The sequence below is a fragment of the Chaetodon trifascialis genome, chromosome 22 (assembly GCF_039877785.1).
Source record: "Chaetodon trifascialis isolate fChaTrf1 chromosome 22, fChaTrf1.hap1, whole genome shotgun sequence".
Taxonomy (NCBI): Eukaryota; Metazoa; Chordata; class Actinopteri; order Chaetodontiformes; family Chaetodontidae; genus Chaetodon; species Chaetodon trifascialis.
In genome coordinates this window covers 7840305-7962433 of record NC_092077.1, presented here as the reverse complement: position 1 = coordinate 7962433, position 122129 = coordinate 7840305, and the positions used below count along the sequence as shown (strand labels likewise).

The following is a 122129-nucleotide window of genomic DNA, read 5'->3' as shown; positions in this document are numbered from 1 at the left end:
GGTGTCCATCAGTTATGTGTGTAAATGCAGCAGGAAAACAGGCTCAAATATGTGAATGTTCTAAAATAACAGAGGAGGAGCTGCAGTGTTTGATGTGCTGACAGCAGAGCCTCTTCGTCGGTGGCTTGCTGTCACATGTCGTGCAGCTGTAGTTATTAAATGAGCAGATTGTAGTTTTTCTAACTTTTACTTGGATTGTTGCTTATTGAGCCCCAAATACGTAAAGTTTGCTTTCACGTGTTTCCCCTCAGGTGGTGTGAACTACATCATCGAGTGTCCTGTGGCCGCTGACCTCCCTGAGGTCATCTGGATTGTGGACAGTGACGATGAAGATGTCCCGATCTACATCTCTTCGGACGAGGAAGAGGAGGATGTGGTTGAGGTTCCTATGGAGGATGAGGGCGAGGGCATTCCCCCAATTGACGATGAGGATGAGCTGATGGAGGTTGACGAGCAGGAGGAAGAGGACACTGAGGATGAAGAGGATGAAGACACTGAGGATGAGGAGGATGAAGACACTGAGGATGAAGAGACTGATGACTCTGCGGACTGGCTGGACTCCTTCAGTGAAGATTCTGGATATTGCTCCATCTCTCAGGATGAAGACGATGACATCAGGCCTCCATCCCCTCTGGATCAGGAGTTCCCCCCAGATGACTTTTGGCAGGGATGGTGAGAAGCTCTTCGTCCTGTTCCTCCTCATCCTCATGCTGCGGGCGGCTGACAGACAACTGCTGAAGAGCCCTCAGTTTCCCAAAGGTGTGAAGAGCGCGCTCCCTCAACCTCAGGCCTCAGCTCCTCCGAGGTAAGTACGAAGAGGCTGAAGAGGAACTGAGAGGAACATCACAAGGAGTCAGCTCCCTTAACTTCAGACCTCAGCTCCTCCAAAAAGAGGAGCAGGGAAGACAGCAGCACAGAGAAGGTAAGTATGAAGAGGCTGAAGAAGGACCTTGAGGAGTGTCACAAGGAGTCAGCTCCCTTAACTTCAGAACTTAGCTCCTCTTCAAAGAGGAGCTGGGAAGACAGCAGCACAGTGAAGGTAAGTATGAAGAGGCTGAAGAGGAACTCTAAGGAACATCACAAGGAGTCAACTCCCTTAACTTCAGACCTCAGCTCCTCCAAAAAGAGGAGCTGGGAAGACAGCAGCACAGAGAAGGTAAGTATGAAGAGGCTGAAGAAGGACTTTGAGGAGCATCACAAGGAGTCGGCTAACTTCAGACCTAATTTCCTCCTCAAAGAGGAGCAGGAAAGTACTAAGAGGCTGAAGAGGAACTCTAAGGAACATCACAAGGAGACAACTCCCTTAACTTCAGACCTCATCTCCTCAAAGAGGAGGAGGAAAGACAGCAGCACAGAGAAGGTAAGTATGAAGAGGCTGAAGAAGGACTTTGAGGAGTGTCACAAGGAGTCGGCTAACTTCAGACCTTAGCTCCTCCTCAGAGAGGAGCAGGAAAGTATGATGAGGCTGAAGAGGAACTCTAAGGAACATCACAAGGAGTCAGCCCCCTTAACTTCAGACCTCAGCTCCTCCAAAAAGAGGAGCAGGAAAGACAGCAGCACAGAGAAGGTAAGTATGAAGAGGCTGAAGAGGAACTCTAAGGAACATCGCAAGGAGTCGGCTAACTTCAGACCTTAGCTCAGTCTCTCCTTCACACACACACACACACACACACACACACACACACACACACACACACACACACACACACACACACACACACACACACACGCTCGTTCTTGTTCTTTGATGAGATACCTGTAACAGATCAGTGAACTGTTCATGATGACGTGTCAGACAGTTTTTCTCTAAAGGTGCAGATGAACCAGAGGACTGTAAGTCAACACTTAATGACAACTTGAACAAAAGTCTCTGCATGTCTGAGCGTCACTCAGCTGTCGTTCAAAGATTGTTTTATTGACTCTGTTGCATCTGTCTTTGTTCACACTGCATCAACTTCCCCACAAGAGGAGACGACCTGGAGGACCGAGATTTCCATGACGACAGAGAGGATCTGGACCAGATGAGAAGGATGGAGGACAGCAGGACCAGCTGGAGAGCGGTGGTCACCTTTCATTCAGTGCGCTCAGTAAGAAATCCCCTCACTCAGGTTTCAAGAGCAGCAGCAGTGACATAAAGTTAACTTCATGTCTGCATTTTATTTATTCTAGGAACCTTCCTGAATGATATTCCTTTGTTTTTATGGCTGCCAACGATGCAAATGTTGTCTGTTTGTGTCCTGACGTGTTTTCCTGTTTCAGAGGGTGGGACGAGCCCGCCGCCTACCCTCCACCCGGACCCCCAGACGCCACCCTCTTCAGCCACCAGCCATGACGATGAGGAGCGCCCAGCCCGACCAGCACAGAGGACGTTGTTACCGTCTGCGTCTTCTGTGCTGGTGAGTTTTGGACGCTCCTCACACGCGACTCACACACACAGGAAGTTGTCACCGCCTCTTCGCGTCGATGCTCAAACATCAAGATGTTCAAGATTCAGTGTTTGATGTCTTAACTAAATGAAATAATGTGAAATTTATGATTTAGTGACTTTTGACTCTCATTTGTCTCAAAGACATTTCTGTTAAGTGAAACTTTGAACTGTGTGATTTTTAATGTTTTGGTAAATGGACAATAAATATCATGTCAATGATACATTTTTAAGTCATTATTCCTGTTAATAGGCATTATTTTATACATGTTTCTGCCTTCACTCCCATTGTTTGACTGGTTTGGTGTTTTTAGGTGAAAAACAGAAAAATATCTCAAAAAGGACACATTGCTTCAGTCCACGTAAATGAGTAAAATAGATTTTAAAAGAATTTATCAATCATTGTTTACAATGATTAATAATGGACAATAAATCTAATACTAATATTGAAGCATATATCATGTTGGACACAATGTATGTTGGCTGTTGTTAATCTTGACAAGGTGTGCATGAAACTGTGATGACGCGTCTTCTTTGAAGGCTTGCCATTGGCTGATTCAGTGCTTGAGGAAGGGCAGCGTGGGCAGACATGTTTGTAGTCCTCATCTGTCAGCACTGCAGGCAGCACTTAAGGATCGTTCTTCAGGTGCCTCTTTTTACTAAGTTCACTAACTTTTTTGTCAAACAGGGGATTGCATTCAAAAGCTTGAAATGTACAGTGAAGAGGAAAGTTCGACACTTCCTTTACCTTGAATCAGGGAGATTTTTGGCTCCATGCTGCAGCTCCTCTGCACGGCCACATGAGGTCACTGTGAGTCACTGCGTGGAGACCAATCAGCTGGGAGACACGTCTATTTTTGTCCCTGTTCCATACTACTTGTGTACAGTATGTACTATACTACCTGTCACAGTGTTCTGTTTTTGGCAGTTTACAAAAAAAAAAAAAAAGTGACACATGGAAAACCTGCTGAGAATTTGTGTGCAGTCCATCTGGATCAGTTTCTACTCAGGTATGTCCAATAAAAACAGCGTGTGCCCGGCCAGAGCAGTAGGACCTTTGAGTTTAAGATATTAAAACTGTCCAGAATCTGAATTATGTCATCAGGAGTGGGTCTGACACTGTCAGCCTAAACATCCCACAGAGTGAAGAGGTGGCATGGCCTTTAGCTCGCTGCGACAACCACCTACTTTGGCTATAAATAACATGACATTCATTTCTCAATGTAAGGAACTACAGTTGTGACAAAAACCTGTCGCTGCCCTGAACTCTTTAACACTGAGCAGACCAGAAACGGGTGAACCACAAACGCAACACGGCCCATTTTTCAAGGCTGCACTGTATTATTTATTTACAAGAAAATACATCTTCATTTCTCAACATAAAGTGACCTTAGCACATGATTTCTGAACAGATGACCTTTATGCTGATGTACTTCTCTTGGTTCTAAGGTTAAAGAATACAGATTCCTACACATGCACGATGAGATCCCAATAAAGGAAGTCTGGGCTACTGCTCCAGGGATTGAAAATATAAAATAGTTACATGTACGGGTGTTTTGATTGCAAACTCTTTAAAGTAGTAACTACAAAGTGTAGTAATCACTGGCTTTGTGGGACAATCGCTGATTCTGAGGTCCAGGACAGTCAAATGAACGCCTCAAAAACATCCTCAATCAGTCAGAAACCAATCGTACTACACATTTCCTGTATCATTCTGTCATTGAGGACATGGTCATAAATCTTCATTCGACTGTCCTTCACCACTCAAATAACATGACAATTCAAGCTGAAACGCCTCCTTTCCCATTGTCCCAGTTCACACACGTGTACAGCAAATCCAAATTTTAAACACCTCGACGCAGCTCTAATAAAACTATGTTACATGCACTATGAACACAATTATAAAACGATCAGTTATCAAACAAAAGGGGAAACTCTTCCGACCTGACCACATGTATTCATTGTCAACCTTCAGAGATGCTTTATCATACATAATGGATACATTCGATCTCTTACTTACAAAAGGGGTGATAGAAGGTGATTCTCTGTATCAAAGTTTTGTTAGTAAGGATGTCATTACAGTATACAGCAGGGTCATCCAACGAGCGAGGCTGCTCAACAGGTTTCCTGTCGGGATAAGAAATGATGAGGTTACGCCTGGCCACTTGGGGGCAGCAAAAACAACCTAAACGTAACGCTAACGTCCATTCATGTTGAAGCAGCAAAGTGGGCGAACAGTGGCCTTTTTCCGTTCATTTAGAGCCGTGTAAGTCTTCTTCTCAGCTGTTCTGCTTGAGAGTGAACCAACATAGGAGAGCTGCAGACCAGAAAAGCAAAACATTGATTTTGAACGTCGCTGCAAAGCTCAATTGAGCTGAGGGGAACTGCGGGTTGAGTGAGTTGTCACTATGATCAATATCAGTGACCCCTCTTCACATTTGTACATCATCCATAATTAATATAGGAATATTGGTTACAGCCACTTTAAAGATATCGATAAGGAAGAAAAATGTGGTCGCCCCTGTGTAATCTGAAGGGGCCAGCATGCTGCCACAGGACCCTTTGTCATGTTCCCATTATGTACCATATAAACGTAGGAACATGGGCACCTGCTTCAGCCCAACACAAACATTAGCAGCGGTAGAGTTTGGCCTCCGTTTCATAGTGGAATCGGACAACTCGTAAAAGGACGCCTCATCATTTATTATCCCCCCCTCCTCAAGATGAAATAACAGTACTTCTGACTCTTTAACTATTCAAGCTCCAGTCATGCCTGTGAATTCCAGGCACCGTCTGCTCTTGAGCTGACCTCATGTTCCAGTGTCACTCAGCAGGCTCTGTGTCATTCAGCGGCTCTTCTGGCCTCCTGTCGACAGAGTCGGACTGACGGCACCGCTTATTTCAGGTCAGACGCTCCAGTGCAGACTGCTGTCGAAGAGGCTTGCCATGCCGTTCTCAAGCCTTACAGTAACGCCTTTGATTTGACGCACGTACCGAATGAAAGCAAGTATTTTTGTGCAGTCCAGGTGAGTATATGACCAGGCCGCACAGAGCATTGCAGTTATTATTCCTTTAGATATTAAAGGAATGCAGCCACATTTCAATTTTGAATTACTTTTCATCCCCAGTCACATTTTTCTTTTTTTTGTGGGGGGGGTTTGTCCTTCTGTGACCGAGCAGCCTTCACCCTGAGCAGAGCAGGGCTGCATCCAAATGGCCTTAAGTTCTTTGCTTCAACTGTACACTAAAAGCCAAAAGGGGAGGTTTTAAAGACCCTGGATGCGGGCCCAGCTCGGTCTGACAAAAGGCCTGAGGGAGCCGAGACGAGGACACTCTACAATTTACATGACAAATGAGAAGACGCAGGTGTCGCCGTGCACCTCCTGTGACATCACTTCTTTCTTTGCAGATAATAATAAGACGACGTGTTAGTGTGAAATATAGCCGAGCGCCGCTTGTTTGCATCTGCTGCTGATGTGACTGATTGTCCGTTCTCTGCAACAACAGACATGGCGACGGGATCACCGAGCAGAGGCGTAGCAACGAAATAGTGGTATTCTAACCAGTGAGATGACCTGATGTCGCGCTGCTCCACGCACACAAGCTTCAAGGTGACATGCATGCAGCGTGAGAAGAACATTTAGGAGACCAGGGTTGGTCGTGGCATCTGGACCACTCATACAAATACAGACAGATTTCACCATATGCCAGATTCTACTGGTTCTGTAATCAGTCAGGGGGTGTGGGTGAACGTTACAGAGGAAACATTGAATTAAAGGTCAACAAAGGAATCTTTTGTCACACAGCACTGTTAATTCATATTGCTCAGTGGGCTTTAGGCCCAGTTGAATGCATGAATTTGCAAAAATATATCTATATGTGCCTATGGTGAAATCTGAAAGACTATAAATGAATGGCACCAACATCCGCACCTTCTCCACCCATGTGCCCTCTTTCTGCAGGGCGCAGTAAGCACACACACACACACACCACAAAAGCAACACATTGTAAAAGCAGCCGCAACCAAAGCTGAGCACCACCACAGGAGAACACGGCGCTTCCGACTTTTCTCAGGAGAACGAAAAGATGTGAACGTAACAAAACGCCGATTTCACAGTATCACAACTTCAGATAACGGGTAACAAACACGGAGGCTAAACGAGGAAAAACATTTTGTTTTGTTCCTGCGTGTAGCCAAAATGTATATCAGCCACAAATCAACCAAGAAGCTGAAGAGAGCCGACATCTGTGATCTATGAACAAGCCTGACCTCCAAATTTGTAATATTAGCCCTATTATATGATCCATAAATGAAGTATAACCCAATAAGGCCTCATATATTCTAATAATAATGAATTAAAATATATAAGCGCATGTATTCATGACATTAAAAGATAACCAGCTTCCACTTGAGGAAGGTGACAAATAGAGATTATTCCTGACATCAACATCATTCATATGAAGCCTCTATTGATTACATTAGCGTCGTGGATTAGCTCGCTGTCATGTAGTCCCAGCAGGCATCTGACACACAGCAGACACACAGGCCTCAACAGCTGGCTCCAGTGTGTATGTACATCTTACAGTTACTGGCTGCTCATAGACAGACCAGAATATCAGGTCGGCTTCCTCTTGGCCCTCTTCCTTTGCAGCTAGCCTGTTGCGCTCATTGTATTTGTTCAATGCGCCGGACAGCTATAGTTTTGGAGTCAGACCTGCATCACTAATCGCTCTAATAATAGACTGGCTTCTTTGACAGCGACGTGTCTGCAGCCGAGCCGCTATCAGCAGGCCCGCATCAACCTAACGAGGGCCACGATGAGGTACGAGGAAGGGGATTGTACCGCGGCGAGATGAAAGTCAAAATCAAACAAAGGCATATTGTGACATTTTGAAAAATAGTCTCTTGTCACCTCTCGAAGCCAAGAGGTCCCATGAAGTTCAGTAAAAACTAAAATCTACTGTGAAATCACCCAGTGTGCGGGGTGTAGAATACTGCTTTGGACATTATTTAGTGGTTCTATATTAAAAGTTTTCCAGCTTAAAATGCAGCTATTTCACTGTGGGTGACCACGACAAACAGCAGCAGCCCACTAAAAGCAGGGTAAAGTGCTACAAAACAAACGAATGACGTCCCGTGAATTTGGATTTCGCCACTTCGCACGGCGGCAAACTGACCGTGACAACGATGTGCGCTAAAAGCAAACATTTTTCAAATCTATGCAGTCGATGAGCGTAAAAGGGGGGGGGGGTAATACTTGGATCCTCTTCGCTCGCCCCGTCCGCCTGACTGGTTGGAGCAGGGATTAAAAGAGGAGGGGGAAAAGAGAGATGAAAGACTTGCTGGCATTAAGAGCTCTCCTGCTTTAAATCTAAACAAGCAAAAAAAGAATCTAAGCCTGAAAAAACTAACAACCCCCTTCGGACTTCTTTTCCTTTCATAGCCTCCTCGTCTCCCACACTCTCCGCTTTTTCCCCCTCGTCTCGTCTCCCCTCGGGGCCCCTTCCCCCGCCTCCCCGCCCCCTTTCTCTCTCTCACTCCTCGGCTGTTTTGAGGACAGAGTCGTCTCCCAGGATCTTGCAGAGCTCGTTGAGGCGATGCTGCATCTCGGGTATGCCGGCCAGCTGGGCTTCCAGCCGCTGCTTCTCCTCGGTGAGGGAGAGGCGCGTCGCCGTGTCCAGCTGCTCGAAGCGCCAGCCGCCCTCCCCGTCGAACTGCAGCAGGTGGGTGTGGTACTTCCTGGAGGCGGAGAGGAGGAAGAGTGGCGCATACAGTGAATTTCCAACTTTAGGTCAAGGATTTCAAGGCGATTTCCTGAAGGATGTGTCTTACCACAGGGAGGGTCTGTGCGTGATGGACAGCAGAGAGATGCCGGCATCCTTCGCAGCCTGGAAAATCTTTCCCTCCACGTCGATGCTCACAGCGCTGGTACACTCATCCAAGAGAGCATACTTAGGCCTGAGACACACACAGGGGGCATTGTGGGTAAGGAATGATAAAACACCAACCCTGCTCAACTACTACCTCCCGAGCACGTTGGCTTGTTAATGCACATACTGTACCTCAAGCGGCCCCTCCTAAATGACTGGGAGAGCACTTAACTTTTACTTTTGATACTAAATACAAAACATAGACGAGAGGACTGCGGACCAATCACAACAGGCCATTGTACGTCGGCTGCAAATGCATTTCCTTGAGACTAGGAGAACCTGGAGAATAATGTAGCTCCAGACGGGAGGTAGAGCTCTATCGCCTTGAAATGAAAGGCGCCGCTCCCTCTCTCTTGTTAAAAGTCAATCTAGCTCACCCATTGGTCAATCTCTCTCTCTCCCTGCACTCATTTTAAACAAATAATGATCCAGCCAGCTCATCCAAACGAGGCAGACTGGCCTCAGTGTAACGGCTGGCATCAACGATGCTGCTTCTCCTTACTTGTGGTAGAACATGCGAGCCATGCCCATCCTCTGCTTCTCGCCTCCTGACAGCACGTCCTTCCAGTCCAGCTCGGCGTCCCAGCCTGGACGCAGAAGAAGACGTCACATACGCTTGAAAACACTTGCTACCGAGATGTTGGTAAGATGAGGTGTTCTATGTCACATTATCATTACAGAAAATCCTTTGCCGGCATGCTGCACGCATGTCCACATCCATGACTGATGACCCGTGACCACGTATGCGCGAGCTCATTTGCATATACGATTGAGACCTTTCCCAACATTTTCACAGTGCAGCCATTCATAAATTAAAACCTCTTGCAGCTCTAAGCTGTGTACAGTAGTTGGATCACAACAATAGGGCCTGTTTATTTGGCAGTGGGGGGGTGGTGGTGACTGCCAATTAGCCGCAGACTCAAGTTTAGGCAATACAAGTAATACCCGAGCGCATAAGACCTGCAGACAAATGTAATCTGCTTGATTTGAAAACAGCAGCAGAAATGGCAGCGCAGTTACAATTTGCAGTGCACATTCTGCAAACGTTTGAATGGTTTGAGAGTCAACATCTGGAACATTTAATGCTAAAAGATGACTTCAAGCTGCTTTTGCGGCCTAACAAATCCATTCCCACTGTTAATGGTGTTCGTCCAGTTTGACTCTCATTTGCTGTCGTAGCTAGCGGTGACTTTGTTAAGTGTTTGGTCGTTATTTTGTACAGCGGGTCGTTACTTTGGCTGATGATTATTTTGTATGTTTTGTCTACATGACGGTTATTTTGTCTGGTTTGTTCGGTGCGTACTTGTCTATTTTTGAAGTGGGCTGTCAGAAAGTGCTGCCTGAGCTAATTTGCGTGTTTTCTAAAGTCTTCAATCTATTTCCCCGTCAAACACTGTCCTACCTCCTTCTCTAGTGACAATGTGGTTGAGGTTGACTATTTCCAAGATGGCGTCAAGGTCCTTGTCACTGACTCCTCTGGCAGCCATGTCCTCCACTGAGTCCGGGTAGATCACCTGGTCCCGCAATGAACCCATGGACATGTACGGCCTGCAGAAACACACACACACCTCATCTACTGAGTGCTTCTTTGTTCATCCCTCATTTGTGCTAAAGGAAAAGACCGTGCTAATAAAGGGTGTGTGTGCACAAAGAGGTACATCTTTTACACACTTAGAGAACAAATGCTGAGAGGACACCCATTGTGCTTCTCTTGTTTCTATTGTACACAGTGTGTTGGGTTCTGTTACAGCTGCCAGGTGGCTGTCTCATCCTATGTATGAAATATTCACCGCTCTGCAGGGGGGAGTCAGCTGAGGCTGCAGCTGGAAGCAGCTCTGGGTAAGATTACATTTGATGGTTTGTCTTCACTGGTCTCAGTTCAGTTGAAGGACTACGGTTCTGCTGCTACCTTTATGAGGAATCAATTGATCATCTTAGCCTACAACTTTATCACATCACACTTTAGCCCCTTAACTAGTATTAATAAGTGGATTCTTTTACGAGGCTAATCCCACTGTGACCTGACAATGTGCCACGTGACCGATATCTATGTAACGTAATCATTACCTTGCTATCTTGCTAACGCTAGCTACCTAAAGTTCAAACAGGCTTCAGATCGCTAAAGCAACTGAACCAAACATGCTAACCAATTTAACGTTATTCAACCTTAATCTTAAATCCACAGCAGGATCATGTAAATGACATTATTTAGAGTTTCAGTCATTTAAGTTGTGATGTCATCCAAGCGCCATGTGCTACCATGTGACCCGTGGGTGCGTGCACTATGTCATCGAGAGCAGCCTGTTCAAAATACTGAGCGGTGTGGGGACACATGGTGCGCTCAGTCACGCTGATGATACACAGTTTACCAGCAAACGGCTGCAGCACCAGCGGAGCTTTAATAAAGAAATCATTGTAATTGAAAGTGTTTCAAGCCTTGCCTGGGTGGTAAATATTTCACTGCGGCCAGAGCTCTGGTTTCTCTGTCAGTCTCACACACAGGTCCTATTACAATGGATTAGATTACTGGTAGGGTTCACTGGCACAATGATCAGACTCCAAAGTTGTTTCAGTACAACTCACTGCTGTCGGATGTCCGAATAAGTCATGTGTGAAAGTGCGTGTTTGTGTGTGTACCTCTGAGGGATGTAGAACATATGTTGAGGAGAGGGTTTATGCAGCCGGCCGCCGTAGACGGGCCACAAGCCGCTGAGGATCCTGAATAGAGAGCTTTTTCCACAGCCATTGGGCCCAGTGATCAATAGGTGCATGCTCTCTTCTACCTGAAATGGAAAGAGAATGTAATAATCCACCTTAATCTGAGTCAGTCCTCAGTATAATTACTGAACGTCATTAAGGTATGAAGCCCTGGAGAGGTGGGAGGCGTCAGTGGGTGTGCAGCTTTTGACAGGCAGCTTTGAGCATGGAGCATCACACACAAGAGGTCAGTCAACAGAGGAAGAGCCGAAAAACTCCTCCACAGAGATCCAAACTTTTTAACAGAACACACTGCGTTTTAGGTGGTAAGTATTCTTGTGAATAATCTGGACCGACATTTGTCAGGAGAACGGTCCAGTAAATGATTCAATGCCATAATTCTTTGAATCCAAAATGTTACATATTACCTTAATATACCTATAATTCATTATCAGAGTTACATCAAGCCAGGTGTCAACGTGCCAAAACAAAGTTAGTGAGTATACTAGTACCGCCTGTCTGTGCTTGATAAGTAAGAGGCACTCATTGAGAAGCAGAGTGTACTGACCTCAAACCAGCCTCCACAACTAGACCTCGATGCAGTCTCGACTAAGGTCTGTTAGCGCAAGAGCTCGAGAGCAACACTATTGAATAACCCAGCTAAAATGATGACATCATTTTACTCTTTTGTCATGACTGATCTACAATACTAAGGACCTCAGTATCGTCTCCAGCTCATTACAGCGGCCACACGTTGACACCCAAAGGATGCATCTGTTCCCTAATGAGGAGGAGGCAAAGGATTCTTCATAAATACTACATAATTAACACCACATAGAGCAGAAAACCCCAGGGGAGTCAACATTCGAAAGGGAGCACCTCGAAGCTTCTATTGAGGTTTTTTAATGAAGCTCTGCCTGTCTGTCGACTCTCATATTACTACATACTCATATTTTATGACTGAAAAATGTTTAAAAAGAGGAACGTTATGAATGAAGCTGCAAACTGTTTGGTACGGCCCTAAATTAATGAGACATAATAAGTGGAGTTTGGCGCTGGAATAGAGATTAAATGACCATTTTGGTGCTTTTTCACATACTAGGCCACTCAAAGAAGGGTGACACAATGGAAGCAAACAGAGCAGAGCTGCCTCACCTTGAAGTTCAGGGAAGACACAACAACGTCCCCGTTCGGCGTAATAATTGGGACACTCTCACACACGATGCCGTTGTCCACATCTATCACATCACCTGAAGAGGAAATAAAGACAGACAGGCAGGCAGAAGAAAAACTGTCAGTGTATGGGAGCAAAAATTGAGGATTAGACTCAAGTATGGATATGGATGGGATAATACCTACATAGCAGGAATTATGGGGTTAAAGATGAAAAAAAACCCTCTTTACGACTTTACTTAGTCAGCAGTGCTTTCATTCATTCAGTCTGGGGTTAAATGGATGTTTACAAAAGGATAATTCTGACCTTTGACCTTGAGGCTGCTGATCGCTCGTAATGTCATGCTGGCGATCTAGGAATTAATTCTGCTTATATAAGTTGCTCCACATCTGGGTTGTGGATAAATGCATGAAATTTGGGCAGAAAGTATGTCTTAAAAGTGCAACAAAAGGCCGAAATAGAGAGGCAACTGCGTCTGGCCCATCAGGCTGGGTACCACCTGTTTTGCATGTTAATACAGATGGAGGTGTGGGTGTGTGTGCACAGAAGAGCAAGCCCACCCTTTATCTCCAGTGGTCCATCTATATGCATCTCAGGCTTGCTCTTCTGCTCTGCTCCTGTTGTGGTTGATAGAGAAGAGCGTTTGTAAATCCCCTTCTGGACGTCCTCAAACACAACGAACATGTTGTGGACCCGTGCAGTGTAGCCTGCCAGCTCTGTGACCTGTCCCAACAAACACACAGGGGTCAAAGGTCAGTGTCAGTAAAGTCAGAGAAATGTTAGTGTGACAGGAGAGAAGTTCAGATCCTGACACAGGTCACGATCAGGGCCGTGCGCTGATAAAACTCTGACTGCGTGTGTGTGTGTGTGTGTGTGTGTGTGTGTGTGGACATGTATTCCTCACATTGTGGGGACAAAATCTGTTTACACAGTCAAACTGTGGGGACTCACCATCTTTATGGGGACAGAAAAGTCCCTTTAACGTAAATCATTCAATTTTAGGTTGAGGACTGGGGTTAAGGTTAGGTTTTAGGTTAAGGTTAGGTGTAAATTAGGGTAAGGCAAGTCGTGGTTATAGTTATGGTTTGGGTAAGTGTCCAGGAAATTAATGTAATGTCCCCAAAAATGATAGAAACACAATGTGTGTATGTTTAAGTTGTGATTGTCAATCAGTGGTAGCTCTGCAGTTACCATGCGGTATGTGGAGAAATTGTAGAGGAATTCATTTGAAAAATAGTAATTACAAAGTGACTAAAAAATACATTCACATATTGAGTCACCTGTGACACCTGAACAGTACGTTAGCAAGCAAGTAGAGAGGTTTAAACAGTTAGCTTTGAGTGATGACGAAATGCTGGAAACAGATAGCAAAAATTATTGGATAAATGGTTGAAATAATTGTCTAGAAGTAATTTAAGAATGAAAATAGTTAGCTAAGAGTGATGTAAAATGATTGGAATAGCTAAATAGTGGAAATAGTTAGCTAACCGTAATGAAAAACGGTTGAAATAGTTAGCTAAATGTAATGAAAAGTAGTTGAAATAGTTAGCTGAAAGTAATGAAAATGGTTGAAATAGCTTGCTTAACATAATGGATAAATGGCTGAAAAGCTCATGCTAGCTAAGCGTGAACATTTAATTAGTTAGTTAAAATTAACAGACACGTAAAAGACAGGTAAATGGTTGAAACTGATAGTTAAAATAACAGACACAAAAATATAGATTGCAGAAACTGGAAATTGTTAAAAAAATACTGGATAAGTAGTTAAAATAACTAAAATAATGGATAAACATAATTTTAAAAAGTTGCCATTACAGTGTGTAAATGTGAGTGCAACGACGTGTATCAGTGTTTCTGTGTTTCTCTATATGGAACTAACACCAAAGTCACAAAGTAGTTTGAACAAAAGCAATTCTAATGATTTTAACAGCACAAACTGATGTAAACACAGGATAAAGACAAAAAGCATGCGAGTATATCAGAAAAAAGAGCTAAGCAAATATCTTTTGAAGCAGACGGAGGGTACTCTGCATTAACATGTAATGCACCCTTAAGGACAAATGAGGATAAAACCGAGAGAAAAATCACCCTGTTGCTTTGGCTTTAGCGATGCACCCTGCAGCGAGGCAACACCGGCTGCTGACACAGCTTGATTATATTAAACAACAAACACCAATTCTAGGAAGTCATGGACATCATGTGGGGCTTGAGAGACAGCGAGCTCAAAGAAGAAAGAAACCAAAACACAGATGAAATACGTCTAAAGAGGCAAGGACAGGTCTAAAGAGTGGAGGACTGATTGTGCTTCTCATGTGTTTAAAGAGCTTTGCAATAGTTTTAAATGTGACAAAAGCCTCTTTGAATTCAAAAAGGTTGAATTTGTAATAAATCAGACACACATGTAGAGATCTGTATTTTTTTCTCAGCATGGATCTGTGCTGAACGGAGGAGCCCAATGGACTGCATCTCCCAGCCAGCACTGATGAGGAGACAGGAAGTAGTGATGTAACTTTGATTTGCGAGAGCTGTGCAGCAGTCGGTGGTCAGAGCTAGCTTGACTTTTAGCTCATCCTTCTCCTCAAAGTGTTTCTTAACGCGTTCAGTCACAGCAGGTCTTGAAGGCATAGCGTACTCCAGCTCGAGGCACTGAACCAGCTCTTTGAGTCCCTCGCCCTCCACCACACTGATCTGTAGCATTACAGTCCCAATCATTCAGCACACCAACTGGGGCATGGCCTCGGACCAGCGTTCATCACACAGCCGCCCCCCCACCGCCTAGCAGGGCCATGATCTTTGGCTCTGAGCCTTCCTCTGGGACACGGAAGCTGGGTGCTTGTTCCAAATGTGGTACGGTGTGGGGCGAGTACCACGACTAAACTGAGGAGTCACATCGCACAATTCACTATTGACTTTGTTGCCTTTCTGGAGGAAATGTTCCCACAACAAGCTGCTTACTACGCTTCATTTTCCTATCTCATATGGTTTTCACGCTGCACTTAGCCCCAGGCTAAGAGAGCTATTAGCCCCAGGCTAAGCAAATCCATTGGTGGAGTGTGTCCGTGTGTATGCAAATGAACCTATAGACCGACATGTGTAACCAGCCAAAAATATTCTCAGTGGTTAACCGTCAACATCGCCATCCCTACTCTGTTATACTTCACTTCATTGTCCAAATACAGAGTAAAGCAATGTGAACAGGTGTGTCGTGGTGTGGTTCAAGTGCCTTTTCTGTATATTAGAAGTAGAGCCATGATATTTCAGGCCGATCCATATGATCATGGTCCTCCTCCATTTGTCTGAGAGAGAGAGGTTAAGTGAGAAAGAGGTGCAGAAGTGCAGGCTCAAAGATCAACAGATGGAGGATTATTCACAGCTAGGCTAAACCCTGAGGGAAGGAGCTCTGGACACACACACACACACACACACACACGCACACACACACACACACACACACACACACACACACACACACACACACACACACACACACACACACACACACATTCACACACACACACACACACCGGGATGCACTGCCGGCTGACCTACAGTGGCGTGAGAGTGGCAGTAGATTCAATCTTGAGGAATTAATGCCTATAAAAGGTTTCTCTGATCAGTTTTTCTTTCCATGATTCGATCTAACGCAGTCTAAGACATATCAGAGCGCCAGCTTCAGTCAGATGCGCTGTCAAATCATAAAATCTGCAACCAGCTCGAACGCAACGGCTAAGCATCGTGCCATTTTGCAAAAATGTTTCCCGCTGCTTCCATCCAAACTGACACAAACAGCCTTTGCTACGTAAGCGAGGAGGCAAAGAACAACAATGATGGAAAGACTGTGCAAGATTTCTCCATGAATATTTGATTTTCACACCCGCGTTGCAGTTGCTTGGGCTGAAAACACTAGAATTCTGATTGACAGCTTAAACAATGATAAAGGAAACAACAAAAACAACCACAGGAAGCAAACAGGCAGAGCTGGGTTGAACAGGAGTCTAAAAGATGAGTAACAAACTAACACAAGCTGTGACATGTCATCGGGCCATCTGACCACTCACACTGTACAATGTCATATCAAACAGACACAGTGTTCGGAGGTGTGAGTGGGAGATGCTGCCTGTGGAATGTTCCTGGTAAATTGCACACACGCTCGCACACCTCTTGGCCTTGCATGCAGGGGCTTGCTGCAGCACATCTAAGAACACTGTACACAACACGGGCCACAACTCACAGCCTCCAGGGAAGTGTTCTGAGCCAGAGACGCGCAATAAAACAGAAAAAAATGATTCATGTCGAGCTGGCTCGTGTTTTCTAACACTGCATGGCGGTTTGAGCCTGAGTATTTGTAAAATGTGTTTGCACTCTGGTGTCGGTAAAGTGGAATAATGGGAAGTTTTGGAGAAGCAGTGACTCAGACAACCTTCAAAAGAGCTGCAATTCCTCCACTTCACCACCAGCGTGCTGTGCAAGTTCAGCTGACCCTGGCTCAAGTGCTACTAAGGGAAACACTGAATAGCCTGAAAGACGACGTCCCAAAACATGAGTGCGCGTATGATCCGAAGTAGACGAGAATAAACCAGCTGTGCTGCAATACAGCTTCGCCACAAATGTGCTGCAGGCAAATCCTCTTATGGACTTCAAAATGCAGCTCGAGAGGGAGAATGCATGAATGGGTCTTTCTATTTTTTTCCTTTTTTTGTTTGATTAAAATGCAACGAGAGATCAGGGATTTGGCCCTTAATGAACAAGGCCTTTCATTCAGCGATTTCTTTCTTCAGTACTCAAATAAACTCCTGTGCATGCATGGTGAGCTTCACACTGGGGAGAGTGGAGAGTGAGATGGATGTACTGTACAGCGTGAATCTGTCCGTCATTCAGTCGGTCTGGGCATTTACCCGCCCGTCTGGTGGACCACTTGTCCATTCAAACCAAGGCCAGAAATGACCCCATACATCTGTCTGTCAAACTGGAGAAAGTAATTTTTGTATTATTTTATGTGATTATGACAGTGCAAAGGCACAGGCACTCAATGAAATCAAAGGGATAAGCTACTTATATGCTTCAATGAGAACATCTCATCCCATATGAACTTCATTTGAGCTGAAACTGACTCTCAAACCCACCACTCCCAGCAAGTAAGGTTGTACGAAACATGTCACACTCCCAGATTTTGTCTGATCAAGAGTCCACAGCTGAATGGTGTTCAGTTCAAAATGACCTAAAGCGGCAATTGCTCATTGAAGAAGCAGGGAGCAGTGAATACTTGACATTTCTGCTTGAAAAATGACTTCAAATTGTTTCCCACTGTAAAAGAAACAGTTTTTTGCAACAGCTACATTCAAAGATGGGGTAATGGTCAACAATGATTCAAATCTGTTCATGGTTTTGGTGAATATCACGGGCGATGCAGTGTTCGTTTTGCAGCCTACATCTGTAAATCAAGTGCATTTGCGCTGACTAAACTTTATTTTTTCATGACGTTTGCATTCGTCAGCATTTCCTGTAAGAATGCAAGTCTTTCACACGCTGCCTTCACTTCAGCATGTCCTCACCTCCTTGTAGGAGGACATGATCCTCTCGATGGCGTCGGCTCCTGAGGCCAACAGGTTCCGGGCGGTGGTGAAGGCCTCCGTCCTCTCGCTCACCATCACCTGCGTCTGCCCGTCTGCTGTTTCTAGAGGGCGGAAAGTGAGACAAGACAGGGGAGAGAGAGAGCGAGGCAGCTGATTTAAGACACTCTGATAGTACCGACATGTTTATGTAAGCAACAAAACTGTTATATGACTGACAGTCAGCTTCTCTGTCCTGTGCGCCTACTCACAACCCACCGTCACACATGCACCTGCGAGCATTAGAATACAACGGAAATGAGTATTTAAATAACAGCAGTGGTGCTAGAGCATTAGCACGGGAGTAGTGCAAGCGGCAACAAAGGGACTCAGTAACAGGTTTATTTTGAATGCAACTGAAATGTCACCAGGGACGTGTGGGAGGAAGCTACTGCTCTCACACGTGCTCATCAGCCTCTGCTTGAGGAGGAAGCAGTCAGCTGCAGGTACGGGGATGCTTATGATCCTTGTGTGCACAACACACCAGATCAGACGCAGCCACACAAACTGAAGTTCATTGGGATGACAATGAGAAAGAGCGCCCATACCCTACGACGTTTAATTGGGAGTTTTTGAGCAGAAGAGGTTCGAGGCGTCCTTACCGTTGTCGGCGAAGCCCGTGGCCGTGATGATGGGCACAGCCACCATGACCAGCCCGCTGCTGCTCCACACATACTTCATGAGAAACTGCTCGATCATGATGTACCAGAGGCGCTTGGACAGGATCAGATTCATCTGGTCCGCCAGAGCCCGGTAGCACTTCTGCAGCTGACGCATCTCCACCTGCAGTGGACAGTATATCACAATGCATAACACCATCATCACTTCCTGTGTCTCTGCGGTGGAGCATTGACTGGAGTCACTGTCATCAGCAGCTGGCCTGTTCGTGTGCGGTGTCCAATCTGATTACACTGATATATGCATGTATAACACATTATGAACTTTATTACTGGATGTGGTTAGCCAGGCTAATCTAACATATGGATAACTGGATTTTACCTGTGGAATGGTTGAAATGGAGGGAAGAGAAAATGAAATTAAGTGTTGACATGTACATATTTTACACGTGAAACACATCTATTCATCATCTATTAATGGAGAATAGTGATGAACTTTTGTGGTTTTATTGTCAACTGATCACTATTTAGTAACCACCTCATTATTCCCTGTAATATTGCTGCATGGCTGCCACAATTATGCCCCCTCTGCTCTGCATATGCCCTCATCCAGGCCTGCATACCTTGTGCCCCCTGTAGAAAGCGATTTCCTCTGCGTTTGCAATGATCCTGGAGTGCATATAGCGGAGGTAGCCTTTCCTATGAGCCTCCTCGGCTACCAGCTTGCCAAATTTGGGCGAGCAGGCCCGCAGGACCTTCGCCGTGGCAAAGACCACCAGCCCGGCCAGCAGGGTCGGCCCGGAGGCGTTGGCCCCCCTGGACCTCGCGGTCTGTATCAGTGTGTAGGAGGTCAGCATCACGTCCAGTATGGGCTTGGTGAGGTTTGAATAGAGGTGGGCCACCGACTGGGAAAACATCATAACATCCTCAGTGAGAGACTGGTCCGGGTTGGCGAGCCTCCCGTCCATGTTGCTGACTTTGTAGTAGGTCTGATCGGTGAAGTAGGTCCGGTACGCATGGTTCACCAGCCGGGTGCGGAAGGCCAGAGCCAGTTTGCACTCCAGGTACCGGATGGCGCTGTTGACGAACGTGGCCGGAATGGCAATGAGGAGCCATTTGATCAGCTGGATAATGAAGCGCTTGGGTTTCTTCTCCACGATCGTTTTGACGATCTTGCCGTCCAAGCTGGCCACGTAAATAGACAGAAACGTCCTGGATATGAGCGCCACCGAGTGCAAGGAGAGCAAACCGAGCTCTTTGGACACGAGCTTGGGGAAGAGGATTTTACCAAGTTCGAGGATCTGCTTGAAAAATTCTGCATTTACTCCCGGTGATGCCTTCTTGTGATCAGCTTCGATCTGTGTTTTGACCAAACAAGTGGAGCCGTTTTCCGACTTTGAAACCCGACGATTATTCCGATCTTTCTTTTTGCTGAGCTGCCTGTAGATGATGGGGTACAGTGTTTTGACACCGTAAGCAGCCGCCGCAAGAAACACGGCTCGCTTCGCCGCAGTCGTGCGGTCCCATCTCACTTTGGACGCCGCATCGAGGATGTTGGACATCTTTCAAACGTTAGTCGTCTCTGCTGACAATCCTTGCAACACCCATCCCCCAGACACGACTCACCACGTCGGTATAAAAAAAGAGAGAAGGGCTTCTGACGGTTGGATTGATGTGAAGCGAGCCCGATACATGTACAGCTACATCCTTATCTTTTTTGTACCAATGTCAAGTAAGACAAACCACATTCATTCAATTTCCGGCTACAGTTGTCAAAATAAAAACTCAAGGTTCAACTTCCTCCACATCACAGGGATAAATATAAACCGCGCCGGCAAATTTGTGCTTTTATTTTTTAAGATTAATACGCCTAACTTCCTAGCTTATTGTGTATGTTTCTGCTTTCCGCTAACTTGACGCTACTTATTTCCGTCTAACGCTTTTGTAGCGGCTTTTTTCATTGGTCGCGCCCCCGCCAGAAGACGATTGGTTGCGTGATGGACGTAAGAATTTAGTCCCACTGTATGGTATCCATGCTATATCGGTGTCGGCGAAAATATATTACTCAGTAACTCTGTAACCAGGAAATTAAATTGTTCGAGGCAACATTAACCACTGACAGCTTTTACAGAAGTGGTTAAAATACATTTCTAAGCGTATATGGGCATTTCTGAGTTGCGCGTGTAAAGGATGGGTGTTGCACGCGCATTTCTACATAGTTTAAGCAACAGCTTCAGTTAGTTGACCACAGTTAGCTACCGAGCCAACGCATCAGGCTACCGGTGTACTCTGAGCTTTCACACATTAGCTATAGCTTTCTTGTTTTAACACAGCACTGGAGTTTCCATTCGGTCACCGGTCTTTACAGCCGTTAAAAATGAATTGGGTCGGGGGTTCAAGGTGAGAGAGGGTGGGGGGGTACTATTTTAGTTCATACCTGACGTGCTAATATTAACATTAGCATTTAAACGTTAGCTGAGCTAGTTGACGTCACCGTTACAACGACTCTCGTTGCAGGAACCGATTCTTGATGAAGAATGATGCAAAAAGACAGAAGGTGAGACATGGACATATCATTTCCATGACTTTACAAGACAAGTAGTTGCTATAGGCTTCCTCGCATACGTCTAGCTAATTGTTTTGACGTCGCTATTGTTTCCCAGGAGTTCTTTGAGAAGAGGAAAATGCAGCAGAGATTGAAAAACCTGGGAATTCCTTCGCCAGCATCCCCTCGAGGCACGAGTTCAGGTAGTTTGGACCTGATGACTTTGTTCATCGTCAACCAGATTGCTGCTAAGAAAGAGAGTAAAGGTGAGAAATAAGTTAACGGATCACACGGACACAATTGCTCTACGGCATATATACTCTGTGTGATCACAGACCTGTCTATCCATCAGCACCTATGTGAATCCATCCCTCCATATGGCATATGATGTAAGTCAAAAACATTCGTGTCTTTCAGGTCCTCCTAAAGTTGCTGTTCTTGGCAGCGGTAAAGGAGGATCCAAGCACAAGAGAAATGAGCCCCTGGTACTCCCAATGAGCCCCTGCTCTCCATCACAGCTGAGCCTTGCTGAGAGCCAATCAGAGTTCAGGTAGAGCTGTTTGTCAAGGCACCCGCAGTCACAAACAGAATATTGATCACACTAGCTGTTGAGATGAGTGATAGACACACTGACTCCTTACCATGGTTTTTGAGTCCACTGTCTGGATGAGTTTGAGGTACAATCGGTGCTTTTCAGCTATATAAAGTCAGTGTATATTCAGTAATACCTTTTTCACAGAGCACCATCTTTCAGCATGCATTGTGTTTATTTTGTGTAAATGTCTAGTGTTCAAGGAACAAGCAAGAAAAAGCATGTTATTCCACAAGGGTTCAAGTGTCAGCAGGTTAGTCACTTTCGAGCTGTTTGTATTACACTTTAAAAAAAAACAACAACAGATTTTATCTTTGGGAAAATTGCTGAACATGAATGAATGTTCGCACCCGCGGACTAAAATGTCACTTTTCTGTCCCCTAGCTGTCACCAGTGCTGGAGTCAGCTTTCTCAGACAACAGTGCGTCTGACTACCTGCCATCTCCCTTCTCCTTCACCTCATCAGCTTCCTCAGGCCAAGGTGGTGTAGTAATTTATAGAACAAACTCTCATCAGTGAACTTACACAATGGTTACTGTGCATTTTCTTCCTCTGCATGAGTATATTTTGTACGCAATTAGTCGATTTAGGTCAAATCAAAGTGGTTTCTTCAGGAATGTTCCCCCTGCAGCTGAATCTCCAGCAGAGAAGCCAGATGCAGGCGCAGCTCTCTCCTCACTCCTTCCCTCCACCCTGGGACACCTCAGGGCTGGAGCAGACCAAGGTAGTGAAAAGACATATATCATTTTATAATGTTAAGGAATATCTCACGTTAATAAAAGTGCTGTATACCACGATCATAGCTGTGGTGCTTACACAGGCGTGGGAGCTTTTGGCTTTTGCCTGACAGCTTCCTCCTGTGTGTACAATGTGTAAATCTACACAGACTAAGAGAGCTAACGACGAGCATTAAAACAACTCTAATATCCAGTCTGATTTAATTTTGCTAGTTTCAGCCTTTCTCCCAGCCCAGAGGTATGACAGACTCTATCCCATGGTCCTGTGGATTAAACCCACCCCTCTACCAACTGGAGATACCCACTGCAGCTCCAGTCCCGTTTGGAAGTCCAGAGCCAGAGTGAGGACAACAGGAGAATTTGATGGCTTTTTTTTTCTATTCTCAAATTGTCATGTCTATCCACTCAAAGTCAATGCATGTTATCACAGTAACACAGAGCCCAGGGACCACACAAGACATGAGGTCATCTCTCTCAACCAACCAGAGGACAGGGAGCCCACGTTGGACTTCACTCTCAACCAGTCAGAGACAGAGCAGCAGGTTGAGGAAGATGTCTTTCGGGGCTTCAGTACTGAAGAGCTCCAAAGAGAAGGTGAATACTGCTGGAAGCTTTTGCACAACCACAGTGACTTTTTTTCATCAGGCTAACATTAAATTTGATTTCCAGCTTCTTATTTTGGGAGAGGACAATCAAAGATATATCTCAAAGACGAAACACCAGCCAAACCTTCAACACCACAGTATGTGTTATACATAATATGCACTTCACTGTCGTTGAGAAGCTTTGGTTTTACGTTGGGTTTTCTTTGTTTACTGTTAGAACTGTCCCTGACTCACAGCGCGTGGGTGTGGAGGTAAGTTAACACATATGTGAGTGTGTTAAATTAGCCTTTTATTACCACCAAGTGGTCGAGTTTGTAATTGCTTGGAATTAACATTCAAATCTGAGCTGATTAAGAAAATGTACCCTGGTTCTCCAGTCACTGTGAGCTGTTGCACAGTGTGTTATATCTCCTGATAGATGATAAATGGTGTATATGATGGTTTGGTGCACTTTTGATGTGAGCAGTTGCAGTTTTACATGTTAATTCTGTTTCATTCACAGTGTTCCAGCTTCACTGACATGAACTTTTGTAAGTGTCTTTAAGCATCTATGCGTTGTGTATATGCTGGAGAAATGACAATAAATTGAATAAATGTTTTTTTTCAATCCCACAGCATGTTTTGAACTCAGCAGCAGCTCCATGAATGGCTGCAACTGTTCGTTAGGTTACCTCAGTTCAGACTCGGATGATGTAAGTAAAGTTACAGCCACAAGGTTTGTCCATCTCGCTGCTGGGCTGTGACTGCAGAATCACATGACCGTGCCAGAGAGATGTTAAAGCCACAGCAGAGTTTAGTCTTCATTTTGTAACACACACACTGCATGCATTTTAATTAAACTCAGAGTGTATATCACACATGGGCATTATTGATCATTACAGAACACACACTAGTACAATAATAGCAGACAAACAATCCTGCAGTCAGCACTAGTTATCAGTGAAAATTAACTTTTCATTGCCCTAAATTTTGAGTACATCTCTTGGTTCATTTCACTGCACACCAGCAAACACTGTTCTCTTTAGCAATATCTAATACAAAACACTGTTGTGTCTCACTTCAACTATTTTAGGAGAAAGAAGGCTGCCAGGCTGCTTCTCCATGTATAGACCAAGCCTGTTGTGCAGCTAGCCTCAACCCAAATGTGGGCTACCAGGGGAATCCAAAACAAAGGCACGCTCAGCACAGGCTTCTCACCCCGTACCTAAAACCTGAAATTAACTTCAGAGATGATCAGAAAGCTGGGAGTAACAGCCAACGGATGGGAAGCCACACAGCTCAGGTCGATTCTCCTCAGGCTCTGGCTCAAACTCAGAGCTCATGCAGATGCAGGAAAGCATCCAAAGAGAGTCGCAATGCGGAAACTCAAACTTCCGGAAGCCCCACGGCTGAGACGTGTGATGCCTCGACTCAGTGCAGCTTTGTTGTAGACAGTGCATTGAAAGCTGCTGGGTTTAGCTTGTGCCTGCCACCTGTTGATGTGTCAGTACAGCATGCAGCCACAGGGGGGCAGACTGATACTGCTGCAGAGGCAAACACACAGACACCTTCACCAGGCAGCAGGCGTACACCCTGGAGCCAGAAGAAACCCAGGGCTGCCTCCTTATCAGGCAGCAGGGCTATAAACAAATTCACTGCTAATAACAGTGATGACAGAGTGATCCTGCAGAGACCCATAAACCCCTTTCTAGATGCTCTGACTGATGGCAGAGGTATAACATGAAACACTGAGTGTACCAAATCACGTCAACTGAAGATTCATATTTGCATCTTTAAAACCTGCAGATTCTGCTGACATTGACAGAAATGAACACGGGGCCATTTGTTGACTAACCATGCTTTCTGCCCTTGTTCCCGGTGAGAGAGGGTAGAGATGAAAGAGGGCAACAAGAAAACGGCCGCCTGATGAAAAACCTCTCCAGTGAAGTCAAGGAGGAGGTCACATCTTCCACCAGAGTTAACCGATGCACAGAAGAGGCTGAAGCACTTCTGGAGATAGCCGACATTTTGCTCTTGCTCAAGCAGAGAGAGGCGGAGTGATGGTAAGGGATGAAGGCGTGTGGACAAAAGCAGCATTATTACACTGTTTGAAGCATATAAACTACATAAAATGTGCAGTGTTGGTTCAAAGTGTTACGAGACACAGTGAAATAAAGCCCCACAGCGTTACTATGATTCATAAGTTTATTTCTTTCATCATATACATATTCAAGTGTTAAGATTTCATGAAGATACTCATTTTTTATAGAATATAAACTCTAGCAAAACATTTACAGCTTGAACATTAATCAAATATACTATATGCAGCACTGTTGTTTTTTTTTTTTCTTAATTTGTATTTTCTGAATTCCTCGTAAACTGTAGAAACACATAGTTGGTTCACACTGAAAAAAGAATGCAACCGTTTCACCATAAGTACACATTAAATGTCCCCGCTGTGGGAGACAGTGTCAACACGAGTGGACGTCAACGGCCGGACACCACGTGATCTCTGACAAGGTGCAGCCTGAAACAATCACGGTAAATATTTGGTCAACACAAGTTTCATTACGCGGTCTGTTGTGGAGCTTCGTCCGTGTGTGTCTTACCTGCAGTAATACTCTCAGTACAAAACTAGCTTGTGTGGTTTTACGATGGCTCATCCTGAACCAAATGGTCCTTTAAAGCTACTTTTAGGAAATCCAAATTTCTGTTTTAAAGGTTTGTTTACAGGCCCGTTGTAGGGTTTGGAAGAGTAAAACGGTACTTAAGCTGATTAACCATTTCCATGGGCATACCTATGTAGATTCCAAAAATATCACAATACTTGATGCAAATACTTTATTCAACCTTGATGGGTCACGGCATTTGATGAACAGCTTCTGATTTGAAAAGTTTATTAAAAAAAGACATAATAATATCTAATTAATTCATCATGGGTTCAGATCCATGTGCCAAAGAGCTTAGACTGTCCTTCACTTGACGTGGTCTGCTGTGAAAAACCTGTTCATTGGACACAAAGTTACTTCATCGTCTACTCTCAAACAAGTTTTGCTACACAGAAACCTATGTGTATTTAACTAACAAGGTGTAACCTCACACAGTTTTACAGCTTTACAAAACAACATTGGCAAATTACGCTAAAGCCTACTCCTCGACTTTTGACACGAGAACCACATAAATGATATGCTCCGCTATTTGTACATAAGGCTATGGAGGAAGACAGAAATCAAAATGCATGAGAGTAAAAAATAATAATATTCCATCACAGGTGAAATACAAATATGTACATGTCAAATAAAAAAGCTATGTCGACCTAATCATCATAACATAATATAATACATGGACTGAAAAATGGCCGTTAGGCACCTTCACAATACACAGGCACTAATATTATGTTCAAGAGAGAATGAAATACAAGTGAAGTCTCAATCATAACAGATTGTACTGACAGAAACCCTTTAGAGATTTGTTGCAAAGCTGATTGAGAAATAACATCATTTAAATAAACAGGTTAATAAAAAGAAACCATAGCAACAGAAGTAATATTCAGTGCTACTAGATTGGTGAGTGTTTTTCATTAGGCACCAACTGACGATACAAATCTTCTAATCTTGAACAATATACTGTACATCTCTGGTGTTTGCTTCTCATAAAAAAAATGTCAGAACAACCACAACCTAAGACTGTCATCGGATGAGGAACTGACATTGAGTGTGTTACGCTACAAGCTTAAACGACATTGAACTGAGACGTGTTTCATAGAGAAAGGCATAATGGTACTATAGATCAACAATAAGTTACAACTGCTGTCATGTCAACAAAGGAACCTGAGACCACATTTACTGTACCTTTTGAAATGGGAGTTCTCAACGGAAACATCTCCAGACGTAACGCTGGGTGACTGTAATGTTTTACTTTGTACATCACGAATAAAGTTTAGTCAGCGAATGTACAAAATATCAGGGACGTCTTACTGATTCTGAGCTGCAGCCCCTTCTGCAAAGCACATCATCATCAGTGGACTTCATGAGAGAGGAAGCGTCCCGTATATTTTGTCCATGTGCTGTGTTTTCAACAGTCATTTTCCTGTCCAAGTGTCCTTTAAGTGTGGACGAGGCAATGTTTCATAATCGAGATATTTGTGGGTTTAACTCCAGATTTAGTTTACCCTCATTTAATTAAACATACTCCCTCTGCTAGCTGCTGAAGCTGTTGATTGATTTTGGACTCCTGAATTGACTGAATTGAAAGTGAACTCTTTTTCGCACCTTTTAATGATTCTGACCTCATAGTGAGGGTAACCGGAGGCTCCCCAGCTCACACGCAGAGAAAGAAAATTATTACCGACCCGACCACTCTGCATGTTTCAGGAAATGCAGAACGGAAAGTTACAGATGCTCAAACCCTCCCTAGTCCACGTCAGAGGCGTCGTTGTCCGATAGATGGTAGTTTGAACCTTTGACCCGGATGTATTCGACTTGCCGCCCCTCGTCCGAATCGGAGGCGCCGCAGGAACAAAGCTGGTTTTCGAACAGCGCTTCGATCTCCTCCAGACGTCGGGCTTTGGTCTCCGGCAGGCAGCCGTAGATGAAGAAGAAGCCCAGCAAAGCCAGGCTGGAGTAGAGGAAGAACACTCCTGGAAAGACGGAACAAAAGAGGACGCGGTCATTGAGGGCAGCAAACCCGAGCTGTGCCGCTTTTTATAAATAAGTTGGCTTGTTCTCAATTAACGACAAAGAGAAACACTGACGGCAGATCTGGAGGGCAGAACCTCTACACTCATGTCTGCGTGCTAACAAATTAAAATGTTTCACCGAATTGAAATATTGCCTTCAGGCTTCTGGTCACCCCACGATAACTTCAAAGCAGCAGTCACATGACCTTGTCAAAAATGACATTACAGCAGGGTTAACAGAAGAAGGCGACACTGACGCACCTGGAAACAAGCAGTCACACAAAACACGGTGACAGAGGTTTAATGAGATTCCCTGGCCGCTCTGATCTCTATTTTCTCCTTGTCAAAGCAGAATGGCATTTCGGAGCTCCAGCCGAGTGTGCATTATGCTAAATACCGTTTATATGACAACATCATTATGTTTCCCATTCTTGGTCAATGATTCTTATAAACCGGATGAATGGATGAACGACCCAAATCGATCATTAACCCGCTGCATCTCGGGATGCCTCCATAATCACCCTTTGATTGATCGATCGCCAGTTCCCACAAAAGGTCAGTTCCTTCCTGTCTGAGAAGAAACCTGCTGTTGAGCCACATTGACTGAGGATGTATGGAAGAGGACTGGCTATACCTCAGGGTGTCTGTCAGCTGTCACCTCCGTGTTGGAGGAAAGGATGTTACACAACAACTGCTGAAGGCGTTGCATAAGGATTGCTAATAACAGCTTTACAGATAGCTGGTTTACACAATATTCTGCAGCCGACACACTAACCATAGTAGGTGAAGTACTGAGCCAGGTGGAGAAAGGTGAGAGACACCAGGATGTTGAAGGTCCAGTTGACTCCGGCAGCACAGGCGTTACCTGTGCTCCGTGCCCACAGAGGGTAAATCTCTGAGTTGATGGTCCATGGCATGGGACCCATCCCTGAGGGAGAAGGTGAAGGATTACGTCGTGAGGACATGGAGGCATGTTTAAACAGACTGGACAGGTGCGTACGCTACCGTCACACATTGAGTTCATGTTGATTTAGATCAAAATATCATAAAAGAAAAGTCTACAGCCATGCTTAGAGCACCATGAGGCTAAATGCCAACGCCAGCATCAATTTCATCAGCATTCAGAGGCTGTTTTGGAGCTTTCAACTGCATCACACACACTTGTCTTCTGCAGATGGTGCTAATAAAAATGAAAGCATCTACAATTCCATGACAACTGGGCAAACTCCATCAGCTAAGGAAGATGTGAGATAACTGAAAGCTCCAGAGCAGCTTCTTAATGGAGTCTCGCCTTGTGGTGAGACTGATGTCTCCACGGTCAAGAAAGAACCTCCCACCTCGACTTGCATATTGCAGCTTTTAAGGAAATTACACGAACACAACATCTGATGTTAAGCAATGAACATGCGATGAAAAACGACCCGGGTTTGATCTCTCACCTGGAGCGAAAGCAGCCAGGTAGAGCACCAGACCCAGTAAAACCAGCCAGGAGAAGGAGGTGGGGCAGTAGTTGTAGGCCCAGTAGGTCTGATCTCTGGTCAGGCTGGAGTTGGAGCATCTGGAAGGGAGACACACATTCTTTGGCTTTTGTTAATCACTCTTGACACTGACCACGACTCCAAATATATAATCTAAGTCCTATGTCCTATGTATGCATCCTAAACACACGCTCACGCAGCATCCTGTGACTCACCTGCCCCATGCTGCTTGCTCAGTGGATGCTTTATTAACTGGCACGCAGGAGGAGGCCAGCAGCGCCGAGCCATTCTCACGGTAACAGAAACCGCATCCAGGATCCAGCATGCACGGCTCACACAGCCTGCGAGTGAGCGACAGACGCGACACAGATTATAGCTGGAATTTCACAGAACGCAGTCGCTCTTGAAGTCACATTCCTTTAGTCTGCATTGTTTTTTTACTGTAGAATACTGAGACATTATTTCTAAGTGCTGTTTTGAGTTGCACGCTTATTCTACGTCACAAGATGGGACGATGACAGAAAACAGCAGTCCACTCCCTCTGATTAAGAGCACGCTAACGATATGAGTTCAGTGCGATCGCGTCATTTTCCGGGCAAGACGCCACCAGTCAAACCCACTGGAGACGCCTCAAGGATCCATCCTCAAGTAGGACGTCCCATCCACAGTGAGCGTGAGAGGCCTGCGGCAGCTCTATGATGCTGTCGTGGTCGGCGAGGAGATGTGTGGGCTCATACGGAGTAAAGTGAAGTCAATAAAGTGTGGTGAAAGCACTCATCTCTTCCAGTTTCGCCTGCATTTGTATGTGTGTGTGCGCGTAGTGGCGTGCGTTACAGTGTGTGGGTACTGCGCAGCGAGTCCATTAGGCGCCGCTTGTTGTTATGATGAAAGAGCGTCTTTACACGTGAGTTTCACCCTGTGTCTGTGTAAGCGAGAGTAAGCCGGGGCACGGAGGCATCTGATGTCTGGCTTCAATGAGAACACATTCTCAAGCTTGTGCCTTGAATAAAATGACATTTTCTAAGACACAGATGTGTTTTAATTACACAGACTGGTCTTCCTGATGGGTAAAGTGTACAGATCTGACCCGCAACCAGACGCCGTACAGACAAGATTAAAGGAAGAGCCTGAATAAATGAGTCGAGAAGCATAATGAATGCAGGTGCTTCCGCACAGGTGCACTGTGTGGTACAATTAAGCAATTAACATCCAACCCGACTCTGTGGGATGCCTGAAAATGCTGAGCTGGGCCCAGTTGATTGTGATTTTCCATCAAGATGGCAAGACGATGGCGGGAGCGTCAGTCACGAAGACTGCTCAACTGGTTCATGTTTCAGCAGGGACAGTGACGAATGCAAACAAACTGTGTTTACCAACAGTCACTACGTTTACATGCAGTCAATATTCGGGTTATGGTCAATATTCCGGTTTCTGAAACATTCGGAACAGGGGTAATCAGCTGGGATATCCCGATCAAAACAGCGACGCACGGACAACGTGTCGATGCACGGAGAACATGACGCAATGCGCGTCATTTCAGCTTCTTCTTCCTGTATCCAAAAACAACAACAACTGCGAGAACGTGAAGAAATAGGAAATGGAGCCAGAGCTGTGCCATCCATATCCATGCTACCTGCATTCAAAAGACCAAGATTCCTTGCGAATAGAACATGCGCAGAACACAAATTAATGTTCCGTTCGATGGGGATATTCTGACAGGCATATACATAATCAAAAATTCGGGTTAAAAAAGGAGTAAACCAGGGGTCATATTCGGGTTTTTAAAAACCCGAATATGACAGGGTTACTGGTGTTTACATGGCCGTGCGCAACTGGGTTATTGCTGATATTCCAGTTATGAAAGGGTTACTTGACTGCATGTAAACATAGTGCGTGTTATGAAGTGTGGTAGTAATATCATTTGTACAATCATGTGTTCACAAAGTGGTAAATGAGAGAGTTGAATGCGCATGGGACAGTTCAGTGGTGAGGGGGCCTTTTGTTGGCATGGTTTGAGTCCACTCGTCCCTTCAGAGGGAGGGGTTGCTTCAAATGATTACAAAGAGTGGTCACCTTTACCCTGTGATAAAAGACTTCTGTCCTAATGGGACAGGATGACAGCATGACAGTGCCCCCTTTTACAGGGCATGAGAGGTTGGGGAATGGTTTGCTGAGTAGGAAAATGATGAGGGAATGAGGGATTATCTTTTGGAAGAAAGGTGTTCCATCCCTCCAGCAGACTTTTGCAGCTGTCCTGGCAGCACGTGGCCGCCCAACACCTGACGAAGACACTTTACGCTGGCTTCTCCTGTAATTTGCCACCTGACGCGCTGGCACTAATTCTGACCTTGAGCCTGAGTGCTGAAAAACATAGAGATCTGCTGGCAGAGAGATTAATGTACGTGAGAAAACCTGCAATAACTTCCACACAAATATCCTTTTCGAAGGGTTTTATCCTCTGAAGCGCTCCACCACTCAGTGCACACTCCTGCACTCTGGATTGATATTCTGACATTTTAAAAAATTGAGTGCTTTTACAAAGAAGAGAAGTGCTCTAGGGTGAATAGCGGTCTTGCCATGACTCTTTGTTTTCATCTATACCTGTGCAGAATGTGACCACATGCGAAAAATCACACTTAATATCAACCCCAGTGAAGATCCAGTGGAGTACTCTTTAAATCCCCCCTCACACGTCCTCAAGTAGGCTGAAAAAGTATCTAATTATTAAACATCTCAAATCTGTGCAGCTCAATCCGCAGAGGACACCTGGATGTTGAATTGTTCAATATCTAAATATTGTAAAGCTATTTTTTTCTTTCTGTCTTCGGGATGGTAATCAGCAGTGGGAGTTCCAGGGCTCAAACCAATCAATTGTAGGCCCCGAGCAGTTTTTAAACAGCTTATTTGGATCATAATGTCAAGATCTGCGGGATAACTGGGCTGTAACTACCCCGTATTTTTTTGCTTATGGTTGGTAATAAAGGGAGATGATTAACAGTCATGGTTAAATAACAGAGGAGCATGTTTTCCATTGTAGCTTGGAGCCACACTGAACTCCTGATGTATGCACTTACTGGTATCTGGCGCAGGTGGAGTTGGCCATAGATGGGTCTAATGGGTGGAAGGTGACAGGAGGACTGTGCTGTGCGGACATCAGAAACCCGATGGCCAACACACTCAAACTCAAACATGTACCTGTCGACAAAAAATCAGACGCATACCATGAAAGAAATGACTGGAATCTGTCGACATCATCACCTGATGTGGTCATTTTGAGCAACTAACCTGCAAGGCTGCCGAGGGTAAGCTTCCTGCGGCCCACTCTCTCCACCAGCCACACCCCCAGCAGGGTAAACAGGAAGTTGGTGAGGGTGGCGAGCCCAGCCAGCCAGATCGCCAGCCTGTCGTCCCGCACGCCTGACATCTGCAGGATGGTGGCGCTGTAGTACCTGGGGGACGCAAAGACAGAGGGGAATTAGTAAGGAACTGTAGTATTTTTTTCCAGTCTGAGAGTGGAAAAAGTCCCATTTTATAGCAGATAAAGGCCTCAAGAAGAGCAAATTAATTGATAATTCTGCTTCACTACAACTTATTTTTGTAGTTTTGATCGTTGTTTGCGTCAATTATGATGAAACTGTGCTCGCCAAAGTTATTCCTACGTGACAACAATGTCCAGTGGAACGACAAATACAAGTGCTCAGACAGGTTAGCCTGTCCTTATGACATAAACATGTTTCCACTACACAGGTCTTATTCTGAAAAACATCCCACATGAGACACTCAAGTCAACAAACCAACCACAAGCTCTGCTCTTGAGAGCCGACTACTCACGCACCAATCACAGCCTCTCTACTTGAATCCCAGCCACTCCTCTGGAGGCAGGTCAGGATCAGCTATTAATAGTCTCTTGCCGGCTCTTCCCCTCTCTCTCTCTCTCTCTCTCTCTCTCTCTCTCTCTCTCTCTCTCTCTCTCTTTCTCTCTGTCTGTTCTCAAACGGCATAATTACACTTGCGACTCTGGCACCATGTTGCTCCATGCGGGCAGATTACCTCCAATCATCATCAACAAGCCTCTAAACAGGCTGCGGTCAACAATACAGACACCTGCATGGGGTCCATTTCCCACTTCAGCTGTGATTTGATATAACTATGATAGAGGGAAAAAAACACGGCCAAGTACACATGTGACAGCCTCACAAACACACACACACACACACACACACACACACACACACACACACCTGCAAGGACTCTATTTGAGGTGCCATTATGGAAATGATGTGTTTGAACGAGGGGAAAAAAAAACACATCCTCACCCACAGATGTTCTGTACACATGCACATTAACACATGCGGCATGCGGGATCCCTTAGAGGATGCAACACAAATACAAAGAAGGTAATACTCAATAAAGAAAAAGCCAAAATAAAAAGTCTCCAGCGTTGCCTGGCTCTCTGCGTCTCTACAGGCAACTCAGAATTAGCATTCTGCTTTTCATCTCTTCAAAAGAATTGTTATCTCTCTCTCTCTTTTGCTCTCTCCCTCTCTCTCTCTCTTCCCCAAAACAAAGACATTCAATTGAGGGATTTGCATAATAACTCTTTACTTTTCTGCCACGGTATCCAGTCAGACAGAACGAGAACAGGAAAAGAAATGAGATGGCGTGAAATTCCGGTTTCAGAAGCTTGACCTGCGCTCGCGCGAGCCTCGGCGGGCGATGAAAGTCGCAGGCGGCCTTGTGAGCCGTCTGCAAACTTAAGATACATGTACCGGCGAATGCATGTGCTGAGCGGACACACATGTGCACGCAAATACATGCACACACACAAAAAGAAACACACACACAAAGGCTGATTTTGGAGCAGCAGCGGGAGTAAAAACAGTATTTCTGTTCTCAGCAGTGCAGCCTGCTGTGTTCCATCTCCAGCCCTGCATTTCACTGATTGCAGCACGCACACACACACGCACACACAAACGCACACACTATATTCTGACTAAAAGAAAAAATACTGTGAATAACAGCCTGCAGAAACAAAGCGGTCGTTTTTTTGACCGGTGGAACCAGAAGTGTCAGAAATGGAAACCCAGACTTAAAATGCCCCCAGCAGACGCCCAAGGGCTGATCCTGAGCCTGTCTAATTTCAGATATCTGTCATTTCTCATACTCTGCACCCTTATGAGTCCACCTGTAAAAAGTGTTATTAGCCACAGGTGAGTGAACTGCAGGAGAAAAGACGGCGACACCTTGAAAACATTACAACGCGCAGTTTCATTTCAGCTTGATCTGCAAAGAGCGTCGACACTTTTTGCTCATCTTTTTTCCTCGTCATCTCAAAAAAACAGTTGGAGGCAAACTCAGATTTCGGTACGAGAGATCAATGCGTGGAGAAGTGCTGCGGCTCAGCAGTCTCATGGAAATACTTCCACAGACATGAATGCATCATTAAAATGGGTGCACACAGAACACTGTGGTCCAGAGAGTTGTTCAGTATTTCTTTCTTTACTCCTGCTAAAAAAAAATGTGCACTCTGATGAGTCGATTATTTCTTTGTGAGGGGAATCAGTCTGAATGGCTGTGATGTGTGGTTTGTGCTGCAAATGCAAAGGTTAGGTTTTAGTTGTGGAGACACAAAGTGGTAGAAAGTGAAGAAAGAAGTTTGGTGTTTTTTTCTGCACAATAATGATAATATTCATGATCTTTAAGTTTTTTTTTCCAGTTCTACAAGCCAGAACAGGACAGGTTTAAGCCGTCACCCCTGATAGAAAGTGACACCCCTCAGTCTGAAACACCCACTACATGTCAACTATCAGCACGCATCACAAAGTGACATGAAACGGTCCTTGGCAGTCAAGCAGGATTTGAATGAAACAGACCTCCGAGGTAGTTTAAGATGTCTGATAAAAAGCCCCAAAATATATCTTTTCATTTCGATCTGTCTGACAATAAACCTAAAAAAACCCCTTCATCCATAAGACCTCTGAGTGGGAGACAGAGGTAAGATCTTTCATTAACAGTGACAATGCTGCTCAGACTGGGAACTGGCTTTAATAAGAGGGCGTCTGAGGGAGCCAGAGGTCAGTCAGGTCTGGGTTCGGTCCAATTACCCGGACCTCAGTGAGCTGTTACCGTCCGGCAGTGATTTTATAAACTGCGCCTGAGAGGATGAAAATTGAAAAATGATGCCATTATGCAGCCATTTTCTACCTTTCAACTCTGAGGATTACCCGAAAGGTTAACGCGTGTTTCACAAAGCGGCCTGGCGCTGCATCCATCAAAATCCAGGTTGACTAACTGGCTGCTTGATAGCTCTGAAAGCTTAATTTTTCCTCTTCAATAACTTTATTGAACGGAACGGCCTGCAATGGTGAACAAAATGCCAGTAAACATAACAATCGAGAAGAGAAAATAGAATGACCAGCCAGGTAAGAGTTAGCTTGACGAAGACTAACGAGCCCTGCAAGCAGTCAATGCATCACCGAGCACATACTTTCCCCTACAGTTAATGTTATACTGTATATGAGAACTAGCCCTGATTAAGAGCAGCTATTATTGGGAGCAATTTGTAGTGAGAAGAACAAGCCAAAGGTGTTAGTTTGCCATCACTACACACAGACAATAATATGTTCAAAGGTCGGCGCTCTGGTAATAACCCAGCCTGCATTCAAATCACTTCAGTTTGATCAGTAAGAGCAGATAAAAAGCATACATTAAAGAGGATGAGCCTGAGTCTCTTTTACACACACACACAGTGAGCAACAGAGATGTCATCTTTGTCCCACAGACACACACAGACACGCCTACGTGCACAAACACACCCACTGCGTTTTACATAAGAGACCCCGCGGAGCGTCGGTGTGAAACAAACACAAGAAGGTGTGATGTGCCCCTGACCCCGGTCTAAAAATGGAAACGTGGATCCGCGCTCCTGTCACGCTTCCGTTCCAAACCCCTCGTTCAGCGCATTAAAGGAGAGTGACAACGCCGACATCAGCCTGAGCCGGCTGTAGGGAAGAGTGACGGCTGGTTTCACGTGTTTTATGTACCCATTCTACCTCTTCTATCGCATGCCACTAACTTGTCAGGTAGTCATTTACACCGATCACCAGCCAAAAGTGGAACAAATCAAATCCCTTCAACCAGACTCTAGCATCATACTGGCATGTTTTTATAGAGCTGGTCGGTCTGTCAATCTCTCTGTCTACTTCACAGTTCCTGTAAAACACTGAATACAGGCCTGATTGCTGTTAATCATTGGCTGATTCCAACAGATAATAGAAATGTTTGGCTCGACACTCTCCACCTCTTGTGTGCAGTCACTCCCTGCTGTTCTTAGTTCATTCCACATGGGTGGCGGTGAAAGGACGGCACTGACTCACAGCTGACATTTACTGACACGGTGTTGCATTTTCTTGGAGGCTGTTGACTCTTGGGAGTACGCAGCATGAGGTCTTAAAGGACCGCGCTGCTGGCTTTGTCTGCTTTTTAGACAACTGCCCACAGATTAGGCACACTTTACGTTCCTGCAAACCACTTCCTTCTATAAGTTTCAATGTTGCTGATAGACTCTGTTTTCAATGACTTGCATCATGAGCCATTGCAGCGTCTCTTCTAACCTGACGTTTGTTCAGGCGCACTGTGATAAAAGTTTCATGATATCGAAAATAATGCAGGTAGAGAGCGAAACACATACTCATAGAACTGGAGTTACAGCATTCTGGAAACATCCATTATTTCACAGTCATTTTCTTTTGCCATTTTTTTTAGAAATCCAGTCTAAATTTAGACACAAACTGGATATATGCCAAGTTAAATGAATGTAAACCTGTAATGCAGTGCATGTGTTGATAGATTGGACTCATTTTTCCAGCCACTGTGTTCAAATAATATCACTACAACACACCGCAAACATATGGTGCCTCGCTACCTGAAGAAATGAGTGTCAGCGCGCTAATATAATCCCTCCCTTTTGCCTCTTTTGTTCTCTCTCTTCCTGCAAATGTCATCACTGTCAGGAGCGTTTACAGTTCCTCAAAGGTGCAAATTCGCTAGTTCACTATGGCTGAACTCTGCACCTCTGCGAGCAGAATCCACTGACTGTGCTCTAATTGAGGGATTTTGGTTTGATGTTATAAATGTTGATGTGAGCGAGGTCTGAAAGTTGAAATTCTGAAGGCATTTTGTTTCGGTATGAAGACTTGTTGCTGTGTAATTGAGCCTGGAAGGTACACGATGCGTCTTGTATTAGACAGTGACACTACGTTATTTGTAATCCATGGGCTAAAACATGCAAAATCGCTGGTGTGGTAATGCACTAAAAGCTCTGTTGTAATCCAGAGCAAACAAAGCGAGCTGCCTGACTGACAGAGAAGGTCATGGTGCTGCTGGAGCAGATAATTATGAGTGATGACAAACCTGTGTGTGAGGGTGCGAAGGAGAACAACTGGGAAGGTTTCCCTCGTCCCTAAGACAGAAACGCTCCAACAGAGTGCTACTTATTGACAGAGCGCTGATCTAATTATGTGACTTAATAGTATGGATTTAGAGGGAGTCGGAGACAGAGGGAAGGATTCACTGTAAGGCAACAGGGAGAGAGAGGAAGAGCGAGCGAGCAAACAAGTGTCAAGTGTGTGTGTGAGTGGGCAAGTAGTGGGTGCAAATGAACGTGTGTGTGATGGAGTAAGAGAGAGAGAGCAGGAAGCGAGAAAAGGATCGAAAGGCGAGAAGAAGAATGAATGGTTGGAGAAAATAGAGAAGGAGGGACGTGGGTGAGAAAACAGGAACGAGTGGACGGACAGGATGGAAAAGATGTGGCTGGAGAGACGTAAGGAGAGAGAGGAGCACACGCAGAGATGGAGAGAGATGGAGACTCTCATGGGAACTGGCCTATTTTTCAGATGAATGCATACGAACACAGAGCCGCGTCACATTTATGCCGTGGAACAAAAAGGCTTAGCCCAAATAAGTACGCCGCAGATTGGATGTTCTGATTCTGAACGACACATGTACACACACACACACACACACACACACACACACACACACACAGAGCACGCAGTGTAGCATCTGCAGACGTCTATCATCGTCACAGAATGGAAACACAGTTTGCTTTGCCTGGCCGACCCCAGAGAAGTGTCAAAACGAACACGTGTACATCACCAACAAACACAAGGCAACGAGTTTTGTTTAGTTTGTCTGATTAAACCTCTTACTAACAAGCAAGGTCGACACGGCCAGGCTTTCTTTGCATAAGCTGGCTCAACAAAACCTTAAATCCCAATCAGAGGCAACAAGAACCACAGCAGTTTTAACAACTTTCTTTGTGAACTCATGTTTTCTTCATCAGGCTCAGTGCGCATTCCCATAAAAGGGGGCGTTCGGTGCATCATTTGACTCTTCTTCTGCAGAGAATGGACCGGTCGCATGCCGCCTCCTTCAGTTGAGAGGAGCAGGTCGTTATAATGGAGGGCTATGACGAATATAGGCTCATCGAAAGGACTAGATGCTGCAATCCCTAGTGTTTGCACCACTTTTAATTCGGGAGTTCTTGGCGGATAGCTGCCATAAGGCTTTACCAGCGGGAGACAGTTGTGTACCTCAGCTTCACGGGGTGTTTCGGCCATTTATCACAATACGCCCTCTGCTGAGGTAGGCCCACCACAGGCTGATCAAGTCTGGGTGTGTGTCCCACGGTTAGTTGTTTGCCTCAGCAGCCCAGGTGGTGTCACTCCCCTCCAGCCACAGCCAATGGCTTGTCCTCTCGGCGGTGTTGGCCAGCTCTTTGACTGTCCCCTGACTCCCTCCCTAAGGAGCTTCGCTGTTGTGCTGCCTACAAAGCCCCTACACCCCACCTCCACTGGGCGCAAGGAACATTTCAGCAAAAAGCAACATGTGGCTGCAAATAAGCCAAGAGGGGAATGCTGGCGGACAACAGCCGATTGAGCTTTAGGCTAAACATACTTGCTAACACACCATAGTGAACCGCTCTTCTCAGGACTGTGCAGGCATGTTTGACTGACCTCTCCTTCTCCGAGCTTCGTGGCACCTGTCCGGGTGCATCAAGTTCAATTTAGGTGAACTTTGACACACAAATCCATGCTGTTGTCCAAAAGCAGTAAAAGACGCGTTCGTATCTTAGCTGTGTTGCGTCATCCATTTTGATTTAACCCTCCAGTATAAACTGCTACACAAAGGAGGAATGGTTTGGCGACAGTTGAGACTATTGGAAGCTATTATTCAGTGAGTTGAGCTCATTGGGAGTTAGCGATGCTGGCAATTATGTGAGGATGCTAAACTGCGTGTACTTATACAAATGATAGAGGTGTGAGGTGACCTGCTCTGAGAGGTGCAAACAAAACTAACAAAAAGCAGAGGGAGTCAAACACACACCCACAGCCCTGAGAAGAGGCCTACTCAGGCAACAGAAGTGAACACTTACGTGTGGGTGAATATGAACTCAAAATGAGTATTTCAGTCTGGCCATTTTGCTCTCATCTCTCTGTGTTTTGCATGGCTTTCTGTAACATCTGCATTTATTTAAACGTGTATTCTAAACATTGCAAATGCCACTCCAGCTAAATAACAAGCACGCTTTTCAAATAGCATCTTCCCGTGCACGAAGCAAATGAGACGTTTGCGCCGAAGCGAGGGGCGTGCAGGCGTAATGTGTCTGTGTGTATATCTGATCAGAGGGAAAATTAGAATATTTCTCATTAAAGAGGATCTTGATGCGACTCCACTGGAGACGGTGGAGGAGTTTGGCGTGACTCAGCTGAGCAACGCTTGAAAACATACTGTACAAGCACACACAGGAACGCATTAAAAAAGACAACACTGATTTGGGCATTTCTCTCACCATGCAGCGCACACACACGCACACACACTCTGTTGCAATAGAGTGGGCTCTGCCAGCTCCATGCCGGTTTGCCAGCAGAGTGACCATGTAAAAACTGGCGTTTCGTGACATTTCCAACACGACATTTGTCTGTGGGACCATCTGTGAGGGCCAACTGGCCTGTGTCAGCGACAAAACACCTCACTGCACTGACAACAGCACAAAGGCAGCGTATCATATCAGAGATGGATACATGTAACACCACAATGTTTGGTTTCTCAAGGCAATATTCTTTTTTTTTTTTAGATGACTGTTGTATTCTCCATCCATCCATCCATCCATCCATCCATTTTCTATGCTGCTTATCCCTTTCGGGGTCACGGGGGGGCCGGAGCCTATCTCGGCTGACAATGGGCGAGAGGCGGGGTACACCCTGGACCGGTCGCCAGCCGATCGTACATACACACAAACATTCACAATCACACTCACACCGAGGGGCAATTTAGAGTCACCAATCAACCTAATAAGCATGTTTTTGGTCTGTGGGAGGAAGCCGGAGTGCCCGGAGAGAACCCACGCATGCATGGAAGAACATGCGAACTTCACACAGAAAGGCCCGACATGGGAATTGAACCTGCGACCTTCTTGCTGTGAGGCACGCGCACTACCTGCTGCTCCACCGTGCAGCCCACTGTTGTATTCTACTTCGGGTTATTTCCTGATCAACAACTGCCCCACCTTGACGTCACTCCTGCACAGCTGAGCGAGGGGCTGCGTCAACAAATCCACAGATATCTCTGTCACACCTGGACTCAATTCCTTCCCCCTCTCCGCTCGTGCAATTTCACACCACGAACAGCAGCCTGACCTCACAGGACCAAAACGGACAAGATGTTGACTGCAGAAAATACAAAAAAGCTTATGATAAAAAGCCTTTTTTTTTTTTTTTTTGCTCAGTCGTGGGACTGTTTTCCTTTGCTGCGTGTACCCGATACTGCTTCATGAGGAGCCTGGGCTCCCGAGCACAAGCCTTTTCAAACAGCGTGCTTGAACATGTATCAAAGGAACAGTAAAAACGGAGCGAAAGGCTTTTTCTTCCACAGCTCCTGCGCTCAATATTTCTTGTCCCTTTTCCTGTCTCCCTTTATAAATCTATCTCATCCTGCCTCTCCCTGTCATCTCCCTTAATCCCCCTCCACACCTTCCTCCACTTCATCACCGTCAATGTCATCTCCCCCTCCGCCCTCCTCTCCTCTCATTCCCTATCTATCTCTTTTCCTTCCCTCTCCTGCTTGACTCATCTCTCTCCATCTTCTTTCCCCCACCGCTTTGTCAACAGGGCCCGCTGACCCACCCTGACGAGACACACACAGCAGTCCCCACCAGCTCACAGTGACCTTTACATGCTAGATTATGTGGCTAATTGAATCAAAACGATCCAGTGGCTGATGTATCCAATTTGACCCACTGCTGTACCACATTTTTCTGCATTCATGACGGAACAACAGAGAGGGGAAGGTGGATAGAGACGAAGTTGAAAAAAGCACCCATCCATGTATCTATCTCTCCAATCAGCGCACCCCTCCATCCCTTCATCCTTTGGCAGACGGTCAGGCGGGGAGGCATTCAGGGACACAAACTCATACAGGCAGAAGCACGAGCAGACCAGACACACCACCTGACACTTCTTTGGTTCCTGAGAGATGTATTATTGACAAACACATCTCTCATCACACAGGCGTCTCTGACAGGGCCAGTGTCAGAGTGTGTGTGTGTGTGTGTGTGAGAGCTGAGAGGTTATTCACGTAACAACCAGAGTCCAGAGAGACTGTGCCTGACACGAGTTCAAATCAACCTGCCGTAAAGAATGGTGTTGTGTGTGTGTGTGACCGTGTGCTTGTACTCGCATGCCTGTCATGCAAGTCGTTATTCTGCAGTTTCCAGTCTGCTACATACTGCGTCTGTGGTCACAAAAAGATCCTTTGATGTGCTGCAGACATCAAGCCCATTGGTCAGTGTGACTGTTTCTGCAGGTATTTCATCATGGGTCATATAATTAAACCGTGGCAGGTGGTCAGCTCGCCACCCGCTTGTGGTGTGGCTCTGTTATGTTGATGAGCCCAAAGCTTTTCATCTTGCACCATCATCAGGACAGAATTAGCATGCTAACATGCTTAACTATGATGGAAATGACCCTTGTTAATCAGCATGTTTAGCATTGTCATTGTGAACATTTTAGCTTGTTGACAATAGCATTTAGCTGAAACCACCACTATTCCCAATACAGAGAGCCGCTAGCATTACTGTAAATTAGCTTTGGCAGTGACCTTGTTAGCCTGCAAAATTCAGCTGAAAGCATGGCCGATGGTCACTTGATCGTCTAAACTGCTCTTCAATGGTAGCAAAAATCATCATCAGGTCATGCAAACTGCAAAGACTCCTTTTTGTTGGGTAGTCTCATGGATATTCTACTGCTCTGTGCACTTTTCTTGAGATAAACATTGCAGTCTAATGATAGCGCCACACTGTTTGTTTTGATTGGCTGCAGGGGTTGCTTGAATAACAATATTGAGTCGAGGCCACGAAAAGCAATAAAATCCTGATATGCTTAGATGCATTTGGGTTTGTATCGTTTGGCTGCATGTACTTAGTTCTCTGAATAATGTGCTGTAAGTCGATCAAAAATGATGATGCTCAAACGACCTGAATGACGTCTGCAAAGACTTATTTACCCAAGTCTTCCAATCACGTGTGATGGATAAAATTATAACCACCCAGTCAGTCCCACACGAACATTGAATGTTGGTGGATTCTGCCTGTTGTCTGAACTCATCTGCATAAATGCATGTGATTACACAGCGCACTGCCACCACTGAGGAAGCTAATCAGCATGCAGGTGTGCATTACGGACCTGCACCAAGCACGCCGCAGAACAAGGATTGATCACCCAGCGAGCATCTTTGAGCGTGTTTGCTGTTGATCGCTGCCATACAGAACGTGGGATTATGTTGGAAAGGAGTACCTAGATCCACTTGATGATGACGTTTTTGTATCTGGCAGAACACTGTGGTTCTCGTGAGCTGTTGAGTGTGAGAAGAGGAAGCAAGGAGAAGATTTCAAACGGGGGGTTCTGTACGATGAGCGGCCACTGGGTTCACACCACTCCCATCCCATCATGGCTGGCTCCGTGGCACCCCTGCCAACCTCACAGCCTCCCTGTCAGTTTCTCTCGTTCTGACAGTCCGCCAGCCTCTCTGTGCCCCCCCCTCTCTTTCTGTGCACCTGAGGCACCCAATTAAAAACATGTGTGGCCTGCAAACAGGGAAAGATCGATAATAAAAAGTGCACTGAACTGTTGACCCAGGCCAAATTCTTTTGATGATCTTATTGCTAAGAAACACAGAACTGAAATCAATTTGGATGTAATTTTAGTGCACTTTATATCATGCTTCTGCAACAATAGAGAAGAAATAACGGCTCATAATTGAATATAAAAGAGTTTTGGTGCATGCGCTGGGTGAGCAACATTCACTGAACGTGGCATCATCTTGAGCGCTGTATCCATACGTCCACGGCTCTGTGCAGAACGCAGCCGTCTGCGTTCACTGCTGTTTTGATTGAATCATGCTGGACTGAAAATAAAATCGCTGTTGAGCTATGTGGAGGCCATTATCAGAGATATTTGACAGATTGGGATTTAGACATGCAAACATTCCTCAGCGGCAGCGAGTGAGTCAGATCAGAAAGGGCAGATCTATGGGACACGTGTTAGCTAACTATCAGCAGCTGATCATTTGTTCGATTGCAACCAGGCTCTCCTTGTGTTGGAACTTTTTCTAGGCTCGCTGAAGGCAGGATTTCAAGTGGGACGATGTGCAAATACAAACTAAAATGTACAATTTGTGTGAGCATATTTGATGAAAAAAAAAAATCTGTGAACTGCATCAATCCTGACGCGTTTCCAGCCTGAGAGAACGGGCTGTCAGAGCAGAGCGACAGACAATATGTGCTTTTCTAGTTTGGTTTGCCTCTTTTTTTCTTCTCCAGTCTGCCAGCTCCTCTCACTGCCCTTTTCCTTCTTTCACTGTGCCAGCCCGGCGGTTTAATCAGGGAAAGCAGCGGGGGACGGGGAGAGTGGAGCTTGTCTCTAAGCCCGGCTGATTTACTGGCTCCCCCAGACCTCCTTTATATCTCACTGGCTAATAGGGCAAGCCTGGCAGCTTCGCATGGGAACAAAAAGGCAAGTGGTAAACAGACAGGCTGGCAAGGTACAAAGAGGTAAGAAGCACATGGGATCAGTGACAATGCTGGAGAAGAAAAAAAAAAAAGTTCTCCAGAATGACTAAAACATACAGTCCAGACATGGATGGTAGAAATCACCATGTAGACTAGAACAAAGACAAAAAAGACAACCTTGCCATCAATTTCTACTTCTAAAATTGTTGACTTTTTTTATACACACATGCTGTGTGAGATGACAAAATCTTCAATTTGTCACCTAAATGTATATAATTAGTGTTGCATAAAATTCCCTCGTCCTGCACAACTGCAGGTCATCAGCTGCTCCTCGTCCCGGCGCTCTTGCTGTCCCTGGCCTTTGTGCTCTCGTCTCGTCTGTCGCTCGTGAGGCCAGTCTGTCTGCTGCGTTGATTGCAAGATTATCTCGAAGTAAAGTCTCCTTCAACAGCACCTGCTCAGTGTCTGCTGTCTGAAGGCTGGCCCACACTCAGACTCTCCACATGACAGCTGTGACGTGATATTTGGTCGAAAAGGTGTTTTTGTACAATCATTTTTAAAAGCCGGCCTGAGAAAAAAAAAATGATTACACACGAAAGCAAATTCCCTCATCCTGGATGTTTGGATGGTGGATGGAGTTTGAATCTCTCTGCAGCTGCCCTGTTTCACTCCACACAGGTGTTTTCACTGATGACCCCTGATTGGACCTCTGCTCTCGCTGCATTCGATGAGAAAGATTACCAGGGCCATGGGGTTTAACCACATTTCTGAAAATCTGACTTTCTCAGACACAATTTGAGCCTATGTTTACACGTAGCAGGGTATTTTGGAAAACAGATATTTTGGCCCCTCCGTTTTCAAGAACAACATCGTGCACACAACATCGTTTTCAAAAATGTTGTCGTTTACACGAACCCGGATAAATACGCCGTTGAGCGCATCATAACTATGCCAAACCTATGGGCGCGTGCATAAACATAGGTCGCACACATGACGTTGAGCCTATGTTTACACTTAGGGAAAACACATATGTTTTCATGCGGTTTCGCCTCTCGTTTACTCGCAAACAGTTTTTTTTTTTCCACTGAAAACAAGTGTGTTGGCGTGTAAACTGGGTTAAATGGCGTTTTAGGTTCCGAAATGTCACAACATGCGACTGAATACTTAACGTCATGTGAGCGACCTTGTTTACACTCGCGCCCATATGATGCGCTCGACGGCGTGTTTATCCGGGTTCATGTAAACGACAACATTTTTGAAAACGATTTTGTGTGCACGATGTTATTTTTGAAAACAGAGGGGCCAAAATATCCGTTTTCCAAAATACCCTGCTACGTGTAAACGTAGGGTAAGTATTTTCAGCCGCATGTTGTGACGTTTCGGAACCTAAAAAGCTGTTTAACCCCACGCCAACACATGACCGGCGTTTTCAGAAATCTCCACTTTGGCCGGAGTTTTTAAAAATGATCGTTTTCCGTGAAAAAAAACTCTGCTTGTAAACGAGTGGCCAAACTGCATGAAAACATATGTGTTTTCCCTGAGTGTAAACGTAGCCTGATAATAATATGAAAGCTATTTATAAGTGGGAAACTCATAATGACATTAACCCTGATGTGACATGAACGTGGCTTTAGCACTGTGTGGGCACATTTTCCTTACTATCCAGTTAATTGTGCTGCATCTGTTGTGACAGGATAATGTCTACACGTATCATTAATTTTAGTAGTTTATGTTAGTACAGTACTTACTGTATATGGCACATGGACTCTGTCTTCATGATCTAATTATCAAAAAGAACTGCAAACACCTGTGTAGGTGTGCGGTCTCTCCAGCAGTGCTCTGACAGACTCTGAGTACACTTGTATGAGCTGAATGATGAATCCAACTTTTCCGAGCAGGAAATGCTGCAAAGCAGACAAAGAGCAAACATCTCAAACTGAGACATTATGGTGAAAAATTGATTGTCAGCAGGATGAGGTCTTTAATGTCAATTTTGAGGGATGTAATTATCACCAAAGGAAGCCACAGTGGGTATTTTTTTGCAAACGAAAGGGCAATCAGATTTCAATTTGTCGACCGGAGGCACATTTTAATGGCGGGTGTAAACATAACACAATGCTCTGTGTAAATGGGCCAGCGCTGACACAGATAAACTAGCAGGCGGACCTTTTCTGAGAGACGAGACTGGCAGATACACAAGTCAGAGAGACAGAGAGGCGGATAGGGACAGAGCTGTGACAGATTTAGTTTGTCCCCTCTGCTGTTCAGACTGTGAGCAGGAGATGAAGATGAATATACAGCAGGAGAGGCAGACAGTCAATAGACAGACATTCAGTTCACAGAAAGGAGCATTTGTGACAGATCCAGCGCGTTGCCTCGGCTCACCGCGGCTGAATCTCTTTTCCGTTTCACTCTAATCTCTCTCTACCTTCGAATCTCGCCGTACAAGCACACGCACGCAGACGGCCATACCTTCAGTCGCACGCTTCACTGCAAACGCACACACACATCCACCTGAGCGTGCGCCACGCAGGTGCGCACGCACATACCCCAAAGTCCATAGTGTCACATTTCGCACGTTAAATCACACATGCATGCAGACACACACACACAGCCGTACGGGTGCACGCTCACGTCCGCCGGTTGCTAAGCAACAGCACATATCCACAGATTGTTTACTGAGCTTGTAATATAGTTCATCTCAAAGGAGATGTGAGACAGACACAGATGACACAATCTCCTCGGATGGAGAGATAAAAAGAATAAAAGAGGAAGGATGGTCCGTCCCTTCACAGGCAAGTGGGCAGTAATGCAATGAGGCTACTGGTCCCCGGTGTATGATGTGTTATGAAAGATGAAAGGAATGTTTTGTGATTTAATACCATGCTGCTAAATCAAATACATCTGTCTAGGATGTGTCCTCATTGTTTTGATGAACTCTTGGGGCGAAAGAGGTAAAGCACTCTTGAACTTTACTTTTCAGTGGCAGTATGGTCCAGTGACGGGACAGAAGTCCGCCATGGCGCCGTTATCACTTACGTTTATGTGTGCTGCTTCGGGTGTGAGTGAAACGACGAAATGCAATGCAGGAGAAAAGAAAAAGGATTAGTAAAGGCGAAAGGGTTCACCAGTAGCTCCTGAGGGATCCGCTAACTTGTCCCTGCAGCAATTTCCATTCTCTGGATTTAAAAAATTAGACTGAATCTGATATTTGGTATAGATGCAGCTTCATCCATCATACTACAGGAAGGCTCTCTGCAGACAGCTCAATGCAGTCTGATCTCCAGTGAGTATATATAACGTGTGCTTGTTTGGTTGTTTAATTTACTCTGGCTGGTCTTTGGTCTGTTTGCTCTGGTCAGATTCCCCCTCACACTGCAATGGGAACCTGTCTGGGTAAATACAACAGCTAATTAGTCAAAATGCACCGCACCTGCGGCTGCTCGTCTGGTGCGCAGGCAGGACGTCAAACACTTGACCTCTACAGAGAGTGGGTGCTGTGTGAGAATTAAAGTTGATTTCCTGAAACTTAAACATGGCAAAGCTCCTGCTGTGTATCACACTTGTTTTCATAGACATCTCTATGGAGCAAAGGCAGGCATGAATACTAAGAGGAGCATGCTAAAACCAGCTAAATCTAATTACACTTACAATTCAGTTGTCAAATGTACTTATTAAATACTTCAAAGAAATAAGTCAATGAACTTGGCATCGAATAATGAATCTTTAAATCCCAAGCAGCTGCATCCTAGGAGAACACTGTGACCTGCACCGGATGACTGCGGTGAAATGACGGTGTCTGGTTTCACTCACATGACCGTGTTGATTCCTGAAAGCTGCTGGAACATCTGAAGACCGCAGCCCACCAGGAGGGCTCGCCGAGTCGGGGGGTAGGTCAGCATCCGCCAGATCACCAGGCCATCTGGAGACACGAGCAAAGACACAGCAGAAATTAATTTCAAGCTCAGCGTGACCGAATTGCATTCCAACATGAGCTACACGGCATACGAACAAGACCCCCGATGCTACAAAAGCATGGCTGACGAGCTGACTGCTGACGAGAACTGCTGTTGAAACATAGCTTCCATAATGGAGCCCAACAGTGGGGCGAATTTACTCTTGCTTTCATATCTCTGCAGTGCTGATAAGCACATTTGCCATTTATGACTTCTGTTACGTTTTAACCTGCGTCTGCATGAAATGGACGGCGGACTTCATGGGAGGTTTGATTGAAGAGGGGCTGGTTACAGATGGCCATGTTTTTTATTGACTGCATGTCACTCATAGGTCAATTTCACATTGCACCGGAAAGATAAATAAATGACGAATGAAATGAAATGAATGAAATCAGATATGATGTAATAATTAGTGAGTTTTAGAGGTGCTGGTAGGCAGATTTAGAGCCAATCTACTGTCACTGCTTCCCGTTTCCAATCTTTGTGCTAAGCTAAGCTAAGCTAACCATCTGCTGGCGGTACCTTAACATTTAGCATACATCAGTTTTATCAATCTTCTTATAATGCTATTGGCAAGGATGTTTAAGTTCTATGTAATTTAACGGTGCCATCAAGAAGTTCAACAAAACATATGGTCATATTTCCAAAGCACACACCGAGAAATCACTCATTTTGTCACTTCTGTCGGCTGATTAAGTCCCATATTCATAATGACTGTTACGACTGCAGTCGTAATTTCTCTTAGTTCTTGTGTTTCCTTGTCTGTGATATATAATTTTCTTTATGCAGATTGAAGTGTGTCATGGCGGAGACGCGATTGGTCAGTGGTTTCCGGTCTTGGCTGGTGGATTGGCTGTTTCCAGAGGTGCCAGTTATAAAAAGGATCCAAGATGGCAGCCGGCGGTGGGACAGTAGCAGGCATCCAGCATCTCCCTCTTCTTCTTCGCCACACGTTTCCTAGTAGGGGTGGGCTGCCAGTTTTGTTAACTCATTGTTTTCTCCTGTGTTGTGTAGTTAGGGAGGTAAGTTTCATGTCTTTTGGTTATATCCTCCTCAAGTAGAATTGTTTTGTTTGTTGTTTTGGCCTTGGTCCATCCTGAAGCCATTATTGTTTGGAACCTTCTGTTAATTCATTTTCTGTTATAAATAAATATTATAATCACTGGTGAAACTTGCGCTGTGGCTACTTGGGACTTGGTGAAGATGGGGGGGCTCTTTTCCTGTTGTGCCTGTGCACCCCTAGGTCAGGCATAACAACGACTTTGGCATGAAGCTGGCATAATGAGTCATTACGTCCTCATGTTGGAAGACCTCGATTCAAGCCTCTGTGACGGCAAACACCTGCACTACTGAAATTCCTTCATAGAGCTTTATTTCTCCAGGGATGCTACCCTGTGACTTTGACCTCTGACCTCCCTGCGCTGCTGGAAAAGTGGAACCATAAAGGTCTCCCTTGAGGATCAGCATAGCACAGGAGTTGCCTTTTGTTCCTTTTCAGATGAATGTCTCAATTTGGGATGAAACAAGTATTTGACGGCCGGCTTTGGCCTCGACGGAGTCCCACTTGGCTCATCAACAGAGGCAGACTGTGATCTCCAACACACACGCAGACAAGCAGATCCTGTGGGAGGGGAAGTCTTAATAGCATGAGAGAGCGGATGGACAGGTATTGAGCTGTCGGATAAAGAGGGGGACACACACGGTGACAAAAGATCAGATAAACAAGCCTGAACACACACACACACACACACACACACACACACACACACACACACACACACACACACACACACAAACACACACACGCACACACACACACACAAGGAAACACACTACATCTGTGTGCAGTGGCTGTGCAAACACAAGTATACACAAACATAATCCAAAAGGATGCCTGAGCCTGTAAATATGAACTCACACACACTCACAGGCTGATTATTTGGGAGCAGCTGTGTGTGGGAGGACTCTGGACCAGTGAACATCTCCTTTAGATATTTGACAAGCAGACCAGACTCTGTAAAGAAGACCCCTGCTGACACAAAAATGCACTCAAGCCTTCCTCTGAAGGCCGCCTGTCCGACTTTTTACAGGGACATTATTGTCCTTTGTTCCTGATATGCTGAAAGAGGTTATTTCACTGTCACCTATTTGTCCACATTTTCGCTGTAGGAGCCACTTCTAGCCATGTTAAAGAGATGAGAGGCAATATTCACGACACTCTGAAGCAGTCAAATACATAACTTTAAGGCTTGTAATTCTCATAAAACCTTCAATTTATGTTATTCAACTGGAAACCCAAATCAAAGCCCATCAGCTGGGTCTCCATCAAAATGAATCGCAGACTTTGACAGAATTTTGAGAGAACTGGCAAAAGAAAACGCAAACAAATGCTTGTTTCTATCCTATTCACTTATTTGATCATCAGCAGTAGGTGGCGCCAATTCTCCAGTTGGAAAACCAGCATACTATTCCAGAATTAAAGGCCACTATTTGAACCTCAAACTGTGAAAAAATGTAGAAAACAGGATGGAAATATGATTTTTTGTAATGCAGCACTTCAAGTAATTATCAAATACACTGATGGAAACATGGTTAATTACTTTTTTGGGGTGGCCAGTTCAAGCCCAGATGGACCAGTCTGTGGATTGGTAGCTGGAGAGGTGCCAGTTCACCTCCTCTCCAGAGCAGGCAGCAGGGCCCTACATGCTCGCAGTGCTTGACTGTGTGCCAAGAGTGATTAATAAAGCATTTTGTCCATTAGGATTCCTCCTTTTTATAAAGCCATTCCATGACTGAGTGGCTGTGACCAGCAAATCAGATCAGCATCTACAGTAATATTATTTTGTATTTCCTCCAACAATAACGTAATTAGTGTTACATCACAGAGCGATTCATATAAAGATATACATACGTAACACTAAATAAATACTTATGAGATTTAATATTATGACTCCTCATCAGAACTTAATATACTTACATGAGCCCTGTTTATCATTTGTGGATAACTAAGTTAGCTTGATTTAGACTTTGGAAGAACAGATCTTTTTCTCTCAGGTGGTCTTGATAATATCATGTTGACTGTTGAAGTGAATATTGTGACTGTGCTCTTGGTTTGCTGATTTTATCTGTGTGTCTTGTCCTGAGCTTCTCCAAATAACAGTTAAGGCTGTTGTTTGTCACAAGTAGCCACACACAGTTCAACACCATCAGCAGAATACTGATAACATATTCACTTTCTCAGCAGAGTAAATGTGCCACAGTTTCCAAACAGTGGCTTTAAAGGGGCACTTATGATTTTACACTCAACCCTGATGATGTCATAGTGATGTCATCAGGGTTATCTCTGATTGATTTGAGGCTTTAAATTCTGTGTTATGAACTTGGGATGAAAGGTTGAAAGAAAAGACATTTGTCAGGCGGGCGACATCTTATTTACAGATCAAGTGCATTCTGGGAAATGTAGGATTTAATCTCCATACTAGAGATTAAATGTTAGGATACCTCCATATTCTTTTTTAATGTTTCTATTATTATCTATTAGGTAAAATCTATCCTTTAGCCTGCTTGGCTTACAAATATTTAAGGAGAAACTTGTTTAAAAAATACAGTTGATAGCATCTTTTTAAAAACTAGAATCGCATTGGAGTAAATAAATAAACTACTGCACATTTCAGTCTTCAAAGTCAAGGTTTAATGTGAAGCAGAGCTCCAAACCTCAGACAGTGAAGAGGAAGAGATGCTTTTATGGGCTGAGCCATTTCCATGGCATCAACCTGGTGCAGTGTGATTGGTTGATCCCAAGAGACCAGAGCAGAGGACTGTTATCTGATTAGCCGACAAGGAAATCAGGATTCATGGGCCCAAGTCAACTATCAAGAGAGTGGAGACCTGATGGCCGCCTGAAGAGCTAAATTTGTCAGCCAAACGCACACACAAGCATGGAAACACACACACACAAACGCACATTCAAATGTGATCAATCACACAGACATAATACAACACACTCGTTGGCATGAACAAGAGAGTGTAAAAGATTTTCGACAAAAACGCAATTTAAAATGCAAATCGACATGTTCACGCTCGCTCACACAGTCTCACATACGGGCGCAAAAACACACCCACAAGCTCACAAAACACACAGCTTCATTTCCTCAATTGAACGCCACCCAGCTGTAATTTAATCAGATAAGATATTGAAAAAGAAGGATGGCGGTGAAAAACAAGTCACGAGCTACCAGCAAGCCATGAGCACAGTGATTAAGTCTCACAGCACTGCAGCGATTGCAAGTCAGTGTTCCACAGTGAACCTTTCCAACGGCACCCTTTATCTTGTTTATTTCTGTATCTCATTCAGTTTATATTGCAGCCAAACTTACAGTAAGATGCATTCAGGGGTAGATCATGAGCGCATGCACAAATAATGCAAGTCAATGATACCCCAGTTCTTTTGAGAGCTGAGCACTGACTGAAAAACCCATATGCAGACAGCACAACACACACACGCACGCACGCGCGCACACACACACACACACATACATACACACACACACACACACACACACACACACACAGGAAGCTCACTACAAAGGCAGGACTCTCTTCTCTTATGTCAATCTGTCCACACGAGCTCTGTGATCATCCTCCGCCATCGCTACCTGCACAGATCCCCTTTGATTTCCCATCTTATCAGCATTCAGTCCTGCAAATACTAATAACCTCACTCTAAGACCATCATATGGTTTGTTTGTTCAGTGAGCAGGAAAAGCCTGGGATGTGCCTTTCAATCAGACCCTTCTCTTTGATATTCACCAAAGGAATCTCCAATTAGCTCTTCTCCTCTGCAACCCGCTTTCAGGAAACACCTCATCTTCTCCCCACATCAGCCCCAACGGCCAATTAGAGAATCCGTTTAGCACCGCTGGTCCTGTCAGATGTTTCTTTTTATTCGTGCTTCAAACATGTGCAGCAGTTGTCTTAACAAAGCATTCAGCGGGGTGGGGGGGGTGGGGGGGTGCAGCTGGCTTTCCAGGAACACTGGCAGGCAGGGATCTATCCACAGGACTCACGAAAACTGATTCCTCGAGTGATTTGCAAATCCTTTGTAAATCAGCGAAATGTAGTTCTCTCCATGGGTTAATACATGGTCAATAGTATCAAGGAAAAAGCTGGTGTTGGACAATGGCCAATCAAACAAACAAAGAGGACCAATGAGCCGTTGGATGGAAGCACGGGATGAATTCTAAAGATGGAAGTCAGTCTATAAAAGAATAGCTATTTCTATCCATCCAATCACGTGTCCTCAGGAAGTAAGTGGCTGGAAGCGGGTTTCACTTACATAACCAAGGGGACTGCAATCAAGGACTGGAGGCTGTACAGGCAATCTGCAGCCCTCCTCCCTCTACCCCCACCTCCCCTCTAATTATTCCTTCTACATGCTTCCCCTCTCCTCTCCTTTCTCACCTCTCCTCCACGTCCTCATCAGAGTGGGATCACGGCACTTCACGCTCCACGCAGGGAAGATCAGAACAGAAGGTCAGGACTAATGGAGAATAGAAATTAGGTCTATCACTGCAATGGCTGTTTATGGAACCACTATGCAGCCCATTTCACTAAATAAAAAAAACTGCTTGATCCAAAAAGTTAATGTTACAACCAAATAGCCTCTATGTAATCAAGCTCAATCTCTCCTTAAAGCTGCACCAGGCAAAGCTAAAATGCCATCATGTTGAAGGAAGAGTTTGTGTTCTTGCTGAGAATGAGCGGATTTCCCAAAATGTCAAACTGTTCCTTTAATCTGATTAAATCGCTTTGAAAAGTTAAACGGCGCCGTATCTCATCTAAGACACTTTCAGTAAAAACGTTTCAGACAAGCAGGTGCAATCTACAGCGGCTCAGTTATAAGGACAGAAAGCTCGTCTCAGTTGTAGCCTGAATTCCTTATAAGGTTGTTAACATAAAAAGTTGAGTTGACAGCTGAGAGGGAATATAATTACAGGCACACTGAGGTAATTAAAGAACATCTCCATGTTCGCACTGGCCCCTTAAGTCATCGCTTTTACAGACTGTAGACTCTGGATTGTGGTTTCTTTAGAACATTTTTTAATGAACTAAAGTCAGTTTGCAGCACCATGAACTGCTGTCCTCAAGCATCTCATTAATACTCCGTGATTTTCAGAGATAAGGAGTCTTGTTAGTGCTTTTTTTAAGCACACTGGACTTAAACTATAACAACGTAAAAGAAAAGCTGGAAGCAAGCAACTATGAGATGAGCCCATTATAATACTTAAGACTGATGTGACAGTCATATTTGACCTACCAGAAAATTACATTGGGTCTATGTATTATAAAAACATTAAACTTAACATAATATGGCATATTTGACTTCTGAAAAATCACATTAGGTCAATATTATGAGCACGCTGAGGGTATTTCTGCACAGCCCATAATATACCTGCAAGAGAGGCAATCCTTGCCATTCCAAATCTGCTGCGTGTTCTTTGGAGAGCAAGCATCTTCTGGCTGTTTCCTGGGTAATTGAGGATCACTCCGGGCCCGCAGCATTGGAGAGAAACGGCATCTTAAGTGGAGCTGATCAAATCTTGTCAGTAACCAAGAGTCTTGTCTGCAGATGCAGGGCAGCAGCTGTGTTTATCTAAGGGCAACGAGGGGCCAGCGGTTGCCAGGAGCCTGAGCACCAGACAGATGGATGGATGGATGGAGTCACACACACACAGTGACTGACGGAGATCAATGCACCACAATGGCACCGGAGCGCATACTGATTCAACATTATTTGATACTATCAACCTGATGTTGAAAACTCTTCTGTGCAAATCAGATGTGTACAGCCGTAGATAGTTTAAGACTGTAACCTGAGGGAACATCATTTCTTATAGTGTCACTGCGGCAGAACTGTTAAAAAAATAGCAAAAAAGGAGTAAAAGGATCAAACTTGATGCAGCAGTACCAATGACATTGTTTTTGTATATTCCATCCATTTTTCTTCTGTCAAAACCTGACACATTACCCACGATGCAACTCCACCACAGACAGTCCAGCTGGAGATTTGGTATGTGTTGTGCTAGTAGCGGCTAATGCAGCCTCAAGCAGAGGTGAGGAGCGGGCGTCAGAAGTCTGGTGAGCTCACTTCTCCACCTCTAATGTGTCAGTGTTCGTCAGCTGGGCAATGTTCACCTAGTTCTTTGACAAGATGTTTTGAATCACACAAAGTCAATAAATTTAATGAATTTCTAACCTGCAGTCGGTAACATCTGTGGAGTTCGCCTTTAAGTTCCAGATTCGGTTTGACCTGACAGCGAAGGCTAAAGACGAGCATCTCCTTCACAAAACTGAAAGGCCCTGTTACTATGGAGATCTACTTCCTCCTCCCCTTGTTTTCCCTTTTGCGCTCTTGTGTTTCGTCTTCCTTTTTGTCTCCTGTCTGTCTTGCCTCGGCTGGGTCAATGCAGGGCTTGAGCGACAGGTTGGACAGACCTATCCGCCCACACAGCCAGTATTCTTCCAATCGTCATCCTACCTGCGTAGTCACGACCAAGACCCAGATATCGCTAAGTATCTTTTGACTGTTCTGCCTTCCTGACTCCTTTTTTTGTGTGCTCAGGTGCCTTGCATGCACACAAGCCAAAGCGCTTTGTCCTCGGTAGTCACATTTCTTGATTTTCATTCCCACAAGTTACTCAAAACCAAAGAAAGTCCAGATGATGAAGCAGCCAGCTGTATGACAGTAATACAAAGCACTCCTGAAAGAAAAACTTCTCGTGATGTATGTCTTTGTATTTCTTTAATACTGCTAAGAGACGGCATCTGATGTTTTGGAAAACAAAGGAGGCGAGGCCCCAGTGGAATAGCAAAGAGAGAAACCTATAAATCATGGGCAGCCGCTGTCTCATCTGAAGCCACCAGTGTTCAGCTGCAGAGTCTCAACAAAACTACCATCTTTCCAGTTTGAAACTAATCACTTCAAAAGGAATCAATCAATAGAGCGCAGGAGGTCGCCTTTCAGGTTTTTCTTTCAGTCTTTTGTGTTGTTTCGGTCCATCTCTGCAGCCTGGTGGATAAAGAAAGAGGGTTGCGCAAAGACAGAAGAGCAGCGAAGAAGCCACAAAGGGCAAGTTTCTCCATCTTGGTTTGAGAAGTGTTGAAAAGTCACGGCCTGCTTATGTAAGCCAGAATCAGATCATACCAGCAGAGCTACCTGAAGCTGAGAGGAGGGCACGACGCAGAGGCGCATTCATTTTTAAAACTCCATCTGATTTTCCAGCTGAGATTTCTATTACACAGCCTTCGCCGCAGACATGCGGAATGCAAAGCAACATGAGAAAAAAAAAGTTCAAGGATAACTACTTTTCGTTTGATGAGCGAGGAGTTATTTCACGACGGCTCAGCGGGCAAACGCCACCCATCCAGCAGTCTGTGCAGGTTTAAACACACGTTACGCAAGAATCAGCTGCTGTTTGCCAGTTTGACCTGAAACTGGTGGGACCTGAAGTCCTGAGGGAGTGGAGAGGAAAGAAATGTGTGTGTGAGAGAGAAATCTTCACGGCCAAGGGGAAACAGACAAAAACACACACACAGAAAACTATGCACACACACTTTCCTCTTGGTATCTCATTATCCTGCAGATTGCACATATGCAATTTTTTATAGCTCTACGACACATGGAAGATACACCATGGTGGGAAAAAAAAGCTGCCTTTGAACTAAATATACACACAAATTACACATTCAAACACTGTAAATACTTTTTTTTCTCCCTCACACATTCTGTCTTATCTGGCACACGGGGATTTTCTTCTGCAGTCTGAGCCAACTTCTGCGGCGACAGAAATCCATTATCACATTTTTAAATGGTGAAATAATGCAGCTGGCCCACACAAAACACCGTGTTGGAGAGTGTGAAAGAGGGTGACTCAATATCCATCTATCCGTGCAGGGTTTGTGACAGGCGCAGAGGGGGAATCATGATAGATCTGCCATCGCACAACTCTCCTCGCTCAATTATTAATAAGCTGCTTAAAACCTACAGGGGAGCAGAGACGTGGAGAAAGAAGCTCTTCTTCTTCTCTATTTGTCACTGTTGCTTTTCCTCGCTGCTTATCCTGCAACACAGTGACCCACGCAAACTCGACACAGCTGGCAGCAACTCAGGCCTAAAAAACATTATTTATTATCTTTTTCATTTCTTGGCAAAGGGGGCTGCACGGTGGCGCAGCAGGTAGTGCGCATGCCTCACAGCAAGAAGGCTGCCGGTTCAATCCCCGGGTCAGGCAGGGCCCCTCTGTGTGAAGCTTGCATGTTCTTCCCATGCATGCGTGGGTTCTCTCCGGGTACTCCGGCTTCCTCCCACAGACCAAAAACATGCTCATTAGGTTAATTGATGACTCTAAATTGTCCGTAGGTGTGAGCGTGAGTGTGAATGGCTGTTTGTCCTTGCATGTGGCCCTGCAATCGGCTGGCGACCGGCTCAGGGTGTACCCTGCCTCTCGCCCATCGTAGCTGGGATAGGCTCCAGCCCCCTGCAACCGCGAAAGGGATAGGCAGTATAGATAATGGATGGATGGATTTCTTAGCAAAGGTGAAGGGTGAAGACCAACAGGATGGTCAATGTCACACTATTAAGCAAGCTACTTCTCGGCAGGTGATGGGTTCATTCACCTGAGGTGCTAAACACAGTCTAAACCTTTTATTCTGCTGATGGGAAGAAGAAGAGGAAGATCTTTACTTTACTGATCACAACACATGCACATGATATTCTTTGAAGAACACAACAACACATCATAGACATGCTTCAGTGAGATTATTCCTCCGCATTTGACCCATCCTGGTAAGTCCGTCCTCTGCAGCAGACCAGCCGACACCCAGGGACCCAGTTCCTTTTGTCACCATTGGTCAGGTGGTGATCTTCTTGCATGTTTTAAGTGGGTTTTTTTTTTTATGGAGGATACCCCGGGTGAACACGGGCAGAACATGCAAACTCCACACAGAAAGGCCCCTTTTTCCTCGAGCAGCAGGCTTGAGGCATGGTGGAGGACATGCCCCCCAGCGCCCACAGCACCCTAGATGGGAATCGAACCCGGGACCTTCTAGCCGTGAGGCAACAGTGTTACCACCAAAGCTGATTACAAGGCATCTGTCACAGGACTAGCCTACGATCCTTCAGTCGTTCTGCAGAGATGCTGCAGAGATGGAATCTGGGAAATGTAGTCCAATAGCAAGCAAAGGTATCAGGATCCCTGATAGTAGAGCTGGCTTTTATGAAACTTTCAATTACTGAATTTGTTTAGAAATGATTCATTTGGAGGAGAAAACTTTAAACTCTGGCTAAGAAGGAAAAATACTTCTCTCAATGTCAAATTATCCCTTTTAAATGGAGAGGAATCTCTATGCATTCAGGGCATTTTGGGCCCCACCCATATGTACAGTGTATGAACACACACTAAAATGTGTCTGAAAAACTGAAATAACAATACTGACGATGCTGTCTTGCTGTCAGCTCTCCAAAGGGGGACATGATTGCTCAGTCTCATTCCACTCAAGTCAGGAGTCACTCGCTAAACAGATGGCACATATATTGAATGCAGACAGCGTGTCCAAGCTGCGCACCAATCTGTGGAGAGGATTAATACCAAACAAGATTCACAACAGCAGAGTGATTGGCGACATCAGCATTCCTGAGAGGCTCATTGGTAAAAGAGTGTGTGAAGCTGCAGGGGAGCACAGTGTGATCTGCATTTCAGAAGGTGCAGAGATGACCTTCATGTCTGCAGGGTGGCGTGACTTGTGATCTGAATCTTATCTGCTTTTCTGACAGAGACACTTTAATTGGTCAAATATGTTTCTATATGAGAGGAGGGGTGAGGAGAGGAGGGATGAGAGGAGGAGGGATGAGGAAAGGAAAGGAAATCAAAGGATATCAGAGGAGAGAAAAGGAAGGGAGAAGAAAGGAAAGGAAAGGAAAGAAAAGGGCAAGAAATGGAAGGAAGGGATTGGAGGGGACTGGAGATCAAACAGAAGGAAATAAAAGGAAATGAGAGGGGAGGAAAGAAAAAGAGAGTAAATGAAAAGAAAGGAAGAGAAAAGATAGGACAGGAGAGGAAAGGAAAAGAGAAGACAGGTAAGACAAGAAGAGAGTAAAGGCCAGAAGAGGAGAGAAAAAGAAAAAGTAAAATGCAAGGAGAGGACAACTAAAGAAAAAAAGGGGAAAGGAAAGGAAAGGAAAGGAAAGGAAAGGAAAGGAAAGGAAAGGAAAGGAAAGGAAAGGAAAGGAAGTGATGGAACAGAAGTTCAAGGGGGGAAAAGGAGAACAGACAAGGAAAGGAATGGAGAGGAGAGGAAAGGAGAGGAGAGGAAAAGGAAGCAAATGAAAGAGGAAGGAAAAGGAAGGAAATAAAAACAAATGACAGGGAAGGAAAGAAAAAGAGAGAGAAGGAGAAGAAAGTAAGAAAAAAGACTGGACAAGAGAGGAAAGGAAAGGCCAAGAGTGGAGAGGAGGGGAGAGAAAAGAGGAGGAAAGGAAAGGAAATTAGCTGCTGTCACAAAGCTGGGAGTTAAGAAGAGGTGAGTGAAGACCCACAGGGGGGAAAAGCATCTGTTGTCATTGGAAACAGCAGTCGGCTGGCTGTCATCCATTTTTAACCTGCCGGCATCTTCATGTGCTGTATTAATTCAAAGAGCATTTAGATGCAGTCATTCTGTTACTGCGCTGATGTGTAAAGAGCACAACATCAGGGAACCTCCAACCTGGCATCCACAATAACAATAACAGGTAACAACAAAATCATGCCACTCATGAAAAAGTTCACTAAAAACTGAGAAAAAACTTTGATAAGAGGCTTTACGGCTTCAGCGCCACAGCTGCTTTCACACATTTAGCAGCATCTCAGTGTTCACCGGGGGGCAACGGGAGTTTAGTGGCAAAGACCTTCTCACATCTGCTCTTGTCAAAATCTTTTAAAACGCCGTCTCCTCTCTGCGTGACTCACTCGCGCCGATTGTCTCAGCAGCCTTGAGACAAACTGAGTGGGTTTAGATAACACTTGTACCGAACAACTGTAGGACACAGCAGAGAGGCAGCGGTTCACGGTGTGCCGAGACAGCTCGGCTCAGAACAAAGCCTCCAAAAGACGATTAAGCAAACAAATTTACGTCTGATTGATCCACTCGACAGTCTGTGGGAAAGACAATAGATGCGGATGAGGAGGAAAAAGACCGTTGAGATTCAGGAAGAGGCGCCAGAAAGGGTTTGGGGCGGGGGGGGGGGGGGGGGGGGTGGCAGATAAGCCAGTAAGAGCAAGATGGGTAAAATACTCCATTTAAACTTCTTATCATGCCTCTAAAGTGCTGGCTCAGTGATTCGAGGGAGCACGATGCATAAAATGTGGAAGAAGGAAACAAATGTGTGAGATCTCAAAGAGATTTGTCTCCTGTGCTGCTGTGATGAACACACTGAACAACGATTAGACGCATTAGACGGTCTACATGTCAGATATACAGTTCAGTTTCCCACAACGCTGCCTGGGCGTATTATGATGGTTACTCCCAATAATAAAATTAAGGCAATATTTATTATATATATTAAGAGTTGTGTTTGTAAACCAGCTTCCAGACCAACAGTTGTTGTAGCAGCATTGGTCCAGATGGGTTATTTCCCCATGCTGCACTGATGCTTACAGCAGAAGGAAAAGCTCGTTGCTCACATTAAATATTAAGGAAATTGTTTGTGATGCTGATGTCTGATCAGGTTTGTTTCCAGCGGGTGAAACAGACCGTTCTAAGTGAGCGAATGACGCAAGGCTTGAAGAAACCTTGCCCAACATTTCTGCTATTAATGTGGCTGCTTCCTGCTTTCGTAACCACATTCACAAACCTCTGAGACACGCGTGCGCACACACACACACACTCATCCATCTATCCATTCCCATCGGTCAGTCATAAAACCTCTCGAGCCATTTTGAAGTCTGCTGGTGATCAATCTGCAGAGTTATTGAGATTCATGACTTCCCAGCTGCACACCTGCCCTGATGCAAATGACGAGGGGCTTCCTTAGGGGCACACACACTTCCACACACACACACACACACACACACACACACACACACACACACACACACACACACAGAAATAAGACAGAGTGAGTCAGAGAGGCTGGGGACGAACAGCAAACACAAGCGCTGCTACCTATATCATCAAAATTTCTCATTGCTCTGTTTAAAGCCCACTTGAATAATCATTTTGACAAAGATAATTTACCGACCAAATAAAGCCGCCATTATGGATGGAACATTTGAGCCGTAACCATTACTGTGCTTGTTAATTTCACTCAGGGCACGCCGGGGACTCTGTACCCAAAACACACCAATTCAGCGAGCGCAGTTTAATTGAATACGGCATCACTGGATGAGTCACAGGTTCATTTCCGTCATTATATGTGGAGCCTGGGACCCTGGAAGAGCATCTTCAGAAGAACGCTGCTGCATGTGAGAGTAGCCTTTGTTTTAATAACACCGCGCCCTGCAATTCGAATAAGTGAGAGGCTCCATTAAGGATTACGGATCTCTTTTTGTTGTTCCTCCATTGTGAGTTGACAAGATTAATGATCATTTTCAAGGCTGAAAAATTGCAGCACACTGAAAACACACCTCTTCAAAGTCTGAAGTGCAGACAACTCAAACGCCTCCTTTAATATTTTGCACTGAGATGCGTTCAAATGCACGTTTTGGGCTTTCTATGGAGCTCCTAAAGCTTTCCCGCAGATGAGTTTGCGCGACCAAATTCAACAGATGGAACGTCATGAACGCCTTCGAAGAGTACTCGAGAGAGTAATGAGTATGCACCTTTAAAGTAGCTGAAAGAGGCTCGATGTTTCCCCACTGTTTCCAGTCTTTGTGTTCCTTTTAGCTTTTATTTCCCTCTTGACATCGTGCTTACTTCCTTACTGTACTGCAGCAGGGTCAACACATAAAACCACTCAGTATCCATCCTCGCTTGTATTTTGCCAAAAAGCCTGCTCATTAGTAGAAGATCAATGAAACTCTGCAGCTGATGAATACTCGCTAATAAAATGTTGGATGACATGAATCAGGATTTGCATTCATACATTTTGACTTACAAGAACTAAGTAGGCCTCGATAGAAGCCAATTACTGAAGTAAAGAGAGAGATAATTCCCTAATCTCCCCTCTTTGCTTTCATCAGAAGCAGCTTGCCTCGCTTTGCATCCTCTGCTAATGCAGCCTGCGTAATAATCTCCCAGTTGGGACTTTGGTTTCATTTTCCTGCACTCCGCCCTGCAACCCCAAACCACCAGCTCGTTGCTCAAACTGACGGCAACAAAGGCAGAAGATGTGTCATTTCCATTGGTCTCGTATCAAAATATTTGCTCGTGTTAGCCCGCGGGGCATATTCGTCTGGCAGCCCGTTTGGGTTTGTGAACGCACGAGCGCGAGAAGCGGGACAAGAAGTAGGAATGAAGAGCAGCGGAGCAGAAAGCATATTTACTGAGAAGTACATTAGCAGAGAAGACAATGCCTCCAGCACGTTTCGATTCAATTAAGTCTCATGTGAGAGCAGAGCAGCGAACTCGGCGCAAGTTACCGAACAGTGATGCTTGAACATGAGCTGACCACTTTGAGCTCCTTTAAAACAACCTGAATGCCGTGACAGCCATGCTAGCCTATTAACGTGATTTTTAAAGGACAGGTCATGTTTAAATTCAAGCCGCCGAGGAGGCTGTTGTTTGGCGACTCCAAGCGCCTTTCCCTCAGTCTGGTTTCATAATGATTTCCATGAGGATTTAAACAGAGCCAGAGCAGCAGCGGAGTTTCATAAAATGTTCAAATATCCTGAATTATTAATGATCAGTGGGGGAATTAGGCCTGCGACGGCGGCGGACACTAAAACTCCCTCAGACATCTACCAGGTGTGCCTCCGCAGCCTGTCTCTGCCTGCGTGTTCCGATGAATAAGCAGCGATTATAATGGCATAAAAGTAATAATTTAGAGATGTGCTGCAGGAACATAAATGCGGCACGCTTTTGTTGATCGCTCACACAGTGTACCGTTCAATTACCTGGAAGCAGATGGTTAAAAACAAGCATGAGCCAAACAGAACAGCAGGTTAAAGAGGAGATTGCTTTTTTCCCCATGAATAGATAAAGTACAGGGGAAAACAATTGTCTTCAAACCGATATGAATAAATAAATATAAAACCAGCTCCATATAACGCTCGTTTATGTCTCCACGCTTCGACTGATGTGGCTGTGCATGTAAAAGGCAGAGTCTCCACTTTAAGTCAGCCTGAACGGTCTCCACTTTTGCAGCTTTCAAATGAAGCCGCATTTACTTTTAAACAATATACCCATTCGTCTTGATTATGGGCTGTGCCAGCTCGTCTACACAGACGTCTCCTGTAACGCAGTGTGCTGAACTCGTGTCAGAAGAGCTCGACATTGAACAACTTCTTTCTTTCTCCTTTTCGCATCGAAACTGATTCGGGCTGGAAAAACAGGCTGAAAAGCGAACTTTCATTAAAGGGACACAGAGCACCAAATCCATCTTTAAGGTTGCACTAATTAATATTTTTATATCAACGATGGACCAGTTCACAACATGTAATGTGAAAGTGGTTGCTGGCAGTGAGGAGCCAGTAGAGATTTATCTCCCAGCTCTGAACTTCCCTCAGTTCTGCGAAGCGTTTTACTGACTTCCAGCTCAGTGATTTGGATTTAAAGCCCACAACTGAATGGTTTTTGGTTTCTGCTGCCAACACCTGTGCTGCATGTGGAAAGCTCTGCAGTTTGGTGCTATGAAGGGGAGCTGGTGGAGACAAAAACAGAGCTAAAAGGAGAGTAAATATTGGACTTATTGCTAGGTGGACAGAAATATGAGAGGAGCGAGTATGGAGTAACAACCTGTGTACCAAAAATTGGTGGACAATCACTTTAAAAGGAGCCATTTGTTTGACACGGACAACATATTGTAGCCACCAATAAACCTCTCTCCAAAATGAAACAACATATAGCTCTCTGTTCTTTTATTGACTTTCATTTTAACCTAACTGTATAATTTAAACTCGTCCCGCAGCGCCGCGTCGCAGACTTGCCACGCAGCGGCGGATGAAGTGATCTATGACGTCAGCCTGTCCACTCGTGACCTTTGTTTTTTTTGTAAGGTTACATCGGAGTCCGCTGAGCGCTGCCCGGGACGAGAATTGTTATGAACAAGCCTTCCAAAGAAATCAATGTGTTCAATACAGTGAAGAATGGCAATATAACGGCTGACAGAATGGGCCCGCAATATTGCCACAGTATTGCTTCTCCATCGTAATTGCTGCCCCAACACCTCCATTTTCCACTTCACTTTCTCTTTGTCATGGACCACTCCTCCCCTGCTCGCTTTCCCTCCACCCCCTCCTCCCCCCCCCCCCTCGGGCTGAAAAGACAGTAATCAGAGCTCATTGATTTGGGGCTGACAACGCATCATCGTTACATCTTCGAGCTCAGGGTTTCTATAGCCTCCCTTCCACATTAGTCTGATGTTTAAGTACCAAAAATACAACAAGTAAATCAGAAATACAATATTATCTCCTGGAAATAAGCAGCTCTGATCAAGACGAGAGGCTCGAATGAAACCCACAGAATCAGAAATACACAGGACGAGGTGTTAATTGTCCTATTAAATTACATCGTTGTATTCACAATAAGCATTGACTGAGTTGTGTTGACTTTAATAAATGGTACAATTAAACAATATGTAGAAGAATAGGAAGAGTTTGCTTCTATTTTGCAACATCTTTTGGACTTATATTTAGATGTAATGCTCTTAATTAGTGGATTCCTGTTTCTGCTGAGTGCATGTCAGCACATAAACTTTTGAAAATTGTATTGTATGTAAAATACGCCTTACACAGGACACGGGTAGGACGACAGGAGGCGATGACGGCCAGGAGGTGAGAGCTATGTGTGACGCTGTTCCTTCTGTCATCGTCGGCTTTTTGGCCACTGGGACTTTTACACCTCTGGAAATTCATTTTGTGTTAATGTGTGTGTGTGAGACAGAGAGAGAACAAGAGGGAGAAAAGTGTGTGTGGGGGGTGGTGGTGCAAAGTGTTGTTTCCATGGTAACCGACATGTCAGCTAAGAGGCATGGTGCGTCTTTGTTTTTCCAGGTGAGAAAACACACAGGCGCGCGCACACACGTGGCTACAGGTAAACATCTAGATCTTTGCAGGAGCCATGAGAGCAGCCGCTGACCCCCGGTTAAGAAGGGCCAATCACAGGTGAGTATTTCAAACCAACGGACCAGATCTTTCTGTGAAAAAGGTTAATTATCGGGTTGGAGGACTGAATCGTGTTTCTCATTGGACAATTCTCAGCCGCAGTGTAACGACAGGCTGAATAATGGGCAACAAAGACTAATCCCAAACCTCACAACTTTTAATGTTTATCGTAGTGATGTTTTACACAAACCGCCTTACGCAGCATGTAGAAAAATCCATCCGTCATACTGAACTTTCTCTATTTAACTGCATCGTGCAGGCAAAAGCAGACTCTACAGTTGGAGTATTCTCACATCTAACCCGGGAGAATCAATTAATTTGAAGTGTGTTTGACGATGACTTAACTAACAATTAAGCGCGTTGCAGTTCAGTAAAAGAGAGAAAGTTGAGTTCACAAGATGTGTGGTCGTTTTCTCTTTAATAGGGAAAATGAGAGTAAGAATATTTCCTTTCTTGACACTGTGTGAGTTTGTTTAGTTTATTTATCACACTAAAAAAGCGAAGAGCACTTGTGAAACGTATTAAACTCGTAATGATCTCCCAGGCCTCCACTGGGCTCTGTGGCACTGTCAAGATGGCTTTCTAAGGGCCAATGGCCATTAGAGAGCCGACTGATCAATGCTTTTAATTTAGAAAACAAAACGGAAGTTACTTCCAGCCAATAAGAAGAATCAAAAGAGACAGCTCTGATTGTTGGCTCGACATTAAACTTCATTTTCATACCAAACAATGTCAAGTATGATTTCTTAGGGTTGTTTGAAACACTTAAGCTTTGTTATTTTGGTGTTTTTGGGACTTCTGAAGCGTTTGTAGAAACTCTCATGACCAGCCTTTATCAGGTGTATGCCCAAAGGAAATCAGCACCTCATGCGTTCGAAATTTCTTTTTTTGGTTTCTGAATGTTACAACATCTTTCTTCGACCTCATTTTCCACCCAGGAAATCAAGAAAAAGGATGTTTTTAAACTATTCAGACCCAGCCTCAAGGCAGCATCTAACCTCAACTGCTCTGACCTCAACCCTGCAGGAACTTCCTGCTCCTCGATCAATCAGGTGTTTAGGTCATGTCACCTTACCTTGACCGAGCCAATCAGAAGGCTCAGTGACCAAATAAATTGCTTTGAACCCCTGAGAATGTTTTTTTTTTTTAATCCCGCTGTTAATTCGCTCTTCATCTATCTGTCTACCGGTCTCTCCATCCTCTCCATCTGTCTGGTTGCTAGGCGACAGCTGGTCTCCAGGTCGCATGTCAGCACTAAAAGAAGCATGGAAATTGTAAACATACGAGGCTTGAAGTGAGGTGCCGCAGATGGCGGTCACGCATTGGAAGATTCTTTAACACCAGCCACGGAGCTGTTTTTCACCGCATTAGCACGACTCTCGAGGCTAAAACAAACACAAAAAAAAGTTAACAACTACACAGATCTGGAGGAGAGAATGAGGGGAGACGTGCAAATTCTGTTTTGCTGAAGTGTGGAGGTAAAGTAGAAAGGTCAAAGAGTGGTGTGTCATGTCATGTCTGCCCTTTCTACCTGATTCCTCACAGAGTGTTATCGGTTCACGTTCCAAAAACCTCAGCTAATTTACATAGCTGGATGAGCTTGATGCTGTCTTGTTACTGTGAGTGTTGTGCTCTGCAAAACAGGAACTAGTTACAGTTAATGGTGAGCTTATTAAAAAAATCACTTAACACCAAAAAGTATCATACTACTGCTCATCTCATATCTCATATTTCATATACAAAACAAGCACACTGAAAGGCCTATGCTTGCTTGCTCACAAAAAAAAAAGTTACAACTATAGTTGCAACTAAAGCTGCAAACAAAATAACCCAACATCTGAGTCTTGGCCTTGTTTTGAGCCCTCGACTGTACTTCTGTGGCTTTTATTCGTAGACTTCTCTCCTGCTGTTTGTTAAAGAAAGACAACCTTTATTGTCACAATTCACACACCATGCAGAGTTATTGGGGGGGGGGGGGGTGACTGCACACGACATGCTTCTGTGAAATTATTTCTCTGCATTTATCCCATCCGTGGCAGACCAGGAGCGGTGGGCTGCCATCCGACCGGCGCCCGGATGCATGTTTTTAGTGGGGGTTTTTAAAGGAGGATACCCCAGGTATGGGTATGCAAATTCCACACAGAAAGGCCCTTTTCCTTGAGCAGCAGGCACCGAAGGCATGGTGGAGGACACGCCCCCAGCGCCCACAGCGAGAATCAAACCGGGACCTTCTAGCTGTGAGGCGACAGTATTGCCACCGTGCCACCGTGCCAACTATTCTGTTTCATGACCTTTGTCTGCCCTCATGATGAAAGTTATGACAAACAAGTCCATTTAAAGTTCAGTAATGAGAAATTTGTTATTTAATTTGGCAAAGCGGTTATGTTTCTAGTGATGCGTAACTAACTACTGTGTAACACGCTACTCCATTGGCTAACATTGGTAACTATGCATTCACACTGCAAGCAACTAACGTGGGAAATGAGGCTCTGGTTGCATTCATGCATTGTAAATAAAAGTTGAAGAGAGATGAAAACTGCTACCTTCGAGTCTCATGAATGAAATTCAGGCGTCGCCTCGGTTAGATTTTTATCATACGCTTAGCTGGTTTCATCTCAGTAAGCTGCTCCTTAAAAAAAAAAAATCTTTTTTGAATGCATATTGACACCAAACAGATCATCTTCAAATACCTTTTCAATTACATGCTCTGATGGGTGTTTAATATCACAACTTCAATAAAATACCTCGGTATTATTATTGATATCTCTACATGGCTGTGATTAAAAGCAAATTATGGTCTGGGGATTCTTTATAGGCCCAAATACGTCACCCAATGGCTGTTCCTCACTCTGGATTATGCTGATATGCTGTGCTTCTGTGCATCTTTATCTGTATGTTCTATCTTATAGTTAAAATGGAATCAAACAAATCATCTAAAGAGGTTTATAACACATTTGTTCACACTTGTCATACATGCTGCACTTTCAATTTTACTTTGGCTCATGTTTATCAAACAGTTTTGGGTAAAAAGCTTGAAAAGAGAAGAGCCAAGATATTAAAAAATGCTGATCTTAAGGAATGTTTACGACCTCACTTTGATCGTTGAGCGGTGAATTCTGTATCTCACGGCCAGACATCCATATGATGTTGGTCTAGGCAATTAAGCAGCACGCACATGCAGCAATATGGCTGCAGACTGAACCAGATAATTCATGGACATGCAAGAAGAAGCATCCAGTTTTAGTGCAAAGTGACGTATAGTGAGTGAGTTAGCTTTTCAGTGAATGTGCCATGGGCGTGCTGCCGATTCAATCTTCCAGCTCCGTCACCATCCCAACAACATCCAATGAGAGATACACTGTGCACGGCATAATGGCAACGTCTTTGCAGAACAAAAAAGACATTGTTCGATTTTCTGCCAGACTAACTGCAATTACAGAGAGGACAAAATCTGAAACGGACTCGAGTGAAACAACAACATCCCTAAAAGTCTACACGCTGGGTCCATCACTCACATTTCACATTGGATCCAAGAGTTAACCACTGGCTGCAGGGCAGTGTGAGGAGCCTTCCCGCTGAGCCTCTGCTCGTACACAGTAACTGATGATGATCGCAGTGAGGAGAGACAGTGAAATGAAGAGGAAACTGCTGAACCCATGGAGTCCCACAAGAGGGACAGTCCACCGTCTGTGTCAGTGTTTTTATACCTCTGAGTGTGTGTGATGCAGGCCACATGGACCCAGGGGATCTACGGATGCCACTCCTTCAGAGACACGGTGTTCTCTGTTGTCAAGGTTGATTAGTGGCAGGATGAATCCAATTTTATCTCTTCTCCTTCCCTCATCCCCCTCTTCTTTTACAGCTCTTTCACTCCTTTGCCCACTTGTCTTCTCCCTGCCTGTTAATTCACTCCCTTTCCCTCCATTACTCTCCAGGCTCTGCTGATTGCAGACAGGCTCAGACTAACAATAAGCTCCATCGAGGAAGTTACACAAACAAACACAAAGAGAAACCCACCAGAGAGCAAGATGAGTATCACTTTGTTGTTCACACACCGTCAGCACGGAAGACATCACCAATTAAAACTTACACAATGAATACATTATTGAGAAACTGGAATATTGCATATCTAAATAAATGTAACCAGGTAACCATATCATGCATCTGTGCCTTGTAGCTGTAATAATAATCTAATAATTCAATCTCTATATAAAAAAACAACAGAACTTTAATCAACATAACCTGTAGCCCACAAAATGTAGCATAATTAGCTAATGAAATAGCTGGACATGTTAGCAGCTTTGGAAATAAGGCAGGGTTAGGTTTCGTTAGCTGCTAAATGCTAACGTTTTTGGCGTATGCGGCATCAACTACACTACATTTCTTACGATGCATGCCGGTTGCCTTACTCCTTTTAGCTTTTAACCTTGTTAACCTGCGTTCTCCTGTTGTGATTTTACATGTGGTTTGCTTTATTGTTACTTTAATGGCTCATTTATTTGTCCTTCTAATATTTTGATAGAGTTCCAGGAATAAACAGGGAGGTTGCAGGGATAAAATGCGGGTAAATACAAGTGTGTATCTGCGCATGCATTTTCTTTGGGAGTACCTTCTTGGACTGGTTTGAGCAAGGATTGAAAAGACATCAGACGGCAGGGTAGAGATTTGCAGGATCAGACTGTACTCTTGGAAAAAAAGAAGAGAATTTCATGATTGTCACAAGCGGTATTACGAGACAGCGATATTAGCTAATAAAGCCCGGTCAGCCATCATCGTGACAACACTGCTCAATACTCTCTGCTCACGCTGGCAAAGAAGCATCATAACAAACAGTGTGCCGGTCAAGGAAAGGTCAGCTCACTCAAATAATTGACCATGAAGAAGAAAGTATTTTCCATCTACTCCGTCACATTAACCTCCTCCACTTTCTGTTTGGCTGCCTTTCCACCAGCAGCTGATTCACCTTGTTGAAAGCTGAAATGATGGACTGTTGATCACAGCAACTTCGGCGTGTAAAGCAGCGGCTGTCAGAACTGAAAATATTTCGTCTCGTAAGAGTTATCTGTGACATTTTCAGAGGATGGCTTACACCGAGGGATCCAACCTACACTCAGTTCATGAAAGCTTTCCTGTTTCTGCATGAGCAAACATCCACTGTCGCACAGGAAATGATGTGCTTTATGTGTCTGGCAGCAGCAGGTGTTTTTTCCAAACAACTTAGACATCTTGAGTCAGACCAAAGAGCTCCATGTCGAAACTATGTCAACAGAAAAGATGCCACGTTACTGCTAACACAGTTTGATTGGCAGGTCACCATCGTCGCCCCAGGAGTCAGCTGGATGCAGCAGAGCAGCTGAATGACTTACTGTTGTTTCAATAGGAAGGACTTCATCGCGCAGCGGGAGGGACCCTGAACTGTCTGATGAGCCTCAGTGAGGAGGACATCAAAGTGACTGAAAAGCAGGCTGCTGCCTCCAAGGCTCAGGGTCGTGACTCAGTCAGCTGTGGAGGTATTAATAATGTGAGTCCAGGGATTAGCCCGCTCCTTTTCAAACGTGTTTCCAATCACCCCTTGACGCCTCTGCTGTGGAGTAGATCATATATTGTTCCGGTCCCTGAGAAAGCCTGTGCAAAGATGATGAATGGCCTCTGACCTGCAGCACTTAATCAATGAAATGCTTTGCAAAGGTTTGGGCTACAGCCCCGTCAGAACTGTGTTAGCCCCACACCAAGCCATTGCATTTTCATTAACCTGAACGTTAGGCTCGTCCACTGGCCCGGTCCAGCAGCACCTCCACATCCCGACAGCATGATGCAGTGGAGCACATCCACCATTCATTCCTTCAATTCCCCCACTGGTCTTCAATGCGAGGCTGTCACTGTCCAGACATCAGTGGGGAAGCATTACTCTGTCACACATCACGTCATTACACATGTGCACACCTTGCAAGCAAGCTAACAGCTAGGTGTTGCAGACCGTTATTTTTTCCTGATAAAATAATGTCAAAAACTGATGTCAAAGAGGTGACGGGCCCAGATGTGTTGGATGTCCTCTGAGGGGAAGAGGACAAGCAGGATGCCACATCCTCCACCTATCAAAGGCGGCTGTGGCTCAGGAGGTAGAGCGGTCCTGATCTGACCCCAGCAGTCTACATGTTGCAGTGTCCTGGGGCAAGATACTGACCCCAACTTGCTCCCGATGCTGTGCCATCAGCGCGTGTGGGTCTGTGAAGGGTCCTGATGAGCAGGTGACATCTTGCCTGATAGCTTCTGCTAAATGAATGTGTGTCAATGAATGAATGCTTCCTTGTGCTGTAAACTAAAAACAAAGTGCCTGTGCTGCTCTCTTGCCCCGGTCCTCCCTCCTTCCCCTCCCGTTACCTCCTCCGCTGTCCTCCTCGTCGATGCTGTTCTTGATGCTGTCGTACTCCTCGTCGATGTTCTGGTTGCCTCGGATCTGGCTGAGCACGCGGCGGGCCTTCTGGGTCAGCCCGCGCTGGATTAACCAGCGAGGGCTCTCCGGCAAGAAGAGGAATCCGACGAACTGGAGCACAGCAGGGAGCACCGACAGGCCCAACATGTACCTGAGGAGGGAGGGAGGGAGTCGATTCATTGGGCATCAATTCATCTGGAATTTTGAGAATTTCAAATACATATATTTTTAAGTTATTTATAAGTTATTATATATCAGCCATCAGCCGCCCTGCTCTCTAAATATCAGCATCGGCCACTGGGAAAAAAACTGTCTACCACTAATCAGGTGGTTTAGTTCATTAAAATTAAACACTGGGAAATGAAAATGTCAAGCCTTTTTCAGATCCTCTGGCTTAAAATAACCTTCACATTTACATTTAGCATTTAACTTTAATCCTGAACGTAACGGCTGAGGCGCTGTAGTAAGTGGGTTCACATGCACGGCAATCCTCCAGTTAATGTGTAAAAAACTCTAATCGTTGGTGCGCATATAAACATAAAACCTCGATTTCTGATATCCTGACAGAAAATACCCTCCCTTTATCAACATATGCACACAATCGGGGTTCACCACATTCTATACAAGCGTTGTTCTACAAATCCTAAAAAAATTCTGTGGTAGGAAGGCAAAGAATAAGAGGGCACAAGAATGTTAGAGTGTTATCTCTAGACGCAGAAGTGGAGGTGCATGTTTTATGCAGCTCCAAAAAAAAAAAAAAAAATCCATAGAATTTGACTGAAGCCTGAAATATCAGGCGCTGCTTCTGCTGCGCAGGCAAAGACGTCAGTCAGACAACATTCATACTCTAAACTCAATAAATGTCTCAGAGAAGCCATTATCACGTATGAATCACTCCGATCTCTGGGCTTCTAGACAATCTCCACCATCTCCATCAAAACTGTGGCTGAAGCAAATCCTTGCAAAAAAGGATGATTCTAATCTGAGCGTCGCACAGCTCCACACTCGAACACTCTGGAGGCTGCAGACCTGCATTAAGCGTGACGGCAGGAAAGAAACAGAGGAGATGGATCAAAGAGAAAAGAAGAACATAGGAAGAAACATACTGTATGTTTCAAATGTACAGTGCGGCTGCTCTCGGCAAATGTTAGGGGCTGACCTGTGCGTGGGCTGACATTTGGAATGAGGGTCTGAGCCAGCCTGACTTTTTCTGGCATTTGATATGATAAGAACCCAAAGAAAGATGCTAATATCATATCTGACTCCAAGACCATCCATCACAAAGCACCTAAAGTGTATTAATGCATGCCATTTTTGCTTTATTCGACCAAATTGTGACTTAACACGTCTTCTGTGTGAGAGCTGAATGTCTCTTGCGTCTCACCTCCACCCGTCGTGCTGCAGGTAGCTGAAGGCGCCGTCAATGAGGCTGGCAGTGAACTGTCCACCGGTGATGAAGAGGGTGTTAACCGTCACCAGCTGCCCCCTGAGGTGGGGCGGAGAGGCCTCAGCGACGTACACTGGCACTGTCATAGAGGCAATACCTACACAGTAGGGATGGAGGGAGGAGGCGGTTAGCAGGAGGTTCTGACACCCAGAGATGGTGCGCTCACTGACAATGCTAACGTGCTGATGTATAATGTTTACCATATTAATCATCTTAGCTTAGTGTGTTAGGATGCTACATTTGCTAATTAGCACTAAACACAAAACACAGCAGAGGATGGTGGATCATCATCGTTTTTAAGCCACGTTTTACAAACACTAACTCAATCACCTTACCTCACAAAATTGTCACCTGACACAGACGCTCCCCTTAGAGTTTGAATAACTCTGACCTTTGACCCCTGACATCAACACCAGCAACAATGACATCATGCTGATTGTGAGGTGAACCCAAGAGACGCAAACAAATACTGTGGTCCATCTCAGTAATGGGTTCTGCACGACTGTGATCTGGAAAACATCTATTCACACACACACACACACACACACACACACACACACACACAGAATACACACTCACACACACAGTCACGTGCACGCCTCTGTACTCACGTACACACAGAACAAACAGCGTGTGTTTGTCCAGGATGTACCTGACGAGGTGCCACGAGACCGCAGCTTTCTGCAGCTGGCTCCTGATAAGCTCTATTAATAGTCTGCCACTGCTTTCTGTAAACCCCCATCCTTCCCTTTCCTCCCCTCCCCTCCCCTCCCTACTGCCACCACCCTGCCCTCGACGGCCGCCATGACTACGTGGCTACATGTTGCTATGGCGACCACTTGCTGGGAAACCAGCCGCGCCAACTCCGAGCAGGCACCACACTGTGGCAGCGCTGGGGATGGGAGATCGATAAGCCAGTGCAAGGAGAAGTTGTTTTTTTTTTTTTTAAAGCGCTTTGGGAAAAGAAACCGCCATCATTATGTTTCTTGAAGGAGCAAGCAGCATCACAAGACACTTTTGCACTATTGGACATGTTAGCAGTCCTGGATCAAAGCCCTGTGTTCACGTCTCAGCCTGGTCTTGTGTTCAGTGTTGAGTGATCGGAGAGGTTCTCGTAGACTCTCCTGATGCTATTCAGCCTGCTGCTACGCACACACAGAGGTATCAGTCTTGTCTCTGACGTTTTGGTTCAAATTGATTTCTTGACTGCGCAAGCATACCCTAAGGATTTGGAGGCAAGCCTTTATCTTAGTTATGGCATAAAAAAGAGGATTATCGTCTGATGGCGGAAATCCGAGATCCAGATCAGCGCCGAGATCTAATCAACTGCTCCTTGGCATGAAGCCTGCTCGGGCAATTTAATGTAGATCCATTCATAAGCTTTTGAGAGACGCTGCTGAACCTAAACTCAGAGTGAGGCGCAGTGTGTAGCATCTGTGACACCGCCTGTAAGTTTAAATACAGTCTGATTTTTTTTTCTTCTTTTTTTTAGGCTTTTTGAGACTCTGCTTTGGAAACATTATCAGCACACCACGCTGCTGCTTAGCAAAGGCCTGCATCCCTTCACTCCTTTTTTCACCCTGCAGACTGTAGACCCACAGCTGTGCATGTCTATAAATACCTGTCACACATGTCACCTTAAAGACCTGTTCCAATTTTGTTGCAGCACAGCAGTTTGAGGAAACAATTCTTCAGCACAGGGTCCACTCCCTGTCATTTCTCCAGAGCTTTCAGGCGCATTTTCAGCGGTTGGAGCTTGTTATGGCATCGGTACATTTGTTATCATGTGACCTAATCATAGAATTTCAATCACATGGTAATAGGTGGTCACTGATCATGAGTCCTTCCGAGCGTTTTTCCAATGTTTTCTGGTGTTTTTGGATTTCTGCACCAGCAGTTCATCAGTGGAGACAGCAAACACCAAAAGCCATGAAATCTGGTTTGGTCCTTTCTACCCAACAGCTACTGTGTGTTTGCACTGTATGTTTGTACACTTAGGCACATGACATTTTCACATGCACACAGATTTTACCACACTTAATACCAACAAGTCCTAAAGATCCTTGTCTGCTGTAATGCCTCTATCTATATTCGCCTCACACAGTCAGGCCTCTCCCTCCTCCCTCTTCATGAGAAGTTGCCGTTTTATCTTAGTCATATGCATCACCAGCCTGTCTCCATCCACGCCACACCCGCTGCACACACATAGACCATATGCCTATGAGTGAGATACTACAGCTGATAGTGGTGTGTTTACTGAGTAAGGGATCATTTCCATTTTACATCCTGCTACAGGTGGTGCTGGGAAAACATGCCAGGGCCCATTAAAGCTAATACCATTATAGGGCAAAAAAGGTTAACAACTGTAGTTTTGCCTCAGTTTATTGACTGCCTGGGAGTCTCTAGAGTCCAGTTTCAGTCATTTTCTCTTGCATTGGGTTTTAAAACGCAGGATTTATTCAGTTTGACTTTCTTTTTAATGGTCCATTAAATCAAATTCCAGTATTTTTCACCTCCATTGAAATAGCATCATGATATACACTGACATAATGAAAGTTTGGGTACTCTTGGTCTAAATTCTGTTACTTTCCTGAGCGAGTCAAAGATGGCCTGATTTACAGATGGCATAAAGTTAAAGATGACACATTTCTTTAATATTTTAAGCAAGATTACTCAAGAAGCAAACGCAAAAGTAGACCAAACAAAAGACAGGGTGGAAGCATTTCAAATAATTACTGTGAAGCTGGTGAGAGTCAAACCAAGGAACCAGTGTCCAATAGTCAAAAAAACAAAAACAAAAGCAAGCTCCAGGGAAACAACAAGGATCCAACAAACAGCTAAACCAACAGGAACCAGGAACGACACGTTCAAGGGATGAACCAAGACAAAGGGGGACACGCTGATTTATACAGACGGGGAGGAGGACTGATTAGACACAGGTGAAATGAATCAGACTATCACAAAATCCAGGAAGTGAAGTAAAATCTGACACATGAGGGCAGACTTCAAAATAAAACAGGAAGTAACTATGAACAACAAATGTTACGCAATTGGCTTGTTGGCCGTTAGCTAAAGTAGCGGCGTAACCAGGCAGCTAATGTCACTTTTGTCCAGACTCAGAGAAGTAAATCATTTATGTAAAATTGAAGATTATTTGGAAAGCTCGAGGAGACTCACGCTGCTTTCCCTGATACACCTAAATTGTTTAGCAGGTATCGAATTTCCCAAATCTCTACAACAGAGGTGGCGAGTGCCAAACTAGCATATAGCTAATCCAGGTGGCTGCTTTCTGTATTTACTTTCAGTGGGAATCAAGGGGAAGATAATACATACAGCAGAATGTTCAGTCGTTTTCTGCGCACAACTGAAGTTGCATCAGAAGCACATAATTTGGATACACGTGAATCCATCTCAAGCCTTCATATTCCACTGACGTTCTCCACTGGAACTGTGCTGAAAACAAGCAAAATTACCACAACCAGAGGCCAGACTTCTGCTCTGGCTTGAATGTGAATCCCTTACAAACAGTCGCAGTGTGTTCCCTCTCTTGTTAATGAGCTCTCCTTTCAGCACCAGGGACAGCTCCCAGTGCTGCAAAACACACACACACACGCACACACACACACACACACACACACACACACACACACACACACACACACACACACACACACACACACACACACACACAGCCTCTAAAGTCATCGTCTGGTCAGGCTCAGCCTCAAAGCAGCACAGCACACTTAAACAAAGGATCTGTCTGGTCTTGTGAAGTCAGCCTCTAGGCACGTAGTACAAAACTCGGGACTGACTCATTTGATCAGAGTACAAGGGGAGATACTTCACTACACCCCTCCGTCACTGTGGTGTAGCGCAGAGACAGGCTGGACATTTTAGTAGCTGGTTGTGATGGAGGAAGCTCATTCGAGGCTAATGGGGGATCCTTGATAACGCCGAGTTGGGAAAATAGAAAGCTTCCCCAGATAAAGCTGTTGTTTACTTTCCAATGGGTAAGTGGTGCGAGTGGTGATTACATTCAGGAGAGGACACCGTTTTTAATTAAATTCAGCAAAGTGAGCCTAACTTCACATTTTCCAATACGGATTTGTTTGTTTAAAGGCAAATTACAGCTTGATACGCCACGTGACTCACAATAAAATCTGCATAAGCCAACTCCTCATTAAGTCGACACTTAGCTTCCACCACTTTTGGAGGAGAATTGTGACTTAATTATATAGAGCAACCAATTAATTATCAAGCCTCCAGGTAATAATTAAATGTTATCACAATATAATTAACAGCACTATTTTTATGCAGCCCCTTCATCCACTGTTTCCCAGGACAAAACAATTTAACATTTCAAATTGCTGGACAATTTAGCCGGAACGCGTGATTATACACACACTGTGAGGGTGACCGCGTGCTCTTGTTTGTGCGTTTGTGCGTCCTTGCGTGAACCAATGGATTATGCCGATCTAAGCCTGAAGGCATCAGAGCATTTTATGGTTCTTTTTGACCCTTTGAATCCAACCGCCACACACAGAAAGCACAGAAAGAATTGAAAGTCAGTTCATCAGTCGGCTGATTTTTGGGATGCTAAATGTAGTATTTATCGCTTTTAGTGAAAAAAACTCTAAAAATCGAATGTACGCTACGTGCTGAGCGCAACCCCTAAGCATTTAGCAGCTAAAGAGACAGACATTTCCCTCAGGAGACCAACACAAAGCTAAAAGGAGAGTGAATATTGGACTTACATTCATTAGGTTGCCAGAAACACAACTCCAAATGAACGCTAATGTTTCCCTGTACTATTGGACGTGTCAAAAAGCAACTGAGTCTGACAAATAAATCAGATATGCCGATATATCGACTGATATTAGCTCATTGCAGATGCTGTATAGTTGATAAATTACTAGAAATTGAGGTACAGACATGCCAAAGACATGTTGTCTGCAGCACTGAGCTGGTGGCTGGTGCTAATTTCCCACCCTGGTCACCATTCAAAACTTTGTACAGCAAGAGAGTAGCAAAAAGTTTATTTTTCAATGATAAAATGTCCCACCCAGTGCTTTTATTGACTGCCATTACTGAAAAAATATCTAAAAAATAGTTGCAATAATAGCTTGCACAGCCAGCAGTAGGCTAAACATGCTGATGGCAGCGCTAGCAGGGCTATCATGGCTGTCACTCAAGATGCTTCCTTGCTTTTGATATGTCAATTGCTCTCTATGCTCATTACACATCTCGAATAACACGTTCAACATAGCTCGCAAAAGCAGCTTTCTCCTCCAGGATTGCAACATCTTCCTCCACCCTACCTACATTCTGCGCACCAAGAAAACCTCTTAATTTGATTTCAATTGCCAAGTTACGTAATAAATCCTCATCAGCGCTGACAGTCTGGTTCAATATTGTCTGTTTGCTCAGACTAGCGACGGCTCATGTCACACAATAATCCATGTGCACAGGCAAAGGTCAGATCAACAATAACCGGCCGGGAGCAGACAAGCCAGAAGCTTCTGGGTAGAAATAAAGGGAGGCGGGGAATGGCGGCATGTGGCCTTTCCTGGTTTGACAAACGGCTCTGATGACCTTTCTGGCGGGTTCAGTTCAGAAATGTAAAGTAACTGTCTTTCCTGGGGACCGGCGGTCATGTTAATGCGAGTGTGCAGGTGACAGGCACCGCCGGCATAATTGCATGCAATGAAAAATGTTGCCTTGTTAGCATCTCCGGCAGCTAATTGTGGTGCCCGAATGTTTTTCATTATCTATCGGGGCCAGCTCAAGCATGGCACAAGATTGTGGGGGCAGAAGGGGAGGGGACACTTATAATGACACAGCCACTTATAATGTAACAGCTGAAACGACCCGAGTGATTAGTTTCTTCCCCATATTAGCAATCAGAGCGTGTGTGTGTGAGTGTAAACGATAGCGTGAAGCTGCTGCATTCTCAATCCTCATTTCACGTGTTTGTTTGGGAAAAGGCAATATAATTTCCTGACCGACTGTTTTTTTTCATTTTTAAATTAAAATCTCAGAAATTTTAATTTCCCCCCCTCACCGTCTGTTATTGGTGGCTCTAAAACAAAAACACTAGATTGACATTACAGCCACAAGTCTTTGTGTTGATATCTCAGTGCTCTTTACAGGCTGGTATTTCAATTTAAAACTGGTGAGCTGTTGACGGGCAGCCATCTCCATTAAACACAAGGTTTGATGACGGGCCACTGACTATGTGCACTTCAAAATGACAATATAAAGCTTCCAAAGAGTCAGTAGCAGAAAATAATGATGCTGTGAGTAAAGGAATCAGTAAATCCTTTGCATTACATCACCTTTTGCCTTAAAAAAATTAACTTAAATGACAAATTGAATATCAAACTTGCTGGTTTCTGTCTATCAACCAATCAAGTCATTAACTAACTACTTCAGCACGACTATGATGAATTACATTTTTCTGTCTGTGTGTCTTGTTTTTGCCCCCCGACATTTTTGGTTCTTCTGTTATGTATGCCTGCGACAGCTGGATTCAGCAGTTAACTAACTGCTGGATCCATGAACTGAACTCTTTTTCTAGCTTTTGTAAAATTCCCTCTTGCTGCTCTGACTGACAGCGTTGAAGAAACAGGTTTCGGAGAATTACAGTCCAGGAAAATAACTGCCGTCTTTGCACAACCAGCCTTTGCTCAAGAACCGTTTAAACGAAAGGAAAGACTAATGTGAGCTTTTTAGTGGTGTGTGCACACAGGGTATCTGAAGATATTAGGGCTCATCCTTCACAAGCCTTGTCAAGCTCCAGTTTGCTCCATTCTTGTCCAGTAAGACCAGCACTTCCCACAGACTGCTGTATAATCCATCCAAGGAAACATGAAGCTCTAATTTAGTTTCATCACCTCCTATTAGTCACCTGATCCCCTACACGAAAAAAGGGGAGTTCCTAAAAAACAAACTTTACGGTCACATCCAGACTTTACCTTCTATCTCTTTTATAGCCAATAGAGAAAACTCTGCATTCAACATGCACAATTATGGGAAATTAAAGGCTTCTCCCTTTAGATCATTATCTCCTGCTTTTCCCGGCCATTCATCCAACAGAGATGCCCTCACATCTCCCCTTCTTAACCAAGAAACATTCATAATGTACATTCCTGATGCCAGATAAACATCTATTGGCTTGATGTGGTATTATTGATTTATATATCACACAATAAGAATTGAAATTGCAGCCATTTATCACAAGGAGCAGTGGAAATGGGGGTAAAAGGGGTCTGAAGGCAAATAAAGCCAACAAAGGGATTTAGCTTGTAGAGGAAGTAAACACGGAGCTCTTGACTTTGGCCAGGGATGTTTATTAAAGAATTAAGCTTCCTCTGCTGTCCCAGCAGCTGACTAAGGAGGGATAATGGTCTGCAGCTCCTCCGCATATCGCCGAGGAGAGCGCTTACTTCTCTCAGAGGACGAGTGCCATCAACGTGGAGCTCGGCCTGGAAAGCCAGTTTTAACAGCCTTTTCCACAGAGGATGTGACTCATGAGTAACAGCAGCCACTATAAATAATTTGGGGTGCATTGAATTCTGATCAAAAGGCGCATCGCATGGAGAGAGCGGAGAGATGAGCAGGCAGATTCGAGGGAGGGGAAGGCAGGGAGGGAGAAATATTCATGTGGGGAAGGAAGTAGTAGAAAGGGAATGTGCAAAGGTGTGCTTGTCAGGGAGGAAGCAGGCGTGGGGCCAGCCAATCAGATGAATGCAACTCTGGCATTAGTGTCTAATGAAGGCGACCTTGTTGACACTAAAAGTCTCCTGTGTGCTTTGTAGGCTCATCTTGGCTTGCGTTCAGGTGCGCTGTGATCAATATCCGCCTCTTATTCCGAATGCGTTTCCCCTCATCACTTAATGGCACCCAGCCAAATCTAATAAAAACCCTAATGATGCTAATAATAAAGGCAGCGAGTTGTCTAACAGCCAGTGGCGTGCAGCCTGAGCAAGCAGAGGGTTACACTGTGTAATTAGAAGCTGTGAGTAATTGCTAAGATGAGGCCTGAGGCAGAGGGAGGGACAGAGAGGAGAGACAGCATCCAGAGCCAATCAACGCGGGAGTGGGCTTCAAGACCTATGACCTGAGCTGATTCTGACCTCTGAACTTTGAGATGGAGAGTAAGCGCAGGTGAAATGTAAAGGTGAAATCAAAAAAGTAGCACATTATCGTAGCGATGGGGTGAGATCATTTCACTGGTTTCCAGTTATGAGCTACTTTGTCTTTACCTCAGTGAAGTATTTAAAACTAATGCAAATGCTTTAACCTGTGATGGCCATAAAAGCTACATGTAACCCTGATCTGTAGGGTTAAATTAAGCATTAAAAAAAGCATCTAGTTTAATGACATGTCAGAGGGCATGCTGAACACACGTCTTACCAAGCCCCACTCCGACGATCAGCCTCCCCGCCAGGAGAGCCTCCTTCCCCGGGGCGGTGCTCAGCACGATCCCCCCGACGGTGAAGAAGAAGCTGGCCAGCAGTATGCACACCCTGCGCCCGAACAGCCCGTTGAGGAAGCCGCCCAGCAGCGCAGACAGGGCGGCCGCGGCCACAGTACTTGATATGAGCACCTCCTGCCACAGGGCGCTCAGGTCCAGCTCCCTCTTCAGCAGGAGCATCGCCCCGGAGATCACCCCGGTGTCATAGCCGAACAGGAAGCCCCCCAGGGCTGAGAAGGCGGCCAGGACGTAGACGAAGCCGGGCGTGACATCCTGCTGGAACTGCTTGCGGGCTGCCCTCTCCAGGTCCCCGGTGGTGGAGGAGGAGAGCCCCGGTGGGGCAGCGGCGGCGGCGGCGGCGGAGGCGCCCTGGCTGCTGATGCTGGCGCTGGACGGAGCCTTGATCAGACTCCGCTCTCCTCCGTCGTTCACTCTCTTCCACCGCTCGCCCATCAGGTTGCTCATACTACGGAGATTGTAGTCATGGTCGACCTGCTTCCGCGACATATGGGAAACACAACACAGGACAGGGCTGCTGAGTTGTGTGTGATGCTTCCAAAAAAAGAAAAGAAAACAAAAACACACTCAACTATTTCACCCCCTCCCCTCCCTCAGTGTGGAGTTACTGCCGCGTCGCTTATCCTGAACCACTCCCAAATCGCTTCTAATATTATGATCTATAGGTTGTACTGGCTGCTGGATAAAGTTGTTGTCCAGCCTCGTGTGCATCAGCGTGTCACATCCCTGTGGTCCTGATGGGAGAGTTGATGGAGTGGGGATGAAAGGTAAGGCAGGAGGAGTGGAGTGGAGCGCCTCGTCACCACAAGCGTCGGCGTGACGCAAAGAAATATTGTTGTGGAAGCATGATGCTGGAGTGAGGATCGAGTCTGCTACAACTGCATGCTGAAAATAGAAACGGCACACACAAATAAGTTCAGTAAAACCACGAATGACACATAGGACACTTTGGATGAGAGTTGATCGTGATGCGTAACGCTCGGTTTGTGAAAACAGAAAATATTTCACAGCATACAAGCATGTATGAACAAAGTCTTGTTAAAACATAAAGAAATGCATGGCTATAAATAAATTACAGCATGTCTCTCAATATAGATTCTTACTGTTTTACCTGTTAATGCATAGCAGGCTGCCTCAGTCATAATAGGAAAACGGCTGCCACCTGCAGGACAGGCTCGGGTATTACAGGTTCATGTTGCCCAAGTTGGCAAACACACACAACCCTTGTCAGTATCAGTGGATGGGCTACTTTACATGCCAGCACTGATATTCATTTGGCAAAACAGTCTCAAAAAACAAATTATCCAGCTCAGAGTGGCTCATAATGGTGAGGATTAACACAGCTCAGTTTACTTTGTAATAGTAATCTCACTTAAAGGTGCAGTAGGCAATCTGAGCAGATACAATGCAAAACCTGCGCCTCCTACCCAGTCATTGGTCTTTATACCAATGAAAACTGCAAGGCTACTACACCAGGCACACACATACACACACCACTATATCCACTCAAAAGTTAGTCTGCGCTGGTTGTTATAATGACTCTTTGCCACCAGTCGGTAGGAGTGCCATGACAGGGAACATAATGTGCCTGAAGCTCCATGTGGAGCCACGATGTGTTTTGTGTTTGGCAAAGGCATTGCAGGCAAAGGAGGTGTTGGACATCTCTCACAGGCTGCCACAGCTCTTGAATGTCTGTGTGCACGATGCTGAGCTCAGCAGAGAGAAAGGGAGAAACCAAGACATGCAGAATCTACATGAGCCTCGTTTGTTCAGAGTCACGGTGACTGGCTGCCATCACATCAAAATACTGAGAAATTAGGGCAGCAACAAACAAATATTTTCAATCCATCCATCCATCCATCCATCCATCCATTCATCACAATTTCCAAAAGCTCAAGAGGATATCTTCAAATTACTTGTTTTGTTAAAACAATGGCCCCCCAACTTAATTATATTCACTTTACTATCACATAAAGACAAAAGAAAGCAGAAAATCCTCACAATCAGTAAGCTGGAGCAATGCAATGCTTTCATTTTAGCTTGAAAAATGTCTAAACGATTCATCAATTAGCAAAATATGTGCACTCAACTCTCTATTTGAAGCTGAAGACTGCACAAAATGTCTCCATGACTCCATGAAAGCCTTCGTCTCTCATGCTCCTAGCTCCGTCCTCCTGGCCATTATCATAACATGCCATCTTAAATATTGATCAAGCTTTAAACGCCAGAGGAAAACCATGATGCATGGCTGTCTGAAGAAATGACATGCTTGTAAATGCACTCATGTCTGGAGGGGGATCAATATGTGGACAGTGGTGTCACACAAAATGGAGAATAAGCCCAACATTGGCTCATGATTGAGCCCATTAAAGAGGGAGGGCATGGGACATGTTTCCTGCACACATGGTTTGATGGTCAAAACATATGACGTCTCTGCCAGGAAAATCAAACTCGTGACTGCAGCTGATGCAGCCCTGCGAGCAGCAAGGTATAAAAACAAAAGGACAAAACATTTGAAGACGTCACTGTGGCTCTAAGCTACGAGTATCTTTAGTAGTAGAAGTTTTATGAGAGACCAGGACAGTTGTGGACGGAGAGGAGGACAGTCAGGTGTTTGTGAAGGATAAGATGCCAAGATTTTACTTTGAAAGGGCAGTTGAAAGATCACAGTGAACAAACAGGTAAGTCGTCCTTTAAAGATGGATTGTTCTTCTGGCTGTCCTTTTGGAGAGAGGAGAGATGATCAGCTTCATTCGGCATGTTTGGTAGTAACATTGCAACATGGTATGTTACAGAATTCAGTATTGTGTTTGATTCCCAGAAAATCAATCTGTTTCAAAAGGGATGGATTACAGGACAAGTTCTCTAATTTCTCTTAATTCTTTACATTTTAAAACTTGAAGACTTTCCAGTTTGTACAGTTTCTCTTCAAAAAATAAGAAAAGCTCAAACAACTCTTGGCTCAGGAGCTCCCTCTAGTGGAGTTCTAGACAGTTTCCACCATTTATATATCTATTGTTTTTGCTTTTTTATCTACTCAAACCATATCTTTATTTTAATTACTAATTATTCATTTACTTCAACTTCATCTGTAAACATGTCACATCATTCATTATTTTTTTAGAGGAAGCACTCAGACATACAGTTGTTCTTTATTAAATTACACAATAGGATTGCACAAAGAAATGCAGCTGTAGCCCCCTCCATGCTACACACGCACAGAAAATGTCTGAACAGATTAGAATATTTAAATTTGAGGTAAATTCAGCACACCTTATCCCAACATCTCTTGCTGAAAATGTCACTTGTAGACTGGTCTTTCCTGCCCTCTAGTGGAAAGGAAGAGATGTCTCAACAGGCAAACCAAAAACCTCAATCAAGACTTTGATTGCATTAATCCAACTTCATTGGATCAGTGTTCATTGTCGTTGCTGCTCACAACACAGCCCCATACATGAACAGAAAGGAGCTTTAGAAACACTGATGTTGAATTACATTTTCTCAAATTTGTATATTTTCTCACGACCATGCAAGTAATTGCTTACCTTTTTTCAGATCATACTTGCAGTGTAAAAAGTCAGCTGTCTGAAGTGGGATTCGAACCCACGCCTCCAGGGGAGACTGCGACCTGAACGCAGTGCCTTAGACCGCTCGGCCATCCTGACTGCAAGTGCCTGTTTTTTTGATGGAGTTTTGACGAATGTCATAACCATTAGCTTTTAGCCTTCTGGCTTGCTTGTGGTGAAAATTTGAACTAGGAGGTTTATTTTATGTTACATCAGTTTCAACGTGATGTTGTGTACAGCTTGCAATCTCCAATTGTGGTCACACAGGTCAGATGACACTGAATTCACAACTTGCCCTAACATGGATTTTTAAAATCAGGTTGTACCGAGATTTGAACTCAGATCGCTGGATTCAGAGTCCAGAGCGCTAACCATTACACCATAAGAAACCCCATGACCTGGATGAATGAGAAACTACTCAGACACCTCCTTCAGATCTGAACACAATACAAGTCAGACAGCTTCAGTGATGGGCTTCCATTCACTGTGAACGGGAGCTGGTGTTGCTGCTAAAGCTAGTCGTGAGGAGTTCATGTGCTTTAAATACTGTTTAGAATTCAGTTTAGTTTTGTAAAAAACAAACCACTTAATATTTACAATGTCCCAAGTGATATGTGTGAAGGTGTTCGATGACTGTGTGTTTGGCATCTGTGTGGTGGTTCCATGGTGTAATGGTGAGCACTCTGGACTTTGAATCCAGTGATCCGAGTTCAAGTCTCGGTGGAACCTAATTTGGAAGAAATTTTCCTGACCACACTTGTCTGTCTTGAGTAGAACTTGTATTTCATCTTGGTGTCTTCACCATGCTTCAAGTGCAGACTTTCTCTCAGAAGCCCAGTGTGTGTCTGTCACTTGGTTGTGGGGTTCTCCTACACTCCAGTGGGCAGGACTCGATTAATACAACCGTAACCAGTTAAACTATCTCAGACAAACTGAACCAAATACTTTATTCATTTAGTATTTTCTATGAATAAATAAATAAATACGATCAATAGTCTTCTTCCATGGACTCATCAAACTCCTCCCAAGCCCAAATTTTTGCCCTGGCGACTGCAACAGCTGCACACCACTCGGCTCCAGTTTCCAAATGAAGTTGCCTTTGGAAACTCGGTTCAGTCAAATGACTGAAAAGTCACATCTGACACCAGTCAGCTTAGAACTGAAGAAGTCTTTTGGTTGCGAGACAAAACATCTTCTCAAACCACAAATATATTCAGCTGCCTTTGGAACAACTACGAAGCACCATGACCTGGCTGAGAAACTTCACAGAAAACTGTGAGATCTGAAGATCTGAACACAATGCAAGTCAGAGCCAGAGTCCATCTCCAGATGTAGTCCCGCAGGTCAGATGAGATTGTACTTACACACATATTTTTAAAATCAGGTCCCACCGAGATTTGAACTCGGATCGCTGGATTCAGAGTCCAGAGTGCTAACCATTACACCATGGAACCCCTGCACCCTGCCTTCAGGCTCTTGAGCAAGACTCAAATTTCCAAAGGGTCAAATTTCCTCTGAGGCAATATGAGTGACAGCGCAGCCAGACCCAATCAAGCTGGGTTTTAATGCAAGGAGAAACCGAAGCACAAAGTTGTTTACGAGACCATTCTTCAAGTGGAGTGGGTATCTCATCCAGTACAGATACCCACTAGGCTACAGCCACTGTCCAGTCAGAACGGTATGCCAACTGTGAGCTCAGTGCAGCATATGCACAGAGCCACAGGTTGAATAGATGCCACAGACGACCTTCCAGTTTCCCAAGTGATGTGTGTGAAGGCGTTGCATGACTGTGCATTTGTTGTCAGTGTGGTGGTTCCATGGTGTAATGCTGAGCACTCTGGACTTTGAATCCAGTGATCTGAGTTCAAGTCTCAGTGGGACCTAACTTATAAGGAATACAACGTATTCCCCACTCATCTCTCTTGAGTGTATTTGTAGAACTTCTATTTCATCTTGGTGTCTTCATCATTCTTCAAGCACAGACTGAGTTCTTTCAGAAGCCCAGTGTGTGTCTGCCACTTGGTTGTGGGGTTCTCCTACAGTCCAGTGGGTAGGAATCCATTAATACAACCATAACTAGTTAATCTATCTCAGACAAACTGTATCAAATACTTTATTTATTTAGTATTATCTATGAATAAATAAATATGATTGATAGTGTTCTTCCATGGACTCATCAAACTCCTCCCACAGCCAAATTTTTGCCCCAGAAACCACCTGGGCCCAGTTTCCAAATGCAGTTGCCTTTGGAACCAGTATGAAGCACCATGACCTGGCTGAGGAAACTTCACAGACACCTCCTTAAGATCTGAACACAATGCAAGTCAGACAACTTCTAGATGTGGTGACGCCAGTCTGATCACATTGCATACACCACATTTTTAAAATCAGGTTCCACCGAGATTTGAACTCGGATCGCTGGATTCAGAGTCCAGAGTGCTAACCATTACACCATGGAACCCCTGCACACTGCCCTCAGACTGCTGAGGAAGACTCTCGTACATGACATCACCATGTACGTGTGTTCATGAATAGAACCCGGGACGGCAATGGGCTGCTATTCACTGTGAATGAGAAATGGTGTTGCAGCAGTGGCACTACAGAAGAAAGCTGAGAAATCTCGTCCAGCACAGATACCCACTATGTCACAGCAACTGTCCAGTCAGAACAAGGTATGCCAACCTTGAGCTCAGTGCAACATATGCATAGAGCCACAGGTTGAACAGATGTCACACAACTTTCCAGTTTAATTGAGAATGTCAGAAAGCAACTGCATGAGACCTGCATTTTCTTATTGTCCATGAACATACCTCATTTCATAGGCAGCAGCTGCCAGAAAGTCAAAAGACTGAAAAGTCAGACTAGAACTGAAGAAGCCTTTTGGATGACGGTTGAAATGTCTGCTACAACCACAAGCAAGTCCAGAATCATGACCTGGATGAATGAGAAACTTTGCTTAAGATCTGAAAACAATGCATGTCAGACAATGTCCAGATGAAATAAATATGATTGATAGTCTTCTTCCATGGACTCACCAAACTGCTTCCATAGCCAAATTTTTGCCCCAGCTGCACACTGCTTGGCTCCCGTTTCCATTGCCTTTGGAACCACTTAGCCTACGTTTACACTTAGGGAAAGCACATATGTTTTCATGCGGTTTAGCCTCTCGTTTACATGCAAACGGAGTTTTTTTTTCACGGAAAAGGATCATTTTTAAAAACTCCAGCCAAAGTGGAGATTTCTGAAAACGCTGGTTATGTGTTGGCGTGTAAGGAGAAGAAGGAGAAGAAGAATTGCACTTTTTATTATCACATCACACATCATGTTGCACACTACATGCTTCACACCATGCTTCCCAGTAAACATGGTTAAACGGCGTTTTAGGTTCCAAAACATCACTACATGCGACTGAATACTTAACGTCATGTGAGTGACTTTGTTTACACTCACACCCATAGGTTTGGCATAGTTATGATGCGCTCGACGGCGTATTTATCTGGATGCATGTAAACGACAACATTTTTGAAAACGATGTTGTGTGCACAATGTTATTTTTCAAAAATAACAAAATATTTGTTTTCCAAAATACCCTGCTACGTGTAAATGTAGGGTCAAAAACACCATGAGCTGGCTGAGAAACTTCACAGACACCTGCTTAAGATCTGAACACAATGCAAGTCAGACCACCTCCACATGCTACATGTTGCATTTACATCTTGCTCTAAGATGGATTTTTATAAATCAGGTTCCACCGAGATTTGAACTCGGATCGCTGGATTCAGAGTCCAGAGTGCTAACCATTACACCATGGAACCCCTGCACACTCATGCTTGAGGAAGACACATGTGCATGACATCACCATGTATGTGAGGCCCGAAGTGGCACCAGCTGTCAGAAGTGGGATTCCAGATAACTCACTTAGCCCAATTAGCTGATTGTTCACAGACAACAAGAGATGCAGGAAACAGCAACTGAAGCCAGCACAACATATGCACAGAGCTACAGGTTGACTAGATACCACAGATCTTCGACTTGAATTGAGGATGTCAGAAAGCAGCTGTCGCTGCATGAGAACTGCGCTTTGTTCTTGTCCTCAAAGATGCAAATGACTTTCTGAGCAACTTGTCTGAGGCAGCAGCTGCAATGAAAAATTCCAGCTGTCAGAAGTGGGATTCGAACCCACGCCTCCAGGGGAGACTGCGACCTGAACGCAGCGCCTTAGACCGCTCGGCCATCCTGACTGCATATATCAGCCATCTAGTGGACATTTCGCTGAATATCAGGATACAGTACAGAGAACCACGCGACTCCAGTATCGAAACACAATTAGTCATAAAATTGGATCTGTATCCAGATGTCTGAGTGCCTGCATCACTGCAGCTGCCTCATTTCAAAATGGAACCAGACTAAACAGATTTTTTTGGTCAGTCAGAGCAAAAAATAAAAATAAACGGACCACTGTACTACACTTGACTTTCTAATATTTTAGCTAGCGTATTGCCGCTTAACATCTCTGCGAAGAAGAACAGCAACAAGCACGAACCTGTGTGCTCACACACGCCCCCTTCAGTGAGGCAGAAGTACTGACCGCCTCACCTCGTGCTTTTTCAGTGCAGTTTTAAGTCAGATCAGCATCTAAATATGTTACACATGTACATGAAACACATTATCTACACTATGTAAAATCAAGGCACGTAATAAAAGTGTCTGTAAACATTATACTGGTGACACACAGAGAGATAGCAACAGACACGCGCCAAATGCACACACTCAACCCAGTTTGTGTGGAAATGTATTTGTATTTGATGAGGAAATCTGCAAATTCAACAATTGAAAATTATCAATTTTTTTGGAGTTATACAGAAATTACATTTACATCACAGATCAGTGGACAAATATTAATATTTACTTTAGTATTATCTGTTTTTTTTACTTTTCATGTTGATAGGTGAGGTGCTGCCTCACCTGCCTCCCTGAGGTGAGGGTGATGTGTTGCACACAAACGTATTTCCATACAGTACAGCATTCATTTCCCACCTAACCTTATTGCTTTGACTTTTCATGCAGTTCTGCTCAATGATGCATCTTTCGGCTCTTTCGTGGCACAGAATGGAAATATAATGTCTCTTTTAGCCTGCTGGTTTGCTCGCTGTAATCATTTATAAAACCTCTCTTTCATGTTGGCTGAAAGGAAACATCTCAATCATTGTGATGTTGTGCAAATAATGCAGTCACACCTACTGAAGATCCGAACACAATGCAAGTCAGACGACCTCTGGTTGTTGTTACACAGGTCCGATCACATTGCATCGTTTTGTTTACAACTTGTTCAGGTCCCACTGAGATTTGAACTCAGATTGCTGGATTCAGAGACCAGAGTGCTAGCCAATTACACCATGGAACCCCTGCACAGCTGCTCCAGACTCTTATGGACGAGTCTCGTACATGATATACAAAATACAACACCACACAATCAGATGAAGGTTATTCTCCCACAGTCTCCAACTCACAAGCTTTCTAGTCATGAATTCTGAATATTTGCGCTGCCCCAAGTGATGTGTGTAAAGCTGTTCCATGATTGTGTGTTTGCTGTCAGTGTGGTGGTTCCATGGTGTAATGGTGAGCACTCTGGACTTTGAATCCAGTGATCCGAGTTCAAGTCTCGGTGGAACCTAACTTATAAGGAATACAATGTCTTCCTGCGCTCATTTCACTTGAGTGTAGTTGTAGAACTTTTATTTCATCTTGGTGTCTTCACCATGCTTCAAGCACAGACTTTCGTTCAGAAGCTCAGTGTGTGTCTGTCACTTGGTTGTGGGGTTCTTCTCCACCCTGGTAGGCAGGATTCAGTTAATGCAACCGTAACCATTTTATCTATCTCAGACAAACTGAATCAAATACTTCATTTATTTAGTATTTTCTATAAATAAATAAATACGATTGATAGTCTTCTTCCATGGACTCACCAAACTGCTTCCATAGCCAAATTTTTGCCCCAGCTGCACACTGCTTGGCTCCAGTTTCCATTGCCTTTGGAACCACTTAGCAAACGTTTACACTTAGGGAAAGCACATATGTTTTCATGCGGTTTAGCCTCTCGTTTACATGCAAACAGAGTTTTTTTTCACGGAAAAGGATCATTTTTAAAAACTCCGGCCAAAGTGGAGATTTCTGAAAACGCTGGTTATGTGTTGGCGTGTAAGGAGAAGAAGGAGAAGAAGAATTGTACTTTTTATTATCACATCACACATCATGTTGCACACACATGCTTCACGCCATGCTTCCCAGTAAACACAGTTACACTCACACCCATAGGTTTGGCATAGTTATGATGCGCTCAACGATGTATTTATCTGGATGCATGTAAACGACAACATTTTTGAAAACGATGTTGTGTGCACGATGTTATTTTTGAAAATGGAGGGGCAAAGATATTCATTTTCGAAAATACCCTGCTACGTGTAAATGTAGGGTCAGAAACACCATGACCTGGCTGAGAAACTTCACAGACACCTCCTTAAGATCTGAACACAACATCTGACATCTTCTTCTTACATCTTCATCATCGCTCTAACATGGATTTTTATAAATCAGGTTCCACCGAGATTTGAACTCGGATCTTACATCTTCATCATCGCTCTAACATGGATTTTTATAAATCAGGTTCCACCGAGATTTGAACTCGGATCGCTGGATTCAGAGTCCAGAGTGCTAACCATTACACCATGGAACCCCTGCACACTCATGCATGAGGAAGACACATGTGCATGACATCACCACGTATGTGAGGCCCAAAGTGGCACCAGCTGTCAGAAGTGGGATTCCGGCACAGTCCAGACAAAATATCATTATATGACAAGGCAACTTCATCATTGAACCAAGATCACTGGTTTCAGAGTCAAGAGTGCATACCTTACACCATGGAAACAGTGCAAACTTGCTTCAGACACCTTGTGGAAGACTCTCATACATGACAGGTAAGTTAATGCAGAAAACATGACATACAAAACACAAACATGTGAAAAAGCTACCTGAACTGGCTAACTCACTTAGCCCAATTAGCTGATCGTTCACAGACAACAAGAGATGCAGGAAACAGCAACTGAAGCCAGCACAACATATGCACAGAGCTACAGGTTGACTAGATACCACAGATCTTCGACTTGAATTGAGGATGTCAGAAAGCAGCTGTCGCTGCATGAGAACTGCGCTTTGTTCTTGTCCTCAAAGATGCAAATGACTTTCTGAGCAACTTGTCTGAGGCAGCAGCTGCAATGAAAAATTCCAGCTGTCAGAAGTGGGATTCGAACCCACGCCTCCAGGGGAGACTGCGACCTGAACGCAGCGCCTTAGACCGCTCGGCCATCCTGACTGAATACAGCAGCCATCTAGTGGACATTTCGCTGAATATTAGGATTCAGTACAGAGAACCACGCAACTCCAGTATCGAAACACAATTAGTCATAAAATTGGATCTGTATCCAGATGTCTGAGTGCCTGCATCACTGCAGCTGCCTCATTTCAAAATGGAACCAGACTAAACAGACTTTTTGGTCAGTCAGAGCAAAAAATAAAAATAAATGGACCACTGTACTACACTTGACTTTCTAATATTTGAGCTAGTGTATTGCCACTTAACATCTCTGCGAAGAAGAACAGCAACAACAAGCACGAACCTGTGGGCTCACACACGCCCCCTTCAGTGAGGCAGAAGTACTGACCGCCTCACCTCGTGCTTTTTGAGTGCAGTTTTAAGTCAGATCAGCCAAATTTTTGCCCCAGCTGCAGACTGCTTGGCTCCAGTTTCCAAACGCAGTTGCCTTTGGAACCACTTAGAGGCACCATGACCTGGCTGAGAAACTTCACACACACCTCCTTAGTCACAATGCAAGTCAGACAGCTTCCAGATGTGGTCACGCAGGTCCGATCACATTGTATTTACACACGCATTTTTAAAATCAGGTTCCACTGAGATTTGAACTCGGATCGCTGGATTCAGAGTCAGCTGTCAGAAGTGGGATTCCAGATACACTACAGACAAAATGTCATCAAAATGTATCCAATAATACAGTGGGCAAAAAAGTATCATTGCTCACCTTTGGCAACAAGGCAACTTCATCATTGAAATAAGATCACTGGTTTCAGAGTCAAGAGTGCATACCTTACACCATGGAACCAGTGCAAACTTGCTTCAGACACCTTGTGGAAGACTCTCATACATGACAGGTAAGTTAATGCAACGGCCAATTCCAATGAAAAACAGGAGCTGTCAGAAGTGGGATTCGAACCCACGCCTCCAGGGGAGACTGCGACCTGAACGCAGCGCCTTAGACCGCTCGGCCATCCTGACTACGACATATCACGGACATTTCCACAGATATCACGATACGGTACACCTGACCCCATGACGAGACACGATTAGTTGTAAAATTGGATTGTATCCGGATGTATTGTCTGGACAATAAGGGCTCCGATGTTGCACATGACTTTACACGTTATATTTTCAATGATACTTTTTCGTTATCCTCACTGAGAACGTATCTTTGGCCTTCAGGGTAAATCCAATGTGTGAGTAACGCCTAGTGGTGGCAAAACAGTCCCAGACTGCCTTGAAAAATCTCAAAGTTTTGTGGGTTGTTCAGTTAGGGGAAACTTTACAAACTTTGTAAAACTCTTCCTACGACAAATTCTTAATCGTTTCCCCCTTTTTGTAAATTCAGCAAGTGTGATACATTATGTTACTCCTCTCTTTGTGTAAAATCACTGTTAGGTTGTGCTGGCGCGTTGCAGTACCGGCGTGAAGGCTCCTCTGACTAGCAGATCAGCTGCACAGGTGAGTCAGTGACGCGCGGTTAGATTCGTGGCCGGTGACTGTTTCAATCAGATTTACAAATATATGAACCAAATAGGGTACTTTAAATTCATTCAATTGGCAGCTTGCACACTGACTCCTGGTGATGTTTCATATCTCATATCCTTTGTTTACACACACATAGGTACATATTTGGCCAAGAAAATTTACTCTTAAATTTAATTAAGATAGGATTGTTTTTCTTAGTCTCATTTCATTTCTGATAAAATTGACAAACATTTTTTAGCACACTGTAGACTGCAGCGTACGCATGCTCTTACCTTTACTCGTAAATGAAGTCCACTCGCGGATCCTGATGGACAAAAGTTTGTACTGAGACTTCTCGGTACATTTTTCAAATCACAAAATCCCGTTTTTGTCCAGACATTGTCACAAAAAGGCAAGGAAAGCAGTGAAGTCCGTTTCTCGTAGCACAGCCACACAGCCGGTGCTTTCAGGTTCACCACTCGTTTGAAAACAGTCAATTACCTTCGGTCCTGTCATTTGAAGCACACCTTTTAGCTCTGGCGTCTTCTGCTGTCTATCACTTCCTGTTTTGAATGAAAGTCCACTTTAAAGACATTTTTCAGCTTTCATATAAAACCTTCCATTTTGGTCATAAGAGCAAAAAATAAAAATAAAACCGACCGCTGTAGTGCACTTGACTTTCTAATTTTTTAGCTGGCATATTGGCGCTTGAGTCTCTGCGAAGAAGAACAGCAACAAGAAGCACGAACCTGTGGGCTCACGCACGCCCCCTTCAGTGTGGAAGAAGGACTACCTGCCTCACCACGTGCTTTTTCAGAGCGGTTTTATGTCAGATCAGCATCTAAATATGTTATACTCATACATGAAATACACTGCCTACACTATGGAAAATCAAGGTGTGGAACAACAGTTTCTGCAAAGATTAAATTGGTGACACACATAGAGACAGCAACAGGCACACACCAAATGCATGGGCTCAATCCAGCGCAAATTCAATGATTTTGACCATGAAAATGATCGAAATTAATTGAGTCGTACAGAAATTAAATTTATAGCCAAGATCCTGACAAAATCATAATATTTATATCATTTGTTTTTTACTTTTCATGCTGACAGATGAACTTATTTCCTTCTGGATAGCATTCCCAGCCAACCTTATTGCTTTGGCTTTTCATGCAGTTCTGCTGAATGAACAGAATAGACATATAATCTGTAATTTGGCATGTGTCTCTTTTAGCCATCTGGTTTGCTCGCTGTAAAAAAATGAACAACCTCGATTATATTTTTGCTGAAATGAAATATTGTATCAACGTGATGTTATGCACAGACTATGTTTACACCTACTTAAGATCAGACCACAATGTAAGTCTAACTAACTAAAACTGTTTTTAAATGACTGAATTCAAAATTAGGCTATTCTGTACTCAGGAAACAACACGTTCAACAGGGAATGTATTACGCTCCATGGACTACAGAGCATGTTAGAAAGAAACAATCCAGTCAGAACAGAGGCACAGACTAACTTCCAGTTTAACTGAGGATGTCAGAAAGCAGCTGTAGCAAATTACAAGGATGCAAATTACTTTCTCAGTATCATGTAGTCATATTCCAGTGAGTCCAGTGGAAAAACACCAGTGGATCAGCAGTTAACACTACTGACTTTGGTATGGGGCACTAGGGCCCTTCCTCATCAGGGCACAGGGCATCAAGTGAGGACCTTTCGGCACAGTCCTAAATGCTGCTTACCTACCTCTGTTACCAGACAAGTAATCCTGACGACAGGGGGTACAAGAAAAGGATGTGGGATAACTGGATGCTTTGAAACCCAAAATCTAAACTAACAGTGAAACAACTGCTAGCTCAGTGTTCCAGTATCTGCAAACGTGCAGTTGCTATCAAATCGAGAGAGTGGCGGGGTACGAAAACAATGCTACAGCAAAGGGAAGCCAGGACAGCAGGTCCAATTATCCTCCCAGCAACCAACACCCTTAACAGAAGGGCAACTGGCAGCTCAGGTCACAATTACAACTTAATCTACCACGAATTTTTATAATGAGGTCCCACCGAGACTTGAACTCAGATCGCTGGATTCAGAGTCCAGAGTGCTAACCATTACACCATGGAACCCCACACACTCATGAAAATGATTGGAGACTGCTTGGCACCAACATGTGTCATGCTCTTGGCATAATGTGCCAAAACGAGAAGTCTACCTTCACGGGTAGACACTCACAGGCCGTGCACACATACGGACTAAAAAGTAGTGAAACGCTGCTATTCGCTGTGAAGCTGGTGCTGCCGCAGTGTCGCTACAGGTATGCAATGTTGTGTACCTTGAGTCTTCACAGAATCATTGCAAACTAAAGTAGGAACAACAGGACATGTACTAAAGAGCCTGTTCAGTCAGAACAGAACAGAATGTGAGCAACATGTTGACAACATGGCACAGACAACCTTCCAGTTTAATTGAGCTACATGCAATAGCTGCAACTTTCTCGGCATCATGTTGTCATTGCAGTGAGTTCAGTGAAAAACACCAGCTGTCAGAAGTGGGATTCGAACCCACGCCTCCAGGAGAGACTGCGACCTGAACGCAGCGCCTTAGACCGCTCGGCCATCCTGACGGGGTGACGTTATTACGTCATGGACATTTCGACAGATATCAGGATACAGGACAGAAAATATGTCATTGCGCATTATAATACACTATGCAATAATGCTCAACTTTTGCAACAAAGCAAAATCCTAGAAGCCAGATAAATAAATAGAATGCTCTCCACCGAACAGTTGTTGTGCTCTCACGGGCAGACTAAGACCACGAGAGTTGATCCACCAAGAGTGATTCAGTGGCTAGTGGATCTAAGAGCAGACCACAGCAATCTTCCAGAACAAAAACTGGCAAACATCACAATGCCAGACATCTAAGACAGAGTGTCAAGGTATGAAGAGCTGGACAGACACACACCTACTGGCTGAAGACACTAACTGCACTCCATGAACGCCTGGCAGGACAGATGAACGAGCTACTGATGGATGGAACCCACCCAGAGTGGTTGAACCAAGTTCAAGGTCCTGATCACAAAGACCCCATGCGACCCATATATATAATCCTTTATTATTTAGAAATTTAAAAAAAATATGATAATATTATTTTGTATATTAGGTATCTATAGTGATCTAGCATCCAGTCCCATGACAGAACTGTGTATAAAGAAACCTGAAACAACCTCAGACTTCAGTTAACACAAAAACTTTTGTTCTGCATAAGTACAAACCTCAGCACGGCCAGAAGTCGGATTCATTCCGTTTTTATTGTGGACGTGTCTTCCCCCTCCTGAAAATGCACAAAAATCAAAAGTCTTTTAGTTCATATTTATCCCCCTTGAACGGTCAGCCTATATAATATTCATCAAAATTCTTGTTCAGATGGGCATAACAATATCTGAAGATTTCTCATTGGAAAGTTTCATTGGTTACATTGGTGCTTATTTTGATACCGCTTGCACTAATAGACATTAACCACTAGATGGCAGTAATATGTTTACATTATTATCATACTTTCATTTTGTCTTTATTTTGCTCTCATCATTTTTTTTTTTTTTTTTTTTATCATTCCAGACATAAGGATTGCTTTACTTTGATTCAGCTGAGTCTCGTTTTGGGTCTTTTTTTTTTACAAAGTTGACGAGTTCCTAAATAGAATTTCATCAGCATGCATGTTATAAGACAATACAGGCCACATTAAGCCACTATTTAAATAAACTATAGAGTGAAATGTCAACAAATACTGTAAAGCTGCATTAGTCTGTATTTTTATATCAACAATTAATGACATGAGATGTCTAAAAGGGGTCACATGACCAGCTTTGTGCATCTTTTCAGCCTCTGTCTGTAATGTAAAACAATATGTGCTGTTATTTCTGTCATTAATGATGGTCAACTTTGAAGCTACAGCAGAGGGGTGGGGGTGCAGCAGAGAGAGAGAGAGAGAGAGAGAGAGAGAGAGAGAGAGAGAGAGAGAGAGAGAGAGAGAGAGAGAGAGAGAGAGAAAGAGAGAGAGAGAGAGAGAGAGAGAGAGAGCTCTGCTGTCACTGGCCGGTGCGGTGTGTGCAGCAGCAGCAGCTCGGCTCAGGCAGCAGACGGCGGCCCCATCTACCGTTTCCCCCCGTTCACTTCCATTCTCCCTCTTCTCCTCTTTTGCTCACTTGATTCCCTTCTGTCGCCGGCTCGGTGAAATGTCCGCCAGACCAGGATTTTACCGGCAGGAGTTGAACAAGACTGTGTGGGAGGTACCGGAGCGGTACCAGAACCTGACGCCGGTGGGCTCCGGAGCCTACGGCTCCGTATGGTGAGTGTTTGGGCGTGCGCGTGTGTGTGTGTGTGTGTGTGTGTGTGTGTGTGTGTGTGTGTGTGTGTGTGTGTGTGTGTGTGGACGCAGGGCGGATGGAGGGGCGAGGCTGCCACATTTACCGTATATTGGTCATGATGCATCAGCATATCGATGTCGGCTATATGAGGGGGAAGCAGCTTGTGGGAACTAATTGTTTGGGGTTTTATTATTGTCGTTGTTGTTATTACCGGCGCATCATTATCGTCCCTTTGCCAGTGCTTCCTCGGGATGAGTGTTTTAGGCAAAAACAAACATCAAATGAAAGTAATATTTCTCGGTTTCAATGGGCAGAGATGAAGATGTCTTTTTGTGTGCTGTTGTCAGCCAAATGGAAAGACAAAGCAGCCTCACTGTCTGCTGTCCCTATGTGTGGAAGGGAATGAAAGAATGAGACAGCATCAGCACAGGAATTTCCCAATCCCCCCCCCCCCCCCCCCCAACAGTCTCCATACTCTAACATGAGGAGCTACTCTGCAGAGACTGCTGCTGTGGATCTCTAATAATGTATGCCACATCTGGATCCTGCTGCTCTCCATGAATAACACAGTGCAGGTCTGACACCTTGAAGCCCACAGCAGGTGCACCTTTTAGCAAATCCCAGGCATACACCTGCACAGCCACCCCCCTCTCTGTTTGCCCCTCTGTCTGGATGCAGACATTTACAGTCTTGCAACATGCAATTGCTCAGCTGGTGGGATCCCGTTGCCATGGTGATGTGTCATGGTGATAACCACCTCCGACAGTCAATATTAATTAAGCTGTAATAGCAGGATGATGGTTGCCTAAGAAAACGTGGATGGAATGGTTTGTGCAATGGGGTCATCCCATTTTCAAGACACCAGTAAGATGTTAAAGCTTTTCTGCTCAGCCTTGCATGTTGGCAGCTCTGCGCTGGCAGCAAGAAGTAAATGCTAAGCCTGAAGTTGTCTGAAAATCTCCCACAGAGAATTGATTAATCCTGGCAGGTGGACCAAACACTAAACTATGGAGAGACACTCATAAACTATTCAAAAGAAGCTTTGTAGATGTGACGGGAATGATCTGAAACGTCACCTTTGTGAAAAGTGGTTAAAAGCCAATCCAATCAGCCGCACGGCTTATGCTGTCTCTGCCCACTGATTCAAGCATATGCCCGTTTCCACACTACAATGAGGAAAATATAAAATCACTCCATGTTCCCAAATCCTGTGTGCCTGAGTCCAAATCCTGTGACGCTTTGGACCGAAAAGGATGAGAGAGGCCTAAGATTTAATGTTGGTGAGTCCAAATTTCTCCAGATGGAGCGCTCACTCTGAGCTGTTGAGGCAGGACTTGTGCACTGGATTGTGTCAGATCACAAACTAACATTCTCATATATAGGTTTGTTTCGCCACACCCATCACTGCCATCGCCTGCATCCTCAGACAGGCGCTTTCATCTGAACAGCTGACTTCCTGTCAAGTGAGACGTTAATTAAGACACTGTATGAATGCGCACGAGATGGCATCTGCTTCTCTGCTGGAGCTCCCCTTTATGATTCAGGCTCCCACAGGAGCATTTTCTGCATAAACATCTCAGCAATATAGCAGCTTTTAAGCTCTGCTCAGAGTAGCACAAGAACCAAAATATAGCTCCACCATGACTTTGCTTTCAGCTAGTTCATTTGCCCTCAGGATGCATTTTTGGAGCATTTTTGGAGCCATGCTGCATATGCAATGTTGTCAAAGCATCTATTCAGTGGTACATGAAGCTTTGCTGAGAAAAAAATGCTGCATTAAGCAACATTTGTTCCTCTAAAGGTTCAGTTCAAGTTGTGTAAACATGCAAACGTCAGTACGAAAGTCAGAGTTCATGTCCGTCTGATATCTTTCTCGAGAACTGCACCTTTAATTGATCCACTCCACAATCCTTCCATGCAGGTGTGAGTACCCCTGGTTGCTCTAAATCCTTCGCATCAGAAAGCTGTTTACTGCCACACAGGAGGTGACGTGCTTATGTATGTGGTCTGTTTGGAAGGATGAGGGGATAAGCAGGTGTTTCTCCTCCTCCTGTTTTAATCACTACGCGTTCTGAGCTGCTGTATTTCTCAAGGCACCGTATCGACCGTACAGAAGCATGAGTGATGGCACTGGAGAAATGTCCGGACTTTGCTTAAACTCTCTCACACACAAAGGACATTCCTTCACACACCGCCCAGCATTGCCCTGCATTGTTAATGTTGATATCCAACCATTGTCAGCGACTTTCTCATGGCAAAACTTGACTAGCAATCAGCTGGGGGATGGGGGAGTACGACAAATGTATGTGTGTGGCGTAATGGGGGGTTAGGATAGTCCCACAGCTCTCGAGAGGCACAGTAAAACAGCTCTCATCATTTATCTCAGATAGCAGCTTGTTCTGTCTGTGAACCCTCTTGAGGCTGCAGATCTGAGGTCAAGGATCCGACAAGATCATATAATCCATTAAAGCTAGAGCTAAAGAACTTATACCCCATCAGCAATGGGAGAGGGGGAACCGGATGACACAGAAACAAAGCTTAGAAAGAGAACAGTACAGTAGGTGCAAGGGAGTATTTTAGCTTGTAAGGAATGACTGGAGAGGTTTTAGAGCTGCAGAGCTGCAGAGCACAAACACACAAGAGTGAAGCATCACAAATACAAAGCTGAGTTAATAATTTAACATGCAGCGCTTCTTGAATTTTGAAATCATGAGACAAAAAGTTTGGAGGACTGAACACTGTCATATCCCTTGCCTAATCCAGACTCATTGTCTTCTCATCTTTCTGATCCCATTGAATATTCTCTTTCCTGCTTCTGTTTCTTGAGACGGAAATCGTCCCAGTTCTGGACCGGTCGAGACCGAGCATCAAGAGAGAAAGTGCACTAAGCTGATCAAGGCTGCTTTCATCTCATGTCAGCATATGGAACATCTGTTCAGCAAACCAGAACCTTTGGCATGAAGCCTCTCATTCGGATGACTATGAATAAAACATGGCTGCCTCATTTTCACCTGTCAGAGTTGTTATGTCTGCGTCTTTCGGATTGTTGATTGGGGTCACGATGAAACGAGCGGGAAACAAGACTGGGGTTCTGATTTGTCGCGGGTCTTGTTTGAGTCGATGGTTATCGTGTGACTGCAGTGGAGGTGCATGCAGGATATGATGACAATATATGTGCAAGTGTGGGTATGTGTGTATATCTGGAGTGCTTCAAAAAACAGATGAGAAATTTATACCACTCTCATGTCCATTCACTGTGAAATTGCAGCCACCAGTCCATCTGCACAGCTCAGCATAATGATCAGTCACAAATTGTCATTTTTGCACATCTTTTTTTATATGAATTAAGCAAATGAGATATAATTAGTGAGCTTTCCAGGTGCTGACTTTGCTAGCTTTGGACAGGCTATGTTAGACTGTTTCCAGTCGTGATGCTAAGCTAAGCTAAACTGCTGAATGTTCACAAAATGTTAAATTATTCCTTTAATTGGAATAAAGGAAGCAAGCAAGGAACAAACTATGAACAGTCACCTATAATACCTTGCGGATTAACAGTGTTCTCGACTCTTCTCACATTGGATATTCGCCCTCTTCCTGTTTGAAACCGGAGGCACATTAAGAGCTGGGATATTGAAAAAAACTACTGAGACAAAAGAGGAGAGAAATCGATGCCTTGGCTGGGCCGTGTGCTGACAGCAGTGCGGGCAGACCCATGTATGGAAGATGGCAGGAAGGAAGGTATGTGTGAGGCCTGGTTCATGTCAGAGACGGAGGAGACTGGCTGCTGTCCTGGCTGAAGCCTGGTGGGAACATCCGGACTGGCAGCAGGTGATCACAAGACGGAAAGCCACATGGATGCACTCAGTCGTGCAAGAGCGAGGTTTACTCATGCACGTAAGCATTACAGGTCACCATGAAATGATCCGCTTATATTTACAGTGAGCTTCACACTGTGGATAAAACAGGAGAAGGCATCATTTTGGTGGGCACTTCCACTCTGTGAGAGTTTGAGTATATTTTAGAGCAGTACAGACTGTGTCTTTGCAAAGTAATATTTCAACATATGCTTTTTCACTCTCTTGCTGTGAGCTGATGCGTGAGATGAACAGCTGATACCGCTCTCATATCTAAGTGCTAAATATATACAGATAACATCAAGAGATGGTTAGTGTGGGTTAGCATATAGGTAAGAAAATAAACCTACCAGCACCTCTAAAATCTCTGATTAAGACCTCATGTCTTATTTGTTTAATCAGCACAAAAACCAACATGAGCACTCTCTCAAATGTTGTCTGACTCGTCTCTAAATGTCCACTTTTTCCAGCGTTTCACTTCTTGCTTCTTGCTCTGTTTCTGCAGTGCTGTGCAGCGTTTCTCAATTCTCACTCATGTTTCCTTCCTGTTTGTCTGTTCCGCTCTCCGATGGCTGTATTGTTATTATTACTGCGAGTGTTGAAACGCTGGCAGGACTGAAAAGACGTCGGTGCCACAAAGGCAGCGGCAGTGCTCAGCGTTCAGTATGCGGAATGACATTTACATTTCAAAAGGGGCCGATGAAATAAACCTCGGCACTTTTACACCGTCTGACATCCTCACTCATGTTGTTCCACCATATCCTCTTTCACCCTCTTCTTCTCTGCCTGCATTAGTCTTTGTCAGCCCGTCTCTCGTTCTCCACAATCATTTATCACTAATATATAGACATATCAGTGTCATTATCTGATATCCATGTGACATTTTGGGAATTATAGGGAATAAAGTGTGATCACGGGGGAAACATCTAGCTTTACTTTCTCCAAAAGTGACAAAATCTGCCTACAACCACTTCTAAAGCTTACTAATTAACACGCTATATCTTGTTTATTTAGTTTCTTTTTTTAAAAAAGAGGGGAAAATGGCAGTTTGCCAGGAGACAATGTACTGGACTTACTGCATGTAGTTTAGCATTGTGACAGGAAACAGGGGGATTAGGTCGCCGAGTTCTGTCCCAAATTACCAAAATCAGAGGAAGTATTTGTGCAAGGCCAGGAAACTGTCCCACACATTATCTAGATATAAAATGTGGGTAGGGAAGCATTAAGGGTGCTGGGTGGTGGATTTTATTACCTTTGGACAGGGCCAGGGTAGCCGTTGCTATGTTTGCTGTGCTAATGCTAAGCTAACGGTCTCCTGGCTGGAGCTTCATATTTAAATCTTGGCAAGAAAGCAAATAAATGCATTTCCCAGAATGTCAGAAGACTTCAGTATTATTCTTACACTGTTTTCTTCTTTGTTTTTATGGAATTCACACATTAAGGACCACTTATAATGAAAGCAATAAATATTTTTTTTAAACTCACCTTTGGGAACTTACTAATACTTAACAACACTGACAACCATCGACAATAAATCAGGTGTGCTGAAGTGCATTCAGACATGTTTTTAACATCATCCCTCTGTTTTGTCTCTCCAGTTCGGCGTATGATGTTGTCCTACGGCAGAAGGTTGCGGTGAAGAAGCTGTCCAGGCCTTTTCAGTCTCTGATCCACAGCCGCCGCTCATACCGGGAACTCAGGCTGCTCAAGCACATGAAACATGAGAATGTTAGTGCTGCTTCTGAAAACACCCAGAGACAGACAGACGCAGCTCTCTGCATGTCTCCGCTCTGTTATTGATCAGCTCTGCTTGTCTCTGTCTTTGCAGGTAATAGGGCTGCTGGATGTCTTCACACCTGCTGCAGCATTAGAGGACTTCAATGAACTGTAAATATGTCACCCAGTGGTGTTTCCTACAAGCTATACAGCTGTCTACCTTTCACCAAAAAATAAAAAGATTCTGTTGTTGGAGGGCAGGGTGGTGTTGGTGGAGACGATCCGAGGTGTAGAAATGTGTGATGGTTGCCATGGCAGCATCACTATGTTCTCCTCTTCACTGAAACTCCCCCAACCCCCCGTTCACTCATAAACTTTGTTCTTTTGCAGCTACCTGGTGACTAACCTGATGGGTGCAGACCTCAATAACATTGTTAAGTTTCAGAGGTTGTCCGACGAGCATGTGCAGTTCTTGATTTACCAGCTTCTCCGCGGCCTCAAGGTAATCACCTGCATAATGATACACTCGCTGTGTGCCGTACTGAGTGCAGCATAGTGCATGATATACATATTATCATGCAGATGATGCACCAGTGGTTCCCAATCGTTTTTAACCCCCAGTACACTTTAGGTGTGTAGGTTGCTTTGGTCAATTCTGCTTTTTAAAATTAAAGGAGCTATAAGTACCCCTGGTTGGGAATCATTGAAGTCGTCTATAATATCCTTAAAGTGAATATAACCTGCCAGGATTGATGTCAGAATTTGGAAACCACAGTCCATGTTGCAAAAACACTCCATGTTTACACTGAGTTTTTCATTCTTTGTCAATGCAGTGCGAAGCTAGTGTGCTAAAGCTGCATCAGTCCAGCAGCCTGCAGGGCCGGCTGTTCGGCCTTCCCGGTTACCATGGGGCAAACAAAAGCAGCCTCCCTTTAGGCAGGGGCTGATATTGTGAACTGCACTGCTGACCCCTGTCTCCCTTTTTGTCCTCTCTCCTCTTTCCTCCCCCATCCTGCTGCCCCACCCCACCCGCCTGTCGAACAGTACATCCATTCAGCGGGATTGATCCACAGAGTGAGTGCCTTCTCTTTGCCCTCCTTGTCATTTTGACCATCAACTTTGAGAAAACGTAAACACGCTTGCCTGATTTGAAATGAAAATAAGCCTCTTTTAACATCTTAATATACAGCTCTCCCCTTATATATCCCTTAAAATAGCTTTAAGGTTGGAAAAATCATCTCATTCCACACTGCCTTGACAGGATCATTGAAAATATGTGATGTTAACACAGAGTTAAATACTGAAGGCCAACACTGCATGTTTTATTGGGTATTGCTGCACCATTCATTCAAATGGAAAATTCCAGATGTCTTATTATATAAGATTAGATCAGCTTTTACTCACATTTATACACAGTTCAGCCAAACATTTTGTAATTTTTGGCCCATGTGACAAAATATTCCACTTAAATGATACTTTTTGAAGAATGTGCTAAGTACAGTTTGTGCTATTTTATTTTTGTCGCCTCCAAGTAAACTTAACAGTATTCAAGTAGTCCTTGAGCACCATGGGAGTTCTACTTAAGTATACTTGAAGTGTAAATAATTGCTAAATTGACTGAAGTCATGAATATTCAAAATACAGCAGTACAATTGTATTCTGTCAGCAATGTGTTAGAAATATACTTGAATATCCTTAAAATAAAGTGCACTTTTAATAAGCATGCCAACAGTGTATTACAAAGGACTTGAAAATAAGTATACCTTTCATAAGTACACTTTATTACTATTAAAAGTTAAAAGTTTACTACTAATCTCCACTAGCTAAAGTTCTGCAGGTTTGATCAGTGTTTGGCTGCTCAGCATGCTTGTTCAGGGGTTTTTAAGGTTGAATTTTTAATGCAAAGACAAGTTAGCAGAAGAGCATCTAATCCTGATGAACAGTAGGTGTACACTGAAGCTGTGAAAGTACGTTTTTTTATGGTTCTTTGAGATTGTTAAAGTTGGGTGAAATCCAGCTGCCTGGAGGGAAGGAGTGAATATTTAATGTTTGGCTACGAATAGAAAAGTCAAGACATGAATTAGGTTATACAATGGCTATTTTGAAATCATCATTTAACAGCTGTGTTTTTGATCGATGCTCTGGGGAACACTCGCTGTGAGTGTGTGAGCGATCTGTATGAATGCAGTGAAAATGGCCAAGGACAACAGCTAGGATTTCAAGCTTTGTGGTTTGTACTGCTTTATATTCATATCCATCCCTCTATCTGCAGAAGCATCTTCATTCTGATCATGTATCTCTCTGTCTTTGTCTGCTTTACTATCTTTCCCAGGACCTCAAGCCGAGTAATGTGGCAGTAAATGAGGACTGTGAGCTGAGGGTAAGACTGACCTTCAGTTTAAACCTGCACAACCTTCACTCCAGCCTTTGGACTCTATCAATTAAAACACAGTCTTCCTGTCCTATAGATCCTTGACTTTGGATTGGCCAGACAGACAGACGATGAGATGACAGGGTATGTGGCAACACGGTGGTATCGAGCGCCAGAGATCATGCTGAACTGGATGCACTACAATCAGAACGGTAAAATGCCATCAAATTATTGCATTCATAAGCTTTTCTCATATGTTTACTGTCAGTTGGGTGATTAAACCTCTGCTGTTTCTGTTCCAGTTGATATTTGGTCAGTGGGATGCATTATGGGAGAGCTGCTGAAGGGAAAAGTCCTTTTTCCTGGCACTGACTGTATCCTTTATCAGCATGGTTAACATCCACTGCAATTTGCAGCTTCTCTCCCCTCTTAGCACCAGCCTTCCATTACCTCTCTAAAGTGCCCCATGGACGTGGATTTGCATTATAATCCCAGGCCTTTCTGGGGGGGGGGCGTGCATCGACAGAGAGAAGTGGGGAATGAAAAGGGCTGATGACAAAAGGCTGAATTATCTAGGTTGTTGGATTCGGTATCTAAGAGCAGAGCTAAAACGAATTTGATTTATTGATCTTTGTGTGTTGTGGGACTCGCTGTCTAGAAAAGAAGCGTTGGCTTTCAGCTGCGCTCAGCGAGCAGAGTTTCTATCTTTGGTGATTTCATAAGTGACAAAATGACACGGCAAGTCAAATCCTGCAGCTTGATGACTTTTCAGAAATCTTACCAGTCCTTAACTCCTCCGAAGACATTGACCAGCTGAAGAGAATCATGGAGGTGGTTGGGACTCCGACGTCCGATCTGTTAAAGAAGATCTGCTCTGAACATGTGAGAGAGGGATGACTGAGAGGAGCGATTTTTTGGGACAAGAATGTGAAAAAGACGTTATGCTAACGCTATGATGCTGCTGCCATTCATACAGGCAACCAGTTGTAATTGATTGATTCATTCTATTGACACGGCAGTTGATTGAATAGTCAATACGTGTGAGTGTTGGGGTGATTGATCACTAACCGTTTGACACCAAATGATCCACATTGTCACATTTCATGAGCTGAACACTGATCTGTGTTTGCAGGCACAGAAGTACATCCAGTCTCTGCCCTTCATGCCCCAGCAGGACCTGGAAAAGATCTTCAGAGGAGCAAATCCACTGGGTGGGTGATGCGCCGCAGATTGGATTATCAACTTCTTAAAATTCAATTGCAAGGCTTTGAGTGGCTGCTGAAGCTCAAGTTGCTCTCTCCATGTTGCAAATTAGAAATCCAGTTTCACAGGTTTGGCCCTTTGGGTTTAAACTGGTTTCCATCCTCCAACCATATCCCAGCCCTCCTTCACCCCTCTGTTTGTCTCCGTCTCCGTTAGCTGTCGATCTGTTGAAGCGTATGCTGGTTCTGGACTGTGACGGGAGGATCTCAGCCAGCGAGGCTCTGTCCCACCCCTACTTCTCACAGTACCATGATCCAGATGACGAGCCGGAGGCCCCGCCTTACGATCAAACGCTGGAGAGTAAAGATCGAACTCTAGAAGAATGGAAAGGTAAAGCTTTAAATTAGAAGGAGCATAATGTATGATTTATGTCAAACAGCTAACAGCAGATGAGACAATACTGACATGATTGCAGCTTATTGGTGGCGTTTTAAAAAGGCTGCATACTGTCCACTTCTCAGTTTCTCTCAAATGAACGCTCTCACCTCCTTTTCTGAACACTTTTAGAAGGGTGCATTTGCTTTGCAGAGGGGGAAGTTGCACAAATTGATGTTACAGATCCAAAAAGAGCTTCAAGCTGCCGAGCTTTTAACTTTGAGGATTATGCAATGGTGCGTTCAAGGCTGCATGTTTCTCGCAGGAATGCTGACTGCGCCTCCAAAGTGCTGTTGGTTTTGAAATATTTAGAGATGCCATTTATAACATCATAAATATGATTACGTTTCAGCTCAGAAGGGAGTTTTATGCTTTGTGAAATGCCCCAATGTTGATGTGAGTCATGGTGGATATTCTTGTGCATGGTTTGCATCCTAATTTGAAGTTTCCTTGATAGACCAGAGTATACCAAGCTGAACAAGTTATAATAGCCCTGAATTATAGTGTTGTGACATCAAGGAAGGGTTTTATACAACTTGCACTCCTAATGTGTTTCCTTCTCACTTATCCCTCTCTCATGTACGCGCACAGAGTTGGTGTTCGAAGAGGTGAACAGCGTCAAAGCATCCGGTAGCAAGACTGATAGCCTTCAGGTGGAGCAGTAATCCTCTCTCTGCCTCGCCCCAGCCTTTACCTGAAGAAGGACCACGTACTCAGTGAGTGGGAGAAGGACTGTGGCGAGCCAGCTGAAGAAAACTCTGCATTCCCTCTGCTCAGTGCGACTGTTTGATTGCCTGTCATGAGTTTATTAGAGCAGCGGGACAGGACGGTCTCCACGGGATCAGATGCAAGCATCGCGATTACAGGCAACATTTTAGAATCTGATGGAAGGAGCTTTCCAGTCCAGAAAGTTGCTTCCTCTTATGTTTCCGCTCAGTGGGGGTAAAATGAGGAACCACCGTGTCTACGTCAGGACTCGCAGAGGGAGTGAGTCATACGAAGGAGCAACTTTACGGAGCTGAACGGTGTTTACAGACTAATAGAAAGGTGTCAAAGGAAGAAAAAAACACACACACTAGGATTTCCAAAGCAACGACAGAGTGCCGTCTGGTCCCTCATCATGACAAATGCCATAAGCAGTCACTGCTTTCATATATAGAATTCATATTTAAAGACTCGCAGCAATGCCTCGTCATGCCACAGAGCAGCTTTGCCAGCATACTACTGCATGATTTATGTGCATTTTATTATTACAGAATGTTACTGGTGCTGTATTGTAACCATTAAGACTGCTTATTGCATCTGCCACAGTGCTGTAAAAGCAGCCTGAGGGTCAGAGAGCAGCATTACCAGGAAATGTGACCAACTTTCAACATGTTTTATCTTTGTAATTTCCGCACAGTTAAAGAAAATCACACGAAAGCAAACAACAGCGACTGCTCTTCCTCTGCTCTTCCTCATCCTCCTCCTGCTTACAGAATAGTAAACACCAACTGTGCTATTAATTAGCAAGGTAATTGATATATGCCAAAGCTGGAACAGAGTGACTGTGTTGCAGGTCTGTGTTTACAGTGTGACCTCGCTTCTCATATACAGTTTCCGCTGATGGCTGTTTTCTTATCATCAGGTTTCCATAGTTCTCTGCTGTGTCTTTTACAGCCCCGGTTTGTATTTACATGAATTAAGATAACAGGCATTTTATAAACTGTCAGACGCAGTTACCAAACATGTGCTGGATGATAATACATCAACTCGTAGCTCCATCCAAGCAATCGCTGGTCAAACACTCCACTCCGATGATTCCCACGAAGCAGCCGCCTTTGGCTGCTTGTGGCAACCAGGGAGCTCATTAGTGATCTTTCATGTTTCCTCAGCTTCTTTTCAGTTTTCATGATGCTCGAGTGTTAGAAAGAAAACAAACCAGATTGGACAGATTCATTCGCCACCATCATGTAAAAGCATTGGAGATGTTCTTCACTTTGAATGCTGAAGTTTATGGCATATTGCAAAATTATTATACCCATAATCATCTTAAATGGCTTTCACAGGTACAGTCTGCATAAGCAGCATGAGCTCGGTGCATGTGCAGATTACTACATGGAATGGCTGACTCCCTTCCTCACTGACATTGCATCATCCTTCTTGCAGCAGGCTGGAGTTTTCGTTCGACGCTCTTCTTGCTGAGGTAGAAATAATCTGGTTGTGTTAAAGCAGAGTGTCCAAACTACAGGTTTCCCAGCTTCACAGTGAAGGTCAGTCAAAATGTCAAAAGGGAAAAGAGGACAACACTGATATTATGAAGTCTAGTAGTCTGATATTAACTAAAGAAATGCCTAGCCTTGTGTGATGGGATTGTGTTAAATTGGATTTAAATCTATAAATCAAACCTTAAGGGTCAGTTTACTGAATAAGAGGTGAAGTGAAAAGACATTACAGACGCCAGGCAGCATTTAGGGTGATTAAAATCTCAAAAAATCAGGATTACCAGTAAAGCAGGTTTGTATCTGACGACTGTATGCTATACCTAATCTGTATACTATCACTGCTAATTAGGTTAGCAAATGAACTGCAAGATGGTTTTAAGCTAGCTTGATAGCTTATAATCTTGATTATCTTGGTTATAATCAGTTGTAATGCTAAAATACTAGTATAACTACACTATGGACTGTACACATGGTTGGCACTCAAACTCATTTCATCATTAATTTGCTGCAGATATGAGATGACCAACAGAATAGAATCATCAGGTTTGTATCTGACTGCTACAGATGCATCTTACACTTAATCTGGATACAAGTGGGATACTAATGGCAGTCTGTCTGACCTAATACCAAGTAGCAGCACTAGTAGCTCTTTAGGTTAGCTAAAGGATGTAAAGGTAGCTCTCATTTTAGGGTTAATATCAGTTGTGATATTATGTATAATATTCCTTCATAGTCATGCAAGTTAAATCTGTGGTTCCCTCGCTTAATCCACTCAATTTTAACTCAACCAATGAGATTATTTCTGCTAAAACAAAAATCATTTTTGAGGAACACAAGAAAGGAAACCTCTCATGTTTTTTTTTGTTTGTTTTTTCCTGCAACGGTACATACTGGAGTGCTACATGTAGCCCTTTGTGCAAGTCGTCCATTAACACTGGATGCAAAATGTTGAATTTACAGTCCAAATGAATCAAACCTGTTTGTCTCAGTCAAAGTGTGTTAGAGCTCAGAATGCTAACGTGTTATGTGCTTATGTGGATGTTGTATATGTGGTGGATTTGAATAGCAAACTGCAAATCGAATGTATACGTATACTGTATGTATGTATGTTACAAGTTAGAGGTGTCTTTTGAATACATGGTGGCATGTGATTCAACGGTAGCCATGAGTTTCAAATCACTAACAGAATGTCAGCTCTCAGTTTTCAAATGATTCACATGATTTTCTCATTCATCAGTGGGTTTCATGACTTGGCAAGTCTTGACTTCGACAGAATAAACATCATCATTTCTGTCTGTCAGCATGCTTCTTGTCTCATACATTCTCTCCAGCATTAAGCCAGTTTGATATGCACGATGAACACACCTGTCTACGTGCTCCACCTTTGTGGCAACAGTTTGAGGAGCTGGGTTTCATAGAGCCCTGATCTCAACGCCATCCAACACCACTCGGACGAATTGAAATGCCAACTGAGAACCAGGCCTTTAATCTCTACATCTGTGGCTGAACTCATTAATATTGTGGTTGAGTAGGAGCAAATCTCTGCAGCAGGCTCCACAATCTTGTAGAAAGCCTTTCTAAAACATTGGAGGTTGTTGTAGCAGCAGCATATTAATACCCACAGCTTTGGGATGAGATGTGCAACAATTACATAAAATGTAGGCACATAACCTTTGATTGTCCACAAAAAAAAAAGATAGAATATAGTACAGGATAGTTTAGTTAGTAGAATAGTATAGTACAGTATAGAAAAGATAAGAATAGTATAGCATAGAATAGAGAGGTAGCGTAGTACAGTAGCATAGAATAGTATGGTAGAGTAGATTAGATTCAACTTTATTGTCATTGTCAGAGTGCAACACAGAGACAACGAAATGCAATTTAGCATCTTACCAGAAGTGCAAATAGTCATAATATCCAAAAAATATAAATACATGTAAGTAGTGCAAGTGGCATGAAGTATAAACAGTATGAGGTCGGTGCAGGTAGTGCAAGTAATTTCTATGAAACCATAAAAACATGTAGTATAGTCAAGTTAGTATAGTATAGTATAGTATAGTATAGTATAGTATAGTATAGTATAGTATAGTATAGTATAGTATAGTATAGTATAGGAAGTAGCATAGTACAGTAGTATAGTATAGTTTTACATAGTATAGTCAAGAATAAAATGGCGTAGTCAATAACAGTAAATTATAGTATAGTATAATAGTGTATGGAAAGATAGAACAGTACACTGTAGTACAGCATATCATACTATAAAACAGAATAGTATAGTGTAGAATAGACAACATAGCATAGTCTAATAATTATTAGTACAGAATAGCATTGTGTGGCAACATTGGAATGACACCAAAGGACAGAAAAACAATCATGATACTGAAGATCAATATGAATACATTATCAACCATCATGACAGGGAACAGACAGGGAAACCTCACCAGTAAAGTTACACGGAGAATATATCTCAAATTGCTGAAAGTTTCCTAAGGTTTCTGTAGGCAGAAAAAAACTTTTGATGATGAGCATTCATTGACAGTTAGAGGAAACTTCAGGGACTTTAAAGGCATGTCATGAGTGTTAAAGGGGTAAAAGCTCAGGATGGGCAGATGTTTTGCAGCTTTTCCCCCAACATTGTAGACACACCCATAGACTGCCCTGGGCGACCACGACCCACGCCTACCAATGTGTGTGTGTGTGTGTGTGTGTGTGTGTGTGTGTGTGTGTGTGTGTGTGTGTGTGTGTGTTTGGCAGTGTGTTGGGGGGTGGACTCGCCGACCCTGCAAAGCGCTCAAGCTGGTTCATCTGGAGGAATTTCCGCGACAAAACACTCGGACTGCGCGTCGTTAAATAACATCTCAGTGTGCTCACATGAGAGGACGCAGCGGAGCCTCATCCTGACCTCAGCCCCGTCGAGTCGGTGCGGTATGGCTGTGCGGTCCAGGACGGGATTCTACCGGCAGGAGGTCAACAGAACCGCGTGGGAGGTTCCAGAGAGGTACCGAGACCTGAAGCAGGTCGGGACAGGAGCGTACGGGACTGTGTGGTGAGTTAGGAAGGAAAACATCTCCTTTACAGCTCAGGGAGGAATTTATTGAATGTTGCGATGAGCTGATTGGGAGCCAGGGTTTATGCCTCACAGACAAATGATCCTGTTCGATCAGATGCATTCTCATCCAAAACCACTTCTTCATGTCTGTTAGAGATAAACAGTTCAGAGCACAACACCAACAAATAAGATACTCTTCTTTGTGTTTGCAGTGTCTTAATTTGCATCCACTAACAATGAGCCAGTGTGATCATATTTTACTCAAGGAAACTTTCCCTCTGCTTGAGAAACTACTGCAATATTCCTGCAGCAGCAGACCCGCTTGTGTGGGGTATTTTGGTCTGGTCCCTGCACAGCTGGCTCTGCAGGGCCTCTCATTGCATTGTGTTGTGTGGATGAGGGTCAACAAAGAAACCCACCCCCCCAGTCTCATTGTTGGAAGTCAAAGACCCTGAGTTAAGTGCATAGAATGTGCCACTACTTTGTCTTCAGGAATAGAGCAGACACAGTGGCTTGTCGTAGCAGGACAGGCTCAGGTGTAATTAATATCACTAATGGGGCACTGCTCCAGTTAAGTGTCCCAGATGCTTTTAATTACACCTGTAGGTTTTCTAATAGACATGTTAAAATGCCCGCTGCAAAAAATGTCTGCAGGGATGAAAGCTTTGCTCCAAAAACAGCCTTTTTAGGTCTGGATGTTCAAACTTTCTTTTGATTTATGCTTAAATAATACACCTATGTATCTGTCTGCTTCAGTTCAGCATGGGATCGCCGGGCAGGGATGCAGGTGGCCATCAAGAAACTTCATCGGCCCTTCCAGTCCAAACTTTTTGCCAAAAGGGCTTACAGAGAGCTGCGACTCCTCAAACACATGAAGCACGAGAACGTAAGGACGCTCTCCACGAACAAAAGAGAAAAGATGGAAACAAAAGCTGCACAAAGTCTGTGATCTTAATTTCTGCATGTTCCTCCCTTTTAGGTAATTGGGCTCCTGGATGTTTTCACTGCTGAAATCTCATTGGACCGCTTACGTGACTTGTAAGTTGCCATCCTCTCCTGAATTCTGACTGTGAAACCTGTTGTTGTCCCACTGGAGTGACTCCTTTTGTCCACAGTTACCTGGTGATGCCGTTCATGGGCACTGACCTCGGCAAGCTGATGAAGCTGGAGAGACTAACAGAGGACAGAATACAGTTCCTCGTCTATCAGATGCTGAAAGGACTCAAGGTGACGCATATACGCATGTTAGTCATTACCAGCATCCATACAGTGCCTGTTAGAGTGGTGTCACAAGTAATGTGATTACAGTTTGCACCATGTTCCCCCACCGTCCACTTGTTTTGAGAGCTCAGCTGAAGTTACTGATGTTGTCTGCATCTCCTCTCTCCTCAGTATATCCACTCTGCAGGGATCATCCACAGGGTGCGTGACCTCTGACCTTTCAGCCTATGAGCTTTGGGGGTGGGGTTCTTGCTGGTTTTCACACTCAGTCCCATTCATCCAGATTCCCACACTGGGAGCCCTCTAAAGACAGAATGATGTGCTGTCTGTTCAACTTTGTGATTGAAATGTTCCACATCTGTTTACATCTCTGACATTACCCACCCAGTTAATGAATCATTGCAAAGATAAGGTTTTAGAATTTGAAATACTAAGGAAATTGTATGAAATAAGTCTAATATTTATACTGAATGGCTCAATTTCACTCATTGTTACCAGCCCTGCAAGAGGCAGCAGCCTTTTAGTCAAAGTTCAGGGATCCAAAGTTCCTATATACCCTTAAAATATGTTTCAGGAAGCAAAAATCTTAATTAAATTTAAGTATTTATCATAAAATTATGTTTCCACATATTTAGATAGTAAAATATAACTGATTCTTTCTTTAAAACATGAGCTAACGGTATAACTGTTATCTTCTTTGTCTCACATTTCTGTATCCCCCAGGACCTTAAACCTGGAAATTTAGCCATCAACCCAGACTGTGAGCTTAAGGTATTCTAACTTTACAGAAAGCCATTTTAGTATGAACATCGCATACATCTACACATTTTCATGCTACATCTCTGCTTTTTCTCTGCTTCAGATTCTTGATTTTGGGCTGGCGAGGCAGGCTGACGCAGAAATGACCGGTTATGTCGTGACGCGCTGGTACCGAGCGCCGGAGGTTATCCTCAACTGGATGCACTACACACAAACCGGTAAACTCTCACCCAGGAGTGCAGAGAAAGGTGCAGAGACATATTTCATAACCCTGATTCGACAAGAAAGCTGACATTTGCTCTCTCTTGCAGTGGATATCTGGTCGGCGGGTTGTATTATGGCTGAGATGCTGCTGGGAAAGCCGCTGTTCAAAGGAAATGATCGTATCCTTAACTGTCATCAATGCCGGCTTGGTTTTATCTTATGCAGACTGTGCCAAACCTGCAAGAAGTAACTGGCTGGATGCTGGCCAGCTGGCCTTTTACACTAAACAATGAAATCCTTCCATAATAAAGAGAAGTAGCTATAATTTAATTGTCTCCTGTCAGCATTATAAACTGAATATAAAGCTTGCATTTAGTAAAAAAAATCCATGCATGATGATACTTGACCATAGCCACTGCCAGACCTGGACCAGCTTAGAGAAATCATGAAGATTACAGGAACCCCAGCAGCTGACTTTGTTGTGAAGCTGCAGAGCCAAGATGTAAGTCATACCCTGAGATTCAACTCACATATCAAAGATACACTCACAAAAGCCTTTGTCATCCCTCATCCCACTTCTTCTCTCAACAGGCCAAAAACTACATCAGAAGTCTACCCAAAGTGCCAAAAAAAGACTTGCATTCTATTTTCTCCAAAGCTAGCTCAAATGGTACGTATAGATCTCTGTTCTTCAGTTTACCCAGGTGTCGGTGGACTGAACCCTGTCATGCTAACCTTGATATGTGCATCTGTAACACAGCAGTGAGTGTCTTGGAAAAGATGCTGCTTCTGGACCCTGAGCGGAGGGTGAGCGCCTCGGAGGCGCTCGACCTGCCCTTCTTCAGTGAGTTCAGAGATGCAGAGGAGGAGACCGAAGCGCTGCCTTATGATCAGACCATGGACAACACCGACCTGCCGCTGGACCAGTGGAAACGTAAGAGAGTAGAGAGGCTGAATTTAGATTTTAAGCTGCCCTCACCAATATTTTTGGCTGCAGAACATTAGCACCAGAGGTATTCTTTCAGTGTTACCATACCTGCTGCTTGCCAGAGGAGGTCACTGAAGATCTCACTCTGTGCTGCTTTGAACTCTTAATAATACACAGAAGGTGCCATTTTCTACAGGTGCGACAGGAGAGGTAACAGAACAAACGACAGGTTCGTCGGAGAAAAGGTGGAGGGGTTGAAGCTGGGTCTGAAAGTAGGACACTGACATGATTTGGAATGGCTGATGTATAATCCTCCCTTCTGTGTTTGTGCAGGTCACACTTTCACAGAAATACTGACCTTCAGGCCGCCAAGGGACTCCAGAGAGACGTCACTTTAAGTGAACACACACACAAATTATGCACACATACCTCAGCACGCTTTCTCACACGCACGTACACACTTGCACCCAAAAATAATATTTTCTTGACTTTGTTTTGTTCTTGTAGGAGTAATGGATATTATTAGATTGTTTGCTTTCAATAAATGTGATTTTCTCAATTAAGAGGCACAGTTGTCATTTCTTTTGTGTGCCACATTATTTTGTCCATCATCCACAAACAACATGCTTAAATTCACGCTAACTGCTCCAGCTTCCTTAAAGTCAGAGTTTCATTGTGTCGCAGTTTTGTCTGTTTGCGTTTATTCTGATAATGTATTTCTGGAGCTAAGGGCAATGTCGCCTATTGTACAGGACCAAGGTGAATGCTGGGATTGTAGAAGTGAATAATGTGGTCACACATATCATATTAATTACTGCAGTTTTGTAGGACGTTCACTTTTACAGTGAGCAGACCTGTGGCATTCCCCTATTTGGGACACTCTCCAAACAGTTACACCATCCTACAATCTCCAAAGCACTCCATAAGCCAGACGCCAAAAGAATGGAGCGCTGCCTCACGGTCGTCCTCCACTCTGACTGTACAAGCGAGCTGTGCCATAGGCTCCCGTCTGGAAAACCAGGAATCACTAGCAAATAGAGATAAATTGAAATCCATTAGATGCTGGAGACAAACGGCAAAAAGTCAGGGTGAAACCTTTCTAAGACCATTGTGAGTCACATTGGACAGAGTTTGATCTGCCATCATTTAAAAGTAATGGATTTTCCATTGAGTGACTAACAAGGCAGATATGTTTCAGTTCCAGCTTTCCCTGATAAGAGCTTGTTCCCTGCTGGTGTTGACTGACTGCACATTGCCAGTTGTCTATTTCCTGGTGGCTGCACACTTTCACACAGTCTTTCGGGACAATGGATAATATCTATCTATCTAAACACAACGGAGGACTCTCAAATCTCAGCAGACTTTTGTTGCTGCTGTTTCTGGCAGGTAATACAAGAATTTTCCTTCTGAAAAACAAAAATATGAGTGCAGAGTCAAATTTTAGTTGTGGTGCTTTGGAACAGCGTTTGAATGCTGCCAGACTGATTCTAATGGTCGCTGGGGAAACTCCTCTCACTGTGTTTCGAGGAAAAATGACCTATAAATGTGATAGATCATAAATTACAGTACAATGTCGCTGTGCTTTCTTTGAGTTTGTCCATTTCAAGGGACTTAAACTTCTCGTCCTTTACACTTACTGAAGTACTTTATCCTCCACAACACATATTTGAAAGCTGTTGTTCTCAGTTTCTTTGCAGATGATGATTTTATTTAGCAAAAATATTAACTTTCAAAATATGGAGCATTGTTATACATTAAACTACACACCACTATTAAAGCAGTCACAGTTAGCTCCACCTCGACCAGCTCCAACAGAAAATGCAGCTTCTGCCAATAATTCAATATATGCTGCACACTCACAGTGGATACTTTGCTGCATAATGAGTGCTATTAGTTTTGATACATAAAGTAGGCTGTATATAATAATATTACTGTATTCTTTCACTAAGACTTTGGATGCTGGACATGTAATGTGGTATTTTACTTTGTTCCCATTGCAAGCCTGTGTAGCATTTACTTACCAGTGGCCAGTATAGCCACAAAGGACAATTATGAGATGATGATAAATGCTAACACATAGTTCACGGGTAGCATGAATATAAAAGAGTCGTAAAATTAGCAACTGACTCAAAAATGTTTGCTAGCTATCATTAAAATATAGTGGACCAAGGATGTACAGCAGCAAAATAGCTGACTGTTAAACTGAGCAAAGGTGCATTTTATTGTTTATGTATTTAACTTTCCATTTGTGTCAATTAAGCCTGGCTTAGTAATCAAGGCAAAGAGTAAACCTTGATGCCTACTACCAGATCGTGTTTCAGAAAACAATAAAATACTGTTTTCATTGACTGTGTAGGCCTTCAGCCTGTACTCTCAACAGATGGAGAGACCCCTGGACGTGATTACAGTGAAGCGGGTAAGTGACTTTATACTTAAATTCCAAATAAAGCTTATATCAAAGGTGCTATTGGTGCAACTGTAAAAACCCATCGGTTTCAGAAGGACTGGACTTCAGCTGTACAGTTAACAGCCCAGACTACGTGACTGTGGGCGTGCCGAGCAGCGCCGCATGTAACTGCAGCTGCCCTGCGTGCACCTACTCTATATGTCTGGATGGACAGAGCGCCCAGGGTCAGGGCGATGTGCTGGCCTTCACTGTGACCACTTGGATGCAGTCTTTAAAGGTGACATGTACAGCCACAGATGATGCTACACAGCAGACTGCCACGGCAACAAAGCAACTGCAAGTGTTAGGTAAGGGACAGAATAATCCACATTTTCTGTGCCCTGCGAATGTCTTTCCCTTCTAAAGACTCATATATTTGTGTTTCCCACCTTAGCTGGACCTGCCAACGTTTCCATCATAGGCCCTGATTTGATGAACACTGCAGTGACCCACACCTACAGCTGCCACGCTTACTGTCGGCCATCTTGTGTCTACACCTGGGGCACAGATAAAGACCCATGGATTAGTGGTCAAGGCAATGTTATTTCTATCACTCCTCAGGAGGGAGACAGCTTCAAAAAGCTCACCTGCAAAGCCATCAATAGCGTGTCTGGGTTGTTCGTCTCTGCGACTCGAAACCTGTCTGTGACAGGTAAGTGAAGAGCTGCACGACGGCGGCTGCACAGCCCTGCATGCTGATGTTTAATCAAGTACAGCTGATGAGCATTTTCTCAGTAACAATCTGTCCTGACTTTCTTTCTTTCAGCCGGTCCATCAGAGATTCAAATCAAAGGCCCAGACATTATAGATATTGCCCAAAACTATAAGTTTGTGTGCACGTCTGAATGTCTGCCTTCTTGTCGCTACGTGTTGTCCGTGAACAGTCAGACTGTGAGGGGCAATGTGATTGAGATGAGAGTGGATCGTCCGCTTAAATCTGTCACTCTCAAGTGCGAGGCACAAAACACTGCTTCGAGGAAGACAGCGGCAGCCGTAAAAACTGTCCAGATAACAGGTAGATAAGCCAGAAAATGGTTCAATGAATCTGATCTTACAACATCACAAAAAAAATTTTTGAAAGGGAATCCATGAAGAAAATAACAGACCTCAGATCTGCCATCATCTGCTGCTGGTTTATTGGAGGTTTCCAGCAACAGCCAAAAGAAAATTGGGGATGACCTTTGTCTATTACGCCCCAAAGCTCTGGAACACCTGCAGACATCAGGAAAGCAGCTCACTGAATATTTGAACTTTTCTCCTCACTTTAGCCTTTAACTAACATCCTCTTCCTGATACAGGCCTGAAACCTTTGTGCTTTGCCTCGCATTGATGCACTGCTGCACTCCACTTAAAATGCTTGATTCTATGCATTTATTTCATTCTGTGGTTTCATTTTACATCTCGTTATGCATTGTCTTCATTTTTGTTTATTCCATCTTACTTTTGTTATCTAACTAACACTAACCCCTTCTTTTTTCCAACTAATTTCTTTGTTGTAAAGCATTTCGAGCTGCAATTCCTGTTTGAAAGGTGCTATAAAAATAAAGTGTATTATTACTATCATCATATGAATGCCGCCTGCTGTTATTTGACCTGCATTTGTTTCTTTTCTTGTGTCCAGGGTCAGATTCTAACCTGTCAACTCGTCCTGAACAGACTTCAGCTCTGCTGCTGCAGGCCTTCATCATTTCTGCTGTTTACTGCTGTAGGGCTCACTTACTGTAGCATGTAGCACTTATGACCCCAGAAACATGCTTCTTTTAGTTGTGTTTTAATTGTATTCTTAATTTATGTCACTTTTTTTAATCATCTGGTGCAGTTAGTGTTGCTGGGATAGCAGGTACAGATTCATTGCTCTTGGCATCCTAAAAATCATTTCCCTCTTTGTCTCTCTGTCTCTGTCAGGTCTTTCTTCATGAATTTGTGATGAGGAACGGCAGCTGAGTTGTGGAGAAGTACTGACTCATGTACCAGTGATCTCATGCTGCGTTTGTTTCACATGTTGACAGTGGGCTGAACCCTGTTTGCACTTTTTAGTGGGCGTGGAGGAGCCATTACACATCAATGTGTGCAGGAGAGAGTGCGCACATGTAATGTCAGAGGTTCTTCCACGCTCGTACATTTGAAATGGTGAAAACTTCATGCCTACACGTAAATAAAATGCACTGATAACTCTTTACTGCGTGGCTGACTTTTTCTTCCGATGCCAAATATGTACAAAACACACCTTCTCACACTCATGTCAGTGTAGCAGCTTCCACATGGGACTTGGAGCATTAGCCAATCACTTGAATGGCTCAAATAATGACGATGGGAGCATGTTGCCTTTAAAGATTCGAAAGTAGATAGGAACCAATGCCTGTCATGTCTTCCTGTTAGAGATGGCAGCCAAAATGTGAGATGGTTAGTCCTGAAACCATTTACAGGACTCAGAGTCAGAGGCAGTATCACAAAGCCTCTGTGGGAGCGCAGCATGATCAACGGCATCAAATGCTTTTGTTAAATCTACAAATAGGACAGCACAATTTCCCTTTGTCAGGAGCAGATACAATATCATTTTTAACCAAAGCAATAGCAGTGACAGTACTATGTTTAGCTCTGAAAACAAGTTGGTGTGGACTTTACACAGAATTTCTTGAGAGGAATTAGTTGAGCTGATTATTAACAAATGACTCCAGGGCTCTGGTTGAATAGTGTTTTTTGCTTCAGAAGGTTCCTTACTGAGTGAAATGACCCAGAAGTATCTAAGTGGCAGCTGCTCAAATAGTCTAAATGCTCAGGAAAGGTGCCTCAGTGCTTCCCCTCATATCTCCTCTATCGTAGGATACACAGGCCTATTCTTTACAAAGGGAAAGTAGATAATACTGTCCCACAGTTCACTGAGGAGGCAACATTTAAAGTGGGGCACCATTCGGGCGTTCATGAAAACAAACCATCAACATGTCACATTACACATCCATGGACTGTTTGAGTCATAAGATCTCCAAAGCACAATCGAGTCAACATTTCAAGGTATTTGCTGAGTGGTGGTTCTGAGGCTGTTAATCAGATTATAATCAGCATCAGCCATAACACAGAGGCCTATCTGTCTGCCATATGAGATGTTTTTAGCTACATGATGCCTTTAAATCCACAGTGAAATCCACAGTTATTTTCATAAAATCATACTAATTTGTTAAACTTGAACACCAACATTCTGGATGTCAAAG

The 122129-nt window shown here is 44.2% G+C and overlaps 5 protein-coding genes and 14 non-coding genes across 20 annotated transcripts; 6 read left to right on the top strand and 13 right to left on the bottom strand.

Annotated features, from left to right (window-relative positions):
• Positions 1-5558: 5558 nt before the first annotated feature.
• LOC139350916 (ATP-binding cassette sub-family D member 2) lies at positions 5559-20015 on the bottom strand. Its single transcript, XM_070992589.1, has 10 exons — positions 19077-20015; positions 18439-18619; positions 17780-17901; positions 12788-12950; positions 12209-12303; positions 10994-11139; positions 9759-9904; positions 8859-8943; positions 8259-8384; positions 5559-8165 (listed from the first exon to the last, which is right to left on the bottom strand). The coding sequence occupies exons 1-10, from the start codon at positions 20013-20015 to the stop codon at positions 7961-7963; spliced, it is 2208 nt and encodes a 735-aa protein (XP_070848690.1). The 3' UTR covers positions 5559-7960.
• Positions 20016-20698: 683 nt separating this feature from the next.
• LOC139350917 (uncharacterized) lies at positions 20699-25104 on the top strand. Its single transcript, XM_070992590.1, has 15 exons — positions 20699-20853; positions 20971-21010; positions 21117-21264; positions 21416-21548; positions 21786-21843; positions 21975-22071; positions 22205-22314; positions 22541-22668; positions 22758-22921; positions 22997-23069; positions 23150-23183; positions 23435-23462; positions 23548-23624; positions 24005-24644; positions 24797-25104. Exons 1-15 carry the CDS (start codon positions 20831-20833, stop codon positions 24970-24972), a joined length of 1929 nt encoding a protein of 642 aa, XP_070848691.1. The 5' UTR covers positions 20699-20830; the 3' UTR covers positions 24973-25104.
• On the bottom strand, positions 25103-82556 carry LOC139350918 (proton myo-inositol cotransporter-like). The gene is made up of 10 exons (XM_070992592.1): positions 81680-82556; positions 73202-73361; positions 71766-71968; positions 47948-48056; positions 32353-32516; positions 32142-32262; positions 29283-29408; positions 29029-29147; positions 28365-28517; positions 25103-27550 (listed from the first exon to the last, which is right to left on the bottom strand). Exons 1-10 carry the CDS (start codon positions 82245-82247, stop codon positions 27324-27326), a joined length of 1950 nt encoding a protein of 649 aa, XP_070848693.1. The 5' UTR covers positions 82248-82556; the 3' UTR covers positions 25103-27323.
• A 2784-nt stretch (positions 82557-85340) lies between these two features.
• Positions 85341-85423, bottom strand: trnal-cag (transfer RNA leucine (anticodon CAG)). The gene has a single exon. It is a non-coding gene; the product is annotated as a tRNA-Leu (tRNA).
• Positions 85424-85981: 558 nt separating this feature from the next.
• Positions 85982-86053, top strand: trnaq-uug (transfer RNA glutamine (anticodon UUG)). The gene has a single exon. It is a non-coding gene; the product is annotated as a tRNA-Gln (tRNA).
• A 653-nt stretch (positions 86054-86706) lies between these two features.
• Positions 86707-86778, bottom strand: trnaq-cug (transfer RNA glutamine (anticodon CUG)). Its single transcript has one exon. It is a non-coding gene; the product is annotated as a tRNA-Gln (tRNA).
• Positions 86779-87135: 357 nt separating this feature from the next.
• Positions 87136-87207, top strand: trnaq-uug (transfer RNA glutamine (anticodon UUG)). Its single transcript has one exon. It is a non-coding gene; the product is annotated as a tRNA-Gln (tRNA).
• Positions 87208-87713: 506 nt separating this feature from the next.
• Positions 87714-87785, bottom strand: trnaq-cug (transfer RNA glutamine (anticodon CUG)). The gene has a single exon. It is a non-coding gene; the product is annotated as a tRNA-Gln (tRNA).
• A 1282-nt stretch (positions 87786-89067) lies between these two features.
• On the bottom strand, positions 89068-89139 carry trnaq-cug (transfer RNA glutamine (anticodon CUG)). Its single transcript has one exon. It is a non-coding gene; the product is annotated as a tRNA-Gln (tRNA).
• A 343-nt stretch (positions 89140-89482) lies between these two features.
• Positions 89483-89565, bottom strand: trnal-cag (transfer RNA leucine (anticodon CAG)). Its single transcript has one exon. It is a non-coding gene; the product is annotated as a tRNA-Leu (tRNA).
• Positions 89566-90655: 1090 nt separating this feature from the next.
• trnaq-cug (transfer RNA glutamine (anticodon CUG)) lies at positions 90656-90728 on the bottom strand. The gene has a single exon. It is a non-coding gene; the product is annotated as a tRNA-Gln (tRNA).
• Positions 90729-90926: 198 nt separating this feature from the next.
• On the top strand, positions 90927-90998 carry trnaq-uug (transfer RNA glutamine (anticodon UUG)). The gene has a single exon. It is a non-coding gene; the product is annotated as a tRNA-Gln (tRNA).
• Positions 90999-91985: 987 nt separating this feature from the next.
• Positions 91986-92057, bottom strand: trnaq-cug (transfer RNA glutamine (anticodon CUG)). The gene has a single exon. It is a non-coding gene; the product is annotated as a tRNA-Gln (tRNA).
• Positions 92058-92613: 556 nt separating this feature from the next.
• trnal-cag (transfer RNA leucine (anticodon CAG)) lies at positions 92614-92696 on the bottom strand. Its single transcript has one exon. It is a non-coding gene; the product is annotated as a tRNA-Leu (tRNA).
• An 895-nt stretch (positions 92697-93591) lies between these two features.
• trnal-cag (transfer RNA leucine (anticodon CAG)) lies at positions 93592-93674 on the bottom strand. The gene has a single exon. It is a non-coding gene; the product is annotated as a tRNA-Leu (tRNA).
• Positions 93675-96218: 2544 nt separating this feature from the next.
• Positions 96219-96290, bottom strand: trnaq-cug (transfer RNA glutamine (anticodon CUG)). Its single transcript has one exon. It is a non-coding gene; the product is annotated as a tRNA-Gln (tRNA).
• A 414-nt stretch (positions 96291-96704) lies between these two features.
• Positions 96705-96787, bottom strand: trnal-cag (transfer RNA leucine (anticodon CAG)). Its single transcript has one exon. It is a non-coding gene; the product is annotated as a tRNA-Leu (tRNA).
• A 1466-nt stretch (positions 96788-98253) lies between these two features.
• mapk11 (mitogen-activated protein kinase 11) lies at positions 98254-111608 on the top strand. Of its 2 annotated transcripts, none has more exons than XM_070991571.1 (12): positions 98254-98511; positions 103983-104112; positions 104213-104271; positions 104491-104602; positions 105145-105174; positions 106433-106480; positions 106569-106683; positions 106774-106845; positions 107274-107353; positions 107604-107682; positions 107891-108064; positions 108701-111608. In XM_070991571.1, the coding sequence occupies exons 1-12, from the start codon at positions 98399-98401 to the stop codon at positions 108772-108774; spliced, it is 1086 nt and encodes a 361-aa protein (XP_070847672.1). In that variant the 5' UTR covers positions 98254-98398; the 3' UTR covers positions 108775-111608. The 2 variants fall into 2 exon arrangements, with proteins under 2 accessions (XP_070847672.1, XP_070847673.1); XM_070991572.1 differs by lacking the exon at positions 108701-111608 and adding an exon at positions 108263-108546.
• A 1411-nt stretch (positions 111609-113019) lies between these two features.
• On the top strand, positions 113020-117035 carry LOC139350390 (mitogen-activated protein kinase 12-like). The gene is made up of 12 exons (XM_070991728.1): positions 113020-113359; positions 114119-114248; positions 114342-114400; positions 114478-114589; positions 114755-114784; positions 115307-115354; positions 115446-115560; positions 115654-115725; positions 115969-116048; positions 116138-116216; positions 116307-116480; positions 116808-117035. The coding sequence occupies exons 1-12, from the start codon at positions 113241-113243 to the stop codon at positions 116870-116872; spliced, it is 1083 nt and encodes a 360-aa protein (XP_070847829.1). The 5' UTR covers positions 113020-113240; the 3' UTR covers positions 116873-117035.
• Positions 117036-122129: the final 5094 nt, after the last annotated feature.

Excerpts from the sequence above, each read along its gene's own strand:
- LOC139350916 (XM_070992589.1), bottom strand. The coding sequence starts at position 20,015 with ATGTCCAACATCCTCGATGCGGCGTCCAAAGTGAGATGGGACCGCACG. Across the intron at positions 11,140-12,208 it reads TGTCTTCCCTGAACTTCAAG|GTAGAAGAGAGCATGCACCT; the intron begins GTGAGGCAGCTC and ends TTTCCATTTCAG. Across the intron at positions 9,905-10,993 it reads ATGTTCTACATCCCTCAGAG|GCCGTACATGTCCATGGGTT; the intron begins GTACACACACAA and ends GTGTTTCTGCAG.
- LOC139350917 (XM_070992590.1), top strand. The coding sequence starts at position 20,831 with ATGAATTGGGTCGGGGGTTCAAG. Across the intron at positions 21,265-21,415 it reads TGCTAAGAAAGAGAGTAAAG|GTCCTCCTAAAGTTGCTGTT; the intron begins GTGAGAAATAAG and ends CGTGTCTTTCAG. Across the intron at positions 23,625-24,004 it reads TCAGTTCAGACTCGGATGAT|GAGAAAGAAGGCTGCCAGGC; the intron begins GTAAGTAAAGTT and ends CAACTATTTTAG.
- LOC139350390 (XM_070991728.1), top strand. The coding sequence starts at position 113,241 with ATGGCTGTGCGGTCCAGGACGGGATTCTACCGGCAGGAGGTCAACAGA. Across the intron at positions 114,590-114,754 it reads AGATGCTGAAAGGACTCAAG|TATATCCACTCTGCAGGGAT; the intron begins GTGACGCATATA and ends CTCTCTCCTCAG. Across the intron at positions 116,217-116,306 it reads CTCCAAAGCTAGCTCAAATG|CAGTGAGTGTCTTGGAAAAG; the intron begins GTACGTATAGAT and ends TCTGTAACACAG.
- mapk11 (XM_070991572.1), top strand. The coding sequence starts at position 98,399 with ATGTCCGCCAGACCAGGATTTTACCGGCAGGAGTTGAACAAGACTGTG. Across the intron at positions 98,512-103,982 it reads GGAGCCTACGGCTCCGTATG|TTCGGCGTATGATGTTGTCC; the intron begins GTGAGTGTTTGG and ends TTGTCTCTCCAG. Across the intron at positions 104,272-104,490 it reads TTAGAGGACTTCAATGAACT|CTACCTGGTGACTAACCTGA; the intron begins GTAAATATGTCA and ends GTTCTTTTGCAG.
- LOC139350918 (XM_070992592.1), bottom strand. The coding sequence starts at position 82,247 with ATGTCGCGGAAGCAGGTCGACCATGACTACAATCTCCGTAGTATGAGC. Across the intron at positions 71,969-73,201 it reads CTGCAGCACGACGGGTGGAG|GTACATGTTGGGCCTGTCGG; the intron begins GTGAGACGCAAG and ends CTCCCTCCTCAG. Across the intron at positions 28,518-29,028 it reads CCTGGCTGCTTTCGCTCCAG|GGATGGGTCCCATGCCATGG; the intron begins GTGAGAGATCAA and ends CTTCTCCCTCAG.